General features: G+C 38.0%; 1 protein-coding gene and 1 non-coding gene across 2 annotated transcripts; both read left to right on the forward strand.

Moving 5' to 3' along the window:
• Positions 1-20,295: 20,295 nt before the first annotated feature.
• Positions 20,296-100,213, forward strand: LOC122033893. The gene is made up of 5 exons (XM_042593044.1): positions 20,296-20,378; positions 96,917-97,268; positions 98,299-98,540; positions 99,148-99,458; positions 99,579-100,213. The coding sequence occupies exons 1-5, from the start codon at positions 20,296-20,298 to the stop codon at positions 100,211-100,213; spliced, it is 1,623 nt and encodes a 540-aa protein (XP_042448978.1).
• LOC122035567 lies at positions 72,578-72,683 on the forward strand. The gene has a single exon (XR_006127108.1). It is a non-coding gene; the product is annotated as a small nucleolar RNA R71 (small nucleolar RNA).
• Positions 100,214-144,179: the final 43,966 nt, after the last annotated feature.

A 144,179-nucleotide genomic window follows, 5' to 3' on the forward strand; every position in this document is an offset into this window, starting at 1 on the left:
GAGATTCGGAAAGAAGGGAAAACTAAGTCCTCGATATGTAGGACCATATCAAATTCTGAAGAGAGTTGGCAAGGTGGCTTATGAACTAGAGTTACCATCAGAGATGTCGGCTATTCACAATGTGTTCCATGTCTCAATGCTCAAGAAGTACATGGGTGGCACAGATCAAGTGATCGAACCACAGATAGTTCAAGTTCAGGAGGACCTGATCTACGAGAGCCGACCGATGCAGATATTAGATCGAGATATTAAAAGGCTAAGGAACAAGGAAATACCTTTAGTAAAGGTTCTGTGGCAAAATCAACGGTTGGAAGAAGCAACTTGGGAACGCGAAGACGATATGAGACAGAAGTACCCCGATCTATTTTAAGTTCGAGGACGAACTTTTATGAGGTATGGGAGACTGTAACACCCATAGGTCCTTAGCAAAATTCTAGAATATTCTATCATGAATAAAGAATAAAGAAAAATATATATGCTTTAGTTGAATTTTTGCTCCTAGCCAAACACTTAAATAAATAAAATAGGAATAAAAATACATAAGGTCTAGGACTTGAACTCTAGATCTCTCATTGGATACCTGAATAAGATAACCACTAGACCAAGAGAAATTATTGTAAGGAAAGAGAGGGAAACCATAATTAAATGTAAGAAGAAAAGGCTCTTCTCTTAGAAGGAGAAGTGAGAGTTGTCTTCTCCCTCTCTAATGAAGAGATGCTCTAGAATATTCCTTTCTTACTCACCAAGAAGGGATGTATCTAGACTTTTCTTAATGATGAAGAGAGTAAAAGAAAGGAGGAAGAAAAATATATTTTTCCTTCCTCCTCTCATGATGAATAAAAGGAAGAAATTAAAATGAGTTGGCATTTTTCTCATTCACTCTCTTACTCCTTCCTCCTTCACCGTGCCCCCTTCTTCACCCATTCTTCTTCTTGCCGAGACCAAGGAGCAAGGAAGCTTCCCCTCTCTAGGAAGGATCCACAACAAAAGGTTAAATCTCTAAGGAAAACAAGCGCAAGGATGTGAGTATCCCCTCACTGCAGTACAAGTAGGTTCGGTTTTTAGAATATTTTTCTCTTTCGAAACTCTAAAACTTTTCTTGAAAGAAGATGGTCAAGATAAAGAATAGGTAGTTACTTAGGGTTAACAAGTGATAAGAGATGCTTCATGTTATAAAAAAAAAAAAAAAAAAATTTAGAACTTGTTGCATGATTCGGCCAAGGATGGAAGAAAGGATCTAGAATAAGTTTTTCTTTGATCACATACCTAAATTTCTACTCTATGATATATGAATTTCATATGTTGTTAGTTTAGTCTTCATTCTTCATGTCGTGAAGAAAAAAAAAAAAAAAAGAGAAACCTAGCTATATGGTTCGGCCAAATTGATTATAAGGCCTTAGGTCAAGAATTTTAGTTAGAAACCATACTAGTTGTACCTCTTTGTGATGTATGAATTTTTACATGTTTATAACTAAGGTCTTTATGCTTCATATGGAATGAAATGGTGGTAAACCCTACTGATATGGTTGGCAAAATTGAATAAATGGGTTAGGGTTTAAGTTTTTGAACTCAAATATGCTTAGAACATAAAGTACAATACCTTGTAGGCACTTAGATTAAATGGGCTTGTTATATGTTTAAGTTTTATACTTCTTATGGAATAAAATGATATGGAACTCTACTGATATGATTCATCCAAATGAAAATAAAAGGGTTAGGGTTAGAGTTTTGAACTCAAATAGGCTTATTCATGAAGTATGGTTCCTTGTAAGTACTTGTACAATATTCTATAGGTACTTAGATTAAATGTGCATGCTACATGTTTAAGTTTTATACTTCCTAAGGGATAAAAAGACATGAAACCCTACTGATATGTTTCGGCCAAATGAAAATAAAAGGGTTAGGGTTAGAGTTTTGAACTCAAATAGGCTTATTCATGAAGTATGGTTCCTTGTAGGTACTTGTACTATGCTCTATAGGAACTTAGATTAAATGTGCATGTTACATGTTAAGACTTATGCTTCTTATGGAGTAGAATGATATGAAATCCTACTGATATGTTTCGGCCAAATTGAAATAAATGGGTTAGAGTTAGAGTTTTGAACTCAAACATGCTTATTCATGAAGTATATTGCCTTGTATGTGCTTAGATCAAGTTTACATGCTATGTGGATAAGTTTTATGCTTCATATGGAACCAAATGATATAAGAACCCTACTGATATGTTTTTTCCAAATTGAGATAAATGGGTTAAGGTTAGAGTTTTGAACTCAAACATGCTAATTCATGAAGTATATTACCTTGTATGTGCTTGGATCAACTTTACATGCTATGTGGATAAGTTTTATGCTTCATATGGAACCAAATGATATAAGAACCCTACTGATATGTTTTGTCCAAATTGAGATAAATGGGTTAAGGTTAGAGTTTTGAACTCAAACATGCTTATTCATGAAGTATATTGCCTTGTATGTGCTTAGATCAAGTTTACATGCTATGTGGATAAGTTTTATGCTTCATATGGAACCAAATGATATAAGAACCCTACTGATATGTTTTGTCCAAATTGAGATAAATGGGTTAAGGTTAGAGTTTTGAACTCAAACATGCTAATTCATGAAGTATATTACCTTGTATGTGCTTGGATCAAGTTTACATGCTATGTGGATAAGTTTTATGCTTCATATGGAACCAAATGATATAAGAACCCTACTGATATGTTTTGTCCAAATTGAGATAAATGGGTTAAGGTTAGAGTTTTGAACTCAAACATGCTTATTCATGAAGTATATTACCTTGTATGTGCTTAGATTAAGTTTTACATGTTATGTGGATAAGTTCTATGCTTAATATGGAATGAAATGAGGATGAAACCTACTTATATGGTTCGGCCAAGATGGATAAATTGGGTTAGGAAAAAGTTTAAACCTAACCAAACATGCTTAGGCATTTTCATGATATGTAGTCTTTGATATATATAAGTGGAGTAAGCTTTCATGCTTTATTATATGTTGCATTTCTATGTCTTATAATAAGATGTGCCATGTTTATGATATGACATGATAGACTTATGACATGATATGCCATGTTAATTATATGATATGCTAGACTCATGATATGATATGCCATGTTCATGATATGTATGTTAAGTTCATGAGATGATATGCCATGTTTAATGATATGAAAATGACATGTTATGCTTTATGTTATGATAAGAACATGTTATGTTTCATAATGCATGTATGAATGGCTTATGTAAGAAGAAAAGCCTAAAGAGTTGCTTCCCTTATGCTGGGACCAAGAGCACTCTTCTGTTGGTTGCTACTCGGAAAACCTAGACGTTCCACTGTGCAAAAATTTTGTATAAAGGTCTGAACCTTTTCCTAGCTACCATGTGTTCTTTTAAATTAAATTTTGGATCGCCTGCGAAACTTAACACGTTTGATCCAAAACTTAATCTATTTGTTCTTTTAGGTTTTGACTTGGATCTCCTGCGGAACTTAACACGTTCGACCCAAGTCACCTTAAGTTATTAATTCCATTAAATATTAATTTCCATAATTGGTTCCCAGTACTGACGTGGCGAGGCACATGGCCTTCTTGGATATGGGAGCAACCACTACCGACTAGACAGAACCTTTTATGGAAAGCTAATATTTAATTTCCTAAAATAACTTTAGGTTAACCGAAAAGAACAATCAAATCACAAGGAAAAGAAAAACAAAAAAACACTATATCGAAAACAAATTCGAAACTCTAGAATCGTATGCCTCTTGTATTTAGTATTATTTCCAAAAATAACTAGTATGATGCGGAAACAAAAATTACTAGTTATAACTTTTAGAAAGACCTCTTGATCTTCTACCGTATTCCTCTTCTAACCTCGGACGTTGTGTGGGCAACGATCTTCCGAGATGAGAACCACCAATCACCTTCTTCTTCCTTACAAGTTTCGGCCATCAAAACTTCTCCTAGGATGAAGAGGTTCGGCCACCACCACCATGCTCCAAGGGATGCTAGAAAAGAGGCTTCTTTTCTCTCCTTCTTCTCCTTCTTAGATCCGGCCACCAAAGATATCTCCACCATGAGAAGGTTTCGGCCACACAAAGGAGAGGAGAGGAAAGAAAGGGCCGACCACACCCAAGGAGAAAAGAGAGGAAAAATAGAATAGAGTCGTTCACCATGAAGCCTCCTCTACCCCCTCTTTTATAATCCTTGGTCTTGGCAAATAAGGAAAATTTACTAAAAACTTCCTTAATTCTTTTGCCATTGAAAAGGAAAATTTATTTAATTAAAATAATTTTCTCTTTTCAAATTATAATGGTCGGCCACTCTTCTCCCCAAAACAAGGAGAGTTTTAATTAAAACAAAAATTAAAACTTCCTAATTTGTTTCTAGAAATTTATAAAAATTTCTCCAATAATTTTAATCCCTTCATGATTGGTTAAAAAGAAATTTTATAAATTAAAATCTTTCTTTAAACATGTGGATAATTTCCAAAAGGAAAGTTATCTCTAAAAATTAAAATCTCCTTTCAATCTACAAATAAGGAAAGATATTAAATCTTTTCTTAATCTTTTGTAGAAACTAATAAAAGAGAATTTTTAATTTTTAAACTTTCTTTTAAATCATGAATATAATTAAAAGGAAAGTTTTTACCAAAATTAAAATCAACCTTTTAATCTACAAATAAGGAAAGAGATTTTAACTCTTCACTTAATCTTTTGTAGAATCTTATACAAGGAAGGATTTAAATTTTTAAACTCTCTTTTAAATTATATTATCCACATAAGAAAAATTTTAAAATTAAAATTCCTTTTTATTTTAATAGGGACGGCCACATGAATTCACCCATGAACATACCCATGGCCGGCCCTAGCTTGGTCTCCAAGCTAGCTTGGTCGACCCCTATAGGATGGGTAAGAAGGTGGGTATAGGTGGGTATAGTACTCTATAATTAAGAGGCTACGATAGGGACCGAGAGGAGGAATTGGTTTTGGTCTCCCGATAAAATTAAGCATCCTGTGTTCGCCCCGAACACACAACTTAATTTTATCAATAATAATTCATTCCACTAGAGAACTATTATTGAACTACCGCACCAATCCCAAATTACATTTTGGGCTCCTTCTTATCATGAGTGTGTTAGTCTCCCTGTGTTTAAGATAACAAATGTCCACTAATTAAGTAAGTTACTGACAACTCACTTAATTAATATCTTAGTCCAAGAGTAGTACCACTCAACTTCATCGTCATGTCGGACTAAGTCCACCTGCAGGGTTTAACATGACAATCCTTATGAGCTCCTCTTGGGGACATTCTCAACCTAGATCACTAGGACACAGTTTCCTTCTATAATCAACAACACACACTATAAGTGATATCATTTCCCAACTTATCGGGCTTATTGATTTATCGAACTAAATCTCACCCATTGATAAATTAAAGAAATAAATATCAAATATATGTGCTTGTTATTATATTAGGATTAAGAGCACACACTTCCATAATAACTGAGGTCTTTGTCCCTTTATAAAGTCAGTATAAAAGAGACGACCTCTAATGGTCCTACTCAATACACTCTAAGTGTACTAGTGTAATTATATAGTTAAGATAAACTAATACCTAATTACACTACGACCTTCCAATGGTTTGTTCCTTTCCATTATGGTCGTGAGCTACTGTTTATAATTTATAAGGTACTGATAACATGATCCTCTGTGTGTGACACCACACACCATGTTATCTACAATATAAATTAATTGAACAACTACATTTATCATAAATGTAGACATTTGACCAATGTGATTCTTATTTCTAGATAAATGTTTATACCAAAAGCTAGGCTTTTAGTATACACTCTAACAATCTTCCACTTATACTAAAAGACTAAGCTGATGCCATACATCTGATTCCCATGCCTTTCAAAAAGCTCTTGCCTTAAGGACCTTAGGTTATCATCTGATGTAATCTAGGCGGCAACAACTTCTCCTCGTTTATACGATTTCTCGTATTGGGTGGTACTTGCGCTCTATTGTGTTTTCTTACTTTATAGACTTATGGTTTCTTCAAGTTTGCTACTGCACCAATGTTATTACAATAAATTGTAATAATCTTTAGACAAACCAGAAATCATATCTAAGTCTATCTTGAGGTTATTGAGTCATTCAGCTTTTATGGCTATCTCGGAGGCTTGCCATATACTCGGCTTCTATGGTGGAGTCCAGAAAAACACCTATGCTTATCACTCTTCCATAGTTATGACTTTACCTCCTAAAGTAAACACAAAACCCCGAGGTTGACTTATTATTGTCCCTATCCGATTGGAAGTCAAAATCCATGCAACCCACAGGGACTAAATTAACTGCCTTGTAAGCTAGCATATAATCTCTAGTTCCTCTAAGGTACTTTAATATATGCTTTACTGCAATGTCCTTGTCTAGGGTTACTTTGATATCGCCTAACTATGCCCTTGACAAAAAAGATTCGATCTCCTGCATAGCATACATTAGGTTGTCTAACTGCCGAAAGAACTGCCTACATGTCCTCAATCTCCTTTGATGTCATCGGAGACATCTCTTTAGATAAAGACACTCCATGCTAAAAGGTAAGAAACCTTTCTAGGAGTTTTGCATACTTAAACGAGCAAGGATTTTTCGATGTATCAAGCTTAGGATAAGTATATTTTTCTTATCCTTTGATCTCAAAATATATACATTCTCCCAAGTCCTTTATATCGAATTATTTGGACTACCATACCTTACTACAACATTTTGATATTGTTTCCATCTACCAAAAATGTTATCTACAAGAAATACCACCACGCTTCCATCACACCTTTTGTATACACAAGACTTATCCGTTTACTCAATAAATCCATAGGTCCGGATTACTTTGATAAACCGGATGTTCCAAGACCTTGAAGCTTTGCATCAGTCCATAGACTGATTGAGCTTGCACACAAGATACTCTTAGCCCTTTGCAATCCTTCGGTTGCTTTATATGGATGCTTTCTTCAAGACTTCCATTAAGGAATGTTGTCTTGACATTCACTTACCAAATAGATAAAAGTATCCGGATAGACTTAAGCATGGCTACGGTGAAAAAGTTTCCTTTTCATCTAGCCTTGCTTTGAAAGTTTCTACTTCCCGTCTATCCTTCTTTTCCTATTATAGACCTTTTATACCCAAAGGCTTTTACACCATTTGGTGGTTCTGCAAGTCCAGATTTTATTAGAATACATATATTCTAATTATGTATTCATTACTCTTTGCCAAGATATTGCATCTTTATCTTGGAGTGCTTCATCATATGTCCGGAGATCAGGTTCATGTCATCGAGTCCAAAAACTCTCCCAAAACATGAATCTTTTTTGGTTGCCTAACAACCCTCCCACTACGACAAGGCACTTTCTGCAATTGTGTATCATTTGTGATACGTGTTGCAGATTCCTTGTGGTATCTCATCTTGTACAATTGGTACTAGATTAGACATGTCTTTTATTATTTCCTTAAGAACAAATTTTCTTATGGGCACGTGGTTTATTACATAGTCCTTTTCTAAAAATCATTCATTGATGCTAACAATGACCTTCTGATTTTTAAGACTATAAACCTACTTTCATTTCTCTAGGATAACCCACAAACAAGTGAATTCCTGTCCAACTTATCATTGTCTCTCTTCAGCATATGTGCTGGACTACCCGAATCCGAATATGCTTCGAAATAGGCTTACGCCTATTCAGCAATTCTATATGAGTAGAGAGTTCTGACTTTGGAAGGTACTATATTCACTTCCGTTTCCAGAGTATATCCTTAAAATGATTTTGGTAATATTCTAAATAACTCATCAATCTACTTATTTCCATAAGAGTCCTATACCTTCCTTTTTCTACACCATTCTGTTGGGGTGTACCAGGTGCAGTTAGTTGGAATTGAATCCCTACTTCTGATAAGTGACTCCTAAATTCTCCTAAGAGGTACTTGCCACTATGTTCTAACCATAGTGACTTTTACTTTAACATTTCTCCGCATCAGCCTTGTACTATTTGAACTAATCAAAGTACTTAGTCTTGCGGTACATTAAGTAAATTTATTTGTATCTTGAATAGTTGTCTATAAAATAGACGAAATATTCAATACTACCTCTTGTCTGGATAGTCATAGGATCACACAAATCGAATGAACCAATTTCAATATATCTTTGACTCCATACCCTTAAACTTAAAAGCTTCTTGGTTATTTTTTTTCAAGTAAGACTCAGTTGGAAAGATTTCCACTACCAATGAACCCAAAAGTTCATCAGCTACTAATGAATCCTACTCAAGTTAATATAACCTAACCTTAGATGCCAAAGATATTAATGGTTCATTTCTGCTTTCTCTTAAAATTAGAAGATGTGTTACTAATTTCCATTTGTTGCATCGTAGGAGTTATTGGATTTATAAATTGCCAATCAACGTACGAACAGATAACTTCCTCTTTTCTTAATAACAACTTTGTTATTAAAAGAGGTAGAATATCAAGTTCTTTGAATAGTTTAGAAACTGAAAACTAGTTCTTTCTAAACTTGGTGCGTAAAGACAATTACTCAAAAATCCATGTTTTATTCTTATCAAAAGATAAACATCTCCCACTGCAACAGCTACCATTTTTACAGTAGTGCCCATGTGGACGGTGTTTTAATTTTCATTTAGTTGCCGGATTTCCTGGAACCCTACAATGAATTGCGGACATGATTGATGGCATCTGTATCTACACTCCAGGTTCTGGTAGATAACACCACTAAACATGTTTCAACTAATGAATTAAATACACCTATATTGTTCTTAGTTCTAAGAAGACAGTCTACCTTAATGTCCAAGTCCTATTTCCAATCATTACAATTGGACTACTAAGTCTTTTCTATAGTATAACAACTCAGGCATTAAGATAAATCCTAAGAATCACAAATTTATATTCTTCAGATCAATTAAAATAATGTCCAAGTGTCGTTTCAAATCAAAGAATTTTATCCATTAATTTTATTATCTTTTAAAATAATACAATAATTAATAGTTGATCTTTGATCAAATATTTGGTCAAAACTTTTGAATTTAAAATAAAATATTGATTCCTCAAACAATATTATTTAAATTCACCAACACCTCAAACACCGTGAATTTTGCATGCCACGTTAGTGTTGACGTATACAAATTCAACATTTGTAAAAGGAGGTTTTACCCACTAAACTATCTTGTCAACAAAATCAATCATTTGTAAGAGGGTTTTAACCTTTAATTTTATTATCTTGTCAACCTAGTTTTATGACAAATTAATAGTTGGTTTCATTTGGTCACACAAATAATCCGATGGGGAGGATACTATTAGATGTGTCTAAGTGTATACCATTACTTGACACTAAGTCCATTAATAAGATTATGCCTCTTCCGTTGGGAAGATCACACGCTCTTAATTAACTTCCTATAGTCATCCAAAATGGAAGTCTTACAGTGATCCACAAACAAGCTCATCCGTTATGGAGGAAGGCACTCAGAGCCAACGCGCAAGCATCACTTACAAACCAGTAATGGAGACCATGGGATTTATTTAAAATCCCTCTCCCAGTTATAAACGAGGAATTTTAACTATGCTAGCCTACTAGTCATGTATACTAACACAATATAAAAGCAATAAATAGAAAATCTAATTTTCAACTATTATAGCTTTTATCTCTAGTTGTCCTGTGTTGTCATCCCAAGCCGCCGCCACCCTTACCGGTTGCTTCGATCCATCTTCCTAGTCATTGCGCTAGTCCTTAGAAGGTTCCACGATTGCAAGATTCGATCCGACATAAATAGATTTTACATTTGATCCTATATTCCATAAAAGGAAAGTACATGTATCTAGATCAAAAATAAATCCTAATAAAACTAAATACAACTCTGCTGTATTTTAAATCATGCATACACAGATAAATGCCCTTGACATGTCCAAGGGTCCACACACATAATAACTAAAAGCCATAATAGTTGGATCCTGCAACCTACTATTATCCTACCTAAATTATGTATGACATGTGCATAATTAAACTAATACCAAATACACAGAGGCAAAACCCTAGCTCCGATACCAATTGTTGGTTGCTACTCGGAAAACCTAGACGCTCCACTATGCAAAATTTTGTATAAAGGTCTGAACCTTTTCCTAGCTACCATGTGTTCTTTTAAATTAAATTTTGGATCCCTGCGGAACTTAACACGCTTGATCCAAAACTTAATCTATTTGTTCTTTTAGGTTTTGACTTGGATCTCTGGAACTTAACACGTTCGACCCAAGTCACCTTAAGTTATTAATTTCATTAAATATTAATTTCCATAATTGGTTCCAGTCTCGACGTGGCGAGGCACATGGCCTTATGGGAGCAACCACCACCGCCTAGACAAAACCTTTTATGGAAAGCTAATATTAATTTCCTAAAATAACTTTAGGTTAACGAAAGAACAATCAAATCACAGAAAATCAACAACAAAAAAACAAATTGAAACTCTAGAATCGTATGCCTCTTGTATTTAGTATTATTTCCAAAAATAACTACTATGATGCGGAAACAAAAATTACTAGTTATACCTTTTAGAAAGACCTCTTGATCTTCTACCGTATTCCTCTTCTAATCTCGGACGTTGTGTGGGCAACGATCTTCCGAGATGAGAACCACCAAGCACCTTCTTCTTCCTTACAAGTTTCGGCCATCAAAACTTCTCCTAGGATGAAGAGGTTCGGCCACCACCACCATGCTCCAAGGGATGCTAGAAAAGAGGCTTCTTTTCTCTCCTTCTTCTCCTTCTTAGATCCGCCACCAAAGATATCTCCACCATGAGAAGGTTTCGGCCACACAAAGGAGAGGAGAGGAAAGAATGGGCCGCCACACCCAAGGAGAAAAGAGAGGAAAAATAGAATAGAGTCGTTCACCATGAAGCCTCCTCTACGCAAATAAGGAAAATTTAATAAAACTTCCTTAATTCTTTTGCCATTGAAAAGGAAAATTTATTTAATTAAAATAATTTTCTCTTTTCAAATTATAATGGCCGCCATTTCTCCCAAAACAAGGAGAGTTTTAATTAAAAAAAATTAAAACTTCCTAATTTGTTTCTAGAAATTTATAAAATTTCTCCAATAATTTTAATCCCTTCATGATTGGTTAATAAAAGAAATTTTATAAATTAAAATCTTTCTTTTAAACATGTGGATAATTTCCAAAAGGAAAGTTATCTCTAAAATTAAAATCTCCTTTCAATCTACAAATAAGGAAAGATATTAAATCTTTTCTTAATCTTTTGTAGAAACTAATAAAGAGAATTTTTAATTTTCAAACTTTCTTTAAATCATGAATATAATTAAAAGGAAAGTTTTACCAAAATTAAAATCAACCTTTAATCTACAAATAAAAGAGATTTTAACTCTTCACTTAATCTTTGTAGAATCTTATAAAAGGAAGGATTTAAATTTTTAAACTCTTTTAAATTATATTATCCACATAAGAAAATTTTTAAAATTAAAATTCCTTTTATTTAATAGGGACGGCCACGTGAATTCACCCTTGAACATACCCTTGGCTGGCCCTAGCTTGGTCTCCAAGCTAGCTTGGTCGGCCCCTATAGGATGGGTAAGAAGGTGGGTATAGTACTCTATAATTAAGAGGCTACGATAGGAACCCGATAAAATTAAGCATCCCGCTCGCCCCAACACACAACTTAATTTTATCAATAATAATTCATTCCACTAGAGAACTATTATTGAACTACCGCACCAATCCCAAATTACATTTTGGGCTCCTTCTTATCATGAGTGTGTTAGTCTCCCTGTGTTTAAGATAACAATGTCCACTAATTAAGTAAGTTACCGACAACTCACTTAATTAATATCTAGCTCCAAGAGTAGTACCACTCAACTTCATCATGTCGACTAAGTCCACCGTGGTTTAACATGACAATCCCTTATGAGCTCCTCTTGGGGACATTCTCAACCTAGATCACTAGGACACAGCTTCCTTCTATAATCACAACACACACTATAAGTGATATCATTTCCCAACTTATCGGGCTTATTGATTATCGAACTAAATCTCACCCATTGATAAATTAAATAAATAAATATCAAATATATGTGCTTGTTATTATATTAGGATTAAGAGCACACACTTCCAATAATCGAGGTCTTTGTTTCTTTATAAAGTCAATATAAAAGAAACGACTCTAATGGTCCTACTCAATACACTCTAAGTGTACTAGTGTAATTATATAGTTAAGATAAACTAATACCTAATTACACACTTTATAGTTTGTTCCTTTCCATTATGGTCGTGGTGAGCTACTGTTTATAATTTATAAGGTACCGATAACATGATCCTCTGTGTGTGACACCACACACCATGTTATCTACAATATAAATTAATTGAACAACTACATTTATCATAAATGTAAACATTTGACCAATGTGATTCTTATTTCTAGATAAATGTTTATACCAAAAGCTAGGCTTTTAGTATACACTCTAATATCTTCATGTTATGGAAAAGAGTTGCTTCCCTTAAGTTGGGATCAAGAGCACTCTTCATGCTATGGTAAAGAGATGCTTCCCTTAAGTTGGGATCAAGAGCTCTCTTAATGATATGACAAGAATTATGACATGTATGATATGATGAGATATGATATGCATGATATTTTACTTTGTATGGCTTGTACCAAGGGTGGGCTCCATAAGCGCCCCGGGGTCGACGGACTATGAACGGACCTCGTTAAGGGATGGGCTCCTCAGTACGAACGGGCCTAGATCCCTAGTAGGTTCGGGGCTAGCTACCCTGTCCTAGGGATTGCGCGCATTTATGTTTACATGTGGTACAAGCCAGGGCCCTTCTCATGATGATGATGATATGATATTCAAGTATGTATACTATATGTTTTGAAAGAAGCATGATGCATATGTGCATTCCATGATACATGTTTTAAAAATATACATACTGCATCTACATGCACATATTTATGAAATTATGTTTATGCACCCTTATGAACAGGTATGAGTTATGATACATGTTTACATGATATGATAGGCTTCATGATATGTGCTTAAAGAATGTGATATGAATCATGATATACCTTCACATGATAGACTTGGATATGTTATGCTCCTTATGTGATATGATATATTATGTTCTGCTTTCCCTCATGTGACGCTATGAGTTGTTATGGTTTTTACATGATAAGATATGTTCTATGTTATGATTCTCCATGTTATGTTATGCTATGCTATGTTTTCTATATGTTATGCTATGTTATGTGTTTCTTTCGGATTTATGGGTAGGCAAGGATCTCACTAAGCCTTTGGCTTATAGCTACACGTTTTCCTTGTACTGCAGATAAAGGCAAGGAATGGATTGGTTAAGGGGAGCAGAGCAGGAAAGGCAAGGAAGATGTGTGTGGAAGTGCTGGTGGATAGATCTATTTAAGTTTCTTTGAATTATCTAAGTTATGCATGTGAACAATGTTGGACCTATGCTTATGCTGATGATTTCAGCTAGTATTTCATACACTTATGATATTTTACTCATGTTAGAATAATGATGATATGATGATAATGTTCAGTATGCTTTGATTCACATGCCATGATAAGTAAACTAAATGCATATGAAAAAAAAAAGATTTAAATAAGTCTTCCGCTGCCATGAATCCATATGCATTAGTATAATTGATGTCTATGTTTCAGTGACGTCCGTCCCTCCGGGGTGGCCTTAGTTCTACCTGGAAGGGCGGGCGTTACACTTCTTTGGCTCTATACCCCTTGGCCTTGAACGGTCTCTTGGTCATTTTACCTTCTAAGCAAGATTCACAAGTTGGAAAATTTTCCAACTCTAATGAACTCAAAAGTCCATCGGCTATAAGCCTCTGAATCCTACTTAAGTTAATATGACCAAGCTTAGATGCCAAAGATATGCTTGGTTCATTTTCGAAGGTTCTTTTCTCTTATTAGAGTTAGAAGATGAGTTATAAATTTCCATGTTTTGCTTTGTGGAAGAAATTGGATTTAAAGTATACAAATTATCAACTAATGCACCAGAACAGATAATCACTTTATTTCTTCATCGTTACTGAAAGAAACTGAATATCCATCTAAGAACAGTTTAGAAACTGAAATTAAATTCTTTCTAAAACTGGGTACATAAAGACAATTTCTTAAAACCAAATTTCTATTTCTACTAATAGATAAGTAGACGTCTCGCACTGCAACAGCCGCCACCTTAGTAGCATTGCTCATGTAGACGGTAATCTCTCCTTCAGTTAGTCGTCGGGTTTCCTGGAACCCCTGCAGGGAATTGCAGACATGATCAGTGGCTCCTCGATTCACACACCAATGGTAGATAACAACGCTAAACATGTTTCAACAACTAGAGCATGAGATATACCTTTGTTGTTCTGATTCCTTCCAATGTCCAGCCTACTTGCAGATGAAGCACTTTCTCTTCGGCTTCTTCACTTTAAATCCCATACTCTGAGATTTATTCACTTTCTTTGCTGAGCAGCCATTGTTTCTTCTTCTTCTTCCTCTCGTTTAGAAGTAGAACCATTTTCAGAGTGAATTTGAGAATTGTGATGAAATAATCCTTCTGCTGCTTAAAGTTTCCGCTAATGAATAAATCCTCTTATTCATATTATAATTGAGGAATCGCTCATAACTTCTAGGTAGCTTTGGAGGATCATATCGATCTGGGTTTCCATCAATTTCTCCTCCAAGGATCAGATCTCTCGTTCGGATAAGCCATCATCTTTAGGATATGATCCCTTAGGAGTACCTCTAGCATGGTGTCAGCCATTATCTTTATCATGGCTTCTTGCCTAGAAGCCCTATTCGATGACCAAAGAGTTCCTTGAGATTATTCATAATATCATGGTCATTGCAATCTGATCTTTGATGTTGCAATACATTTGACAATGAAGCAAAATGAAACACCAGCGCCATCTCATCCTCGCTTACCCATTTCCTATGATATTCAATCTCCTCTGTAGATTCACCAGAGGGTGCTTCTTGTGGACCTCAACCAAGATAATTTTATAGCTTTGAAGAACAATGTCTAGGTTTCTTTTCCAATCTATGTAATTAGGTCCAAGAAGTCTATTTTGTTGAAGTATGATGGACAAGGGTTGAAAGTCATCCTAAGAATCACAAATAACTTTTGGTCGAACTCTAAATTTAGAATAATATTGATTCCTCAAACAATACTATTTTAAATTAACCAACACCTTAACACGAATTTTGTATGCCACGTTAGTGTGGAGCATATACAAATTCAACATTTGTAAAAGGAGGTTTAACCCATTAATTTTATTATCTTGTCAACCTAACTTTTAACAAATAAAATTAATAGTTGGTTTCATTTGGTCACACAAATAACAGTGACTCCGATGGGGAGGATACTATTAGATGTGTCTAAGTGTATACTATTTGACACTAAGTGCATTAATAAAATTATGCCCCTTCTGGGAAGATCACACGCCCTTAATTAACTTCCTATAGTCATCCAAAATGGAAGTATGTTCTAGTGATCCACAAACAAGCTCATCCGTTATGGAGGAAGGCACTCAGAGCCAACGCGCAAGCTTGTTTGCATCACTTACAAACCAGTAATGGAGACCATGGGATTTATTTAAAATCCCTCTCCCACTTAGTTATTTATAAACAAGAAATTTTAACTATGCTAGCCTACTAGTCATGTATACTAACATGCACACACAGACAATATAAAAAGCAATAAATAGAAAATCTAATTTTCAACTATTATGACTTTTATCTCTAGTTGTCCTCCATGTGTTGTCATCCCAAGCTTTGCCATATTTGGCCACCACCAGGATCTAGTCGTCGATCCATCTTGCTCCTAGTCTCACTGTCGGTCCTTAGAAGGTTCCACGCTTTGCAAGATTCGATCCATGACATAAATAGAATTTTACATTTTGATCCTATATTCCATAAAAGGAATGTACATGTATCTAGATCAAAATAAAATCCTAATAAAACTAAATACAGCTTTTAATACAATCATGCACATACGTATAAATGCCCTTGACATATCCAAGGGTCCAATCACACACATAATAACTAAAAGCCATAATAGTTGGATCCCTGATCCACAAAGTTAGCACATCCTACTATTAACCTGCCTAAATTATGTATGACATGTGCATAATTAAACTAATACAAATACACAGAGGCAAAACCTAGCTCGATACCAATTGTTGGTTGCTACTCGGAAAGCCTAGAGGTTCCACTGTACAAAATTTTGTACAAAGGTCTGAACCTTTCCTAACTACCATGTGTTCTTTTAAATTAAATTTTATATCGCTCTGAACTTAACACGTTTGATCCAAAACTTAATCTAATTGTTCTTTTAGGTTTTGACTTGGATCTCCTGCGGAACCTAACCTAAATCACCTTAAGTTATTAATTCCATAATTGGTTCCTAGTACTGACGTGGCGAGGCACATGGCCTTCTTGGATATGGAGCAACCACCACCGACTAGACAAAACCTTTATAGAAAGCTAATATTTAATTTCCTAAAATAACTTTAGGTTAACCGAAAAGAAAATCAAATCACAATGAAAAGAAAAACAAAAGAACACAACATCGAAAACATATTCGAATTTTAGAATCGTAAGCCTCTTGTATTTGGTATTATTTCCAAAATAACTAGTATGATGCGGAAAGAAAAATTACTAGTTATACCTTTTAGAAAGACCTCTTGATCTTCTACCGATTCCTCTTCTAACCTCGGACGTTGCAACGATCTAGATGAGAAACCACCAACCACCTTCTTCTCCTCCTAGCTAGGTTCGCCCAAAAAGCTTAACCAAGGACGAAGAACAAAACACCAACCAAGCTCCAAGAGATGCTAGCTTTCTATCCTTCTTCTTCTTCTTCTCTCCGCTATCCTAGCTCCAAGCCTTTGAGAGTTTCGACCACCACAAAGAGGGAGAGAGGAAGAGGATGGCCGGCCACCCAAGGAATAAAAGAGGAGAGAAATAATAGAGGTTGTGTCTCATGAAGGCACCCCTTCTTTTTATTCTTTGGAAAATTAGGAAATTTAATTACAATAAAATTTCCTTAATTCCTTGACATGATTTAATTGAGAAAAATAAAATAAAATTTCCTAATTAATTTCTAATGGTCGGCCACATTAAAAAGATCAAATTAGACAATTTTTATCAACAATTAAAATTCCTAATTTGTCTTCGAAAATTTTAAAAAATTAAAATTTCTCTTTAAAATCCTTTCATGGTTGATAAAAGAAATTTCTATAATTTTAATTTTATCAACTTGTGGATAATTTTAAAGAGAAAATAAAATCTTAATCTACAAATAAGGAAAGAGATCTAATCTCTTTCTTTAATCTTTATAGATCTTTTACAAGAGAGATATTTTAATTTTAATTCTCTTTAATAAATTATTTCTTCACATAATAATAAAATTAAAATTAAATTTTTTTTAATTTGATTGTCACTAGCTTGGGTTGAAAGCCATTTATACCTAGGTTGCTTAGTCTTCCCAAGCTAAGCCCCCACTAGTGGGTATAGAAGGTGGGTATAGGTGGATATAGTACTCTATAAAGAGGCTATAGTGATAGGGAGAGAGAAGGAATTGGTTTAGCCTCATAATTAGCATCCCTCGCGAACACACAACTTAATTTTATCAATAATAATTCATTCCACTAGAGAACTATTATTGAACTACCGCAATCCCAAATTATATTTTTGGGCTCCTTCTTATTATGAGTGTGTTAGTCCCCGTGTTTAAGATATCGAATGTCCACTAATTAAGTGAGTTACTGACAACTCATTTAATTAATATCTTAGTCCAAGAGTAGTACCACCAACTTCAGGTCCACCTACAGGATTTAACATGACAATCCTTATGAGTTCCTCTTGAGGACATTATCAACCTAGTATCTCTAGGATCTCTAGGATGACTTCCTTATTCCTACTTGATACTTTCGGGTTTATTGATTCAACTTAATCTCACCCATTGATAAATTAATATATCAAATATATGTGCTTGTTATTATATTAGGATTTAAGAGCACACACTTCCATAATAATCGAGCTTTGTTCCTTTATAAAGTCAGTAAAGAGAAAATGGTACTACTCAATACACGGATACTAGTGTAATTATATAGTCAAGATAAACTAATACCTAATTACACCAAATTTTTCATTTCGCTTATAATTTATAAGTATCGATATCTATCCGCATGTACATACTATGTTATCTACAATATAAATTAAATTAAACTACAATTTGACCAAATGTGATTCTTTCATAGCAGGCTCAATGATACATCTAACCTCAACATTCCCAAGTGGCTTCTTCAAACCGTTGATTCTGCCATAGTACCTTTACCAAAGGCACCTCTTTGTTCCTTAGTCTTTTGACATCCTGGTCAGCTCTGAAGTCTGGTCTCGTGTTCAGTCCTCTTGTACGCACTATCCGTGGCTCGATCACTGAGGTATAGGTATACATTTGAGCATTGAAACGTGGAATACATTATGGATTGCCCATTTCTTGAGGAAGCTCTATCTAAGCTACCTGTCGACTTTTCATAATCGATATGGTCCCACATCGCGGACTTAGCTTCTTCTTCTTCTTCTCTCATTTCTTCATAGGAGCTACCTTGAGAAATACTGAATCTCCGACGTTGAATACTAACGGCCTACGCCGTTTATCTGCATAATTCTTCTGCCGTCTCTCGAGCGGCTTCTATTCTTTCCGGATGTTACGTATAAGCACGGTGGTGTTGTCAATGAAATCTATTCGAAATCCTTCTTTTTCACCACCTTCGTCCTCATAGGGATCTGCATTTCCTCCCATACAAAGCCTCATAAGGTGCCATTCCAATAGTAGCTTAGTAGCTATTGTTGGCGATTCGCTCTAAGCATAGATATCGGCGCACCACTTTCCCTTGAATTCTAAAGCTCACATGTCTTCTAGTACTTGGTTTACCCTTTCTGTCTGTCCGTCACTCTGAGGATGGAAGGCAGTACAGAACAATAGCTTCGTGCTAAGAGCCTTCTGAACACATTCCAAGAAATGTGAAATGAAGTGACCATCTCTGTTAGAAATGATGGTCTTAGGAATCCCATGTAATCTGATAATTTCCTTGACATATAATTGGTCCAGTTGCTCAATTCAGTAAGTCATCTTGATTGCTAAGAATTTTTGAGCATCGTCGATCTCTACGATTACCAAAATAGCATCGTAGCCGCATCTTTGGGCATCCCGAGATGAAATCCATAGAAATGTCCCATTCTATTCTGAATTGGCTGAATGCAGTACTCCTCCGGGCCTTTGGTGTTTGCTTTAACCCTCGATAGGTGCGGACAATGAAATCTTGACCATATCTTCATACGGACCACGAATTTCTTTTTCGTGTCTTGGTACATCTTGTGGATCCGGATGCATCGGCAGGCGTTGTATGGGCTCCGATCTTCTTTTCGCAGCTCTAGATCTCGGAATACATAAGCGATCCTTGAGGTATAATATTCCACTGTCAGCGATATGGAATCCGTCATTCTTTCCTTCAAGACCTCTTGCTTGATCCTTTGGGTGCTTGGGTCAGGTTTGCTTTCCCCAATATATCGTCGTCGAGCAGTGTTGGCGCTATGGTCGGTGGTAGGAAGCTGTCCACATATTTTTGACCTCATAGCATATATTTGTGTCTATACGACATATTCCTGGTGCTTCTTCAGTGTGGTACCGAGGAAACATGAGTTGCTTTTGCTGGACCACCCTTGGAGTCATTCCATTGTTTCCTCTTGCCACATTGATTTCCTTTCCAGTTAGTTCTAGTGCTCGAGATGTCCCAGAGTTTGACTGCCATCGCTCATCGCCTTCTAATAGTGTTGGTGATCGGCACGCTCGATTAATTCCTTCAAGATTGGGGTCTATTAACCCACCGCCACATTCGAGCTATCTCAGTGCGAGCATCTTCAATGAGTCCCTTTCTCTCTTCTTCAAGACCAACCGGACATAAGCTAAACGGTTGAATTTCTTCGGCTTCATTAATCGACAGATCGCTTTTGAACTCGTCGCAATGCTTGTTTGTCACCCTCATTTGGAAGAATTCTTCCGCCTCAAAATCTATCCATCTCATTTGATTTATTTGTCTTTTGCTATGACTCGGTCCCACCACATTCTGGCATCGCTGCGTAACTTTCTCATGTTCAGGCCAATCCAATAACTCCACTATGCTCTCCAGGTCTTGAACCAGGGCGTCCCATGGTTCCACACACTGACGGCCTGAACAAACCACTGGAGCAGGGCCTACCGGTGGTGCAGGTGCTGGTGGCACTGATGCAACTGTAGGTATGACTGGCATCATATTCTGATTTCACGGTGGGGTAGAAGGGTTCCCTTGCTGATTCATCAGAGTGTTTATTATTTGTTGCTGTTCTGTGACCTGACGTTGAAGCTCAGTGACTACATGCATCAGATCCGGTGGAGGTACTGTCTCCTCTACTCTAGTATTGCGTCTTCTAGCCATACTTTTTCATGAGTAATAACAAGGCTAGCATAAGTTATTATTATTCCTAATCTACCATCATGCATACTTAAACTAAAACTGTAACTTATCAAATAATAATAAAAAATTAAGTAGATATGTAACACCCCGCCCCTCCTACTAAGGCGACGGGGGTTACTTTAACATACATACCTACTTACTACAGCGGAAGTCTAAAAAAAAAGCAACTAAAACTTTTCTTTTCTTTAAAATCAACATGACTAATCACCTGGGCATATAAAACCACATAGCATACTTAACATGATTTTTAAGTCATAATACCCAAACACAAAATTAAATGTCATAGAGTCATAACGCAGTAACATAAACTAGGCATAGTTCTTATTAAACAAAAGCAGGTCTTTCTCCTTTAGCCAAGCCACTACCACACACTCTAGCCTCCTGCCTCCCTAGTTCATCCATTCCTTGCCTTTATCTGTGGTACAAGAAAGTAAGCTGTGAGCACTCATGGCTTAGTAAGTTCCTTTCCTACTCACAAAAATCGTACAACATATCAAAATCACAAGACATAACACATGGATACAATTTCATCATATCATGCAGTATATCATGGCATATCATAACATAATCGTAAGGTATCATGGCATAACATAACATGATCATCAAATGCACCCTGACATATCATAACATCATCATAAATATCATGGCATAATCATAAGGTATATGCAAGGTGAATTTCTAAACATGTATCATGAAAACATATGCAACATGTCTTTTGAAAAATTATAATATACATACTTAAACATAATCTCAACATAAGGGGGGCGCCGGCTTGTACTACTTATATAAATGTGCGTGCCCTATGTAGGTCTAAGGTAGCAAGTCTTGAACCCTACAAGGCATACATACTAGGCCTGTTTCTTAGTCCATCGACCTAGGGGCACTTAGGAGCCCATCCCTAACGAGGCCCGTTTCTTAGTCCATCGACCCCGGGGTGCTTATGGAGCCCACCCTTGGTACAAGCCTTAAAAGTAAAGTAGCATGTCGTACATATCGTAATTCTTAACTTATCATTCATGTCATATTCATATCATGAAGAGTGCTCCTAGTCCAAACGGATAGGGAAGCAACTCTTAAGCATAACATAAAGCATGTATAATTGGGCACACAGCACATCATGAATTTGGGCACACAGCACATCATGATCACATGCATAATTGGGCACACAACACTTCATGAACTTGGGCACATAGCATATCATAAATTTGGGCACATAGAATATCATAAATTTGGGCACATAGCACATCATCATGCATAAGTCATAAGCATACATAAATGAGTATAGCAACATGACATATTCTTATCATATCATAAAGCATTACAAGTGAGGCACATGGGAAATCATAATTAGGTCTCTAACCCTAATATCATGTAGTGGCCGAAACATGTAGTTGTAGCCTAGGTTAGCAAGCAACATAAAAGCATGTGAACCCTAAACCATTATCAAATCATATATCATAAGGAACACTTTGAGCATGTTTAGTTTGGGTTCTAAGCTTCCTAGCTCTTTACTTATATCATGGCCGAAACTCATCAAGCATCAATTTAGGTTATAAGCAACATACAAACATGTAAACCCTAAACTAATGTCATATCATATATCATAAGGAACAACTTGAGCATGTTTAGTTTGGGTTCTAAGTTCTCTAAGCTTTTAACTCATCATGGCCGAACCCTAGCAAGCATGATTCTAGGTTACAAGTAGCATGAAAGTGTTGAACCTTAAACCAATATCATACACATATCATGAGGAACATCATAAGCACATTTAGTTTAAGTTCCAAACTTCCTAAGCCCTTTAATCTAAGGTGGCCGAAACTTGTTAAGCATGGAAACTAGGTTTCTAGTGGCATAAGAGCATGGAAACCATAAACAAATTTCATAGCATTTATTACAAGAAACATCATGAGCATATCAAAGTTGGGTTCTAAGTTTCCTAGGCCTTTAAACTAATGGTGGCCGAAACATGTAAGACTAGTTTTCATGTGACATAAAAGCATGGAAAACCTACACAAATTTCATGGTATTTATTACAAGGAACAACATGAGCAAACTTAGTTTAAGTTCTAATCATCCTAGGTCTTAAAACTTTGTGTGGCCGAAAGTTATAGAGCATGTAACCAAATTTATATGCAACAAACAAGCATAAGAACATCAAGTTAGTTTCATATCATTTCATCAAGAAGGTCATGAGCATCTTAGACTTGTTTTAAACTTTTCCTAGGTCTCAAATCTTAACATGGCCGAATCTTCATAAGCATGAAATATAGTTCAAATCAACATACAATCATGGGCATATCATATTAGCTTCATATCTTATCTTAGGGAAATCATGGCATGCTTAGTTTTAGGTTTAAAGCTCTCCTAGGCCCTTAGTTCTACCATGGCCGAATGTTCATGAGCATGAAAATGAAGTTCCAATCAACATACAAGTAGGAGAAAATGTTACCAACACCATTATCATAGGCACATATCATAAGACCAAAGGAAACATGTTTAGTTTGAGTCTTAAGCTTACCTAGTTCTTTTGTTCATGCTTGGCCGAGAGTCTAGGATCATGAATCTAAGTTCTAACTAATCATTCTAGTATAGAAACATTAGGTTAACCTCCTACCATAAGATACATGTCACAAGAAATATAATGAGCATATCTAGTTAGGTCTTAAAATTTCCTTAGATCCTTCTTTTTATCTTGGCCGAAATCTCCATGAAGCAACCCTAGGTTTTTAAGCGATCTATCTTCATGAAAACCACATGAGCTATTGTACCAGAGGTGAGGGGAAGCTTACCTAGTTTTCGCTTGTCGATCCTTAAGGAATTGGCACCCTTGTGAGAAGGGAGGAGAAGTCTCTCTTCCTAGTTTCCCTTTTTGTTTTTCTTCTTCTTGTATGAGGTAGACCTTGAGACTCCTCGCTAGTATTTGTTTTCACTTAGAGAGAAAACCTAAACTTGGCTTTTGGAGATGAGGGAGGAGGGCTCTAGTTCTCGGTGGAGAAGGGAAGGAGGATGAGGAAGAAGAAAAATTTAGAATTTTGTCTTTCTCTTTTCTCCTCTAATCCTTTTTATTCAACATGGGAAGGATTCTTGTCCCCGTTCATCCCCCCTTTAACTTCACTTTAATTCCACGAAAATGAGAAGGGAGAGAGAAGAGGAAGGCAATTTACCTTTTGCTTGCTTATTCTCTTAACCAAGAGGAAGAGGATGTAAGTCACTTGATTTTCTCTTGCTCTTTTCTTAGTTTTCTTTTATTTTCTCCTCACCTTTAAATAAATTTTTCATTCCTTCCTATCCATGTATTATTCATTATCCTAGTGGTTATCATGCATCAATTTATCTTCATTATTTGTGGGAGGTTCAATGTTCAAACCACAACCTCTCCTTCTTTTTATTTCTATTATTTCTTTTTGATTCCTCTTACTTTCATGCTCTAAAGAAATTACTATCCATATACTTATCCTATAATTTCGTGGGTGTTACAGTACCCCATACCTCATAGAAAGTTCTTCCTCGAACTTAAAATAGCTCCGGATACTTTTGTTTCATATCATCTTCTCGTTCCCACGTGGCTTCCTCATACTGTTAATTTTGCCACAGGACCCTTACTAATAGTACTTCTTTGTTCCTTAGTCTTTTAACGTCTCGATCCAATATCTGAATTGGCCGGCTCTCGTATGTTAGGTCCTCTTGCACTTGTACTGTCCGTGGTTCGACCACTTGGTCCGTGCTCGGAATACATTTCTTTAGCATCGAAACGTGGAACACGTTGTGAATGGCTAACATCTCTTGAGGTAACTCTATTTCATAAGCTACTTTGCCGATTCTTTTCAGAACCTGGTATGGTCCCACATAGCGCGGGCTTAGCTTTCCCTTCTTACCGAATCTCAGTACTCCTTTCATAGGAGCTACCTTGAGGAATACTGATTCTCCGACACTGAACTCCAATGGCCTTCTTCGCTTATCCGCATAATTCTTCTGTCGACTCTGAGCAGTTTCTATTCTTTGGCGGATATTCTGTATAACACGGGTGGTGTTATCGATAAGCTCCGTTTGGATTCCCATCTCTTTCTTTTCACCACCTTCATACCAACATATAGGGGATCTACATTTTCTACCATACAGAGCCTCATAGGGCGCCATCCCAATAGTAGCCTGGTAGCTATTGTTGTAAGCGAATTCTGCTAAGCATAAATATCGGCACCAGCTTCCTTTGAAGTCTAAGGCGCAAGCCCATAGCATGTCTTCTAGCACTTGGTTCACCCTCTCTGTCTGTCCGTCGGTTTGAGGGTGGAAGGCAGTACTGAATAATAGCTTTGTGCCAAGAGCCTTCTGAACACATTCCCAAAACTGCGAAACAAAGTGACCATCTCTGTCGGAGATGATGGTCATAGGGGTCCCATGTAGTCTAATAATTTCCTTGACATATAATTGAGCCAGTTGCTCAATTGAATGAGTCATCTTAATTGCCAGAAAATGGGCGGATTTGGTTAATCTATCCACGATTACCCATATAGCGTCATAGCCGTTTGTTGTCTTGGGTAATCCTGAAATAAAGTCCATAGAGATATCTTCCCATTTCCATTCTGGAATTTGGACAGGCTACAGTAATCCTCCCGGCCTCTGGTGTTCTACTTTAACCCTCTGACAGGTCAGGCAGGCACTAACGTACTGAGCCACATCTCTTTTCATACTGGACCACCAGAATTTCTTTTTCAAATCCTGGTACATTTGGGAGGATCCTGGATGCATTGCATAGGGCGTTGAATGAGCTTCTTCTAATATCTTCCCTCGCAACTCAGGATCCTCGGGGATACATAATCGATCCTTGAGGTATAATATTCCACTATCCGCGATACGGAATCCGTCTTTCTTTCCTTCTAAGATCTCTTGTTTAATCCTTTGGAGACTTTGGTCCCTGGTTTGCTTCTCTAATATATTGTCGAATAGGGTGGGTGCTATGGTCAGGGTGGAGAATTGCCCGGACATAATCTCGACCACATGACACGAAATATTTCTCGGTTTCCCGATAGATTCGACCATTGGTTTGCCTTCAGTATTAAATAAAACTTTAGCATATTGGCTAGAAATAGGCGGCTGACCTGTGACGACGGTAGAAGCATTCGCCACATCTTCTCTGGTAAGCGCGAAAACCCTGGCGTTCGTCGTCGCTGGAGGGGCTTCCAATCTCTCTTGGCTGATCGAAGTCCATTCTATAGCAGTTTGCATCTGGTGTAGCTGTGAAGGGGCACTCCTGTTCTTGTTATTCTGCTGGGGTGGTGCCTGAAACTGAGTAGAGCAGTCTCTGGACAAATGTCCTTCCCGACCGCAATTATAGCATTTTCTTGTACCTTTGTGACATAATCCGGAATGCAGCTTCCCACAAATAGTACACTGAGGGTACTTCAGTTGCTTATTCACTGAACCACCTTTAACATTGTCCCATTGCTTCCTTTTCCCGGTAGGGGTTCCTTTCCAGCCTGTTTTGGTACTTTGAGGTCTCTGTCCTTCTGTTCGTGCCTGATTCTTATTCTCGTTCATTGCTTTCTGATAGTGTTCTGTAATTAGGGCACTGCTGACCAGTTCCTCTGTAGTCTATGACCTATTAACTCCGCCGGCCACGTTCAGTACTATCTCAGGTCGAAGCATCTTCAGCATCAGTTTGACCCTTTCTCTTTCTGTGCGAACCAACTCTGGACAAAGGCGTGCTAGATGGTTCAAGCGCTTTACTGCTTCGTTCACTGATAAGTCACCTTGCCGGAACTCGGTGAACTCATCGTAATGTCGGTTCATCACTTGCATATGGAAGAACTCTTCGAAGAACTCTGTCTCGAAGTCCGTCCAATTCATCAGATTAATTTATCTCTTAGCTTTAACTCTTTCCCACCACATTCTCGCGTCTCCGAAAAAGCAGAAAGATACTTATTTGATCTTCTCCGATTCGGGCCAATTCAGTAGTTCCACTATGCTTTCTACTGTCTTGAACCAGGCCTGGGCATCCCATGGCTCACAAGTACCCAAGAAGTTCTCCGGCTTCAGCCTCAGCCACTGTATCAAGTAAGTCTCCTGTCTGACCACTGGGGCAGGGGCTACCGGTGGTACTAGTGCAACTATTGGCATGACGGGCACTGCATTCTGATTTACTGGCGGGGTGGCAGGAGTTCCTTGTTGACCCATTAACGTAGTGATCAGCTGTTGTTGTTCCGTGATCTGACGTTGGAGGTCGGTAACTACCTGAGTCAGATCTGGTGGAGTTACTGTCTCGTCTGCTCGGGTAGTACGTCTCCTAGCCATGCTTATCTTCATTAAATAACAATAAATTATCATTATTCCTATTCGGCTGTCATAAAGTTATTACTATTCCTATCCTACCATCATGCATACCTAAACTAACTCAAAAGAATAACTAAATATGCATAATATTAAAGCATCATAAAAAAAAAAAATTAAATTGAGCATATAGATTCTTACTTAGACCGGCAGGATGGAGGCTTGACATGTGTGTAGTGAAATGACTAACTTGGCTCTGATACCAACCTGTAATGCCCCGCCCCTCCTGCTAAGGCGACGGGGTTTACTTTAACATACATACCTACTTACTACAGCGGAAGTCTAAAAAAAAAAGCAACTAAAACTTTTCTTTTCTTTAAAATCAACATGACTAATCACCTGGGCATATAAAACCACATAGCATACTTAACATGATTTTTAAGTCATAATACCCAAACACAAAATTAAATGTCATAGAGTCATAACGCAGTAACATAAACTAGGCATAGTTCTTATTAAACAAAAGCATGTCTTTCTCCTTTAGCCAAGTCACTACCACACACATCCTTCTAGCCCCTCCTGCTGCTCCCCTAGTTCATCCATTCCTTGCCTTTATATGTGGTACAAGAAAGTAAGCTGTGAGCACTCATGGCTTAGTAAGTTCCTTTCCTACTCACAAAAACTGTATAGCATATCAAAATCACAAGACATAACACATGGAGACAATTTCATCATATCTTGCAGCATATCATGGCATATCGTAACATAATCGTAAGGTATCATGGCATATCATAACATGATCATCAAATGCACCCTGACATATCATAACATCATCATAAATATCATGGCATAATCATAAGGTATATGCAAGGTGAATTTCTAAACATGTATCATGAAAACATATGCAACATGTCTTTTGAAAACTTATAATATACATACTTAAACATAATCTCAACATAAGGGGGGCCCCGGCTTGTACCACATACATAAATGCGCGCGTCCTATGTAGGTCCAAGGTAGCAAGTCTTGAACCCTACAAGGCATACATATTAGCCCGTTTCTTAGTCCATCGACCTAGGGGCACTTAGGAGCCCATCCCTAACGAGGCCCGTTTCTTAGTCCATCGACCCCAGGGCGCTTATGGAGCCCACCCTTGGTACAAGCCTTAAAAGTAAAGTAGCATGTCGTACATATCGTAATTCTTAACTTATCATTCATGTCATATTCATATCATGAAGAGTGCTCCTAGTCCCAACGGATAGGGAAGCAACTATTAAGCATAACATAAAGCATGTATAATTGGGCACACAGCACATCATGAATTTGGGCACACAGCACATCATGATCACATGCATAATTGGGCACACAACACTTCATGAACTTTGGCACATAGCATATCATAAATTTGGGCACATAGCATATCATAAATTTGGGCACATAGCACATCATCATGCATAGGTCATAAGCATACATAAATGAGTATAGCTGTAACACCCATAGGATCCTTAGCAAAATTCTAGAATATTCTATCATGAATAAAGAATAAAGAAAAATATATATGCTTTAGTTGAATTTTTGCTCCTAGCCAAACACTTAAATAAATAAAATAGGAATAAAAATACATAAGGTCTAGGACTTGAACTCTAGATCTCTCATTAGATACCTGAATAAGATAACCACTAGACCAAGAGAAATTATTGTAAGGAAAGAGAGGGAAACCATAATTAAATGTAAGAAGAAAAGGCTCTTCTCTTAAGAAGGAGAAGTGAGAGTTGTCTTCTCCCTCTCTAATGAAGAGATGCTCTAGAATATTCCTTTCTTACTCACCAAGAAGGGATGTATCTAGACTTTTCTCTTAATTATGAAGAGAGTAAAATAAATTAAAAGGAGGAAATTAAATAATGAATAAAAGGAGGAAATTAAAGATGAGTTGTCATTTGCTCTCATCCTCCTCCTACTCTCCCTCACCGTGACCTCTCTCTCCCTTTCTTCTTCTTGCCAAGACCAAGGAGCAAGGAAGCTCTCCTCTAGGAAGGATTCACAAGCAAGGTTCCCTCCTTAGAGAATTTAGCGAAGGATGTGAGTATCCCCTCACTGCAGTACAAGTAGCTTCGGTTTTTAGAATGTTTTTCTCTTTCGAAACTCTAAAACTTTTCTTGAAAGAAGATGGTCAAGATAAAGAATAGGTAGTTACTTAGGGTTAAAAAGTGATAAGAGATGCTTCATGTTATGAAGAAAAAAAAAAAAATTTAGAACTTGTTGCATGATTCGGCCAAGGATGGAAGAAAGGATCTAGAATAAGTTTTTTCTTTGATCACATACTTAAATTTCTACTCTATGATATATGAATTTCATATGTTGTTAATTTAGTCTTCATTCTTCATGTCGTGAAGAAAAAAAAAAGAGAAACCTAGCTATATGGTTCGGCCAAATTGATTATAAGGCCTTAGGTCAAGAATTTTAGTTAGAAACCATACTAGTTGTACCTCTTTGTGATGTAGGAATTTTTACATGTTTATAACTAAGGTCTTTATGCTTCATATGGAATGAAATGGTGGTAAACCCTACTGATATGGTTGGCAAATTGAATAAATGGGTTAGGGTTTCAGTTTTTGAACTCAAATATGCTTAGAACATGAAGTACAATACCTTGTAGGCACTTAGATTAAATGGGCTTGTCATAAGTTTAAGTTTTATACTTCTTATGGAATAAAATGATATGGAACTCTACTGATATGATTCGGCCAAATGAAAATAAAAGGGTTAGGGTTAGAGTTTTGAACTCAAATAGGCTTATTCATGAAGTATGGTTCCTTGTAAGTACTTGTACAATATTCTATAGGTACTTAGATTAAATGTGCATGCTACATGTTTAAGTTTTATGCTTCCTAAGGGATAAAAAGACATGAAACCCTACTGATATGTTTCGGCCAAATGAAAATAAAAGGGTTAGGGTTAGAGTTTTGAACTCAAATAGGCTTATTCATGAAGTATGGTTCCTTGTAGGTACTTGTACTATGCTCTATAGGAACTTTGATTAAATGTGCATGTTACATGTTAAGACTTATGCTTCTTATGGAGTAGAATGATATGAAATCCTACTGATATGTTTCGGCCAAATTGAAATAAATGGGTTAGAGTTAGAGTTTTGAACTCAAACATGCTTATTCATGAAGTATATTGCCTTGTATGTGCTTAGATCAAGTTTACATGCTATGTGGATAAGTTTTATACTTCATATGGAACCAAATGATATAAGAACCCTACTGATATGTTTTGTCCAAATTGAGATAAATGGGTTAAGGTTAGAGTTTTGAACTCAAACATGCTTATTCTTGAAGTATATTACTTTGTATGTGCTTAGATCAAGTTTGCATGCTATGTGGATAAGTTTCATGCTTCATATGGAACCAAATGATATAAGAACCCTACTGATATGTTTTGTCCAAATTGAGATAAATGGGTTAAGGTTAGAGTTTTGAACTCAAACATGCTTATTCATGAAATATATTACCTTGTATGTGCTAGATTAAGTTTTACATGTTATGTGGGTAAGTTCTATGCTTAATATGGAATGAAATGAGGATGAAACCTACTGATATGGTTCGGCCAAGTTGGATAAATTGGGTTAGGAAAGAGTTAAACCTAACCAAACATGCTTAGGCATTTTCATGATATGTAGTCTTTGATATGTAAGTGAAGTAAGCTTTCATGCTTTATGATATGTTGCATTTCTATGTCTTATGATGAGATGTGCCATGCTTATGATATGACATGATAGACTTATGACATGATATGCCATGTTAATGATATGATATGCTAGACTCATGATATGATATGCCATGTTCATGATATGTATGTTAAGTTCATGAGATGATATGACATGTTTGATGATATGAAAATGACATGTTATGCTTTATGTTATGATAGAACATGTTATGTTTCATAATGCATGTATGAATGGCTTATGTAAGAAGAAAAGCCTAAAGAGTTGCTTCCCTTAAGCTGGGACCAAGAGCACTCTTCATGTTATGGAAAAGAGTTGCTTCCCTTAAGTTGGGATCAAGAGCACTCTTCATGCTATGGTAAAGAGATGCTTCCCTTAAGTTGGGATTAAGAGCTCTCTTAATGATATGACAAGAATTATGACATGTATGATATGATGAGATATGATATGCATGATATTTTACTTTGTATGGCTTGTACCAAGGGTGGGCTCCATAAGCGCCCCGGGGTCGACGGACTATGAACGGACCTCGTTAAGGGACTCAATACGCCCCTAGGTCGACGGACTATGAACGGACCTAGATCCCTAGTAGGTTCGGGGCTAGCTACCCTGTCCTAGGGATTGCGCGCATTTATGTTTACATGTGGTACAAGCCAGGGCCCTTCTCATGATGATGATGATATGATATTCAAGTATGTATACTATATGTTTTGAAAGAAGCATGATGCATATGTGCATTCCATGATACATGTTTTAAAAATATACATACTGCATCCACATGCACATATTTATGAAATTATGTTAATGCACCCTTATGAACAGGTATGAGTTATGATACATGTTTACATGATATGATAGGCTTCATGATATGTGCTTAAAGAATGTGATATGAATCATGATATACCTTCACATGATAGACTTGGATATGTTATGCTCCTTATGTGATATGATATATTATGTTCTGCTTTCCCTCATGTGACGCTATGAGTTGTTATGGTTTTTACATGATAAGATATGTTCTATGTTATGATTCTCCATGTTTTGTTATGCTATGCTATGTTTTCTATATGTTATGCTATGTTATGTGTTTCTTTCGGATTTATGGGTAGGCAAGGATCTCACTAAGCCTTTTGCTTATAGCTACACGTTTTCCTTGTACTGCAGATAAAGGCAAGGAATGGATTGGTTAAGGGGAGCAGAGCAGGAAAGGCAAGGAAGATGTGTGTGGAAGTGCTGGTGGATAGATCTATTTAAGTTTCTTTGAATTATCTAAGTTATGCATGTGAACAATGTTGGACCTATGCTTATGCTGATGATTTCAGCTAGTATTTCATACACTTATGATATTTTACTCATGTTAGAATAATGATGATATGATGATAATGTTCAGTATGCTTTGATTCACATGCCATGATAAGTAAACTAAATGCATATGAAAAAAAAAAGATTTAAATAAGTCTTCCGCTGCCATGAATCCATATGCATTAGTATAATTGATGTCTATGTTTCAGTGACGTCCGTCCCTCCGGGGTGGCCTTAGTTCTACCTGGAAGGGCGGGCGTTACAATAGCAACATGGCATATTCTTATCATATCATATAGCATTACATGTGAGTCACATGGGAAATCATAATTAGGTCTCTAACCCTAATATCATGTAGTGGCCGAAACATGTAGTTGTAGCCTAGGTTAGCAAGCAATATAAAAGCATGTGAACCCTAAACCATTATCAAATCATATATCATAAGGAACACCTTGAGCATGTTTAGTTTGGGTTCTAAGCTTCCTAGCTCTTTACTTATATCATGGCCGAAACTCATCAATCATCAATTTAGGTTATAAGCAACATACAAACATGTAAACCCTAAACTAATGTCATATCATATATCATAAGGAACAACTTGAGCATGTTTAGTTTGGGTTCTAAGTTCTCTAAACTTTTAACCTCATCATGGCCGAACCCTAGCAAGCATGATTCTAGGTTACAAGTAGCATGAAAGTGTTGAACCTTAAACCAATATCATACACATATCATGAGGAACATCATAAGCACATTTAGTTTAAGTTCCAAACTTCCTAAGCCCTTTAATCTAAGGTGGCCGAAACTTGTTAAGCATGGAAACTAGGTTTCTAGTGGCATAAGAGCATGGAAACCATAAACAAATTTCATAGCATTTTTTACAAGAAACATCATGAGCATATCTAAGTTGGGTTCTAAGTTTCCTAGGCCTTTAAACTAATGGTGGCCGAAACATGTAAGACTAGTTTTCATGTGACATAAAAGCATGGAAACCCTACACAAATTTCATGGTATTTATTACAAGGAACAACATGAGCAAACTTAGTTTAAGTTTTAATCATCCTAGGTCTTAAAACTTTGTGTGGCCGAAAGTTATAGAGCATGTAACCAAATTTATATGCAACAAACAAGCATAAGAACATCAAGTTAGTTTCATATAATTTCATCAAGAAGGTCATGATCATCTTAGACTTGTTTTAAACTTTTCTTAGGCCTCAAATCTTAACATGGCCGAATCTTCATAAGCATGAAATAGAGTTCTAATCAACATACAATCATGGGCATATCATATTAGCTTCATATCTTATCTTAGGGAAATCATGGCATGCTTAGTTTTAGGTTTAAAGCTCTCCTAGGCCCTTAGTTCTACCATGGCCGAATGTTCATGAGCATGAAAATGAAGTTCCAATCAACATACAAGTAGGAGAAAATGTTACCAACACCATTATCATAGGCACATATCATAAGAACAAAGGAAACATGTTTAGTTTGAGTCTTAAGCTTACCTAGTTCTTTTGTCCATGCTTGGCCGAGAGTCTAGGATCATGAATCTAGGTTCTAACTAATCATTCTAGTATAGAAACATTAGGTTAACCTCCTACCATAAGATACATGTCACAAGAAATATAATGAGCATATCTAGTTAGGTCTTAAAATTTCCTTAGATCCTTCTTTTTATCTTGGCCGAAATCTCCATGAAGCAACCCTAGGTTTTTAAGCGATCTATCTTCATGAAAACCACATGAGCTATTGTACCAGAGGTGAGAGGAAGCTTACCTAGTTTTCTCTTGTCGATCCTTAAGGAAGTGGTACCCTTGTGAGGAGGGAGGAGAAGTTTCTCTTCCTAGTTTCCCTTTTTATTTTTCTTCTTCTTGTATGAGGTAGACCTTGAGACTCCTCGCTAGTATTTATTTTCCCTTAGAGAGAAAACCTAAACTTGGCTTTTGGAGATGAGGGAGTAAGGCTCTAGTTCTCGGTGGAGAAGGGAAGGAGGATGAGGAACAAGAAAAATTTAGAATTTTCTCTTTCTCTTTTCTCCTCTAATCCTTTTTTTTCAACATGGGAAGGATTCTTGTCCCCATTCATCCCCCCCTTTAACTTCACTTTAATTCCATGAAAATGAGAAGGGAGAGAGAAGAGGAAGGAAATTCACCTTTTGCTTGCTTCTTCTCTTAATCAAGAGGAAGAGGAGGTAAGTCACTTGATTTTCTCTTGCTCTTTTCTTAGTTTTCTTTTATTTTCTCCTCACCTTTAAATAAATTTTTCATTCCTTCCTATCCATGTATTATTCATTATCCTAGTGGTTACCATGAATCAATTTATCTTCATTATTTGTGGGAGGTTCAAGGTTCAAACCACAACCTCTCCTTCTTTTTATTTCTATTATTTCGTTTTGATTCCTCTTACTTTCATGGTCTAAAGAAATTACTATCCATATACTTATCCTATAATTTCGTGGGTGTTATAAGACATGCATACTATCAAAGCATTATGAAAGAATAGATCTAAGCATAAGCATCATAAAAATTTAAGCATAAAAATTCTTACTTGGAGCGGTAGGATGTAGGCTTAATGTGTGGGTAGTGGAAGGTAGACCTGCTCTGATACCAAACTGTAACGCCCGCCCCTTCCGGGGGCGCTAAGGCTACCCTAAGGGACGGGGTTACTTACACCTACCTAACATACATGTGCATATGATCTCATGGCAGCGGAAGATATTTATCATAATTTTCATTCTATTTAATCATATGCATCTTTTTTTTTAACATGGCATGTGAACCGTAAATCATACTAATACTCAAGCTTAACTTAATCTATATTTGCTACTTGAACATGAATCATGATCTTATAAATCTACTGACATGAAATAAGACATCATAATTGCATAACATACTAGTTCAAGTTATCAGCATAAACATAAGGTACAAACTTAGTTCACATGCACAATTCAACCTAATAAAGTTTTAAAATAAATTAGATCTATCCACCATGCCACTTCCACACACATTCTCTGCCTTTCCTGCTGCTCCCCTTAGTTCATCCATTCCTTGCCTTTCTCTGCAGTACAAGGAAACATAAAAACTATAAGCCCTAAGGCTTAGTAAGTTCCTTTCCTACTCATAAAACCATAAATCATACGTACACATAAAACATATCACATGTGAAAGACATAACATAACCATATCATAGCATGTGAGAACATAACATAAAATATATCATAGCATGTGAGAACATATCATGAAACATATCATAGCATGTGAGAATATATCATGAAACATATCATAGCATGTGAGGACATAACATGAAACATATCATAACATGTGAATACATAACATCAACTAATAACATGATCATCCAAACATCATAAACATGATTTCAAAAGTATCTTTAATAAGTGTGAAGGGAATCATATAACATGTACATGTAGATGCAAGATGTTCCTTTGAAAACATGCAAAATGAAATGAACATATGCAACATGTGTTTTTCTTTCTTTAGATCATATACATACTTGAACATAATATCAACATAAGGGCCCGGCTTGTACCACATACATACATAAATGCGCGCAATCCCTAGGACAGGGTAGCTAGCCCCGAACCTACTAGGGATCTAGGTCCGTTCATAGTCCATCGACCTAGGGGCGTACTAAGGAGCCCATCCCTTTTTACGAGGCCCGTTTCATAGACCATCGACCTCGGGGCGCTTATGGAGCCCACCCTTGGTACAAGCCATACAAAAAGTAAAATAGCATGTCATACATATCATGTATCATATTTCTTATCATGTCATCATACATATCATATTCTTTACTTATCATACGTGTCATATCATGAAGAGAGCTCTTAATCTCAACTCAAGGGAAGCATCTCTTAGGCTTTTCTTCTTACATAAGCCTTTCATATCATATCTCATAAACCATAACATGTTATTATCATAACATAGAGCATAGCATGTTACATGAAACATAGCATATATCACATCATGAAGCATAGCATATCATCTCATGAGACTTAGCATATATCATATCGTGAAGCATAGCATATCATATCATGAAGCATAGCACATATAATATCATAAAGTGTAGCCTATATCATTCCATGAAACATAGCATATCATATCATGAAATCATAGCATGTAACATATCATAAAGCATGGAAACTTAAACTAACCATATATCAAGAATCATACATTATAAGGAAACCTAAGCATGCATAGTTAGATTCAAGAACTTTTCCCTAAACCTATTCTTGCAATCTTGGCTGAAACCTTACTAGCATGAATTCTAACCTTTGGCCACCATAAAGAACATGAAACTTCAACCAACTATAGATAAATAATCATACATTATAAAGAAGCATAAACAAGCATAGTTACATTTCAAGACCTTGCTCTAACTCATATACTTGCTTGGCCGAACCCTAAGGTGAGGTTCTAAGATTCATTTGTACAACATGTAGCATGGAGACTTATCCAATCTCATACACAAGATCATACAACATGTAGAAACATAACTAAGCATAATTAGGTTAGAAAAACTTAACTCTAAGCTTACACTCTACCTTGGCCGAAACCTACAAGTAGGGTTTCAAGTCTTCTAGTGCATAAAGTCTTAACCTAACTTCTTACAAGGTATCATGCTTCATGAATGAACATAAACAAGCATGTTTAGGTTTTAAATTTTAACCCTAAACCTCATATTTTATCTTGGCCGAAACTTTACTAGGGTTTCCATTTTTTTTTTTATACAACATGAAACATAAACCTAAACTATCATCACATAAGAGTTCATTCATCAAAGCATGTTATCATAAAAGAAACTTTGTTCTAACTTCATTTCTATTCTTGGCCGAGACTTACAAGTGGGGTTCCATTTCTTCTAGTGAAACATGTAATATCAAGACTTCACCTAACCACATACAAGATATCATATCTCATGAATAAGCATAAACAAGCATGACTAGGTTTAAAATCTTGTCCCTAAGCTTCATATCTTGTCTTGGCCGACACTACTACTAGGGTTTTCATATAATTTTTTTTTTATACAACATGATACATAAACCTAAACTATCATCACATAAGAGTTCATTCATCAAAGCATGTTATCATAAAAGAACCTTATTCTAAACTTCATTTCTATTCTTGGCCGAGACTTGAAGATAGATTTCTCCAAATTTCATCCAACATGGAGCATGAAAAAAAACTAAGCTATAAACCTATAAAAACATACATTATGAAGGAGCATAACAAATATGTTTTCTTTTCAAAACTTTGCCCTAAACTCTATGATTCATCTTGGCCGAAACATTAGGTTAGGGTTCCTTATCTTTTAATAACATATAAAGCCTTAAAACTTAAACTAACAACATATGAAGGATCCTACATCATATAAGAGCATAGGAAAGCATGTTACCAAAAGAAACTTTGCTCTAGACCTTCTCTTTTTTGTCTTGGCCGAAACTTCAAGGTGAGGTTCTAGATTCTTTTTTTTTTTTTTTTTTTGTACAACTTAAAGCATAACTTGTAAACTTGTTAATCCTAAGTGACCACCAATCTATCTTGGCCATAGCTTACAAGGAAATCTCTACAATTTAAAAAAAAACTTTTCATACGAAACAAACCGACAACTACTTGTACTGCTGTGAGGGGATACTCACATCCTTGCTTGATTTACTTAGGGAAGAAACCTTGCTTGTGGAGCCTTCCTAGAGAGGAGCTTCTCTTGATTGGGTTTCGACAATGGTGAGGGAGAGAAGAGTTCTTTGGTCACGGTGGAGAGGAGGAGGGAGGAGGAAGAGAAGAAAATGAAATTTTCTCTTTCTTTTCTCCTTTTATTCCTCATGAAAAGAAGAAGGGAAAATGAATTTTTCCTTCTCATTTCTTTTACTCAACCCTTAATGAAAAGAGAGAGTAAGAATCATCTTTTCCTTTGAGAGGAAGAAGGCAATTCCAACTTCTCTTCCTAAATGAATGAAACCTTCTCTTACTCTTAACTATATTGTCCCTTCTCTTCCTAACAATATATTCTCTTGATTCATTGGTTATCACATACATGTATCTAGTAAGAGGTCCAAGGTTCAAACCTTGGTCATCTCTTTTTGGTTCTATTTTATTATTTTTGTAAATTTCCACATAAGGCCTATTTTTAACCATGGTAAAAATATGCAAACTTGCTGGATATCCTATGGGTGTTACATGGCCAACGCCAAAAATGATAACTGGGGTACATAGCTTTCATGGATTGGTAAATTTCTACAGAAGGTTTGTTAAACATTTTAGTTCTATAGTTGCACCTTTGATGGAAGTTGTTAAAAAGAATGTTGGGGTTCATTGGGATAGTGAACAAGTTTCATCTTTCACTTAAGGAGAAGCTAAGTTCGACACCATTACTTGCATTACCTAACTTTGCTAAAACTTTTGAAATTGAGTGTTATGCATCAGGAATAGGTATTGGAGCTGTGTTAATACAAGAGGGTCGACCCCTTGATTATTTTAGTGAGAAACTCAGCATAACAGTTTTGAACTATCCAACTTATGACAAGGAGATGTATGCATTGGTGAGGGCTTTAGAGACTTGGCAGCATTAATTGTGGCCCAAAGAGTTTATTATTCACACTGATCATCAATTATTAAAGCATTTGAAGAGCCAAAGTAAGTTGAATAAACATCATGCAAAATGGGTAGAATTCATTGAATCATTCCCTTATGTGATCAAGTAAAAATATGGTATGGAAAACATTGTTGTCGATGCTTTGTCTCGAAGGTGTACCTTGATCTCTACTTTGAACACTAAATTGTTAGGATTTAAATACATTAAAAATCTATATTCTAATGATCCTGGTTTTCAAAATCTGTTTGAAGTTTGTGAACATACTGCATTTGGGAAGTTTTATAGGCATGAGGGGGTTCTTTTTAAAGTGAATAGGTTGTGTGTATCTAATTGTTCATTGAGGGAATTATTAATCCAAGAATCTCATGGTGGGGGGCTAATGGGGCATTTTGGAGTTAAAAAAACTCTAAAAGTGTTAGTAGAGCATTTCTTTGGGCCGCACATGAAACGAGATGTAGTCAAATTTTGTGAGAAGTGTATTAGATGTAGGTAAGCAAAATCTAGATCTTTACCTCATGGACTGTATATACCTTTACCAATTCCTAGTGAACCTTGGGTTGATATTTCCATGGACTTTGTTTTGGGACTACCAAGGTCCAAACGAGGTATGGATTCTATTTTTTGGTTGTGGATAGATTTTCTAAAATGGCTCATTTTAGGGAGATCGTGCGGCTTCATTGAGTACTAAGGAGAATAGTTTCAGATTGTGGTGCAAAGTTTCTAAGCTACTTTTGGAAGACATTATGGGGAAAGTTAGGAACAAAGCTTTTGTTTTACGCAACTTGTCATCGACAAACAGATGGACAAATTGAGGTAGTAAATCGAACTTCATCTACTTTATTGAAAGCTATCATTCAAAAGAATTTAAAAGGTTAGGAAGATTGTTTACCACATATTAAATTTACTTATAATAGATCTATGCATTTTACTACTAATTTTTCATCTTTTGAAGTAGTATATGGGTTCAAACCTTTAACTCCTTTAGATTTGTCACCTTTGCCTATCTCTGAGCGTGCTTTTTTATATGGTACTAGAAAAGCTGAGTTTGTGAGACAACTGCATGAGAAAGTTTGATTGCAAATTGAAAAGAGGACTGATCAATATGTTGTGCAAGCCAATAAGGGATGAAAGAAAGTGATCTTTGAACCCGGAGATTGTGTTTGGGTTCTTATGAGGAAAGAAAGATTCCCTACTAAATGTCGTACTAAGTTGCATCCACGAGGAGATGGTCCATTTCAAGTCATCGCTCGAATCGATGATAATGCATAGAAGCTTGACTTACCAGGTGAGTATAATGTGAGTACTACATTTAATATTTCTGATCTTTCTCCTTTTAATGTAGGTGATCAAGATTCAAGGATGAATCCTTTTGAGGACAGGGGGAATGATGGAGTAAAAGAAGAAGAACAACAAGTTGCACAACAAGCTTATGATATGGATCATGCTCAACCCACTCTAGATATTAATGATAATCCATTATGCATCAATGGAGGCCCAATTACAAGGGCTAAGGCTAAAAAGATGAAGGAATAACTTAATGTGCTAATTGAAAAAGTGAAGGCCAAAGCTACCATTGAAAAAGGTTTGACCAAGAGCAAGTCATCTGACTTAGTCAACCTAAATCAAGCTTTAGATGAGCTGAATTAGCATTTAAGTCTCATATCTTGTAGTATCGATATGTAGGCTCAATTTGGACTCAATTTCTACCTTTATTTGGGTTGTAATAATGCTATAAACTTAAAATGGTTAAGTTGTCTATATAGGCCTTTATAAATGAGCTTTCTTTTGGCCTTTTAGGATTTTTTGGTCACCCTATAGCTATAAATAAAGGGGGTGATGACCACACATGTATCTTTGACATTTTTTTTCAATCAAAAGAACGGTGAGGCTCTCTCTTGTTGGTTCTTCATTGAGTTAGAACTTATCAAGGCATCTCCTTGTGGGGTTCAAAGACTTGTCAACATCAATCCCAAGGTTGTGCCATCTCCTATCTTCTATACGTTCGTGCTTTCCTATGCATTGGTTCGAGGTTTCGTTTCATCCATCTTATCATCTTAGACCTTCCTTCTTTCTGTCTTCAATTTGTTGTGGGTTCTTGAGATATCTTTCTTGTTGGGTTCACACCATTATGTGAAGTCAAAGGATAACCTAGCGGATCCGTTAACCAAAGGATTAAATCGAGAGTTAGTTCCAAGTTCATCATAAAGAATGGATTTGATGTCCTTGTCAATGATCAGTGTACAGGGCACCTAACCTATGCTGGCTGGAAATCCCAAAAGTAAATTTAAAGGGACAACTAATTTATACTGATTAGACACACTGTTGGGTATAATCCAATAAAATAGTCACCGAACCAGGGTAAGTTAATGGGCTTTTAATGATCAAAAAGAGTTGATGACTACTCTCAAGAGATCACCTATATGAGAAAGATATGGGGCCGCTTCGAAGAGAATTATAGGTAAAATTCTATGAGCAGCAGAACTAGGCACGTTCATTGCCAATAATGAACACACTCATGAGAATTGAGTTCGATCAGGGAAAGTCTTGGGTGAGATTTGTCAATGCTTATACAGACAGCAAAACAGTTCAAGGACGTCATGTCTACTGTTATCCAATATGTAAACAAATCTTCACAAGGGAAGGTTCAAAGAGTAAAACCTACCTATCATATAGTAGATTCAACTGTTGAATACTATCACATACCCTGTTTTCCATTCATGTGGGTGATTGTAAGAAATGTGAATGGAATAAAGAGGTGGAGACAAAGAGACTCTATTATGCATGAAAATTTAGTCCCACATTAGAAGTCTTTTGGCTTTATGGTTGGTTTAAATTATGGCACATGCATGGGGAGAGACTCTCTCACGTGTAGGTGCGCAGGGGTGGGTGCAAATCCAGGGCCTAGATTGTACTGAATCGAGGTTGACTCATGTCCGAGCATGACCTGCGCACGTCAAATGCTATACCAAATGAGGCAAAATTTGCCCAAAAGAATGAACCAACATTTTGGCACCTAAATCTCCTTTTACTAGCTGCTCAAGAGTATAACAATAGCATTAGTATTAAATTAATGGTGATTTTGTAATGTCTCGATATTAATGGTGACCTTAAACTCATTGATGATTCCATACTGATCTTGTTTAAAATCTGCGAGGTGGTGTGTTTGCTCCGGTGAACGGTGGTTCCAAGGGGGACGCACTCCTGGGGATCTGGAAAAGCTCCTCAACAGTCTTGTGCATAGTGAGACGAGCCAATAAAGCATTAGTGACCTAAGACCTGGGTGGAGATCCCTGGCTAGGCCTTCTAACACTCTGTAGGTGCAGCGGAGGCCGACAAAAGGGGGGTGAATTGCTGAAAACAAAAATTAAACTATACCCTCCTCGTACTTTCAACTCAATTAGTGCAATAGTGATAAATTAATAAAGCAATAAAAACTAAATAAAGAAATACAGAGAAGATCAGGATTTTAATCTGGTTACAACCAAGAAGGTTGTTAATCCAGGGCAGTAGAAAAAGCGCAGTAGAAAAATTCTCCTTCTCTGAAGGCGGAGAAGCCTTTTACACTATGGAAGCTCAGAACTATTGCTAGGAAACACTACACAGTTGATTACTTAAGTTGTTATTGAATTCCTAGATCCAGGGGCCTTTATATAGGCCCTGGAAATCTTATCCCGAGAGTCCAAGGCGCCCCCAACAGGGTTCAAGGCGCCTCCAACTCGATCTGCAGATAAAACTTTACCCGCAGCGCAAACGGTCAAACTGGCCTGCTCAAGGCGCCTTAAACAATCCATTCAAGGCACCTTCAATGTGTTTAAGGCGCCTTCAATGTGTTTAAGGCGCCTTCAAGGTTCCTGCTACAGTAATTTCTACTATAGTAATTTCTGCTACAGTAACTTCCAGCCTCTTTTGACTCCTTTTCTTCTTCACTTTGTCTTCCGAAGCTCCGTTTGTTTGGGTGATTTCGGCCAACCGAAATAGAGCTCACCCGAACCAAATTTCCGACCTTCCTCGAGCAACCTTCCATCTCGGCTTAACGTCCCTCGAACGCCGCGCACGCTCTTCACGCCCACCGGAGTACTCTTCCGCAGCTCTCTCATCCTTTGGACGCACCGAGCCCGTCGGCTCCCTTCCCGTGCCGTCCTTCTCGCTAGCTGCGTCTTCCGCTAGACTTCCTGTGTTCCTAAGCTCCTGCACAATCAGACACAGGGATCAAACACAGCAGGACCTAACCAACTTGGTTGATCACATCAAAACTACCACGGGGTCCAACAATCTCCCCCTTTTTGATGTGCATCAACCCAAGTTCAAGTTAGGGTTAAAATAGACATAAAAAGTAATTTTAAAGAAAAATTACTAAACTAACAAGTTTAGTATAATTTTTGCAATTAGTAAAATTGCAACAAAAAATATAAAAAGAAATTTAAATTTTAAATTTTTTCTAACTTCCCCTAAACTTGTACTTTTCTCTCCCCCTTTGATCACAGCAAAAACGGGGTTAATAAAAAATAGAGAGAATTATCCAACAATATGTTAGGTAAAATAAATGGTTCAAAAATATTCCAAGTAAGAATGAAATTTTGAAAAATTTTCTAGGTAAAATTTTGCAAGTCAAAAAGTTTCCACAAAAAAATTTTCAAGTTAAAAAATTTTCCAAAAAATTTTAGTAAAAGGAATTTTTTAATTTTTCAGAAGAATATTTAAAAAAAATTCTAAGTTAAATTACATTTTAGAATTATAGAAAAGGCTTTTAACTTAGGCGAAAATAATAATTTTTTTTATTATTATTAAAACAAAATTCATTCTCAAGTTATTGCCATTTCTTTAACCTTATTATGATATCTAAATTTCCACTTTAGTTTATCATAATTTTTTGGATTAAAGGAAAACAATATTAAGTATGCGAAAAATTATTTTGACAAAATAATTGATAAAAGATCTTTTGATAATTCGTTCGACAAATTATTTTGTAACTCACAAGAATCTTTTGGCAATGTTTTTAGTTTCAGAAATTCTTTCAACAAAATAGTTGGTAAAAAATATTTCGACGGTGTTTTTAATTGGAAATATTCGTTCGACAAAATTTTTTCTAATCCAGAAAATTCTTTCGAAGATTTAATTTTTAATTCGTAAAAATTTTTAGGTACCTTCTCGATTAATGTAATTAATTGTTCAGAACGTCGAGACCATACCTGACTTACCTTGTTAGCTGTTGATTCTCCCCCTGTCGAGTTACTTTTTTCCGAAGTCTCTTCCCCTTCATCGATGCTCATCTGGGATGAACTTTCTATGGCTTCAGGATGGAATTCGGCTGTTGGGGCTGTTGCGGCATTTACCTTGGATTCGGACTCTTCATAGATCTTTAAGAACTTTTCCCAAAGTTCTTTTGCGCTATTGTACTCTCCGACTTTGTCGAGATCTTCATTTCGTATTGTGGTTAGAAGATGAAAATCAGCCCGCGCATTTGCCATCGACTGATCACGTTGCTTCTTGTTCCAGAGGTATTTCTCGAGCTCTTCTCCGTTTACTTTCTTTGGTGCTTCATAACCAGATTCATTATTAAATAAATACCAAAATCAGACTTAAGGTATACCTCCATTTTTTTACTTCCATGAAGCAAACTCCCCCTCGAAAGCAGGTGGGTAGTCACTGGCTCCGACCATCGTCTAGATCTTCGTGCTTCAGTCGGCGGTTAGTCCTTCTGAGGCGATCAGGCTCTGATACCACTTGTAGGTGCAGCGGAGGCCGGCAAAAGGGGGGTGAATTGCTGAAAACAAAAATTAAACTATACCCTCCACGTACTTTCAACTCAATTAGTGCAATAGTGATAAATTAATAAAACAATAAAAACTAAATAAAGAAATACAGAGAAGATCAGGATTTTAATCTGGTTACAACCAAGAAGGTTGTTAATCCAGGGCAGTAGAAAAAGTGCAGTAGAAAAATTCTCCTTCTCTGAAGGCGGAGAAGCCTTTTACACTTTGGAAGCTCAGAACTATTGCTAGGAAACACTACACAGTTGATTACTTGAGTTGTTATTGAATTCCTAGCTCCAGGGGCCTTTATATAGGCCCTGGAAATCTTATCCCGAGAGTCCAAGGCGCCCCCAACAGGGTTCAAGGCGCCTCCAACTCAATCTGCCGATAAAACTTTATCCGCAGCGCAAACGGTCAAACTGGCCTGCTCAAGGTGCCTTAAACAATCCATTCAAGGCGCCTTCAATGTGTTTAAGGCGCCTTCAATGTGTTTAAGGAGCCTTCAAGGTTCCTGCTACAGTAATTTCTGCTATAGTAATTTCTGCTACAGTAACTTCCAGCCTCTTTTGACTCCTTTTCTTCTTCACTTTGTCTTCCGAAGCTCCGTTTGTTTGGGTGATTTCGGCCAACCGAAATAGGGCTCACCCGAACCCAATTTCCAACCTTCCTCGAACAGCCTTCCGTCTCGGCTTAATGTCCTTCGAACGCCGCGCACGCTCTTCACGCCCACCGGAGTACTCTTCCGCAGCTCTCTCGTCCTTTGGACGCACCGAGCCCGTCGGCTCCCTTCCCGTGCCGTCCTTCTCACTAGCTGCGTCTTCCGCTCGACTTCCTATGTTCCTAAGCTCCTACACACTCAGACATAGGGATCAAACACAACAGGACCTAACCAACTTGGTTGATCACATCAAAACTACCACGGGGTCCAACACACTCAAGTCAGTTCTCCTCTCAAAGGTGGAGGCAGATGAAGAAGTATAGTAATGAAAGTACTTAGAAGCAGAGTTTTGGATACTAGAGTTTGCACACCTTGCCAACGGAGAGTATCCCCCTTTTTATACTACCTTATATAACCTCTATACTCATGAGGTGGTCCCCAGTTTGTTAGAGTTTGTTAGAAGATGAAGTACCACTTTAGACTTCATCCAATATTCCCTCAAGGGATCTTTTTTCTACCCCAGATGTACCTCTCTTGTCGTTTATTACTCATATTCCTTATGAATTATGCAGAGGAACACTTTCGTATAATTGAAGAAACTTCTAGAGAATATTTCCAACTAAATTTACCAAGTTGTCATACTTGTATACTATCTTCTGTTAAACATGTTTCGACTGATCATTCAAGCTAGTCGTGTATATATTGAGAATACCTTATGTTGAGCATGTTTTGGCCAGTCATTCAAGCCAGTCGTGTATATATTGAGAATACCTTCTGTTGAGCATGTTATGGCCGGTCATTCAAGTTGATCGTGTATATTTGAGAATAACTTCTGTTGAGCATGTTTCGGCCGAGAATGTACTATATGCTTTATAAGGTTGAGCACCTTTAAACTCGGTCGAACTTTGCTCGGCCAAACACATATAAACACATTGGTACTCGCTCGGCCTTCACTCGGCTAGTAATATACTAAAAGCTATATAAGGCTAAGGGCCTTTATGCTCAGTCGGGCTTTGCCCGGCCGTGCGCATACAAGCACACTGGTGCTCGCTCGGCCTTCATTCGACCGGTAATATACTAAAGGCTGTATAAGGCTAAGTGCCTTAACGCTTAGTCAAGTTTTGCCTAGCCGAGCGCATATAAGCACACTGGTGCTCGCTCGGCCTTCACTCGACCGATAATATACTAAAAGCTATATAAGGCTAAGTCCCTTTACGCTTGGTCGGACTTAGCCCAGCCGAGCGCATATAAGCACACTAGTGCTTGCTCAGCCTTAACTCGACCGGTAATACACTAAAATCTATATAGGGCTAAGTGTCTTTATGCTCGGTCGGACTTTCCTTGGTTGAGCACATATAAGCACATTGGTGCTCGCTCAGCCTTCACTCGACCGGTAATATACTAAAAGTTATATAAGTCTAAGTGCCTTTACGGTCGGTCGGGCATTGTCCGATTGAGCGCGTATAGGCACACTGGTGCTCACTCGGCCTTCACTCGACTGGTAATATACTAAAAGTGTTAGTTAGAGCCCTAGAGCCAATCATTTGATGATTGTATTATGGACTTGTTGTATCATATTCTTATATTAATAAAGGCATTTGTTTGGTTATTATACTTACATGTATTGGTGCCAAATAAACTAAGTATAATAGCCTCCTTGAGTAGAAGGTTCTCACCTATATCAATCGGTTAGTTGAACCAATAGTTAGATAATATAGGGAACACTACTCTAAATCATCCCTAGTCAAGTATTAACATTCAGGGACAATGTTAATGCAATAAGACTAGCATGTAGGTCAACTCGATGACTTGATCTCACAAGTCATGGATATAGAGATATCAAGTAGACACATGGGTAAGCATTGGAGAATGTATACTGAATGACCCACCATGAGAAAGTATCATGGATCGTTATATGAGTATCATATACTTTCTCATGTGGCTATTAGTATGACTACTAGTCCTTAGACCTGAAGTCACCATGGATCCCTACATAAGGAGTTATGTACTTTGGTTTCGTCAAACGTCACCCGTAATTGGGTGGACTATAAAGGCGATTACTGGGTATGTAACGAATTATGCAGAGGGATTTGAGTGATGTAGATGGGATCTATCCGTCCTATATGACGGGAGCGACATCGATATTCTTGATGGAGTGAGACCACGAAGTGCATGGCCATGCCCAAATGAGTCAATATGAGATATTAAGCTCATTTGATTTAGTGAGTCTACTTGGAGATCAAGATTTAGATTGATCAGAGGATGACACGGTCTATGCTTCACATTGATCAATCTAGATGTCTATGATAGAAGGACACTTGTCATATTTTGTGAGGAGTCACAATTAGTAGTCACAAGGTGATGTTGGATCTCAACATTCTTGTAACTTGGGTAGTAATGATGTGTTGCTAGATACCGCTCATTACTTATGCTCCTAAATGGGTTTAGGGGCATTGCCAACGTTACAAGAACCTATAGGGTCACACACTAAGGACAATTAGATGGAGATTAGGTTCATATGATGAACCAAGAGGATTAGATTCATGTGATGAATCAAATTGGATTAAGAGTAATCCTAATTGGGCTAATTGAGTTGGACTCAAGTTGATTCATGTGTTCAATGAGTCTAATTTAGATTATGACTCATTGAATCAATTTAATTAAATGAAGTAGATTGATTATATTAAATTGGCTTGAATTAAATGGTTGGATTAGATCAACCATGAGAGAGATTAAGTCAAGTTTGACTTGACCTGAGAGGAAGAGGAAAAGCCAAGTTTGACTTGACTTTATGCCACCTCATTGGTGAGTTGGCATTAAGTGGACCAATGATGATGCTCCACATCATCATGGTTACTTAAGTGAAGTGCCACCTCAGTGGGAGTTACCAAGAGTTGTGACTCTTGGTATCTCATGGGGGTTACAAACCACATAAGTGTGGCCGGTCACTTTATTGGATGAGAGGAGTTTCATTTTTGTGTGAGTAACTCCATCATCTTCTTCCTCAAGCTCTCCTTACTCCCTCTTCTCCTTGGCCGAACCACCTTGGTGCTAGCACACCTATTGTTTGGTCTTCTCCACGTAATTAGTTTCTGTGGATATGCATAGAGAGTTGTCTACTTTGACAACTTGAGATCCGGCATTTCCTTGGACAAGCGGGACTCGCGAAGGGCACGCTACAAGGGTAAAACTCTTTAACATATAGTTCTAGTGTAGATCTATAGGTTGGTAAACTCGTACTCATAGTTTTACAAACTTTTATTCTTCGCACAGATCCGGTGGCGGGGTTTTGGGGTTTCCGCGACGTGAAAAAGCGGTTTTCGCGGCCCGAAAAACCCAACAGTTGTATCAGAGCCACGTGCGAAGCGAGTACGAGTTTAATTTGATTTTTTATGAAAAATATAGATTCTTTAACTTTCTGTAATTTTATGGTTTTTATGATTTTTATGGGTATATTTCTCGTAGAAGCGAAGCACAAGTGTTTCGACACTTGTAGGCTTCGACTACCGAGAAGATTTTTCCGAAACGGCAAGGTTTCGCCCCAAAAGTTTTTGGGACAAGCGGGCTAAGGTGCTGTAGGATCGCTTAGGGACACTCACGATGGTTAGATCGCGGGTAGGGGCGCTGCCCCTTGCCCCGCAAGGGGATTCGTTCCGCGATTGCGTCCGAAAATCGCTAAACGGAACCGCCGGGAATTTTTACTTGAAAAAATTGTAGTAAAAATTACAGAAAATTATAGAAAATACATAATTTAGAATTATGTATAATAGTTGATAGTCATGGCCCAAAAAGACCTAATTGGATTGGTATATTTGTGTTGTAATTCATATTACGGCCTGCGCGCCATCATTTGTATTGTGTGTGCTGTATATTTGACACGCGACCTGCGCGTCGTGACTTTTTCCATTTATTCTTGTTGTAAATTAGTTTAGACTCGAATGTAACTCAAGTTTCAAAATTTTAATGTACAAAATTGGAGCGATGGAAGGTCCACTCGAGACGGAGTTACGAGGAGGGTGCGAGCAACACAAGGTGGTCAAAGGGAGGAGCTTGAGAAGTTGTTGACCTTAGGTTGACCATCCGATCTTCTCATTGGCTTGAGAAGATCGTATTAGGTCATGACTAATCACAAATAGTATAATTAATTGCTTGTGTGTGTGTATTTGATGCATGCTAGTAAAGTAGTTAATTAGCGCCTTAACGATTCGATTCGATCAATCGCGTATATGATACATCTCGACGATTAGATTAGATTTAAGTCACGCACATGATGTACCTCCTCTACGATTAGATTAGATCTAAATCGAGTATATGATACACATCGTCGATTAGATTAGATCTAAATCGCGTCAACTCTAAAATGTCTACCATGCCGTGATACCTATCATTACCTCAATCACATGTGTTGTTGAATCTGCCAAAGCAGAGCAACACATATTATCTTCATAGGGTACGGAGGGACAATCTTTGTCCCGCCTATCAACACATGGGTGAGTACAACTCAATTAGATTGAGTAACTAGTTAACTCGGTTAGATTGAGTAAAACTATAGGCATATTTCCAACGGTTGGAATATAGGACATAATCACATTTATATTAATTCTTGGGAGTATTAGCCAAAGTTAACTCAAGTTTTAATATAAGTGTGGATAATGATCCTATAAACAAGAGTTGCATAGAGATGTAATTGGTAAATTGTTACCTACTGATCATACTAAGTCTTGGGCGATTTAGCCAAAGCTAACTCAAGGCGTAGTATGATGTGGATCTTGTCCCACACGAATTATAGCTAGTTGTTTAGAATCTAGTAAGTGTGGTTTGACCACATCACTCACTTGATTTTTAGAAAATTATATAATTCAGTGGAAGCATCATTTAGTTAAAGGCCTAATTAAATGATTTAAAAGAATATGATATTTATTTTTTGTATTTTCTGTTGTAGATTACCATGACGTTGAATACGAACTCTTTCTCCCTGCGTTCTGTCCTTGAGAAGGACAAGCTCAACGGAGCAAATTTCTTGGACTGGTACAGGAACCTGAGAATAGTTCTCACCCAAGAACATAAACTGTACGTTCTGGAGCAACCGATTTCGGAGGCTCCTCCGACCATTGCCACGCGAGGTGACCGAGATGCTTACAAGAAGCATCAAGATGACGCATTAGATGTTTCCTGTCTTATGCTTGCGACCATGAACTCTGAGCTTCAGAAGCAACATGAGTTAATGGGCGCTTATGATATGGTTGAACATCTTCGTCAACTATATCAGGGACAAGCAGGGCACTGGAAGAGGAACTGTATAGGATACTTGGAAGATCTTAAGAAGAAGAGAAATAAGATTTCTACTTCAGGTATAAATGTTATAGAAGTCAACCTCTCTATTTCTTCATCGTGGGTATTAGATACCGGATGTGCTTCTCACATTTGTACTAATGTACAAGCGCTGAGAAATAGCAGAGCATTAACGAAGGGCGAGATAGACCTACGAGTAGGCAATAGAGCACGGGTTGCTGCTGTTGCTGTAGGGACTTATTTTCTATCTCTGCCCTCTGGGCTTGTACTAGAGTTGGATGATTGTTGTTATGTGCCTGCTTTAACTAAGAACATAATTTTAGTTTCTTGTTTGGACAAGAAAGTTTTCTCTTTTATAATAAAGGACAAATGTTGTTCTATTTATTTAAAAGATATGTTCTATTGTAGTGCACCTCTGATGAACGGACTCTACATTCTAGACATTGAAAACCCTATCTATAACATAAATACCAAGAGGTTCAAGTCAAATGACATGAACCAAACCTATCTCTGGCACTGTCGCTTAGGTCATATAAATCACAAGCGCTTATCCCAGCTCCATAAGGATGGTTTGCTGGACTCATTTGATTTTGAATCTTATGAGACGTGCGAGTCATGCCTACTAGGCAAGATGACCAAGACTCCCTTTAGTGGGCACAGTGAAAGAGCGACTGATTTGTTAGGACTTATACATAGTGATGTATGTGGCCCTTTCAATGTCGCTACTAGAGGCGGTTATAGGTATTTACATTTACTGATGACTTCAGTAGATATGGTTATGTGTACTTGATGACACATAAGTCTGAATCCTTTGAAAAGTTCAAAAAATTCAAGAATGAAGTACATAACCAGCTTGTCAAGAGTATTAAGATACTTCGATCAGATTGAGGTGGTGAATACCTTAGCCATGAGTATCATGACTATCTAGCTGAGTTTGGGATCCTATCCCAACTCACTCCTCCTGGAACACCACAGTGGAATGGTGTATCTGAAAGGAGGAATCGTACCCTATTGGATATGGTACGATCTATGATGAGTCACACAGATCTTCCAACATTCCTTTGGGCCTATGCTTTAGACACGACAGCTTTTATACTCAACTGAGTTCCATCCAAGGCTGTGATAAAGACACCATATAGGATATGGACTGGGAGAGATACCCAAGTGTCTTTTATGAGGATTTGGGGTTATGAGGCTTACGTTAGACGTTAAGTCTCAGACAAATTAGGACCCAAATCCGACAAGTGCTACTTTATTGGATATCCCAAGGAAACTAAGGGATATTACTTCTACATTCCCAGTCAGCACAAGGTAGTTGTGGCAAAGACTGGGGTCTTTCTAGAAAGGGACTTTGTTTCTAGAAAGACTAGTGGTAGTACGTGCGATCTTGAAGAACTTCAAGATGTGGACCATAGCACTGAAGCCTCGATGGAAGTTGTACTGGAACCGCAAAGTGTTGTGGATGATGTTGTTCCACAAGGAGTTGAGGAACAACAACCAGTTCAAGTAGACATTCCTCTTCGCAGGTCTGATAGGGTACGTCGTCAGCCTGAGAGATACTCATTTCTCTTGTCTGACCATGATGACGTTGTGCTCATAGAGGATGAGCCTACCACTTATCAGGAAGCTGTGACGAGACCAGATTCTGAGAAAAGGCTAGAGGCCATGAGATCCGAAATGGAATCCATGTACACCAACCAAGTATGGACTTTGGTTGATCCACCTGAAGGGGTAAAACCCATTAGGTGTAAGTGGGTCTTTAAGAGAAAGACTAACATGGATGGACTTATCTATAAGGGTCACTTGGTAGCTAAAGGTTTTAAGCAGATTCATGGTATTGACTATGATGAAACCTTTTCTCCAATTGCGATGTTTAAGTCCATTCGGATCATGCTTGCTATTGCAGCTTACCACGACTATGAGATATGGCAGATGGATGTCAAAACCGTGTTTCTGAATGGAAACCTACTCAAGGATGTGTACATGACACAACCTAAGGGTTTTGTAGATCCATAGCATACTATCAGAGTATGCAAGCTGCATAGGTCCATTTATGGACTAAAGCAAGCTTCTCGGAGCTGGAATCTTTGATTCGATGATGCGATCAAACAGTTTGGTTTCATCAAGATTGAAGATGAACCTTGTGTCTACTAGAAGGTTGTAGGGGACATAGTTGTCTTTCTCATATTGTATGTGGATGACGTACTACTCATTGGGAAAGACATCCCTTTGCTACAGTCTGTCAAGACTTGGTTAGGGACATGTTTCTCAATGAAGGACTTAGGTGAGGCATTCCGCATTCTTGGGATACAGATCTATAGAGATATATCTAAGAGATTGCTTGGCCTAAGTCATAGTACATACATTAACAAGGTACTCCTTCGGTTTGCCATGCAGAACTCCAAGAAGGGATTTCTGCCGATGTCACATGGCGTGAGTCTTTCGAAGACTCAAGGTCCCTCTTCTAGAGAGGAGAGAGACCGCATGGATCAGATCACTTATACCTCAGCCATAGAATCTATCATGTACACCTTGCTATGTACTCGACCTGATGTCTCGTATGCTTTGAGCATGATGAGAAGATACCAGTCAGATCCAGGTGAAAGTCACTGGATAGCGGTCAAGAATATTCTTAAGTACTTAAGAAGGACTAAAGAATATTTCTTGATATATGGAGGCAATGATGGGCCAGGATGATTATCGATCGCAGTCGGGGTTCGTATTTTGCATAAATGGTGGTGCTGTGAGCTGGAAGAGTTCGAAGCAGGACACAGTCGCTGATTCTACGACAGAGGCCGAGTATATTGCTGCATCAGAGGCAGCAAAGGAGGCAGTTTGGATCCACAAGTTCATCACTGAACATTGGGTGGTGCCTAGTATCGCTGACCCTATTGAGCTCTATTGTGACAACAATGGAGCTATAGCACAAGCGAAGGAACCTCGCTCACACCAGCGGACTAAACACATACTACGGCGCTTCCATCTCATTCGAGAGATTGTCAAGAGAGGAGATGTGAAGATTTGCAGAGTACCCACAGAGGCTAACATCACAGATCCCTTGACCAAGGCTTTGGCACATAGGAAGCATGATGGTCACAATAGGTCATTGGGGCTTAGAGCATCCACTGATTGGCACTAATGCTAGTGGGAAATTGTTAGTTAGAGCCCTAGAGCCAATCATTTGATGATTGTATTATGGATTTGTTGTATCATATTCTTATATTAATAAAGACATTTGTTTGGTTATTATACTTACATGTATTGGTGCCAAATAAACTAAGTATAATAGCGTCCTTGAGTAGAAGGTTCTCACCTATATCAATCGGTTAGTTGAACCGATAGTGAGATGATATAGGGAACACTACTCTTAATCATTCCTAGTCAAGTATTAACATTCAGGGACAATGTTAATGCAATAAGATTAGCATGTAGGTCAACTCGATGACTTGATCTCACAAGTCATGGATATAGAGATATCAAGTTGACACATGGGTATGCATTGGAGAATGTATACTGAATGACCCGCCATGAGAAAGTATCATGGATCATTATATGAGTGTCATATACTCAATCATGTGCCTATTAGTATGAGTACTAGTCCTTAGACCTGAAGTCACCATGGATCCCTACATAAGTAGTTATGTACTTTGGTTTCGTCAAACGTCACCCGTAACTGAGTGGACTATAAAGGTGATTACTGGGTATGTAACGAATTATGCAGAGGGATGTGAGTGATGTAGATGGGATCTATCCCTCCTATATGATGGGAGCGACATCGATATTCTTGATAGAGTGAGACCACGAAGTGCATGGCCATGCCTAAATAAGTCAATATGAGATATTGAGCTCATTTGATTTAGTGAGTCTACTTGGAGATCAAGATTTTGATTGGTCAGAGGATGACACGGTCTATGCTTCACATTGATCAATCTAGATGTCTAGGATATAAGGACACTTGTCATATTTTGTGAGGAGTCACAATTAGTAGTCACAAGGTGATGTTGGATCTCAACATTCTTGTAACTTGGGTAGTAATGATGTGTTGCTATATACCGCTCATTACTTATGCTCCTAAATGGGTTTAGGGGCATTGCCAACGTTACAAGAACCTATAGGGTCACACACTAAGGACAATTAGATGGAGATTAGGTTCATATGATGAACCAAGAGGATTAGATTCATGTGATGAATCAAATTGATTTAAGAGTAATCCTAATTGGGCTAATTGAGTTGGACTCAAGTTGATTCATGTGTTCAATGAGTCTAATTTAGATTATGACTCATTAAATCAATTTAATTAAATGAAGTAGATTCATTATATTAAATTGGCTTGAATTAAATGGTTGGATTAGATCAACCATGAGAGAGATTAAGTCAAGTTTGACTTGACTTGAGAGGAAGAGGAAAAGCCAAGTTTGACTTCACTTTATGCCACCTCATTGGTGAGTTGGCATTAAGTGGACCAATGATGATGCTCCACATCATCATGGTTACTTAAGTGAAGTGCCACCTCATGGGAGTTACCAAGAGTTGTGACTCTTGGTATCCCATGGGGGTTACAAACTACATAAGTGTGGTCGGCCACTTTATTGGATGAGAGGAGTTTCATTTTTGTGTGAGTAACTCCATCATCTTCTTCCTCAAGCTCTCCTTCTGCTCTCCCTCTTCTCCTTGGACGAACCACCTAGGTGCTAGCACACCTATTGTTTGGTCTTCTCCACCTAATTATTTTGTGTGGATACGCATAGAGAGTTGTCTACTTTGACAACTTGAGATCCGGCATCTCCTTGGACAAGCAGGACTCGCCAAGGGCATGCTAGGAGGGTAAAACTCTTTAACATATAGTTCTAGTGTAGATCTATAGGTTGGTAGACTCGTACTTGTAGTTTTACAAACTTTTATTCTTCGCACGGATCCGGTGGCGGGGTTTCGGGGTTTCCGCGACGCGAAAAAGCAGTTTTCGCGGCCTGAAAAACCCAACAAAAAGCTATATAAACACACTGACTGAGCACATATAAGCATACTGGTGCTCACTTGGCCAATAATATGCTAAAAGTTGTATAAGGATAATTACCTTTATAGTCGGTCAGGTTTTTCCTAGCTGAGCACATATAAGCACATTGGTGCTCGCTCAGCTTTCCCTTGACCGGTAATATACTAAAAGTTGTATAAGGCTGAGTACCTTTACGCTCAGTCAAGCTTTGTCCGGCCAAGCGTATATAAGTACACTGGTGCTCGCACGACCTTCACTCGACCAATAATATACTAAAAGCTGTATAAGTCTAAGTACCTTTACGCTCGGTCGAGCTTTGTACGACCGAGCTCATATAAGCATACTAGTGCTCGCTCGGCCTTCACTTGGCCAATAATATACTAAAAGTTGTATAAGGCTAAGTACCTTTATGCTTAGTCGAGCTTTATTCGGCCAAGCGCATAAAAGCACAATGGTGCTCGCTCGACCTTCACTCGGCCGGTAATATACTAAAAGGCTAATTGCCTTTATACTCGGTCAGGCTTTTGTTACGTCACCGCAAGTGCACGGTTACGTCGTCAGTAATATAAAAGATATCATATCCACAAGGACTAGTTATAACCACTAAAGATATCTCAAAGCGAATTAGCTAAACCGTTAACTAAGAATTACATGTATTAAAAGCAACTAGAAAATGGAAATAGAAAAGTAATGCAGAAACTAGGTTTAATAAAAGTTCTAGGAGATTTGGTTTCTTTGTGAAACTTATCAATGTAATATGATTTTACCAATTATATCCTCAATTGTCATGTATTCGTAAGAAGTCAACTAAATAGTAAAGACCCTTATGAAGTTCGTTAGCGGGGCAACCCTGTCATTATGCCCCTCGGTCATACAACATATAAACACATTACTAATTAATTCACATTAAGTTATAGGGATCAGTTCATCTATCTTTCCCACTTCTTTGTAGATTCTTGCTTCACCCTTCAAGGTGATCCCCAAGATGTCCGTTAACGGGACAACTCTGTCATGACGCCCCTCGGTCATACAACCTAGAGAATTCCTCTACAAGATCCACAAGAATTACAAACATCCAATTAAGAATGGTAATTAGATCCAAATACAACAATCCACACAAGATTGAATTGATACAAAACATAACAACATCATTGAAACAAGAAGTTGGCAAATCCTTGAATTCATACATCAATTCACATCACAAATACTCCCTCCATCCTAGAACAAGGAGATCTACTCCATGTAACAAAAGAAAAGATCCAAAGACAAGAAGATCATAAACACTTCGATTCAAATCAAGAAGATAGAAAAGAAATGTTTATCTAGCGACGACAAGTATTCTTCGGAACCAATCCTTGCTACCGGAGTCGAATTGGAAATGGAGATGTCCTTAGATCATCGGATCGTCACCCAAAAGATGGAGAAGAACTTCAGATTGGATCTCCCCAAAAGGGAGAGCCCCCCCCCCCTTTCAAAGGTGAAGAAGCTCTTTAAATAGAGCAAGGGGTTTGTGCGCCACACAGCCCGTGTCACGGTCGTGTGGACCTCACACAGCCTGGCCTATTTTGCTCTCGGCTAGAGTCACACGGTCGTGTGAGATTCACACGGTCGTGTCATGCTCCACCTCTGGACGGCTCACACAGCCGTGCTAGTCTTGGTCTCTGGAAAAGTTGCACAGTTGTGTGGCATACACGACCTAGAGATGTTTGGCCTCTGGAAAGGTTGCTGATGTGCGTAGATCTTATGATCATTTATGCATGCTTGGATGCACATCTACTTATATTTCATAGCATATTATATGTTTATTGCACCCTATTTCTTTATAATATCATACTTTCATTATATTTGTTCAGAGATATGCTCTTTGCTTGTTTTCTTGTTGACAGGATGTTATTTGGAGCAAAAATAGAGCAAAAGTGCACACAGGAGCTTGGGTCGTGCAAGGCCACATGACTGTGTGGCCTTGAGCATGTTCCGACCGTGCTTGCAATCCAGAGATGAAGAGGGCCTTGGCCATGCCGAAAGGCACGACTGTGCCAATCAACCCGTGCCAACATTCCAGAGGGGAGGTGTAACGCCCGCCCTCCTGCTAGTAGGGCGGGGTTACTGTACGGGGAACATACATGCATATTAAAATTTCTTTTCTAAAGCAGCGGAAATACTTATTTATATATTCTTGTATATCTCTAAGTGAATGAGGTCATGAAATCAATTTCTATCATAAACATGAACGAGTGTCAAGTAATCATGCAAAACATTAACATAAGATAGACATAGTTCATATCATGCATAAATTAATATAAGCAGGTCTTTTCCTTAGCCGAGCCACTACCACACACATCTCTTGCCTCTCCTGCTGCTCCCTTAGTTCACCCATCCTTTGCCTTTATCTGCGGTACAAGGAAAGTAAACTATAAGCACATAGGCTTAGTAAGATCCTTTCCTACTCACAAAAACCATATATCATAGCATAATCACATAAGCATATAACATGGAGACATGATCATCCGAACATCATATCATGTAAAGGAGCATCATAACATATCATATCATAAAGTAAAAGAGCATCATGTCATATCATATCATAAAGAAATATCATGCTATATCATCTCATAAAATAAAAGAGCATCATATCATATCATGTCATAAAGAAGCATCATGCTATATCATTTCATAAAATAAAAGCGCATCATATCATATCATATCATAAAGAAGCATCATGCTATATTATCTCATAAAATAAAAGAGCATCATATCATATCATATCATAAAGAAGTAGCATGCTATATCATCTCATAACTTATCATATCATCACATATCATATCATAACCAAGTTGCTTACCTCCTCTTCCTCTTGGTTAAGAGAAGAAGCAAGCAAAAGATAAATTGCCTACGTCCCTCCCTCTCTCTATTTTCATGGGAATTAAAGGAATGAGGGAAAAGAGGAGTTGAGGGAATGAATGAAGACATGTTTCATTTACAAAGGAATAAATTGATTGGGAGAAGAAAAATAAGAGATTAAATTCTTTTTTCTTCCTCCTTCCTTCTCCTTCTTCATTCTTCACCGAAACCAAGAGCCCCCTCCCTCTCCTTATTCCAAAAGATAAGCTAAGTCCTCTCAAAGAAAACTAAATTTCGAGAAGAAACCCTCAAGATCTATCCCTTCCAAGCAAGAGAAGCAAAAGGAAGTGCAAGAAGAAGATGCTCTCTCCTTCCTTGGCACTTAGGATACCTTTTTCCTTAAGAAAAACCATAAGCGAAAGGATGTAAGTTTCCCTCACCTGTGCTACAATAGCTTGTGTATTTTCTATGAGATTTGGTTGCCTAAAAACCTAGGATACCTTCATGAAATTTTTGGCCAAGACAAGACTAAAAAGAAGGACCTAGGAAATGTAAAGACCTAAATTTTGACATGCTCAATATGCTTCTTGTAACATGTATCTTATGGTAGGGATTTATCTAATGTTCATATGCTAGAATGTTTGGTTAGAACTTAGAGTCATATCCCTAGAATCTCGGCCAAACATGAATAAAGGAAATAGGTAAGTTAAGACTCAAACCAAGCATACTCCTTTTTGTTTTATGATATGTACTTCATGATGAGAAAGTTGTTAACATGATATGCTCATGCCTATATGATGATTGAACTTTATTCCATGCTCATAAGTATTCGGCCATGATAGGATTAGGGGCCTAGAAAAATTGTTAAACCTAAACTAATCATGCCATGATCCTCCTTAAGACAAGATATGAAATTAATATGACATGCTCATGTTGTAGTGTGGTTAGAACTTGTTTTCATGCCCCATGAACTTTCGGCCACAACAAGTTTAAGGGCCTAGGGAACTTAGAACCTAACCTAATTATGCTCATGATGTTCCTTGTAATAATTGCTATGAAATTTGTATAGGGTTCTCATGCTTTTATGACACTTGAAACCAAGTTCCAAGCCTTAAAGGTTTCGGCCACAACAAGTTTAAGGGCCTAGGAAACTTAGAACCTAACCTAATTATGCTCATGTTATTCCTTGTAATAATTGCTATGAAATTGGTTTAGGGTTTTCCATGCTTTCATGACACTTGAAATCTAGTTCCAAGCCTTAAAGGTTTCGGCCACAACAAGTATAAGGGCCTAGGAAACTTGGAACCTAACCTAATTATGCTCATGATGTTCCTTGTAATAATTGCTATGAAATTGGTTTAGGGTTTTCCATGTTTTCATGACACTTGAAACATAGTTCCAAGCCTTAAAGGTTTCGGCCACAACAAGTATAACGGCCTAGGAAACTTGGAACCTAACCTAATTATGCTCATGATGTTCCTTGTAATAATTGCTATGAAATTGGTTTAGGGTTTCCATGCTTTTATGACACTTGAAACCTAGTTCCAAGCCTTAAAGGTTTCGGCCACAACAAGTTTAAGGGCCTAGGAAACTCGGAACCTAACCTAATTATACTCATGATGTTCCTTGTAATATTTGCTATGAAATTTGGTTTAGGGTTCACATGCTTGAATGTTGATTTTTAACCCAATGTAATGCTTGATAAGATTCGGCCATGATAAGTTTATAAGCTTAGGAAACCTAGAACCTAACCTAAACATGCTCATGATGTTTCCTTATGGTATATGATATGATATTGGTTTAGGGTTCACATGCTTGTATGTTGATTTTTAACCTAAGTCACAACTATAGGTTTCGGCTACTATATGACATTAGGGTTAGAAATCTAAATATGATTCCCATGTATCTCACATGCAATGTTTTATGATGTGGTAAGAGCTTGCTATGCTTCTATGTTTAATTATGTATAATTATGATCTATGTATGTTGGTAACCCTTATGCTGGTTGTGTGCCCAATTTATGCATGCTATTTATGATGAGCTGTGTGCCCAATTTATGCATGATATTATGATGAGTTGTGTACCGAACTTATGCATGCTATTTATGATGAGCTGTGTGCCCAAACTATGCATGCTTTTATGATGAGCTGTGTGGCCAAACTATGCATGTATTTATGATGTGTTGTGTGCCCAAATTATACATGCTATTATGATGAGCTGTGTGCCCAAATTTTGTATGGTATGATATGATAAGAAATATGATGTGCATGAAATAATAAGAACCATGATATGTATGACATGCTACTTTACTTTATATATCTTGTACCAAGGGTGGGCTCCATAAGCGCCCCAGGGTCGATGGACTAAGAAACGTGCCTCGTTAGGGATGGGCTCCTAAGTGCCCCTAGGTCGATGGACTAAGAAACGGGCCTAGTATGTATGCCTTGTAGGGTTCAAGACTTGCTACCTTGGACCTACATAGGACGCACGCATTTATGTATGTGGTACAAGCCGGGGCCCTAATCATGTTATGATTATGTTTAAGTATGTATGTAATAAGTTTTCAAAAGACATGTTGCATATATTTTTGCATGAATCATGTTTTTGAAAGTCATCTCGCATAACACTTTATGATTATGTTACGATATGCCATGATGCTTATGATTATGATATGTTATGCTAGGATGCACTTTATGATTATGTTATGATATGTCATGATACTTATGATTATGTTATGCTAGGATGCACTTTATGATTATATCATGATATGCCATAATGCTTATGTTTATGTTATGTTATGCTAGGATGCACATTAGGATTTTACCATGATATGCCATGATGCTTATGATTATGATATGTTATGATAGGATGCACTTTATGATTATGTTATGATATGCCATGATACCTTATGATTATGTTACGATATGATGCTTCTATACATGATATGATGAGTTGTCTTTATGTTATATGCCTTGGAGATTTAGTTATGCTATACGGTTTTTGTGAGTAGGAAAGGATCTTACTGAGCCTTGTGTGCTCATAGCTTACTTTCCTTGTACCACAGATAAAGGCAAAGAATGGATGTACTAAGGGAGCAGCAGGAGGGGGGGGGGGGCAAAAAGGACGTGTGTAGTAGTGACTTGGCTAAAGAGAAAGACCTGCTTCTAGTTAATAAGAATTATGCTTATGTCTCTCTTTTATGACTTCATGACATTTCATCATACTCTTTAGTATTATGGCTTAAGTTTATGTTAAGCATGTTATGTGACTCATATGATAGGTAGTTAGTGATGATGATTTGAAAAGTAAAGGAAAAGTTTAAAAATATATATATACTATAGATAAGACTTCCGCTGTTTTAAGAAGAAAATATAAGTAACCCCCGTCAGCTTGAGCAGGAAGGGGCGGGGCGTTACATGTTGTGGAAGCAACATCACAAGAATCATCTCCTTTATCCACACAACCTTATGAGATTATGAGAATTGCAAGGATTGAACATGTTGTGGACTAATGTGTTGGGACTTCTGCAATGGAAGCAAAGCCCCAAGAATCACCACTTTCAGAAGCACCACCACTTGAGTCAGAGTTAGAACCAGCACTTAATTCTGAAGAAGTCACATCCACATGTTTAGAACTTTCAGGTATATCTCAACAATGCAAGGTTAGTATTTCTAGCGATCTTTTGGAAAACTTTATAGAGGTACCCATAATTGATTTTTTGGATGTGATTCAATTATTGATACATACTTAATTCATATTAATAAGGTTCTAGTTCCATCTAATATATCATGATTGGGAGAGGTATGTTTTTCTTTTGGGTGTGTAGATTTTCATGGGGCCTATAATTGGAAGCTCGATCTGAACGGTCTTCGACCTCCTGAAAGAATTTCCAAGAAGACGAAGATGGAGAGAGTGGTTCTTCACTTTTTGATGAAAGTTCCCTCCATAATAAGAGCCCTTGGTTAGAGGGTTCTAAAATATCTTACCCCTCCAAGAGCGAGATTTCGATGAATCTAATGAGGTGGTCGAGCTAATGTCCTTAAACAAGCGCTTCTTGGGAGGCAACCCAAGTTCATTTTCCTTGCTTTCTTTTATATCTTTAGTTCTTTCTTTATAATAAACATGTATCCTCTGCTTAATTTTTATTGTCTATCTTCTTTTATAAGACTCAAAGATTAGGAGGAGTGCAACTACATGATGGAGAAGTTAATGACATGGATACTTGGCACGAATCATTTGGTAACTTCTCTTACTTTTAATCTCCTCCACTTTATTTTTAGTTTTCTTTGGGACAATAAAAAGTTTAAGTCTGGGGGGATGCATTAGATGCATTTGGTTTTTATTTTTGTTTTCTTCTTTTTGCATAATAAAATTTTTGCTAGTTGCATCTTACATCACATCATGATTGTTTGTTCCTTATTGCAAAATACTAGCACGTTTATTCTAGATTTTATGTGTTACTTATGGTGCTAGTATGTTTAGTGATATATCTTTTTCTATCTTTGATAGCATGAAGTGAGCAATGCTTTTACTATAAGAGTTTAAGTATTGGCCTTGTTAAGGGATCTCTATACACTATGCCTATTTTTGATGGTTGATAACTCTAAAATAGTCATGATTCATAGAATTAGACTAGTACTTGTGCTTCTATGGTGACCTCTCAACTACATTTTGTTACTAGATAAACTCAGATCATGTAAGTTCATTTGGAAAAAAATTAATCCCAAAAAAAAAATGAAAGTTTGTTCAAGTTTGGTACTTTGCAAACATTAAAAAAGAAAAAAAATTTGATTGAAAAAAAAATAAGGGATAAAAAATATGTTGTCATGAGTGGAAACTAGCAATTCACCCATTTGAGACCGAGTTAGGTTACTGGGGAAATGAATACTATGTTTCTCTTGATACTGAGTATTATTCCTTTGAGACCTTGTGAAGACGATGCATAGCATTTTTGAGGGGAATGAACCTTGCATGTGGCAGTTAAGTGACTATCGCCGGAAGCATAAGAAACATAATTTTATGACGACTTGACTAGACTTAGGGATTGAAACTTGATAAATTTAGGTCACTTTCGCACTGAGCACGAAGGACTACTACTTAGGTCATATTTAAACTACTTTTGTATCTTGCTCACCAATGAAATCATTTTATAGAATTAGATTGATTTGCTAGAGATTATGATGCACTATCAAACCACATGAATCTAGATTGCGGGTTTTGCTTAAGGACAAGCAAAGGTTTAAGTCTGGGGGTGTGATGTGCGTAGATCTTATGATCATTTATGCATGTTTGGATGCACATCTACTTGTATTTCATAGAATATTATATGTTTATTGCACCCTATTTCTTTATAATGTCATACTTTTATTATATTTATTCGGAGATATGCTCTTTGCTTGTTTTCTTATTGACAGCACGTTATTTGGAGTGAAAATAGAGCAAAAGTGCACACAGGAACTTGGGTCGTGCAAGGCCACACGGCCGTGTGGCTATGAGCATGTTCCGGTCGTGCCAAATGGCATGCCCGTGCTTGTAATCCAGAGAAGAAGAGGGCCTTGGCCGTGTCGAATGGCACGGCTGTGTCAATCAACACGTGGCCTAGCAGCAAACGGCCGTGCCAACATTCCAGAGTGGAGGAAGGTCACGGTCGTGTGACTCCACACGGCCGTGTGACCTTGGCAGAGAAGTAGAAGGCCACGACCGTGCAACCTTGCATGGCCGTGTGACTCAATCCGAGAGGAAGCCGTGTGAGGCCGTGTGGATTCCACATTGCCGTGCGACGAAGAACACGAGCTATGCCACGCCAAAACAGAGCTGTGCTCAATTCTGGGTAGCTTGCAGACTGATAGTAATTCGGCCATAACTTTATGCTCCTTGGAGTTTCGGGCTATTCTTTATACTGAAGCATAGCTGACTTCAAGATCTACAACTTTTCTTCTAACCAAATAGAGAGAAGGAATTGTTTACCCATGCTAAATGGTACAGCCATGCCTCCCAACTGCGGGTTCAACTAGACCTCCGCCCAGACTGCAGACCAAACTTCGAACCACCATAACTTTCTGCTCGGTTTGAGCCAAGGCTCGATCCAAGTATCAGATTGAAGATAATTTCAAGAGCTACAACTTTGATTTAGGGTGAATCACAAGAAAACTAATGGGTGAAAAACTTGGTTTACCGGACGCCTGTAATCCTGGTTTTCCTGGGCAGCGTGGAGGAGGTATAAAAGGTTCAAGAACCCTATTCTTTGATTATCTTTGGTTGAGGGACTTTGTCCCTCTCCTGGGGAAAGGGTTTTCTCCTTCGAGGGAAACCCTAGAGTTTCATCCACCACCGTCCCTTGACGATCCGTCCATCTTCGGAGCAAGGAAGCATCACCAAGACATCGGAATCATCAAGCATCTCTTCTTCCTTTTCTTCTAGGGTTGTAAGTATACTTTTCTTTATGTTATGGGGTTGTTCTTCCCCCATAATGGAGTAGATGTCCTCTTCTAGGATTAGGGAGTATTTGCAATGCAATGGAGATGTAGAACTATGTAGATTCACTTTGTTTCTATACGATGACTTGTTAATGTCTTGTTCATGCTTGTGTGAGATGTTTATATTTCTATTCTTTGATTGATTGATGTGGAGGATTGTTGATCCCGCAAAAGGGATACCTTAGAGCATATTGACCAAGGTACCCTAGTGACATGGGTAACCCTTTTCGGACGTCTAAGATGTTCCCTCAAAAGGAGAGACAATCCCTTAGGAACTGCTGCTCTCGTAAAGAGATTGCTTTAGATCATATACCTGAGAGGCCCTAGTGACAAGGGTAACCTGTTCACAGACGTCTAGGATATTCTTTTGAAAGGAGAGACAATTCCTCCATAAGGAAGTAGGTAACCGTACAGAACCTCTACCCTTATCCTTATTGTTCTTTACTAGATATGTATCCCAGTGATCTACCGAGGCACCCTCGTGACAGGGGGTTAACCGTTATAGGATTTCACAGGGATCATCTCTACGTGATACTTAGGGATACTGGCCAATCTAACTTCCTGCAAGAGCATTGACATAGAGAATTGAAATTAAGCAATCTATGTAGTATCTCCTAGTATTATAATGAAACCGAAATCCTAGAATCCATATCTCAAAGCTCATTCCCTCCAAGATCGATTCTCTCTCTCTTCTCACTTTCCTCTTCTCTCTCTATTACTCTCCTTTTTCACCAGTCTTAGGTTTGTCTAGATAACTTACTTTGCGATATCTCTAGTGCTTAATCAACAGTCCCTGTGGATTCGATATTTTTATTACTGACGATGAAACTATACACTTGCGATTGCGTAACAGTTGCACGGTCGTGTAGATCTACACGACCGTGTTCTAATTCTGGTTCAAAAGTGACATGGCCGTGTGAGACCACACGGCCATGTCAGCCCCCTCTCCTGCTGATGCTGCACACCCGGTCTGCTCCACATGGCCAAGATTATTTTCTTTCCTGTTCCTTTGACATGGCCATGTGGCACACATGGCTGGCACTGACTTCCTTTATTCGTTGATCAAATTCACCACAAACATCATTTCCTTTCCAAATTTGACTCTTCTAGACAGAAAATGCACAAAAGCAAATCTCCGAATGAAGAAGAGTAAATATCATAAAAGTAAAGCAAGGAGTATGAAAATGCATAGATAAAGCATGGATAAAATATAGAAATGTGCGTCAAAATATGCTAAAAAAGTGTATAAAATCTACGCACATCATACCCTCAGACATAAACTTTTGCTTGTCCTCAAGCAGAATGCCACAACCAAAACTCACATGCTCAATAATGCATTATAATCCCTAATGAACTTTCCTTACTCTATCTTCAAGTTTCATTGATGAGCATGATCATAGAAATAACTCAAGCATGGCCTAAGCATAAGTCTCTTTGTGTACAATACAAATAAGTGACCCAAACTCTTGAAGTTTCAATCTTCGTCCTAGTCAAGTCATCATTCAATTGATTTCCTAATGTTTCTGGTGATAGGCACTTACCTGTCACACACTTGGTTCATATTTCTCAATCAACCCAAGGTCTCAAAGGCGTGCTCGATATCAAGAGAAGTATAGCAGTCATTTCCCTAGTAACTTAACTCGGTCTTAAAGGGGTAACTTGCTAGTTTCCACTCACGATAACTATTTTTTATATCCCTTTTTTCATCATCATCATTTTTTTTCATTTCATTTTTTCTAAGTGATTGCAAGGTGCAAGACTTAAACAGAAATATACTGCACAAATGTTGGGATATTTTGATTTTTTCAAATGAACTTACATGATTCGAGCCTCGTCTAGTAACCAAAATGAAGTTTGAGAAATCACCATGGAAACCAAGTACTAAACAAATAGGATGAATCATGACTATTTCAATGATATCAACTATTCAAGCTCAAGTAAAGTGAAAGTAAGATCCTTAAGATTAAGCTAAAACTCAAACTTATTTCCATAGAATACTTAGCTCACATCAAGCAACTTAAGATAGAGAAAAGAGGTACACTAAACATACTAGCATTATTTACAACATCATGAATCAAGATATAAACGTGCTAACCATTTTACTTTTAGACAAGTAAGCATATAAGTGAGGATTGATGTTCTCAATATGAATGCCACAAAACACTTCAAAAGATAAAAGACCGAATGTAAAACAAACAAGCATATCAAAAACAAGACAAAAACAAACAAAATGCATAAAATTGAAAATGCAAAAAAATCAGGTTGCAAACCCCCCCCCCCCCCCCCCCCCCCTCGACTTAAGCTTTTCATCATCCCGATGAAATAAATATGGTGGTGGAGGAGGAGGTGGGGGTCTACGTGGACGACTGATAGGAAAACTAGGGAACCCCAAAGTTTCACTCAGGAACTTATGATATTCATAGAGGGCACTAACTTGTTGACTAGTAATACTCATACCCTGCATGAATTCTCTCATCCTAGCTTGATCAATATCATAGTCCTGAACAAACTCGGCCACTTGAACTTGAAAATTCCAAAAAACTGAAAATGATCTTGCACCTCTCTAAACTGATCTTCTGATAAAGAAAAATGACCCTCCAACATCACACGTTGGGCCTCTTGCTTCTCATGAAGTGAGTCTAGAGATGCGTAAAAATCAGAAAAATAAAATATGGAATGACCCGCACCATAGGCGAAAGAATGCCTAGCAAGTTCCGGATGTCTGAAGGGCTACGGGTGTCCAGATGACGAGGGCTCAAGGTAAGGCTCATTGTCTTTGAATAAAGAAGGGGCATTCTCAGGATCTACATCAGTGATCGCCCAATTAGCATGGTTGCGAATAGAAGTCCGCTCGGGATAAGGAAGGGGTAGTGGAAAACCATTCCTCCTAGGAAATGCAAAACCATTCTCATCTTGGTAAATCATTTTCATAGCAAGACATGTATCAATATCGATCATATTATTGCCATGAATGATCTCTAGCACATCTATATCGTAACCAAAATTTATAACTACTTGAGTAATCAAACTGACAAAAATAATTGATCCTGAGGATGCCTTCCTAGCTCTCACCAAGGTTTGCAAAAAATGGAAACCAGAATCAAAATCAACCTTATGTAACATAGCCCACAAAGCATAAAGTTCCACTTTTCTAACAACTCCATCGCTTTCCCCTCTACCAAAAATAGTTTTACTCATAACTCGATGTAAGTATCTAAAAATGGGGTTTTGCATATGGGAAACGTTAGCTCTAGAGGGCTCATAAGATTGATCCAAACCAGTAATTGAATTCCAAAAATTATTCCAATTGAATCTAGAGTCTAACCTATGAGAGCTACCAGTAGACAATCTAAAATAATTATTGAAATCACTAAATATCCACTGAAATTCTTGATTCATTAATCTAAAAGTTATTTTACCAACATAATCATCTTCGTTAGCAAAGTGAACATCTAATGAACTCAAAAACTCAAGTATAATGCGAGGATATGTAGGTAAATGTGTGCACAAGATATCATTCCAATCTAGGGAACCAATCATCCAATCAACATCATCTCTAATCCTTAAAATATTTACATCAGTTGGATCCATGTACCTTGTGCACACAATCTTTCTATTGACAAGAATATCAAATCTAGATTTATGATCTTTATTTCTAAAAATGATATTGAATTCGTTGTCATTACCTTCGTCGCGTGAAATCCTCTTTCCCTTTCCCTTTGTGGCCTTTTCCTTTCCCTTTTCCTTTTTTGGCTCCCTTCCTCTGCTTGATCCACCACTTCCTTTGCGAAGTTTCTTCAAAAGATTAGACATGATTTGAAGTTCAAAATAGGGAAAGGCTTTGTGATTTGAGAAGTGAGATCTTAAGAGAATAGATCTTGAGAAATGAGATCTTAGGAATGGAGGTAATTAGATCTTGAAGATAGGAGAAGAAAATTACTATTTAGACCTAGATCTGAGATAGTTTGTAGAGAAAAATAGGGTAGAGATCTAGATCTGAGAGTTTGAAGAAGATAGGTTGAAGATTAGAAAGGGTTGAGAGAGGGGGCCGTGTGTAGCCGACACGGCCTGGACACGATCGTGCCTTATAGACACGACCAGGATAAGAGTTCTCCGCACGACCGTGTAGATCTACACAACCCAAGCTTTCTCCTTCTCGAGTATGTCCACACGGTCGTGCCAAATGGCACGGGCAGTGCAGTCCCCTTCACGGCATGATTCACATGATCATGCATGGTACACGGCTGATTCCTTCTCCTTCTCAGGAATTTCTACACAGTCGTGTCAGTTGACAAGGGCAGTGCAATTTTCCTCTCTGGTATATTCACACAGCCGTGTGTGACACATGGCCAAGCTATTTTTCTTCTCTAGAATCTTCACACGGTCGTGTCTGGTACACGGCCGAGCACATCTCCTCTTTGGATAAGTTCACACGGTCGTGTGTGGCACACGATGATGCTCTATTTTGTCCAATATTGATGAGTTTCCTCCTTTTCAACTTCTCCTATGTTTCCATGCCCATGAAATACTCATGGACATCTCATGGAAACAATTTACAACCAGGAAAACAAAAATAAAAGCAATGTAAAAGTACTAACTAATGGAAAAGAAAGCAAAGTAAATTATAATCAAAAGAACCCTTGGGTTGCCTCCCAAGAAGCACTAGTTTAAGGTCATTAGTGTTAGAGTGTATACTAAAAGCCTAACTTTTTGTAAACAATTACTTTGAAATAAAGAATTACATTGATCAAATATCTACATTTATATGTTAAGTGTAGGTGTTCAATTAATATATATTGTAGACAACATGGTGTGTGGTGTCACACACAGAAGTTCATGTTATCAGTTTCTTATAAGTTATAAATAGTAGCTCATGACAAAGATGGATAGAAACAAACCATTGGAATAGTCGTAGTGTAATTTGATATTAGTTTATCTTGACTATAAAATTACACTAGTACACTCTGAGTGTATTGAGTAGGACCATTTAAGGTAGTTTCTTTTTATACTGACTACATAAAAGAATAAGACCTTTGTTATTATGGAAGTGTGTGCTCTTAATCCTGATATAATAACAAGTGCATATATTTAGTATTTATTTATTTAATTTATCAGTGGGTGAGATTTAGTTCGATAAATCAATAGGCCTGATAAGTTGGGAAATAATACTATTTATAGTGTGTGTTGTTGATTATAGAAGAAACTGTGTCCTACAATCTAGGTTGATGATGCCCCCAAGAGGAGCTAATAAGGATTGTCATGTTAACCCTGCAGGTGGACTTAATCCGACATGACAATAAGGTTGAGTGGTACTACTCTTGGAGTTAGATATTAATTAAGTAAGTTGTCAGTAACTCATTTAATTAGTGGACATTCGATATCTTAAACACAGGGAAAATAACACACTCATGATAAGAAGGAGCTCATATAATAATATGAGATTGGTGCGGTAATTCAATAACAACTCTTTATTGATATGAGTTATTATTGATGAACTCGAGTTGGGTGTTCAGGGTGAATACGAGATGCTCAAGTTCATCGGGAGACCAAAACCAATTCCTCCTCTCAGTCTCTGTCATCGCCTCTTATTTATAAAGTCTTATACTCACCTAAACCCAACTTTTTACCCACCTTATGGTGGCCGGACAAGCCTAGCTTGGAGCCCAAGCTAGGGCCGGCCAAACCAAGGAGAGATGGGCTCAAGTGGTGGTCGGCCCTAACTTGGAGCCCAAGTAGGTGGCCGACCACAATAAAAGGGATTTTAATTTTAAAATCTTTCCTTATGTGGAAGCCATGATTTAAAAGAGAGGTTTAAAATTAAATTTTTCCTTTTATAGTTTCTATAAAGGATTTAGAGATAGGTTTGATATCTTTCCTTATTTGTAGTTAAAAGGAAGATTTTAATTTTGGAGAAAACTTTCCTTTTTGTAATCATCCATATGTTTTAATAGAGAGATTTTAATTTATAAAAATTTCCTTTTATAACCAACCATGAAGGAAATTTTTAAAAGAGAAATTTTTATTTTAAAAAATTTCCGGAAACAAATTAGGAAGTCTTAATTTTGTGTTTAAAACTTTCCTTTTTTGGAGGACTTGTAGGGGTCTGGCAACAAGATGGATTAAGAGGAAATTTTAATTAAATTTTCCTTATTAGTCATTGGCAAGGAAAATAAGGAAATTTTAATTATGTCTAAAACTTTCCTTATTTGCCAAGACCAAGGAATATAAAAGAGAGGGTAGAGGTGCCTCACCTCACAACACATATCTATTATTTCTCTCCTCTCTTCCTTGGTGGTGGCCAGCCCTCATCCTTCCTCTCCTCCTTTTCTTCTTCTTTGGTGTCCGGTGACATCAACTCTTGGGGAGATATTGGTGGCCGGATTTAGCTTGGAGAAGAAGTAGAGAAAAGAGGCTTTGTTTCTTAGCATCCCTTGGAGCTTGGTTGGTGGCCGAAGTTCTTCATCTCAAGGATATTGGTGGCCGAAGTTCTTCATCTCAAGGCTTGGGTGGATTCTCATCTCGGTAGATCGTCGCCCACACGACGTCCGAGATAAGAAAAGGAATACGATATAAGATTATGAGGTCTATAAGCTACAAATGTATAAATAGTTATTAGTTTCTGCATCATAACTAGTTTATTCTTTTGTTTAGATCTTGAAATACCAAACATAAGAGGCTAACGATTCTAGGCTATCAAATTTATGTTTCGATCTTGTGATTTGATTGTTCTTAATGGTTAAACCTAGGGTTACTATAAGGAGAATAAATATTGAATTTCGTTGAAAGGCTTTGTTTAGGAAGTGGTGGATGATCCCATACCCAAGAACGCCTAGTGCCTCGCCATGTTTAACCTAGAAGTTGATCTCTGAAATAAATATTTAATCGAATTTGTAACATGGGTGAATTTGGATTAATAATGTTAAGCATTGTTTGTGATCCAAGTCTAAACCTCTAAGAACAGATAAGTTAAATTTGGAATCAATAATGTTAAGTTCTGTTTGCGATTCCAAATTTAATTTCTAAAGAACACCTTCTCCAAGAATTTACCAAACCCTTCATCCTTCTTGAGCATTACAAGTCTTTTAGGAAAAGGGACAACTTTACTTTGTTGGTTAAGTGGAAGAGTCTCTTCAACCTTAATGGTACTCTCCTCATCATCTTGAATCTGCTTGGGGTTGGAGGAGAGAGCTCTTCTTTAGTTTGCATCCCTTTTGGAGCAATCACTTAGGGATCTCCCAAGGTCCATCCGCTCCTAAGCTTAATTCTATTACAATGCTCCATAGGATTAACATCAGGTTTACAGGGTAGTTGTCCTGGTGCTCTAGAAGATAAGGAAGCTAATTGGGCAATCTGGTTATCCTGAATCTTTTGATGTCTTTCAGAATTATCCATTCTCTGAGTAAGCTTCAAAATGTCCTGCTTCATTTCATTCTGATTAATGATAATTTCTTCAAACATCTTTTCGATTTTAGACATAGGAAAGCCTTGGTTGCTGAAACTTTTACTGCCCAGACTGAAAATTAGGTCTTGTCCCCATGGATAGTCCTTGATCTTGATTATTTCTATAGGAAAAATTAGGATGACTTTTCCACCCATGGTTGTATGTATTTGAGAATGAGTTGTTCTTCTGCCTTTGATTAAGACTCATGATGGCGTCACATTGCTCTAATTGATTGATTTGTGTAGAAATAGCTCCCAAAGGACACGATTCATTCGAATGTTCAGAACTTCCACATACTTCACAAGACAAAACAATGGCATTGACCGTACTTGAAGGAGCTCCCATGTTTTCAAATCTCTTTGTAAGAGCATCCAATTTTACAGTCAATAAAGTAATTGCATCAACATCAAATTTCCCTGATGCTTTTGTTGTTTGGTTCACAAAAGAAGAGCCACCACTTCTTTCATTAGCCCATTGATGGTGATTTTGTGCTACACTTACAATTATTTATTCGGCTTCATCCAATCTCTTGTTTATAAGTGCCCCTCCAACAGCTGAATCAAGGGACACCTTTGTATGATAATTGATGTCATTATAAAATGTATGTAACACTAACCACCTCTCCAAACCATGGTGTGGGCATTGTTTGAGCATACTATTATATCTATCCCAAGCTTCAAATAGAGATTCTAAATCAGCTTGTTTGAAACTTGCAATAAGATTCCTCATATGAGCTGTTTTACTTAAAGGATAGAATTTATCAAGAAATTGCTGCTCACATTTTTCCCATGTGGTGATGCTATTTGGAGCTAAAGAATTTAACCATTGCTTAGCTCTATCTCTCAAAGAGAACCCAAATAATAACAAGCACACTGCCTCAAAAGGAACACCATTCATTTTCATTGTCTCGCATATCTCATAGAAGACCTCCAAGTGTTGATTTGAGTCCTCATGCGGTTCTCCACCAAATTGATTTTGCTGCACCATAGAAATAATTGCAGGTTTAATCTCAAAATTGTTTGCTTCAACTGAAGGTCTTGAAATACTAGATCGAAAACCCCTAGTGTAAGGTGATGCATAATCCTTTAGTTGTCTATTAGCCATGATAGAATATTCTTGTTCTTATAAATGTCTTTGCAGAATTTTTCTTCTATAAAATGTCCTGTCTATCTTAGGGTCTAGAGGAAGAAGTTATCCTGCAAAGTTTGATCTTTGCATACACAAGAACAAGATTGCAAAATGATAGTTATTCAAAAGAAAAGGAAAGAAGAACAAAAATGAATCAAGGACAAGAAAAATAGAGAAAAATTAGATTAGAATGTTAGAAAATTAAAAGTGCAGAATTAGAATTGCAACAAGCAAGAAGTAGAAAAGAATACAAGAAAAAGTTATGAAAATATAATTCTAAAAGTTAGATTCAACTATGCAAATGAAAAGAAAAGAAAAGTTATATTTAGTCTAACTCAATTGATAATCCCTAATGTTATAGCGCAGTCCCCGGCAACGACGCCAAAAACTTGATGACTCTCCGCAAGTGTACGGAAATGTCGTAAGTAATAATAAAAGATATCGTATCCATAGAGACTGGAATAACCACTAAAGATGTCTCAACGTGAATTAGCTAAAAACTAATCAATTGATTCACAAAGGCAAAGTGTAACTATGAAAAGTAAAATATAGAATTGAAAGAATAAGAATCAAGAATAAGGGCTTTGATAAATGGGATGTTCTAGGATTTTTGGTTTCTTTGTAAGGTTCTTCAATGTAAATGATCTACCAAATCTTAATCCTCAATTGACCATTATTTGTAGAAGGTTGTTGGTTCTCTCTTGCAATAGACAACTGGCCTAGGATTGAAATCTATACCTACACGTGATCAATTAGGAATGAATCATGTTGTCCTTACACGGGCTTGCCTATCACGTGTGTCCCTAAGATAATCAACATAGAATTCATCACTCCTCAACCGCATCAAGATATAATATATAAACACATACAATCTATCCTACCCCCTTGAATAACCCTATTTCACCCTCAAGATTACCCCTCAAACGTCCTTACACAGGCATGTTCCTGTCACGAGCGTCCCTTGGAAAATTGAATGAGAAGCAATCCATACAAGATCCACAAGATATTCAAACAATCAATCAAGCATGACAATTAAGCCCTAATCACAGCAATCCACATAAGAAAGAATAGATACAAATAGGGTAAAATCATAGAAATAGAAAATTGATAAATCCACAAGAGTATTACATCAAATCATCCTTACAATTACTCCCTCCATCCAAGAACATAGAAATCTACTCCATGAAACAAAGAAAGAAATCCGAAGAGAAGAATATTACAAGCATTTTTAATCCCAAATCCAAGAAAAGGAAGAAAGAAAGCTTATCTATGATGAAGAACCATCTCCGGATCCAATCCACGATCTTGGAGTCGAAGCATTGAAGAGCCGCCCTTAAATCGCCAGAAAATCCCTCCAAGATGGTTGAGGAATGCCCAAATCTTGATTTCCCCCAAAAGGGAGAAAGATCCCCTTTGAATTCTTGAAGGGGGCCTTATATAGAGGAGGGGTTTGGGCGCCACACGACTCCAAGGCACGGCCGTGTGAGGTTCACACGGCCAAGGCCACTCCCATCTCTACCTACCTTACACGGACGTGTGTGATACTCGGTCGTGGCACACACTGCTTCTGCTTCCCTTGCACGGCCGTGTAGATCTACATGGCCTGCACTGCCTCTGTCTTTGGAAACCTCGCACGACCGTGTGGTTCACACAACTAGGATCTTCTTGGTCTCTGGAAACCTTGCACGGCCATGTAGATCTATATGGTCAGGGCCTTCTTGATCTCTAGAAACCTTGCATGGTCATGTGGTGTACACGACCTGACTCCTTTTGGCTTCAAATCTTGGCACGGCCGTGTGAGGTTCACACGGCCGAGCCCACTTCCTTTTCTGCTGCAGCCACATGGCCAAGGATCTCCACACGGCCTGGACAACCCCCCATGGCAGGGTCGTGTTGTTAGAGTGTATACTGAAAGCCTAAGGTTTTGTAAACATTTATTTTGAATGAAGAATCACATTTGGTCAAATCATCTACATTTGTTGTAGTTATTCAATTAATTTATATTGTAGATAACATAGTATGTGGTGTCACATACAGAAGATGATGTTATCAGTACCTTATAAATTATAAACAGTAGCTCACGACCAAAATGGAAAGGAACAAGCCATTGGAAGGTCGTAGTGTAATTAGGTATTAGTTTATCTTAACTATATAATTACACTAGTACACTTAGAGTGTATTGAGTAGGACCATTAGAGGTCGTTTCTTTTATACTGACTTTATAAAGGAACAAAGACCTCAGTTATTATGGAAGTGTACTCTTAATCCTAATATAATAACAAGCACATATATTTGATATTTATTTCTTTAATTTATCAATGGGTGAGATTTAGTTCGATAAATCTATAAGCTCGATAAGTTGGAAAATGATATTACTTATAGTGTGTGTTGTTGATTATAGAAGGAAACTGTGTCCTAGTAATCTAGGTTGATAATGTCCCCAAGATGAGCTCATAAAGATTGTCATGTTAAACCCTGCAGGTGGACTTAGTCCGACATGACGATAAGGTTGAGTGGTACTATTCTTGGATTAAGATATTAATTAAATGAGTTGTCAGTAACTCACTTAATTAGTGGACATTCGACATCTTAAACACAGGGAGACTAACACACTCATAATAAGAAGGAGCCAAAAAATATAATTTGGGATTGGTGCGGTAGTTCAATAATAGTTCTCTAGTGGAATGAATTATTATTGATAAAATTAAGTTGTGTGTTCGGGGCGAACACGGGATGCTTAATTTTATCGGGAGACCAAAACAAATTCCTCCTCTCGGTCCCTATCGAAGCCTCTTATTTATAGAATACTATACCCACCTATACCCACCTTCTATACCCACCTAAAGGGGGCTGGCCAAGCTAGCTTGGGAACCAAGCTAGGGTCGGCCTAAGCATGGTTTAGGGTGGTCGGCCCTAGCTTGAACCCAAGTTAGAGGGGGCCGACCACATTAAATTAAAAAGAATTTTAATTTTAATTTTTATTATGTGGAAGATATAATTTATTACAGAGAATTAAAATTAAAATATCTCTCTTTAAAAGATCTACAAAAGATTAAAATAAGGAGATTAGATCTCTTTCCTTATTTGTAGATTGGAAAGATATTTTATTTTTTCTCTTTGAAAAATTATTCACATGTTGAAAATTAAAATTATAGAAATTTATTTTTTTCAACCATGAAGGGATTTTAAAAGGGAATTTTATTTTTTAAAATTTCCAAAGACAAATAAGGAAGTTTTATTTGTTGATTGAAACTTGTCTAATTTGCTTCTCTTTGATGTGGCTGACCAAGACATGTTGTTTTAAGAAATTTTGTTTAATTTTTCTTAATTAATTCATGTCAAGGAAATTAAGGAAATTTTATTGTAATTAAATTTCCTAAATTACCAAGGCCAAGGAATATAAAAGAAGGGGAGGGGGTGCCTTCATGAGATACAACCTCTATTATTTCTCTTCCTCTTTTCCTTGGTGTTGTGGCCTGTCATCATCCTCTCCCTCTCTTCCTCTTGTGGTGGCCGAATCCTTCATCTCCCTTGGAGCTCTTGCGGTGACCGGATACTACTTGGAGAAGAAGAAGAATGAGAGAAAGCTTGTATCCCTTGGAGCTTGGTTGGTGATTTTCTTCTTCCTTGGTGAAGCTTTCTTGTTTTGGCCGAACCTAGCTAGGAGGAGAAGAAGGTGTTTGGTGGTTTCTCATCTCAGAAGATCGTTGCCCACACAACGTCTGAGGTTAGAAGAGGAATACGGTAGAAGATCAAGAGGTCTTTCTAAAAGGTATAACTAGTAATTTTTCTTTCCGCATCATACTAGTTATTTATGGAAATAATACCAAATACAAGAGGCTTACGATTCTAGAATTTCGAATATGTTTTTTGATGTTGTGTTCTTTTGTTTTTCCTTTTCCTTGTGATTTGATTGTTCCTTTCGGTTAACCTAAAGTTATTTTAGGAAATTAAATATTAGCTTTCCATAAAAGGTTTTGTCTAGTCGGTGGTGGTTGCTCCCATATCCAAGAAGGCCATGAGCCTCGCCACGTCAGTACTGGGAACCAATTATGAAAATTAATATTTAATGGAATTAATAACTTAAGGTGACTTGGGTCGAACGTGTTAAGTTCCGCAGGAGATCCAAGTCAAAACCTAAAAGAACAAATAGATTATGTTTTGGATCAAACGTGTTAAGTTCCGCAGGCGATCCAAAATTTAATTTAAAAGAACACATGGTAGCTAGGAAAAGGTTTAGACCTTTGTACAAAATTTTTATACAGTGGAACCTCTAGGTTTTCCAAGTAGCAACCAACACGTGTGAGGTTCAGATACAGCGCCTTCCTCTCTAGCTTCGCTTGTAGATTTGTCCTCGAACATGAATCATTTACCAATTTCGACCCCTATATATAGAAAATGCACAAAAGCATATCTCCGAATAAAGAGAGCAAATATGCTAAAAGGAAAGTTGGAAGTACGAAAATGCATAGATAAAGCATGTGCAAAGTATGTGAATGTCCGTCAATACATGCTAAACAAAGGTATATAATCTACGTACATCACTTTACTTTGTCGGTGAAGTGGAAGAGTCTCTTCAACCTTTTTGGTATTCTCCTCTTCTTATTGAATCTGAATTGGTTCAGGAGTTAGAGGAGAGAGCTCTTCTTTAATTTTCATCCCTTTTGGAGCAGTCATTTGGGGATCTCCCAAAGTCTGTCCGCTCCTAAGCTCAATTCTATTGCAATACTCTAATGGATTAACATCAAGCTTTCTAGGAAATTGGCCAAGTGTTCTTGAAGGTGATAAAGCAATCTGAGCAATTTGGCTATCTTGGATCTTTTGATGTTTATCAGAATTATCCATTCTCTGAGTCAGCAACTTAATTTTCTGCTTCATTTCATTTTGATTCGAAATAACTTCCTCAAGCATTTTCTCCAATTTAGAAAGTTAATAATTCTGAGAAGACTGTTGTTGTTGAAAATTTTGTTGCCCAGGCTGGAAACTTGGTCTAGCCCCCATGGATGGTCCTTGCTCTTGATTGTTACGATAAGAAAAGTTGGGATGATTTTTCCACCCAAGGTTGTATGTGTTTGAAAATGTATTGTTCTATCTTTGATTATAACTCATGATAGCATCACATTGTTCCAATTGGTTAATTTGTGTAGAAATAGCTCCCAAAGGACATGAGTCTTGAGCATGATCAGAACTTCCATAAGTTTCACAACAACATACTATTGTTGGTTGCTATGCGGAATGTCATACCGGTTTCCCTGTACAAAAATTTTGTACAAGTCCTGAACCTTTACCAATAATCTATTGTGTTCTTTAGAAATTAAATTAGGAATCGCAAACGGAACTTAACATATTGATTCCAAATTGAACTTATCTGTTCTTAATGGTTTAGACTTGGATCGCAAACGATGTTTAACATTATTAATCCAAATCCACCCATGTTATAAATTCAATTAAATATTAATTTCTAAAATTGGCTTCTAGGTTAAACATGGCGAGGCACTAGGCCTTCTTGGGTATGGGAGTATCCACCACTTCCTAGACAAAGTCTTTCAAATCAATTTAATATTTAATTTCCTTATATAACCCTAGGTTTAACCAAAAGGAAAAATCGAATCACAAATTTGAAAAACAAAAAAAAACAAAAACTCCAATCACAAATTCGAAACCTAGAATCATATGCCTCTTGTGTTTGGTATTTAATACAAAGAAAACTAGTATGATGCGGACAACAATTACTAGTTATACCTTTCTTTGTAAGCAACAACCTCTTGATCTTATATCGTATTCCTCTTCTTATCTCGGACGTTGTGTGGGCAACGATCTATCAAGATGAGAATCCACCAAGCCTCCTTCTTCCTTCTTCCAAGTTTCACCCAAGCAACTTTCTCCAAGAGATAGAAAGTCTCGGACACCAACCAAGCTTCAAGGAAAACTAGGAAACAAAGCCTTCTTCCTCTCCTTCTTCACCAAGCAAATCCGGCCACCAAAATAAGATCCAAGAGGATGATAGGCTCGACCACTAGAAGAAGTGAGAAAGAGATGATATGGCCGGCCACCAACAAGGAAGAAAAAGAGAGGAAAATGGAAGAGAGTTGTGTTATGAGGTGAGGCACCTCTACCCTCTTTTTTATATTCCTTGGTCTTGGAAAATAAGGAAAGTTTTAATAAACCTTCCTTATTCGCTTTGCCAATGAAAGGAAAATTTAATTGAAATTTCCTTTAATCCTTTATCATGGTCAGCCACATCAATTGCTCCAAATAAGGTATGTTTTAAACACAAAATTAAAACCTCCTTATTTGTTTCTGGACATTTTAAAAATAAAATTTTTCTATTAATTTTTCCCTTCATGGTTGGTTATAAAAGGAAACCTTTATAAATTAAAATCTCTCTATCAAAACATGTGGATGATTTCCAAAAAGGAAAGTTATCTTTAAAAATAAAATCTTCCTCTCAATCTACAAAGAGGAAAGATATGAAACCTTTCTCTTAATCCTTTGTAGAAACAATAAAAGGAAATATTTAATTTTTAAACTCTCTTTTAAATCATGGCTTCCACATATAGAAAGATTTTAAAAAATAAAATCCTTTTAATTTTTACATGGCTGGCCACACCAAGCTTGAACTCCAAGCTAGGGCCGACCACCTCTACTTGGCTCAACCTTTTGCTTGGCCGGCCCAAGCTTGGACTCCAATCTTGCTTGGCCGGCCACCTAAGGTTGGGTAATAAAGTGGGTATAGGAGGGTATAACTCTTTATAAATAAGAGGCTACGATAGGGACCGAGAGGAGGAATTGATTTTGGTCTCCCGATAAAATTAAGCTTCCCGTGTTCGTCCCTTACACCCAACTTAATTTCATCAATAATAATTCATACCACTAAAGAATTATTATTGAACTATCACACCAATACCAAAATACATTTTGGGCTCCTTCTCATTATTAGTGTATTTGTCTCCCTGTGTTTAATATATAAAATGTCCACTAATTAAATGACTTACTAACAACTCACTTAATTAATATCTAGCTCCAAGAGTAGTACCACTCAACTTCATTATCATGTCAGACTAAGTCCACCTGCAGGGTTTACATGATAATCCTTATGAGCTCCTCTTGGGGACATCATCAACCTAGATTACTAGGACACAGTTTCCTTCTATAATCAACAACACACACTATAAATAATATCATTTCCAACTTATCGGACCTCTTGATTTATTGAACTAAATCTCACCCATTGATAAGTAAAAGAAATAAATACTAGATATATGTGTTTGTTATTATATTAGGATTAAGAGCATACACTTCCATAATAACAAAGGTCTTGTTCTTTTATTCAGTCAGTATAAAAAAAACTTACCTTAAATGGTCCTGCTCAATACACTCAGAGTGTACTAGTGTAATTTTATTGTTAAGATAAACTAATACCAAATTACACTACGACTATTCCAATGGTTTGTTCCTTTCCATTTTAGTCGTGAGCTATTGTTTATAATTTATAAGGAATTGATAACACGATCTTCTGTGTGTCACACCACACACCATGTTATCTACAATATAAATTAATTGAACAACTACACTTAGCATATAAATGTAGATATTTGACCAATGTGATTCTTTATTTCACAATAAAATATTTACAAAGGGCTAGGCTTTTAGTATACACTCTAACAATCTCCCACTTATACTAAAAGACTATGTTGTCATAAAAGCTTCCATACATCAGATTCTCATTCCTTCAACATGCCGATCGAAAGCTTTCGCCGGAAGGGCCTTAGTGAAAGGATCTGCCAGGTTATCTGCTGATGCAATCTTGGCGACAACAACTTCTCCTCGCTTGACGATGTCTCGTATCAGGTGGTACTTGCGCTCTATGTGTTTACTTGCCTTATGGGCTCATGGTTCCTTCGAGTTTGCTACTGCACCGCTATTATCACAATAAATTGAGATGATTATGGGCAAACTAGGAATCACATCTAAGTCCATTAGGAAGTTCCTGAGCCACACAGCTTCTTTGGATGCCTCAGAGGCTGCCACATACTCAGCTTCCATGGTTGAGTCAGAAACACATTTCTGCTTAACACTCCTCCATGCAATGGATCCACCTCCTAAAGTAAACACATAGCCTGATGTAGACTTACTATTGTCCCTATCTGATTGGAAGTCGGAATCTATGTATCCCACAGGGAGCCAATCATCTGCTTGGTAAACTAGCATATAATCTCTAGTCCTTCTCAGGTACTTTAATATATGCTTTACAGCAGTCCAATGTCCTTGTCTAGGGTTACTTTGATATCTGTTAACCATGCCCACGGCAAAACAGATATCCGGTCTCATACACAACATAGCATACATTAGGCTTCCTACAGCCGAAGCATAAGGAACTGCCTTCATGTCCTCTATCTCCTTTGATGTCTTCGGAGACTTCTCTTTAGATAAAGCTACTCCTTGTCTAAAAGGTAGAAAACCTTTCTTGGAGTCTTGCATGCTAAAACGAGCAAGGATTGTATCAATATATGAAGCCTAGGACAAGCACAACATCCTTTTCTTGCGATCCCTTATTACTTTGATCCCAAGAATATGTGTGCATTCTCTTAAGTCCTTCATATCGAATTATTTGGGCAACCATACACTTACTTCCGACAACACTTTGATATTGTTTCCAACTAACAAAATGTCATCTACGTATAGTACAAGAAATACCACCACGTTTCCATCACACTTCTTGTATATACAAGACTCATCCGGACACTGAATAAATCCATATGACTGAATTACTTCATTAAACAGGATGTTCCAAGACCTTGAAGCTTGCTTCAGTCCATAAATAGACCGATTTAACTTGCACACTAGATGCTCTTTGCCATTTTCAATGAACCCCTCTGGTTGCTTCATATGGATGTTCTCTTCAAGACTTCCGTTAAGGAAAGCTGTCTTGACATCCATTTGCCAAATCTCATAATCCATATGAGTGGCAATAGATAAGAGTATCCGGATAGACTTGAGCATGACTACTGGCGAAAAAGTTTTCTCATAATCGATTCCCTCTTTCTAAGTGTACCCTTTCGCAACAAGCCTTGCTTTGAAGGTTTCCACCTTCCCATCTGCCCCTCTTTTTCTTTTATAGATCCACTTGCATACAACGACTTTTATATCATTTGGTGGTTCCACAAGCTCCCAGACTTTATTAGAATACATAGATTTTATTTCAGAGTTCATCGGTTTTTGCCAAGATACTGCATCTTTATCTTGGGGTACTTCGTCATATGTCCAGGGATCAGGTTCATGTTTACCTGGGACCAAGTCCAATGACTCTCCCAAATACATGAATCTCTCAGGTTGCCTTACAACCCTCACACTACGACGAGGCACTGTTTGTTGTTGTGTATCATTTGTGATACGTGTTACTGTTTCTTAAGATATTTCATCTTGTACTATTGGTACTAAAGTAGGTGTGTCCTCTAGCATTTCTTCTAAAACAATATTACTCATGGGCTTATGGTCCATTATATAATCTTCCTCTAAAAATCGAGTATTGGTGTTAACAATGATCTTCTGATTTTTAGGATTATAAAACAAACAACGTTTCGTTCCTTTGGGATATCCTACAAATAGACAAACTTCTGTTCGTGATTCCAACTTGTCAGTGTCTCCCTTCAGCACATGTGCTAGACTACCCCAAATCCGAATGTGTCTTAAACTAGGCTTACACCCATTGCACAATTCTATAGGAGTAGAAGGTACTAATTTAGAAGGTACCAAGTTTAGAATGTGCGCTGCAGTTTCTAAGGCATATCCACAAAACGAATTTGGTAATTCTGAATAACTCATCATCAATCTAACCATTTCCATAAGAGTTCTATTCCTTCATTCTGCCACACCGTTCTGTTGGGGTGTATCTGGTGAAGAAAATTGGGATTGAATCCTAGCCTCTGATAAGTAATTCCTAAACTCTCCAAAGAGGTATTCGCCACCACGATTAGATCATAGTGTCTTGATACTTTACCATGACGTTTCTCTGCATCAGTCTTGTACTCTTTGAACTTATCAAAGATTTCACACTTACGGTGCATTAAGTAAATGTATTCGTATCTCGAATAATCGTCTATAAAAGAGATAAAATATTCATAACCACCTCTTGCCTGGATAGACATAGGACCACACAAATCAGAATGAATCAGTTCTAACGCATCTTTGACTCTATACCTCTTGGCCTTAAAAGGTTTCTTGGTCATTTTACCTTCCAAGCAACATTCGCAAGTTGGAAAGTTTTCCAACACTAATGAACCCAAGAGTCCATCGGCTATGAGTCTTTGAATCCTATTCAAGTTAATATGACCAAGCCTTAGATGCCAAAGATATGTTTGGTTCATTTCCGAAGGTTCCTTTCTCTTATTAGAATTAGAAGATGTATTATTAATTTCCATTTGTTGCTTTGTAGGAGAAATTGGATTTAAAGTATACAAATTGCCTACTAATGTACTAAAACAGATAATAACCCTATTCTTCTTGATAATTACTTTATTATCAAAAGAAACAGAATATCCATCCATAAAAAATTTAGAAACTGAAATTAAATTCTTTCTAAAAGTTGGTACATAAAGACAATTTCTCAAAACCAAACTTCTATTCCTATCAAATGATAAGTAGACATCTCCCACTGCAACAGCCGCCACCTTTGTACCATTGCCCATGTAGATAGTTATCTCTCCTTCATATAGTCGACGGGTTTCCTGGAACCCTTGCAATGTATTACAGACATGATCAGTGGCTCCTATATCTACACACTAGGTGCTGGTAGATAATATCGCTAAACATGTTTCAACTACTAGAGAATAAGATATACCTTTATTATTCTGATTCATACGAGGACAATCTACCTTCTAATGTCTAGTCTGCTTGCAGATGAAGCACTTATCCTTTGGCTTTTTCACTCCAGCTTTAGGTCCAGTACCTAAAGATCTTTTCTTTACTGAGCCAGCCTATTTCTTGTTCTTCTTGCCATTCGACTTAGAAGTAGAAACATTTTCAGCAAAGTGAATATGAGAACTATGATGAAATATACCTTCTGCTGCCTATAGTTCAGTCAGAAGTTTCACCAACGTATAAGCCCTTTTGTTCATGTTATAGTTTAGGCGGAACTGCTCAACTTCTAGGTAGCGTTTAGAGAATAATATCGACCTGGGCTTCCCCATCGATTTTAGCTCCAAGGATCTATATTTCATTCAGATAAGCCATCAGCTTGAGGATATGATCCCTTACGGGTGTCCCCTCTGACATAGTGGCTGACATTAACTTTCTCATTACCTCTTGCCTAGCAGCCCGATTCTGGTGTCCGAAGAGTTCTTTGAGATTGTTCATCATGTCATAAGAAGTTGGTAAATCCGGATGTTGATGTTGCAGCACATTTGATATTGAAGCTAAAATGTAACACCGCGCGATCTCATCTGCCTTTACCCATTTCTTATCAGCCTCAATCTCCTCTTCACTAGAATCACTATTAGGCACATTAGGGCAGACCTCCAACAGTACAAACTTATAGCCTTCAGCAGTTAGGACAATGTCCAGGTTAGTTTCTTTTCCGATCTATGTAATTGGGACTAGTAAGTTTGTTCTCTTTTAGTATAATGGCCAGTGGGTTAAAAGTCATCCTAAGAATCACAAAATAAACTTTGGCCATGACTCTAAATTTATAATAATATTGATTCCTCAAACAATATTATTTAAATTTACCAACACCTCAAACATCGTGAATTTTGCATGCCACGATAGTGTGGACGTATACAAAATCAAACATTTGTAAGAGGAGGTTTTACCCATTAATTTTATTATTGTCAACCTAACTTTATGACAAATAAAATTAATAGTTGGTTTTTCCTTTGGTCGCATAAATAATAGCAGTGACTCCGATAGGGAGGATACTATTAAATGTGCCTAAGTGTATACTATTACATGATACTTAGTCCATTAAATAGGATTGTCCCCCTTCAGATGGAGAAGATCACACGCTCTTAAATAATTTCCTATAAACATCCATAAAGGAAGTTTGATCTAGTGATATGCAAACAAACTCATCCGATGGGGAGGGAGGCACTCAGAGCCAACACGTAAGTTTGTCGCATCACTTACAAACAAATAATTGAGACCATGGAATTTATTAACTAATCCCTCTCTCACTTAGTTATTTAAGGTGAGGAATTTTAACTATGCAAGCATACATCACACACATCACAGTAAATAAAAGTAATAAATATGGAAATTAATTTTCCAACTATTATGGCCTTTTCCATCACTATCCTCCGTGTGCTACCAACCCTAGCTGCTGTCTTCTTTAGCCACCGCAATCGGGTCTAGTCGCCAAATCTATCTTGCTTCCTTTTCCGCTGTGCCTCTGGTCCACAAATAGTACCACAACTCGCAAGGATACAATCCGCGACAAAAATAGAATTTTACGTATATCGATCCTATATTCCACAAAGGAATGTACATGTAATCTAAATTGAAACAAAAATATAAAATCCTAATAACTAATATACCTCCTGCTGTATTTAATATTACAATCATGCACACACAATAAAATGCCCTTGACATGTCCAAGGGTCCAATCACACACAATATCTATAAGCCATAATAATTGGAGCCTGCAACCACAAAGTTAGCGCATTCTACTATTATCCTACCTTAATTATGTATGACATGTGCATAATTAAACTGAAAACCAAACACACAGAGGCAAACTCTTGCTTTGATACCAATTGTTGGTTGCTATACGGAATGTCATACCAGTTCCCCAGTACAAAAATTTTGTACAAGTCCTGAACCTTTACTAACAACCTATTATGTTCTTTAGAAATTAAATTAGGAATCCCAAACGGAACCTAATATTATTTATTCCAAATTTAACTTATCTATTATTAATGGTTTAGACTTAGATCGCAAATGATGCCTAACATTATTGATCCAAATCCAACCATGTTATAAATTCAACAAATTATTAATTTCTAAAATCGGCTTCCAGGTTAAACATGGCGAGGCACTAAGCCTTCTTGGGTATGGGAGCATCCACCACTTGTTAGCTAGAGCCCTAGAGCCAATCATTTGATGATTGTATTTTGGACTTGTTGTATCATATTCTATATAAATAAAGGCATTTGGTTTTTGGTTATTATACTTACTTGTATTGGTGCCAAATAAACTAAGTATAGTAACGTCCTTGAGTAGAAGGTTCTTACCTATATCAATCGGTTAGTTGAACCGATAGTGAGATGATATAGGGAACACTACTCTAAATCATTCCTAGTCGAATATTAACATTCAGGGACAATGTTAATGAGACTAGCATGTAGGTCAACTCGATGACTTGATCTCACAAGTCATGGATATAGAGATATAAAGTTGACACATGGGTATGCATTAGAGAATGTATACTGAATGACCCGCCATGAGAAAGTATCATGGATCGTTATATGAGTGTCATATACTTTCTCATGTGGCTATTAGTATGACTACTAGTTCTTAGACCTGAAGTCACCATGGTTCCCTACATAAGGAGTTATGTACTTTATTTTCGTCAAACGTCACCCGTAATTGGGTGGACTATAAAGGCGATTACTGGGCATGTAACAAATTATGCAGAGGGATGTGAGTGATGTAGATGGGATCTATCCCTCCTATATGACGGGAGTGACATCGGTATTCTTGATAGAGTGAGACCACGAAGTGCATGGCCATGCCCAAATGAGTCAATATAGGATATTGAGCTCATTTGATTTAGTGAGTCTACTTGGAATTCAAGATTCAGATTGGTCAGAGGATGACACGGTCTATGCCTCACATTGGCCAATCTAGATGTCTAGGATAGAAGGACACTTGTCATATATTGTGAGGAGTCACAACTAGTAGTCACAAGGTGATGTTGGATCTCAATATTCTTGTAACTTGGGTAGTAATGATGTGTTGCTAGATACCGCTCATTACTTATGCTCCTAAATGGGTTTAGGGGTATTGGCAACGTTACAAGAACCTATAGGGTCACACACTAAGGACAATTAGATGGAGATTAGGTTCATATGATGAACCAAGAGGACTTGATTCATTTGATGGATCCAATTGGATTAAGAGTAATCCAAATTGGGCTAATTGAGTTAGACTCAAGTTGATTCATGTATACAATGAGTCTAATTTAGATTATGACTCATTAGATCAATTTAATTTAATGAATTAGATTCATTATATTAAGTTGGCTTGAATCAAATGGTTAGATTAGATCAACCATGGAAGAGATTTGGTCAAGTTTGACTTGACTTGAGAGGAAGATGAAAAGTCAAGTTAGACTTGACTTTATGCCATCTCATTGGTGAGTTGGCATTGATGTGGACTAATGATGTTACTCCACATCATCATTGGGTGCCACCTCATGGAAGTTACAAAGCCATTCTCTTTAATGGCTTCACATTAATGACACTTAATGAATTAATGTGGAGAGTTACACACATGATGGTGGCCGGCCACTTGAATGAGAAGAATAATTTTTCATTTTGAAAATTATTCTCTCTTTCATTCCTTCTTCTTCCTCCTTGAATTCTTCTTTCTCTCTCCCTCTCCTCTTCTTGCCGTGGCCTATCAAGGTGCTAGCACACCTTTGTTTAGGTCTTCTCCACCTAAGTTTTCCGTGTGGATACTTCTAGAGGACCGTACGCTTGACGGTCTAGAGATCCGGCATTTTGGACGAGCGGGATTCGCGTAGGGCGCGCATCAAGAGTATATAAATCTTAACCTTTGTAGATTTAGTGTAAATCGAAGTTTTCTAACTCGTACTCGAAATTTTTCAAATTTTTCCTTTGCACGGATCCGGTGGCATGGGTGATTCGGGGTTTCCGCGACGCGAAAAATGATTTTCGCGGCCCGAAAAACCCAGCAGTGGTATCAGAGCCACGTGCGAAGGCGTGTACGAGTTTGTTTTTGATTTTTTATGAAAAAATATCTTCTGTGATTTTCTGTAAATTTAGGTTTTTTATAGTTTTTTATGGGTAATTTTCTCGTAGAAGCGAAGCACAAGTGTTTCGGCACTTGTAGGCTTCCGCTACCGGGAAGATTTTTCCAAAACGGCTTGGTTTTGCCCCAAATCTTTTTGGGACAGCGGGCTAAGATGCTGTTAGATCGCAAAGGAACCCTCACGATGGTTAGATCGCGGGTAGGGGCGCTGCCCCTGGCCCCGCAAGGGGATTCGTTCCGCGATTGCGCCCGAAAACCGCTAAACGGAACCGCCGGGAAATTGTACTCGTAAAAATTATAAAAATTATAGAAAAATTACAGAAAATTATAGAAATATATAATTTTGAATTATATATTATTTTTGTGATAGTCATGGCCCAAAGACCCAAATTGGATTTGGAAATGTGTTGTAATTCATAATACGACCTGCGTGCCGTTATGTGATGTGTGTGCTGTATTTATTTTATTTTATTTTCACGACCTGCGCGTCGTGCTTTTCCCTTATATTCTGGTTGTAAATTAGATTTAGACTCGAATGTAACTCGAGTTTCAAAATTGTAATGTAAATTTTGAAGTGGTGGAAGGTCCACACGAGACGGAGTTATGAGGAGGGCGCGAGCAACACAAGGTGGTCAAACGAAGAAGCTTGAGAAGCTGTTGACCTTAGATTGACCATCCGATCTTCTCATTAGCTTGAGAAGATCGTAGTAGGGCCATGACATAATCACAAAATTATTTGATTAATTATTTAATTAATTGTTTTGTGTGTATGTGATGCATGCTAGTTAATTAAGTAATTAATTAGTGCCTTGCGATTAGATTAGATCTAAATCGTGCACATGATGCACCCCACGATTAGATTAGATCTAAATCAAGTATTTGATACGCATCATCGTTTAGATTAGATCTAAAACGCGTCAACTCGTAATGCCTACCATGCCGTGATACCTACCACTACCTCGATCGCATGTTGTTGTTGAATCTGCCAAAGCAGAGCAACACATACTATCTTGGTAGGGTACGGAGGGACAATCTTGGTCCCGCCTATCAACGCATGGGTGAGTACAACTCAATTAGATTGAGTATTCCTAGTTAACTCGGTTGGATCGAGCATAACTATAGACATTCTTCCAACGGTTGGAAAGATAAGTCAAAATCACATATATATTAACTCTCGGGCGTATTAGCCAAAGCTAACTCGAGTTTTAATATAAATGCGGATTTTGATCCTATAAACAAGAGTTGCATAGAGATATAATTGGTAATCGTTACCTACCGATCATACTAAGTCTTGGGCGTATTAACCAAAGCTAACTCAAGAGTTAGTATGATGTGGATCTTGTCCCACATGAATTATAGAATTCAGTGGGAGCATCATTTAATTGAAGGTCTAATTAAATGATTTAAAGAATATGATATTTATTTCTGTATTTATTTCTGTTTTACAATTTCCATGACGTCAAACACGAACAACTTCTCTCTTCGTTCTGTCCTTAAGAAGGACAAGCTCAACGGAGCAAATTTCCTGGACTGGTACAGGAACCTGAGAATAGTTCTCACCCAAGAACGTAAACTGTACGTTCTGGAGCAGCCCATTACGGAGGCTCCTCTTGCCACTGCCACGCGAGCAGACCGAGATGCTTACAAGAAGCATCAAGATGATGCATTAGATGTGTCCTGTCTTATGCTCGCGACCATGAACTCTGAGCTTCAGAAGCAACATTAGTTGATGGGAACTTACGATATGGTCAAACATCTTTGTCACCTATATCAAGAACAAGCGAGGCACTGGAAGAGGAACTCCAAAGAATACCTGGAAGATCTTACGAAGAAGAGAAATAAGATTTCTACTTTAGGTATACATGTTATAGAAGTCAACCTCTCTATTTCTTCATCGTGGGTATTAGATACCGGATGTGCTTCGCACATTTGTACTAATGTACAAGCGCTGAGAAATAGCAAGGCATTGACGAAGGGTGAGGTAGACCTACGAGTAGGCAATGGAGCACGGCTTGCTGCTATTGCTGTAGAAACTTACTATCTATCTCTACCTTCTGGGCTTGTACTAGAATTAGATGACTATTGTTATGTGCCTGCCTTGACTAAGAACATAATTTCAGTTTCTTGTTTGGACAAGAAAGGATTTTCGTTTATAATAAAGAACAAATGTTGTTCCATCTTTTTAAACGATATGTTCTATTGTAGTGCACCTCTGATAAACGGACTCTATATTCTAGACTTTGAGAGCCCTATCTATAATATAAATACCAAGAGGTTCAAGTCAAATTACATGAACCAAACCTACCTCTGGCACTGTCGCTTAGGTCATATAAATGACAAGCGCTTATCCCAGCTCCATAAGGATGGTTTGTTGGACTCATTTGATTTTGAATCATATGAGATATGCGAGTCATGCCTACGAGGCAAGATGACCAAGACTCCCTTTAGTGGGCACAGTGAGAGAGCAACTGGTTTGTTAGGACTCATACATAGTGATGTATGTGGCCCTTTTAATGTTGCTGCTAGAGGCGGTTATAGATACTTCATCACATTTACTGATGACTTCAGTAAATATGGTTATGTGTACTTGATGACACATAAGTCTGAATCCTTTGAAAAGTTCAAAGAATTCAAGAATGAAGTACAGAACCAGCTTGGTAAGAGTATTAAGATAATTCGATCAGATCGAGGTGGAGAATACCTTAGCCATGAGTTCTGTGACTATCTAGCTGAATGTGGGATTCTATCCCAACTCACTCCTCCTGGAACACCACAGTGGAATGGTGTATCCGAAAGGAGGAATCGTACCTTATTAGATATGGTACTTTCTATGATGAGTCACACAGATCTTCCGACATACCTTTGGGGCTATGCTTTAGACACGGCAGCTTTTATACTCAACCGAGTTCCATCCAAGGCCGTGATAAAGACACCATATAGGATATGGATTGGGAGAGATGCCCAGGTGTCTTTTATGAGGATTTGGGGTGGTGAGGCTTACGTTCGACGTCAAGTCTTAGACAAATTAGGACCCAAATCCGACAAGTGCTATTTCATTGGATATCCCAAGGAAACTAAGGGATATTACTTCTACATTCCCAGTCAGCACAAGGTAGTTGTGGCAAAGACTGGGGTCTTTCTAGAAAGGGACTTTGTTTCTAGAAAGACTAGTGGGAGCACGTTCGATCTTGAAGAAGTTCAAGATGCGAACAATAGCACTGAAGCCTCGATGGAAGTTGAACTGGAACCACAAAGTGTTATGGATGACGTTGTTCCACAAGGAGTTGAGCAACAACAACCAGTTCAAGTAGACATACCTCTTCGCAGATCTGATAGGGTACGTTGTCAGCCTGAGAGATACTCATTTCTCTTGTCTGACCATGATGACATTGTGCTCATAGAGGATGAGCCTACCACCTATCAGGAAGCTGTGATGAGACCAGATTCCGAGAAATGGCTAAAGGCCATGAGATCTGAAATGGAATCCATGTACACCAACCAAGTATGGACTTTGGTTGATCCACCTGAAGGGGTAAAACTCATTGGGTGTAAGTGGGTCTTTAAGAGAAAGACTGACATGGATGGACTTATCTATAAGGGTTGTTTGGTAGCTAAAGGTTTCAAGCAGATTCATGGTATTGACTATGATGAAACCTTTTCTCCAGTAGCGATGTTTAAGTCCATTCGGATCATGCTTGCTATTGCAGCCTACCATGACTATGAGATATGGCAGATGGATGTTAAAACTATGTTTCTGAATGGAAACCTACTCGAGGATGTGTACATGACACAACCTGAGGGTTTTGTAGATCCACAGCATACTAGCAGAGTATGCAAGCTGCATAGGTCCATTTATGGACTAAAGCAAGCTTCTCGGAGCTGGAATCTTCGATTCGATGATGCAATCAAACAATTTGATTTCATCAAGAACGAAGATGAACCTTGTGTCTACAAGAAGGTTGTAGGGGACATAGTTGTCTTCCTCATATTGTATGTGGATGACATACTGCTCATTGGGAAGGACATCCTTATGCTTCAGTCTGTCAAGACATGGCTAGGGAGTTGCTTCTCAATGAAGGACTTAGGTGAGGCATCCCACATTCTAGGAATACAGATCTATAGAGATAGATCTAAGAGATTGCTTGGCCTAAGTCAGATTACATACATTGACAAGGTACTCCTTCGGTTTGCCATGCAGAATTCCAAGAAGGGATTTCTGCCGATGTCACATGGCGTGAGTCTTTCGAAGACTCAAGGTCCCTCTTCTAGAGAGGAGAGAGACCGCATGGATCAGATCCCTTATGCCTCAGCCATAGGATCGATCATGTACGCCATGCTATGTACTCGACCTGATGTCTCATACGCTTTGAGCATGACGAGCAGATACCAATCAGATCCAGGTGAAAGTCACTGGATAGCGGTCAAGAATATTCTTAAGTACTTAAGAAGGACTAAAGAATATTTCTTGATATATGGAGGCAATGATGAGCTAGCTGTAAAGGGTTACAGTGATGCTAGCTTCCAGACCGATCAGGATGACTATAGATCGCAGTCGGGGTTCGTATTTTGCATTAATGGTGGTGCTGTGAGCTGGAAGAGTTTGAAGCAGGACACAGTAGTTGATTCTATGACAGAGGCCGAGTATATTGCTGCATCAGAGGCAGCAAAGGAGGCAGTTTGGATTCGCAAGTTCATCACTGAAATTGGGGTGGTTCCTAGCATTGCTGACCTTATTGAGCTCTATTGTGACAACAATGGAGCTATATCACATGCGAAGGAACCTCGCTCACACCAGCGGACCAAACACATACTACGGCGTTTCCATCTCATTCGAAAGATCATCGAGAGAGGAGATGTGAAGATTTGCAGAGTACCTACAGAGGCTAACATCGCAGATCCCTTGACCAAGGCTTTGGCACAGAAGAAGCATGATGGTCACACTAGGTCATTTGGGCTTAGAGCCTACACTGATTGGCACTAGTGCTAGTGGGAGATTGTTAGCTAGAGCCCTAGAGCCAATCATTTGATGATTGTATTTTGGACTTGTTGTATCATATTCTATATAAATAAAGGCATTTAGTTTTTGGTTATTATACTTACTTGTATTGGTGCCAAATAAACTAAGTATAGTAACGTCCTTGAGTAGAAGGTTCTTACCTATATTAATCGGTTAGTTGAACTGATAGTGAGATGATATAGGGAACACTACTCTAAATCATTCCTAGTCGAGTATTAACATTCAGGGACAATGTTAATGAGACTAGCATGTAGGTTAACTCGATGACTTGGTCTCACAAGTCATGGATATAGAGATATCAAGTTAACACATGGGTATGCATTAGAGAATGTATACTGAATTACCCGCCATGAGAAAGTATCATGGATCGTTATATGAGTGTCATATACTTTCTCATGTGGCTATTAGTATGACTACTAGTCCTTAGACCTGAAGTCACCATGGTTCCCTACATAAGGAGTTATGTACTTTATTTTCGTCAAACGTCACCCGTAATTGGGTGGACTATAAAGGCGATTACTGGGTATGTAACAAATTTTGTAGAGGGATGTGAGTGATGTAGATGGGATCTATCCCTCCTATATGACGGGAGTGACATCACTATTCTTGATAGAGTGAGACCACGAAGTGCATGGTCATGCCCAAATGAGTCAATATAGGATATTGAGCTCATTTGATTTAGTGAGTCTACTTGGAATTCAAGATTTAGATTGGTCAGAGGATGACACGGTCTATGCCTCACATTGGCCAATCTAGATGTCTAGGATAGAAGGACACTTGTCATATATTGTGAGGAGTCACAACTAGTAGTCACAAGGTGATGTTGGATCTCAACATTCTTGTAACTTGGGTAGTAATGATGTGTTGCTAGATACCGCTCATTACTTATGCTCCTAAATGGGTTTAGGGGCATTGGCAACGTTATAAGAACCTATAGGGTCACACACTAAGGACAATTAGATGGAGATTAGGTTCATATGATGAACCAAGAGGACTTGATTCATTTGATGGATCAAATTGGATTAAGAGTAATCCAAATTGGGCTAATTGAGTTAGACTCAAGTTGATTCATGTATACAATGAGTCTAATTTAGATTATGACTCATTAGATCAATTTAATTTAATGAATTAGATTCATTATATTAAGTTGGCTTGAATCAAATGGTTAGTTTAGATCAACCATGGAAGAGATTTGGTCAAGTTTGACTTGACTTGAGAGGAAGATGAAAAGTCAAGTTAGACTTGACTTTATGCCACCTCATTGGTGAGTTGGCATTGATGTGGACTAATGATGTTACTCCACATCATCATTGGGTGCCACCTCATGGAAGTTACAAAGCCATTCTCTTTAATGGTTTCACATTAATGACACTTAATGCATTAATGTGGAGAGTTACACACATGATGGTGGCCGGCCACTTAAATGAGAAGAATACTTTTTCATGTTGAAAATTATTCTCTCATTCATTCCTTCTTCTTCCTCCTTGAATTCTTCTTGCTCTCTCCCTCTCCTATTCTTGCCGTGGCCTATCAAGGTGCTAGCACACCTTTGTTTGGGTCTTCTCCACCTAAGTTGTCCGTGTGGATACTTCTAGAGGACCGTACGCTTAACGGTCTAGAGATCCGGCATTTTGGACGAGCGGGATTCGCGTAGGGCGCGCATCAAGGGTATATAAATCTTAACTTTTGTAGATTTAGTGTAAATCTAAGTTTTCTAACTCGTACTCGAAACTTTTCGAATTTTTCCTTTGCACGGATCCGGTGGCATGGGTGATTCGGGGTTTCAGCGATGCGAAAAACGATTTTCGCGGCCCAAAAAATCCAACACCACTTCCTAGACAAAACCTTTCAAAGAAATTTAATATTTAATTTCCTTGTATAACCCTAGATTTAACCAAAAGGAACAATCGAATCACAAATTTGAAAAACAAAAAAAACACAAACTCCTATCACAAATTCGAAACCTAGAATCATATGCCTCTTGTATTTGATATTTCATACAAAGAAAACTAGTATGATGCAGAAAACAATTACTAGTAATATCATTCTTTGTAAGCAACAACCTCTTGATCTTCTATCGTATTCCTCTTCTTATCTCAGACATTGTGTGGGCAACGATCTATCGAGATGAGAATCCACCAAGCCTCCTTCTTCCTTCTTCCAAGTTTCGCCCAAGCAACTTTCTCCAAGAGATAGCAAGTCTCGGCCACCAACCAAGCTCCAAGGAAAACTAGGAAACAAAGCCTTCTTCCTCTCCTTCTTCCCCAAGCAAATCCGGCAACTAAAACAAGCTCCAAGAGGATGATAGGTTTGACCGCTAGAAGAAGAGAGAAAGAGATGATAGGGTCGGCCACCACCAAGGAAGAAAAAGAGAGTAAAATAGAAGAGAGCTGTGTTATGAAGTGAGGCACCTCTACCCTTTCTTTTATATTCCTTGGTCTTGGAAAATAAGGAAAGTTTTAATAAAACTTCCTTATTCTCTTTGCCAATGAAAGTAAAATTTAATTAAAATATCCTTTAATCCTCTATAATGGGCGGCCACTAGAAGAAGAGAGAAAGAGATGATAGGGTCGGCCACCACGAAGAAAGAAAAAGAGAGAAAAATAGAAGAGAGTTGTGTTATGAGGTGTGGGACCTCTACCCTCTCTTTTACATTCCTTGGTCTTGGAAAATAAGGAAAGTTTTAATAAAACTTCCTTATTCTCTTTGCCAATGAAAGGAAAATTTAATTAAAATTTCCTTTAATCCTTTATCATGGGCGGCCACATCAATTGCTCCAAATAAGGTAAGTTTTAAACATAAAATTAAAACATCCTTATTTGTTTCCGAAAATTTTAAAAATAAAATTTCTCTATTAATTTTTCCCTTCATGGTTGGTTATAAAAAGAAACCTTTATAAATTAAAATCTCTCTATTGAATATGTGGATGATTTCCAAAAAGGAAAGTTATCTTTAAAAATAAAATCTTCCTCTCAATCTACAAAAAAGGAAAGATATCAAACCTTTCTCTTAATCCTTTGTAGAAACTATAAAAGGAAATATTTAATTTTTAAAACTCTCTTTTAAATCATGGCTTCCACATAAGGAAAGATTTTAAAAAATAAACTCCTTTTAATTTTTACATGGCTGACCACACCAAGCTTGGACTCCAAGCTAGGGTCGGCCACCTCTACTTGGCTCAACCTTTTGCTTGGCCGGCCCAAGTTTGGACTCCAAGCTTGCTTGGCCGGCCACCTAAGGTTGGGTAACACTACAAGAAAAACCTTCATAGACATCGGTGGAACAACAACAGTTTTAAGCAAAAATCAATGTCTTTGAATATTTTACACCGATTTTTCCAAAAACCGGTGTCTATAAGCGCAGATTTACGCTCATAGACATTGGTTTTTTAAGCCGATGTCTATGAGCGCCTTTTTTTCGTTAATAGACACCAATTTTAACAGCGGTTTTTTAAACTCGATGTTTATGATAAAATAAAATAATTTAATTTTCCCACCAATACTTAGCCAAAATTTGCAACACTTCACTCTTACCTCCAAACCTAAACCTATATCGCACCCCACCTTATACCATCACAACGCCACCACCACTTTCCTCCTCGCCGCTAACCGTCTGACCATCTCTCTCAGCCTCATCTCCCTCTTCCCCTTCCTAAATCGACGCCCCTTCCTCTCCCGATCAGGATCAACACACAACGCCCATACTTCTCCATCCAACCACACAACATCTCCTCCAACGCCCTTCTTCGCATTCCCAAGACCACCGCTCGATTCCTTCTTCACATTCCTTTATCCATTCGTCGCAACTGACATCCTTCCTCATCTTCGATAGTTTCATCGTCACTACTGAATGCCCCTCCGCCAGTGTAGCTCTGAAGACCAGGAAGAGGGCGAGGGACGACGGTGATTTCAAGAGAGTCGCGGAGATCGTTATGGTTTTGTCGACCTTGGGACATATGCGAGGCGGCAAGGAACCGGCGGCGGCAGAGAAGGCGCTGGTGACCGAGGCCATGGAGAGGCTTTTGGTGATGTGCCAGGCCATCAAACCGAAGGATCTCATCTCCACGGAGGCTGTGAGGGTCGTGGCGAAGGATCTCGGGCTGAACAGGTCTAAGGATCCTGCTTTGGGATTCCAGCCACCCAGGATGTCCATCACAGAAAAGTTGATGTTGACCAAGAAAAAGGTCCGTCTTCCTGCCCCGTTTTGGTTGCTTCGCTTAGAGTCAAGGAATCCAATTGCCTTAACAATAGTTGCTCTTAATCTTAGTACGAGATATCCCTAAACAGAGTGCAGTGGTGGGAGAACATGCATCTAGTGAGATCCAAGTGGTTGCATATTACGCCTTATTGTTTTCATTTAGTATGCCTGCTTACATTGCTTTTCAGTAGGTATTTACCTTTCATGTGTCTGTTGAATCCTGCAGACTCGCATAATTACGTTGTTTCGAGTTGCTATTTACCTAGAAAATTAATATTCTATGAAATGGCTGCTATTTGCTCCAATTTTTTGTTTGCGTTGTTGACCCAAGTCCTTGTATCATTTCTCTGTCGTATTAAAAAGTTAGGTCTATGAAAGATCCAGGTCATAATCTCCATTCACTCACTCTTCTTGTTGACTTGCTCTCTAGATTAAATCCAGTGAAGAAAATGCTTTAGTAGTAAATTATGCCTTTTATTTCATAATACTGCAACGTTATTAAAATGTAAAGATTGTCACTCTCGAATTGGTTGAAATGCTCTCTAGCATCTAGCACAGGGCATATATTGGCTTAAGATTATGCTTTTTTTTTTAAAAAAAAAATAATCATGATACTGCAACTTTATTGAAACATAAAGATTGTCACTGTCAAATCAGCAAAATCATGTGGTTTCAACATGTTTATTGTTTTATTGTTCTTTAAGAAGGGAATGACAATGTCAAATCTCTGATTTCTTTCTATACCATAAGTAAATACAAAGAAATTTCTGAACATTGTAATGAGGTTTAGTTAAATTTTGCTTACATATGGATATTTATGCATTTTTAATATGTTACTTGATATCCATGTTATTTTTTAGCTTGTATTGTTAAGCACAGCATTTGAAAATACCTAGCTTTCCTATTTTCACGGCAGAATTTGTTTGAATGTAAGATATCTGATATGACATTTTCCTTAAGTGTTTCATCACTGCAGAACTTATCTGATAACCTATGCTTGTGGTCTAATTCTACAGATGGAAGTGTCCAAGGAAACAAACGTGCATTCATCCGTTCATTCCTCTCAACAGCTTCCTGTAAGTGTTGGTGCAAAATCTGAATCTCGGGGTACCATTGCATCTGGTGCTTCTAGGATTTCACAGGACAAGAGTCCTATGCCAACATGCTCTGGAGGATTTCATAATTCTTCAACTATATCTCATGTTCCTGTGCTAGCCTGGGCTGCCCCTAATTTGAAGCAGTCACTGATTAGTGATGCGTAAGCTAGTGTCAATACCATTAAACATTCATCTAGTTCCCGTGATAAGGCTTTGCCTTCAGCACATAATGGATCAATTGCTAGACCTAGTGGACCATCTTATCTGACACAAGATCAAGGTAAAATCTTTAGACCATATCTGTTTGTATTATCTATCAATGCTGTGAAATTCTTACTTCCTTTGCTTTGTTATGGCTTGAATACTTGATTAATGCATTATCATTTTTCTTACTTCCTTTTTTGCTTAATTTCTCAAATTTATCAAGTTCCTAAAAAGTATTAAAATATTTTGGCCTTCTTTACTGAAGTTTTATGTGAACTAGTATTAGTCATAGCTGCAGTTCAATAAAGAACAGATAATTGTATGAGTCAAAGATAGCATTGTGGTACTAATATCAGTAATTGTGTTTATTTCTTAATTATTTTTTATTTTGGTACCAAGCAGTGTGGCCTGGTATACTAGTAAGACATGTCTGCTAAAGGCTCAATCCTTTTTTTAGCATAAATATAAAGGCTAGTTTTTCCTTTGTGAATCCTTTTCTCTATTGTTTGGAATTTGGTTTTTCCCTACGTGTAATATTGGACATGTCCTAATATTTTCATTCAGGCTTAATTTATTTTCTATTGCAGCTGAAAATCCACCTCATAAAATCCCAACCATCTCTTCCATGCAATCACCATCTGTTGCTACTGTGTCAAGGTTTAGCCAACCAAACAAATTGTTGGATCATACTTCAATTAGGTTAGAGGGTATTGCCGGTGCAAATGATAGCCAATCTTCTCATCAGATGAAAAATCAGGAAATAAAGTCTTCTACAGTTCAAGCAGGACAAGGAGGCCTACATATTACACATCAACCTACTCAAGGCTTGGCATTCTTTCATGCACCTTCTCTTTATACCAATCACAATGAGATTGGTAAGAGTGTGCAGAGGATATTGCAATCGAAGGTTCTGGATCACCCAAATTGGATTCCTCCATCAAGTGACTATAGGAATGCTTCTTTAAATTGCTAGATATGCAAAAATGTGATTTCAGATACAGAAAGTTTGCTTGTCTGTGATGCTTGTGAGAAAGGAAACCATTTGAAATGTCTTCAATCTTATGGCAGCAAAGACATTCCTAAAGCAGAATGGCATTGCCCAAGCTGCTTGGCATCAAGTAATGGAAAGACCTTGCCACCCAAATATGGAAGGGTCACAAGAGCTCCTGTTCTAGCACCAAGAACTACTCCAAATACAAGCATCAATGTTGCTTCTAAGAAAACAGAAGATTTGAATCCTAACACTAGTCGACGGAAAGCACTACCCAACAACAATTCTTATGTGTCTCAACATTCCAATTCTTCGAATTTGGGTGGTAGCCATTATGATTCAATGGTAATTGGTGCTGAAATGGATTCGAGGACAAATGGAGTTAAGAGAGACAATGAAAAATGTGATGTAGTAGGTGATCATTTGGAGAAAACAAATGGATCTGTATGTGCTAATTCTGATGCATCTTATGGGTATCCCAACGATATTGAGAATGATAGTGGCTTCAATGTTCTCATATATCTTTCAAATGGAAATATCCATCTATACCAAACTAGTCCTCACAACTTGACCTCACGCACAAGAATGATAGTAACATTTGAAAAATATATGAGAACATTGAAGCCACTATCATATTAACTGCGATGACATAATTCCCTTCTGTGATTGAAGCCAATCACAGACACTTGCATAGTTGTGTATATGTGATAAGCTTTCAATCGAATTGGACTTTATTTATGTGTTTCATTAATTTAGATTTTATCATTTTTTGGGGATATTTTCCAATTGTAGGAATCTATATAGAAAGATGCAGGAAAAGATGTTGCTGCAGGATTTCAGATTGGTGGATCCAGTGCCTGTGGAGTATGTACCATCAAGAAATCAGAATAAAAATTTCATCCGAGAACTAGTCAATTGGTTGTTGTGCCATGCAATGTTGGGTGAGTAAGAATAACATTATATATCACTCTCACTTGCATATTTTGAGAACTTGCAAGATGCATATATACACTAATTATATTTCTTTGTGTAGTTTTCACTAGATTTTGACTATCATCAATGTTGAGAAGGAGATTAATTTTTTGTTGGATCCTCTTAGTCACCGCATTCGTGATCAAGATTGGAAATATGTTGTCAACATGTAAGTTTTTTGGCTTCTTTCCTTACGTTTAATGAAACATGGATGTATTTTGATGTGGCAATACAATTCCCATGGGTTATATGCATGAAAGTTCATGGAGCATGAAATAAGGTTCTAACTAACTTACAAGCAAGAGTATGTCATATTAATTTCATAGCTTGTCTTAGGGAGAATCATGGCATGCTTAGTTTAGGTTTAAAGATTTCCTAGGCCCTTAGTCCTACCATGGCCGAATGTTTAGAAGCATGAAATAAAGTTCATTTCAACATACAAGCATGAGCATATCATGTTAACTTCATATCTTATCTTAAGAAAGATCATGGCATGCTTAGATTAGGTTTAAAGCTCTCCTAAGCCCTTAATCTTATCATGGCCGAAAGTTGAAAGGGAGACATCTTATTTCCAAGCAACATACAAGTATGAGAAATGTTAACAACTCTCTTATCATAAGGTATATATATCGTAAAAACAAAGGAAGCATGTTTAGTTTAAGTCTTAAGCTTACCTAGCTCTTTTATTCATGCTTGGCCAAGAGTCTAGGGACATGAATCTAAATTCTAACCCAACATTCTAGCATAGAAACATTAGATTAATCCCTTACCATAAGATACATGTTACAAGAAATATATTGAGCATACTTAGTTGGGTCTTAACGTTTCCTAGGTCCTTCTTTTTCTTATTTTTCTTTTTCTTTGTCTTGGCCGAAAATCCCATGAAGAGATCCTAGGTTTTTAAGCAACCTAATCTCATGGAAAAACACATAAACTATTGCTCCACAGGTGAGGGGAAACTTACATCCTTTCGCTTGTGGTTTTTCTTAAGGAAAAAGGTACCCTAGGTGCAAAGGAAGGAGAGAGCTTCTTCTTCTAGCACTCCTTTTGAATTCTTTTGCTTGTAAGAGGTAGACCTTGAAGGCTCCTTCTTGTAATATAGTTTTCTTGGAGAGGAACCTTAGCTTAGCTTTTGGAATGAGGAGAGGGAGAGCTCTTGGTTTCGGTGGAGAATGAAGAAGGAGAAGGAAGGAGGAAGAAGAAGAAGAATTTAATCCCTTGCTTTTCTTCTCCCAATCCTATTTATTCCTATGTAAATGAAGCATGTCTTCATTCATTCCCTCTACTCCTCTTTTCCCTCATTCCTTTAATCCCACGAAAATAGAGAGAGAGGGAGGGAAGTAGGCAATTTATCTCTTGCTTGCTTCTTCTCTTAACCAAGAGGAAGAGAAGGTAAGCAACTTGATTTTCTCTTGCTCTTTTACTTAACCATCTTCTCTCCTTTAACTATCATTTCCATTCTCTTTTATTAACTTATCATTCATTACTCTAGTGGTTCCATCCACTAATTTAACTCTATTACTTGTGGGAGGTTCAAGGTTCAATCCTTGACCTCACCTCTTCTTATTCTATTTTGGTTTCTATTTTCCTTCTCTTTTATTCTTTTTATTTTAAATAAAATACTCCTAGACATAGCTTAGCATTTCGTGAGTGTTACAGTCTGAGCATGTTATTATATCTATCCCATGCTTCAAATAAAGATTCTGAATCTGATTGTCTGAAGCTTGCAATTAAATTTCTCATATGAGATGTCTTGCTTGAGGGATAGAATTTATCAAGGAATTGTTGCTCACATTGTTCCCAAGTGGTAATGCTATTTGTTGGTAGTGAATTTAGTCATTTCTTGGCTCTATCTCTTAAAGAAAGCCCAAACAATAATAGTCTCACGGCTTCAGATAGAACGCCATTCATCTTTATCGTTTTGTAGAACTTCCAAGTGTTGATTAGGATCTTCATGTGGTCCACCCCCAAATTGATTCTATTGGACCATACTGATTATCGCAGGCTTGCTCTCAAAATTATTAGCTTCAACAGAGGGTCTTGTGATGCTAGAACGAAATTCTCTGGCATAAGGTGCTGCCTAATCTTTAAGCGGCTTGTTTGCCATATTTGAATGTACTTATTCTTCTAAATGTCTTTGTGAGGTTCTCCTTTTATGAAAGGTTCTATCAATTTTGGGATCAAAAGGTAATCACTACAAGAAAAACTCTCATAGACATGGGTGGAACAACAACGATTTTAAGCAAAAACCGATGTCTTTGAGTATTTTACACCGGGTTTTTCAAAAACCGGTGTCTATGAGCGCAGATTTTCGCTCATAGACATCGGTTTTTTAGCCAATGTCTATGAGCGTCTTTTCTTTTGTTAATAGACACCGGTTTTTACAGCGATTTTTAAAACCCGGTGTTAATGAACCAAAAATAATAATTTAATTTTTCCACCAGCTACACTTCACAAAGTTCCCTCCAAACCTAAACAAATATCGCGCCCCTTCTCTCAGCCTAAACCTAAACATAAACCTCCGACCATCTCTCTCAGTCTCATCTCCCTCTTCCCCTCCAATCCACGCCCCTTCCTTCTTCCCCTTCGATCGATGCCCCTTCTTGGATCGATGCCCTTTCCTCTCCCAGGATCAAAATCATCTGCTTCGGTCCTAAGCTCGTCCGATCCTCTCTTCCTCCTCCTCCTTCCTCTCTTCGCTCTTCCTGGCTAAAGTACGGGCCGACGAGAACCGAACAGCGAGAGGACGCCCACGACCACCATGGCACGGTTGGTCGGCAACGTGAGGGAATCCGAAGGAAGAGAGAACAGCACCGAGATCCAGGAGCTCGTACACAAAAGGGGCATCGACTTACTTCCTCCTATCCCTCCCCTCCCATTATCTCCCCTTCTGCGCCAGATCTACCTCTCCGGCAATCACGACCTCGCCTTCGTGGGCGCCCTTCCGACGGCTCCCCCTTTGCCGCCACCTGGAGCGGGAGCGGTGGTTCGAGGGGGAGGGGTACGAGGCGATGCACGTTCAAGGCAGGCGGTGGAGCGGCGACATGGGCGGCCGATTTAACCCTAAGAAAGGCATGGCGTTTGAGGGTTCCATCTTCGACGCCGGGCCGATTTTTGAGTCCTATGGCGTAGCTCACGGATAGGCAAGTCGATTGCTCGATTTTTGAGTTGGCCATCATCATCATCTACCTGTTGCTGGAGAAGGGACTTCATCATGTCGGGGAGGTGAGTCAGAGCTTCACTTTGTCTGATATGTGTTTGGGTATTTTTCTTGACAGGAAAGTTGCTCAGGAATTTATTTTTTTTACTATAATTTTTAAAGGAAAATTATGAGGCGTTTGTCTCAATCTTGATCAATGTATGTATGTATTGGGAAAAAAGAATCTAAACTATCTTGATCAGGATGAACTTGGTTTGCGAATACAAAAAGTTGTTTTGCTTTGTTGTTTCATTGGGAGTTATCAGTAACATCAAGAAATTAAATGAAGCGAAAGCGATTTCTTTAAACATGGTAATGAAATTCTAGTATTCTGATTGGAAACTAGAAATCTAGCAGAAAATCCATATTTGACATTTTAAATCCCATGAATTTTGAGGCGCCTAGTTATATGCCACATCATTCAAATAATTTTGGCCATTCAATTATTGATCCTAACATCAAATGACGGTTGCTGCCATTCAAAGCTCATGTTGCTTAATCCGTGTGTGTTGTATGATAAAACCCTCGAGATTGCCTTTCTCCTATTTTTTACTTTTATAGATAATTTCTCTTCTGTTCTATTAAAGAAAAAAATTATTGACAAGTCAATTTCTCTTTCTTTCTTCTATTAAAGAAAAAAATATTGATAAGTCAATCAAGCTGACTTTCATGGCGAGAAAGGCAACTATGTCATAGTCTTTGCTAGATGTGTCGTAGATGCATTGCAGTAGAAGAAAGTGAAGGAAAAAATGGGAGAAAGAAAAATTGACTCATCTATAATTTTTTCTTTAATGATTTTCCCAAGTAAATAATACTTCTCCCGACTAACTAAAGGAAGTATATTGAGGCAAAATTATATATTATTTATTGTTATGCATACATTTCTTTAAAGGGCATGAAGTAAGTTTGTTAAGATAGTAGTTAAGAGTAAAGTCTGGAATCTCTCTGCTTTGCTATTCTTCACATAATGATTTGCCCAAAGGCTCTTATTGTAGTTTTTAGATGATATGTCTAGTAATGTTTTCATTCTATTAGTTAAGATGAGATATGAAAGATTAGTACATGGTATCAAAGCAGAATTAAGTTTTCAAAATACTTATCATTTTATTTTTAAACCAACCATGGAAATAATAGATGTGTTAGCATTATTATCCTGAAAATCGCTTTTATTAGTGAAAATAATATCAGATTAGTATTGATAGTTCATTTAATTATGATAACCGTATTGATAGGAGTGTTCCTATTTGGTTTTCACAACTGTTATCATAGTTCAGCCAATAGTAATTGCACCACTGTTATATTGCATCACAAGGTGTCATCTCTGTTATTTTCATAAGTGAGAATTCACAGCGAGTTGTAGTAATGAAGATTTATTCTAGTGAGTAACTTAGTAAACCAACATGGTGCAAAGTTGATGCTCAAGAGAGTAGTCTTCTTTGGCAATTTATGGTGCTATTTCATGATCAACTTTTGACCACTCAAGTCATGTATGAGATGAAAGCTTGAGCTCTCATTGTGTATCATTTATTATTCAAGTATACGTGATTATTGAAAGTTTCTTTGATTTTTTTGTCAGCTAACATAGATGAGTACTTATCATGATAACTGGCAAGCATTGCCAGATGATTCTACAGAGCTAAATAAAAGGCAAGCTAAATAAGTACTCATCTATGATAACATAGATGAGTACTTATGCAAGCTTGACGTGCATGGTATCCGGAATAGATGAATTACTGTAACTCTATGATCCATTGTGGTTTTCGCAGAGTTGATGATTCTCGGCTTCATCTCCTTGCTGTTGACGTTTAGTCAGGACCAGATCGCGAAAATCTACGTGGCAAAGGCAGTTGCAGATTCTATGCTGCCATGTCGCCCTGATGCAGAGTCAACTGGCGGAAATAAAAGGCGGCTGCTCGCGCTGGTGCTGACGGAGTCACACCTGAAGCGTAGGATTTTAGCTGCTGGTGGTTCAGTGGTTGAATGCCCCCCAGTGAGTAGTGCACAGCAACTTCCAATTCTCTGATTGTTTGGTTGAAAATAATCTATTGTAAACAAAATCTAAGAAGCTTTCACTAAAATGTTCAGTTGCGATCACTTGTAGGAAAAGGAGCAACTGATTACTGCCACAGGCTTGCACCAATTGCACATTCTGATCTTCTTTTTGGCCGTGTTTCATGTGGTAAATAGTGCTCTTATAATGGTTCTTGGAAGAGCAAAGGTGAATCTGCAGTGACAGAGTAGTGGATTACATTATGTATCATTCTGAATAATTCCATAGCATTGCCTGAGGATGATTTAGTTTAGCTGTTGCAGTATCCACTTTGCATTGATAATTTTCTCTTGGGCAGATACACAGATGGAAGGACTGGGAAAAGGATACGACATCGGCTTAGTATGCCTTCACGACTGGTATATATATGTTCACTATTCTTTGTTGTATTGTTGCAAGTCCATAAGTCATCATTCCATCAGACTTTGCCATCAACGCTAACAATTTCCATTTTACATGCATGAGTTTGCTGTTACGAGATCACAAAACTAGATAATTATTTTGGCAGATCGATTGCTTGAACAAGCATCCTACTACTATTTGCTTTCCATCCCACCAATGTTACTCAAGTATGGTTTTCATCTTGTTTTGTTTGGAAACTGTTACTACATTTCTGATCAGGTACTCGATTGCATGTCAAATTTATCTTCATATTGAAACTTGTGTCTCAGATATTTAAAGCATGTTCAAAATTTTATGTGCTAATTGTAAAACATTCATTCTGTAAAATGTAAAGACAACATTCATTTTGTTGTCTAGGTACTTCTATAGATTCTTCCTCATGATATTTTTGTTTAGTAGTTCGTAAATCTTAAAATCTTGCTATACCTTGATTCATCAGAGCATGGAAATGAAATTTAAGGTTTACAATCTTTGACTATCTGTTATCAATATGGCCTCACTCAAAGTATTTTATTAAGATTTTCGAACTTACGCATCACCTTCAGATTTAAGTTAGTTGCTTGATTTTCATTGTCTTTGAAGGACTACTGTTATTATATATTTTCCTGGTTTCTTGTCATGGTTATTCCTTATCCTCTCTCCTTTATGTACTTTCTTTTGCTTTAGATGCTAGAACAAAAAGCAAACTAATGCTTTGATTGAGGTTATGAAAATTCATAATTTTTTGTGCTCCAGAGACAAATTAATTCTTAGCGATGGATTTGAGTTCAATTCCATCAATAAGAAAAATGAAAAACAGTACTAGGCATGATTTTGTTTAAAAATTCATGCGGGCTATGAAGAATGCTCCTAAACAAGGAGACAACAACGTTAAACAAACATGTTAACAACATTTAACATCAAAATAGTGTTGTAAATACAGAAATTGGTTTTCCTCATTATTATTCTTCTTCTCTGAACTTGGGATAAAAGCTACTGAGGTTCCTACACAATTGGGAGACTTTGCAAAACCAAAGTAACTAATTTATTAGGTTGAAATGATAGATAGATGAGTGATCTCAGTCTTGGCATGACTAACATTTTTTTTTTTATGTTCGAAACCTTTCATTTTGTTTTGTATGGTTCTCTCTAAGAGCATGGACCTAGTTATCTTTTGACAGCTGAATATGATTCTTTTACTTCATTTGTAACTACAAATTCAACTTTCTGATACCTTGTGAACCACTGAAGGTCCTTATTGCAAGCATTGAAGTAAGCATTGATGTGGTTGAGATAAATGATGAATATGTCTCTTTTTAAGCATTCAAATTAGTCATCTTGTTACCTGGTGCTCTTACTACTTTTTCAACTATGATTTTTGGTCTTGGTTTACTAATATATTATTTATGTGTTTTTAAAGTTTACAAATCTCCAGTACTCCAGAGTTGAAATTGATAAAGTGCCGTTCGAGTGGGCTGAACGCATGCTAGATTACATTTGAAGTGCGGTTCTACTTTGATGTGTTGTTAAAAGAATATTCTACCTTGATTATGATATCTATTAGCTTTTGATGTAAAAATAATGTTTGTGTATTTTATGGATACTGTTGTAAGAAGAATATTTATGTAATTTGTGAATATTTATGTATTTTATGGATAATGTTGAATCAAGAATATTTGTGTAATTTGTGAATATTTGTGTATTTTTTTTGTTACTATTTGGAAATCAAATTTGTACTGTTAAAAAATACTGATATTACATCGGTTTTCCACCGCTGTAAAATCGGTGTTATTAACTAATATTACATCGGTTTTAAACCGTTAACGAAACAGTGTCGTTAAGTGATACTACACCGGTTAATAACCGATTCAAAAACCGGTGTCGTTAAGTGATACTACACCGGTTTTAACCCGATGTCTAAAATGACAGACTTTTAACATCGGCTTCATAGACATCGGTCGAAAATGAAATAGACACCGGTGGAAAATCGATGTCTATGAAGGTTTTTTTGTAGTGAATAGATCACCTACAAAGTTAGATCTTCGTATACAAGAAGAAGATTACAAAATTTAATTCACAAACAAAAAGAATAAAAGAATGCAAAGAAAATTTAAAGAACAGAATTACAAAACTAGTTATAAGTTAGATGTGAGAAAAACAAAGAAAGTTTAGTCTAACTCAAATGATAATCTCTAATGTTATAGACGCAGTCCCCAGCAACGGCGCCAAAAACTTGTTACGTCACCACAAGTGCACGGTTATGTCATCAGGAATATAAAAGATATCATATCCACAGGGACTGATTATAACCACTAAAGATATCTCAAAGAGAATTAGCTAAACAATCAACTAGGAATTACACGAACTAAGAAACAATTAGAAAATAGAAATAGAAGAGTAATGTAGAAACTAGGTTTTATGAAAGTTCTAGGAGATTTGGTTTCTTTGTGAAACTTATCAATGTAATATGATTTTACCAATTATATCCTCAATTGTCATGCATTCGTAAGAAGTCGTTGGTTATCTCATACAGAAAACACCGACAAGGGACTTATATCTACACCTTAAGCAACTAAATAGTAATGACCCCTATGAAGTCCGTTAGTGGGGCAGCCCTGTCACGATGCCTCTCGGTCATACAACATAGAAACACATTACTAATCAATTCACATCAAGATATAGGGATCAATTCATCTATCTATCCCACTTCTTTGTAGATTCTTGCTTCACCCTTCAAGGTGATCTCCAAGATGCCCGTTAACGGGGCAGCCCTGTCACGACGCCCCTCAGTCATACAACCTAGAGAATTCCTCTACAATATCTACAAGAATTACAAATATCCAATCAAAAATGGTAATTAGATCCAAACACAACAATCCACACAAGATTAAATTGATACAAAACATAACAACATCATTGAAATAAGAAGTTGGCAGATCCTTGAATTCATACATCGATTCACATCACAAATACTCCCTCTATCCTAGAACAAGGAGATCTACTCCATGGAACAAAAGAAAAGATTCGAAGACAAGAAGATCGTTAACATTTCGATCCAAATCAAGAAGATAGAAAAGAAATGCTTATCTAGAGATGACGAGTAATCTTCGGAACCAATCCTTGCTACCGAAGTTGAATTGGAAATGGAGACACCCTTAGATCGCCGGATCGACACCCAAAAGATTGAGAAGAACCTTTAGATTGGATCTCCCCAAAAGGGAGAGCCTCCCCCTTCCAAAGAGAAAGAAACCCTTTAAATAGAGCAGGGGGTTTGGGTGCCACACGACTCGTGTCATGGCCGTGTGGACCTCACATGACCTCTCCTATTTTTCTCTCGGCCAGAGTCACACGTGTTAGTATTATCCTTAGTACCAATTATGAGATGAATGTAAAGGGCTTATTTTTGTATCATATATTTTACTATTAATAAAAGGAAAAGTTTGTTATTATATTTATTTCAATTCAGTGTTGATTGAATAAGTATAATAATGTCCTTGGGTAGTAAGTTCTTATCTACAATATATCAATTGGTTAAATTGATAGTGAGATATTATAGATATATATAGAAAACTACTCTTAACTATTCCTAGTCAAACATTAATATACAAGGATAATATTAATGCGTTGAAACTAGCATGTAGGTGAGTGGATGACTTAATCTCACAAGTCATGGATATGAGATATCAGGTTGACACATGGGTATATATTAGAGAATAAATATTGAATGACCCACCATGAGAATGTTTAATGGATCATTATATGAGTGTCATAAATATTCTCATGTGACTACTGTTATGAATAGTCCTTAGACCTGAAGTCACTACGGTTCCGTACATAAGGAGTTGTATACTTTGGTATCGTCAAACGTCATCTGTAACAAGGTGGGCATTAAAGTCGATCACTGGGTATGCAATGAATTATGTGGAGGGATGTGAGTGATGTAGATGGGATCTATCCCTTCCATATGACGAAAGCGATATTTGTGGGCCCGTTGATTAGTAGGATACAAGAAAGCATGACAATGCGCAAATGAGTCAATATGAGATATTGAGCTTATCTGATTAAGTGTGTCTACTTAGAGATCAAGAAACACAAAGGTTGATAAGAGGATGACACGGTCTATGCCTCATTGATAAATCTAGATATCAAGGATAGAGGGACCAAGTCATACAAGATAATAGCCACGGACAGGTTAGGTCATATCTCGACTTTCTCGTCACTTGGGTAGCAATGACGCCTTGCTAGATGCCACTCATTGCTTATGTATCTAAATGTTGATTTGGGTACATTGCCAATGTTATGAGAAACTATTGGGTCACACACAAAGAACAAGTTGATATGGAGATGGGTTCATTGGATTAAGTCTAATCCGAATTAGACTTATTGGGTAAGACTCAATTGGATCTAATTGTTGGATTAAGTCCAATTCAAACTAGACTCATTGAGTCAATTCGAATAAATAAAATGGTGATTCATTGAATTTGAAATTGTATGAGAATCATTGAGTTAGACTCATTGGGTGAACTCGAGTTCACCAAGGATTTAAACGGTCAAAATTGAACCATTGGATTGAATGGTTAATTTTGAGTCATTGGATTGGAAGATGAAAGGGCAACCCCCTGGTATTCATGAGATGGGTATATATATTATTTTGGATGATATTTTTCATTAGATGAGAAGGTGAAAAGCCTTTGGTCTTCTTCTTCCTCATCCTTCCCTCTCTTGGTCGAAAATCACCATTGTGGTTGCTAGCACAACCACAATGTGATTTCCATCTCCATCTTGCAAGTTTGTGAGACAAATGAAGGCAAGACTTGTTCGTGTGGATACCGTAGAGGTGCGAACATGTGATTGTGATGAGATCCGAGCTGTCGGGAGATCGTGTGCACACATCAAGGGTATAATCCTATCATGTAACTTAGTATAAATTTTTTTTGCAATGTTTCTTCCCTTCGCATGGATCTGCTAGATAAAGGATCTAGTCAATATTCGCTGTGCTTTTCATGTGTTTAGCACGCTAGATCCCAACAACACGGTCGTGTGAGATTCACACAATCGTGCCATGCTCCACCTCTGGACGGCTCACACGGTCATGTGTGCCCTCCACCTCTGGACGGCTCACACGGTCGTGTGGCACACACGGTCGTGTGGCACACACGACCGTATCAGTCTTGGTCTCTAGAAAGGATGCACGACCATGTGGCACATACGACCTGGCGATGTTTGGCCTCTGGAAAGGTTGCACGACCGTGTAGATCTACACGGTCGTGTTCTAATTCTGCTTCAAAAGTGACATGGTCGTGTGATACCACACGGCCATGTCAGCCCCTCTCCTGCTGATGCTACACACCTAGTCTGCTCCACACGGCCAAGACCATTTGCTTCCTGTTCCTTTGACATGGTCGTGTGGCACACATGGCTGGCACTGACTTCCTTCGTTCGTTGATTAAATTCACCACGAGCATCATTTCCTTTCCAAATTTGATTCCTGTAGATAGAAAATACACAAGAGCATATCTCTGAACAAAGAAGAATAATTTGCTAAAAGTAAAGCAAGGAGTATGAAAATGCATAGATAAAGCATGCATAAAATATAGGAATGTGCGTCAAAATATTCTAAACAAGTGTATAAAATCTACGCACATCAGCTTTGTTTGGTCGAACGTATATAAGCACACTGGTGCTCGCTCGATCTTTAATACATTAAAAGCTTTCATCGGGCCAAGTACTTCTAATCTCGGTCAGGCGTCGCCTGATCGAGCGCCTATGGAAAACCTTTTATTCGGTCGGCTATTATCTTATTAATCATAAATTCACCCAGCTATGAGCCTCTCCTTTCTCTCTCGACCGTGACCCTCATGTCATCCAACAGGTCGACTTATCATAACCTATATCACTAGCCTCCCCCTCAAGTCTAGTCAAAGACGGTGTAGCCGACTAACTAGACACAAGTTTTGCTTTTGTATGTTTATTTTACTCATCTAACCCATTATTTTATACTTTATTTTCCTAATTATGCCTTGAGAGTCGAGCAACCTTTCAAAATTAGTTTTTTGGTAATTGATCCTTCAACGGAAAGAAACCATTGGAGGCGCTCGAAGATATGGTGTCTTAGCTTATGATTTGGTCTGTCCTGTCCATCATAAATGTATCTTTATGGGTGAGTGTCATGTAGCATTTTCTTTTATTTCTTGAAGCAACCATTAACATGCCTCTTTATCAATGTCCTATCACATTTTCTCCTCAGTAGATCAACAGTTCTCCTATCATGAGCCATTTCAATTCAACGAGGATCCTTATTAGTTATACCACCCTAAAATCCTAAGACTTTTTTTATTTCTTTACCTTTCGTCTTCCTCAACTCACTTCCTGGCGATTCTCTTTCTTGACTCTTTCGAACACCCAACGATTCTTCATCTTCTCTGACCTTCTTCTGCTACCTCCTTTCCTTAAGGGCCTAGTAAGTCGCTTATCCCTAAGTGTTTCTATTTTTCACCATGGCTGAGGAATCACTAGTTCCTTGGTACGCTCAGACTCATTCGTCCTTTGGTATCACCGATAGAACTTCCATTCATTCTCATTATGAAATCTCTAAGGAGTATCATATTAAGATCTCACAACTTGATGCTTGCCCTCATCTACCTCCTGATAACTATGTTACTTTCTTCAAGGACTAATTAGTGGCATGTTTACGCTTTTCTATTCCTCCATTCCTAGCGAAGATAAGTCAGTATTTTGGTATTCCTTTACAAAAAATTCGCCCCAATGCTTTTCGATATCTATGTGGATTGTACATGTTGTTCTGCCTCTTTAGTATTCCTCCTACTCCCCAAAATTTCTTCATGTTTTCCTATCCCAAGAAATTAGAGCCAGGAGTATTTCTTTTCCAATCTCGTCCGAAGATGATTTTCTTTAAAGAAATGTCTTCATCTATCAAGGGTTGGAAATCATGCTTCTTCTTCATAAGATTTCCTAGACCTGTCACATGGTCTACTTCATGGAAATCTTCTTTTCCCCCTCTCCCTGATATAAAAGAACTTCATCAATAGCCAATCTTCTCTGATTATTCCACTAGACTACTCGGTCATCATTTTTACATTCAAAAATGGATACGTAGTGACCTTCTATACCTTTTTGGCCTAAGTCCTGTTCAAAAGAAATTACGATGCTCCTTTGGTAAGTTATGACATCTTAATCATTACTTTTTTACTAACTAAAATACTCTTTATTTGTTGTAGTGGATGCTGTGTTTGAAGCCTTGGTCGACAAGGAAATCGGTCTAGAAGAGGGGGTGTTCTTGGCCAAGGAGCAAGAAATTAATGCCAAGCGAGATCAACCTTCTACTGCTTCTTTGCCTAAAACCTCCATCTAGTAGGCGGCTGCTACCACTAGCTCATAAATCATTCTGGGGGAAACATCTACAGATTCGCCCCTATTACTAGAAGCTACTCCTAAAGGAAAACATCCAGGGCGCTAACTGACCCTAGCGCCTCTCCCTAAGAGACGCATCGTTTCTGTTTATGAAGACATGGCCCAAGGAGATGTCTAAACTACTTCTCCTAAACCCACCTTATCCTCCTTATATCATATTCTTACTTCACCATCTATCCCTCCACGGGGGGACCACCCAACTCAGAGTACCAGCTCAGATTCTAGGTTTGTTATGACTTTCCCAAAACAAATTCTTTTACCCTTCCAAGAAACTTTGGATCCTCCATTTCTTCTCTTCTCTCCACCCTCAATTCACACTTCCTTATCATTCTCATCCACACCTTCTACCCTTCTAATACTATTGGGAGGTTCTTTAACAACAGCTTGGGTAGAGACTCATCAACAGATTGAGAAGCTCACTTCCACTAAGTTGGCAGATAAATTTTCTTTCGAGGAAACTAATGTAAGATGTTCTTCATTCAATTACTCTCTCATTAATGTACTTTACTAATAACTTTCCACCCTATAGCGTTGGGTCACCAACATGAGTGTGGCCCGCCAACTATATGACTTGGCTCTGGAGAATGATACTGAGGCAACAACCTCCTAAGGCATCTTCTACTGAAGCCTCTAGAGAGATAACTGAGTTATCTTCATATCTACAAGAGACTCACAAACTACTCGAGGTTGAATCTAAAAACCTGAGTCAATGGAAAACTTTTGCAGAAATCTTTGAATCTTAAGTTCAATCAAAGATCAACCTTCGCACTGAGATGACATCAAAATTAGATAAGATCACTACAGAAAATACTCTACTATCATCTCAACTGCAAACACTGAAAGATGCTCATGCTTTAGATTTGGCTACTAAAGTCTCCGATTTACACTCTAAGGACACCAAGATAGCCTTTCTACATTTATCCTTAACCAAAGCTTAAGCAGCCCTTTCCTCTAAGGAGACTGAACTAAAAGCTTCTCAAGATTCTTTCACAAACTATCAGGCGAGTGAAGACGACCGATTTGCTGAGAGAAAAAGAATACCTCTTGACTCTCCCGACTTCAATGCTCCTATTGCCACATCTATTGTCAAAGCTTTCAATCATGGGGTAGATGGGGCTATAGAACAATTAAAATAAAAAGGATATTTGGATTCCGACCCTCCAGCCAATTTCCTTGACCATAGGAGATTACTCAAGACCCGACCTCCTGATTTATTTCCTAAATTGATATAGTCTCCAAATTATCTTTGTATTGTAGAATCTTTGTAACAATTTTAAATGTTAACCTTTTCCTATGATGTTTCAAATATTCATACAATTTATCATTAACTTTGATTGTTAAGTACATAATAGTCTATATAATCAAATGAGGTTATGTTGATTTTTTCTAAAGTTGATTTGATTCTCTTATTGATTGATTAAATTGATGTTTATTTTTAATCAGAATTGGTTTTCATTTGGCTTTTAATATTTGATCAGATTTGTTCCATCTTCTTTAGGTTTATTGTTCATCAATCTTATAATGGAGGATCGCTCTTATTTTAATCCATACCTGTTACTTTCCTATCGTAACACATTCACTCTCCATCAGCCGATCAGGTTCATTTATCTCTGTATCTATTTTTGCTCAGATTTAATACTCGCATGACCTCTAATGGTCGACCAAGTTCATATATATATATATATATAGCCTTAAGACTCGGTCGGCTTAGAATGGTTGATCGGGTTTATAATGCGAAAAGAATATAACCTATGTTCTGTATTTTAAATCTTTGGCTTGCTTTGAGAACTTTTAAGTTTAATCTTAATAATGGCATTAATGCTTTGGGAATACAATCCTCTGTATCAATTTCTTGATATCATTTTTCAATTGGTGACATGTGTGTTCATGACGTCCTACATGTACTCATACTATATCCACCTCCTTATCGATCCATCCAACAGTTCACCCTTGACCCCACCTTTTTTGTCATCTCAATCTAACGCTTCCCCTTAAGACACCCTTTTCGATACTTGACTAAAACTTTTAAAGAGAAAAAAGAGAAAAATCCCAATGCATCGTCTTCTTCATTAAGTTCACCTATTTCTCATTTTTCGCCTTTTACTAGCTTTTCTTCTTGTCATTACTAATCCCCTCTTCTAACAATGTCAACATTCAATGAGTGATACACTCGATGATCTTCTTTGTTTACTGTTCAAGAAACATATGAACTTCAATTGAACTATGACTTTCCTCCATACCTAGTCGTCCCTAATCCAGAGGATCATCCTCACCTTCCTCCTTCAGAGAGCGTTGCAATCTTCTAGGAACAAGTCTTATCAGGTTTCCCATTCATCCCTTCTTCTTCGATGGCAGTAGATATTTTAACCCTCCCTTGCATCAACTCATTCCCCGATCATTCTCTATCATGGTTGGCTTTGTTGTTGTCTCTCGCTTACTTGACTTCCCTCTGTCTCCTCTCCTATTCCACTATTTATTTATCCCCAGTCAAGTGGAGGATAGCTTATTTAAGTTTCAATCACGTCCCAAAGTCATTCTATTCACTAGAATTCCACCCCAATGAGAATGGAGGAACAAATTCTTTTTCATGCACCTTCTCTCTCCTTCACCATATCTGATAGCCTGGCAACGAAGCCTTCCCCCCTACTCCTCACTTAGGTGATATTTTTGAAGATCCTATTCTTCACTACTCCATGGGAAAACTGAAAGGTGCAAAGTTTAACCTACCTGCATTAATCACCGAAGGTTTATTGTTTGCTTTTGGTCTTTGCCCAACTGACATAGAATTAGACGTTCCCTTCGGTAAGTTTGTTCTTTTTGTGCATATATTGTCACTTTCATATTATTCCTAACATGAGCTTACTTTTCTAGTCGATGCTATCCTCCTCACTTTCATGTACAGAAATACTCGCCCAACAAGAGCAGTTTTGACTAGAATGGGAGAAGACTTGTTAAGAGATCACCGTCTTAATCGTCCCTCCTCTTCTCTTGGTTTACTCCCTTCGGCTAACCGACTAAAGAAACCTCCAGCTCACCAGAATAAGAAAATCCCTTTGTTGTCAAATGTAAAAGACCTTGCACTGAAGCCCAGGGTTTACTTATATCCACCATACCTACTTTTGAGCAGATTCCTATTACTCCCTCCGAAATTTCTTATACTAGAGGTATGGAACCTGCGCCCCCTACACATGTTCATTCCTTCTCTGCACTCAATATGATGAGGCCAAGCCTCCTTATACCTATGTCTCGTGTTGTTCATCTAGTTATTCCTACTTTTGAAGAGGCTCCAGGCGTCTATGTGCCTTTGCCGCCCTTTCTTCAGGCTTTAACTTCCTCTCCCATAAGGTCATGGGCTAAGAGAACACCTTGCAGGAGATCAGTTATTCCTAGGCACACTGAAACACCTACTCAACAAGATCCTACTGAATAAGATACTGTATCGATCATCCATACACCTCCTGATTCCTCTCCTCAGGTTCCCCTACCAACTCCTGAATTTCCCCCTACTCTTCTTCACAACCTACAACTTCCACCAACTCCTCCATCCTTTTTAAACAATCTCATTGATTACCATCCCAGCTTGGTCAGACATATATTCCTCCTTATGTGGGATACTCCAACTAAATGGTGCATTAGCTGAGTCATGATGCATTCACAAGCATATATGAGAGAGCACACCATCTCTGAACGTGCTGATGATCATAATCGCCAAGCTACTACGGTAAATTTGTGATTAAATTTCCTTAGTCTATGGCTACAAAGTGTGACTATATTGTTCTCTTGTTTTAGTTTTATGCCTCGAGCTTACACTTGGGTCAGCTAGCTACGGATCTAGAAAGGGCTAACCGAGTTTTGAAAGACAAAGTGGAAGAGTTGCAGACCTCCAACCTTACTAATGATGAACTTACTCAGCTACGAGACAAAGTAAATTCGCAAGCTGAACTCAACGCTAGCTTAGAGAAGGCCCTATAAGATTGTTGTCAATTACTACAATCTCAAGAAGAAGAAAAGAAAAACTTGGAACTCTAATTCCAACGGAGTGCATCTCAACTCCAGGTAGAGAAATCTCTAAATGACAAAGCTCTTTCAGATTTATCCCATAAAACTACTCGTTTGGAATAGCTACAATTATCACATGGTTCTAGATCTCCTGAGCTAGCTCAAGAATTAACTTCTAAAGATTTCACATTGTTTTAACAACAAGAAAGATTACGAACCCAAGATTTACAAATAGGCTCACTTTTGAAAGAGCTAGAGAGTTCTAAGGCGGAGAAAGCTACCTTGCAAGGTGAGAAGGATAACCTATAATCTGAACTTCAGACATATAAGGCAGGTGAAGAGGAGCGCTGGCAAAGCAGGCGCAGATCCTATTTAGACTCCCCTGAGTTTAGCAAGCAGTATATCCGGCGCATTGTAGTAACTCTCACCCATTCTATTGAAGGAGTTGTCCAACAAATAAGAGAGGGGGGTTACTTATCCAGAGAACCTCCCCCTTTCTTTGTAAACCATCGACGACTTAACAAGGAGCTCCCAAAAGACTTTTTAAGTATATTTGAATAAGATTGAGATCTTGTATTTATATTTTCATATTATTTATTCATTACTTGGTACTACTTATTGTGTATCAAGTATTAATGATAATTGATAATTACCTATTTTTTCCTTGTCTTTTATAACTTCTCACATATTCAGAACAACCCAAGCTTCCATTTAAATTCAATTCTTCGATATATCCGCCACATGTATTTTGTGGAGAAATCCCATAGAGAAATTATGATCAAAATAAGTAGACATCATATCTTCTGAGTGACACATAATGCTGAATGAATTTTTCTTGATGATCTTCAAGCTTTCATGATAGACTGAACGCCCTTCTTATATAAAGGACCCTTGACCTATCTAATAAACCGATCAAGCATATACTCCTAGATGAAATAGGTAAACCAGATGCAATATAATCATTTTTTAAGAAATCTTCAGTCTATTATGATAGATTATGTAACCATATCCTTCCAAGCAAAGTAAAGAGGTTAAATATGACATAGAAGCCTACCCCAATGAATTTCTAGGTTACATAATGAATCAATCAACCATATGCTACCGAACGAAATGAGATAAATATAATACTCGCAATCCATATGCTTTGATCAACTTGTTGAAGGTTTAAAGTCACCGGTTCACCTTAAGGAAGCCTTTCCGATCACCCCTTAAGGTCGCCGATCGACTAAGTGAATGCTGAAAGTCCCCAATCGTCCCTTAAGAGAGCCTGTCCGGTCACCCCTTAAGGTCGCTGATCGACTGAATGAAGGTTTAAAGTCTCCGGTTCCCCTTAAGGGAGCCCGCCTAGTCACACCTTAAGGTCCCCGATCGACTGAATGAAGGTCTAAAGTCTCTGGTTCCCCATAAGGGAGCTCGCCCGGTCATCCCTTAAGGTCCCAAATCAATTGAATAAAGGTTTAATGTCTCTGATTCCCCTTAAGGGAGCTTGCCCGTCACCTCTTAAGGTCCCCAATCGACTGAACATAGGTTTAAAATCTCCAGTTCCCCCTAAGGGAGCCCACCTGGTCATCCATTAAGGCCCCCGATCGACTGAACAAAGGTTTAAAGTCTCCAATTCCCCTTAAGAGAGCCCGTCGGCCACTCCTTAAGGTCCCCGATCAACTGAATAAAGGTTTAAAGTCTCTGATTCCACTTAAGGGATCCCGCCCGGTCACCCCTTAAGGTCCCCAATCGACTGAATAAAAGGAAACCAAACTATCTGTTTAGAAAAATGTGTACATTTCCAAATAATATTACCCATGCTTTCCATTAATTACACCAGAGAGCTGAACATAACGTATAAATGGGGCACAAGAGTACTTGTTATGTTTGATAAGGTTGTAAATGGTTAGCACTCCAAGGCCACTCGATATTTTTTTCTCCCTGCATCTTGAAGATAATAAGATACCGAAGTGAGTTTTTATATCACCTTGTAAGGTCCTCTCCATTGCGATTCCAGCTTGTTAATATTCCCAACTGGTTTGATGCGCTTCCAAACTAAATCACCTACTTGAAAGAATCTAGGAATGACCCTTTTGTTATAATTTTTCCTTATTCTCTGGCAGTATGATACAAGTTGAGTCGTCATCTTGTCCCGCACGTCTTCTATCAGATCAAGCTCCATAAGGCGTCGCTCTGAATTATCTTCATCATACATACACCTTCGATCAGATTCGACTCCAACTTCGATTGGGACCACTGCCTCACCACCATATACTAAATGAAAGGGAGTTATCCCTATTGATTCTTGGGGGATCGTACAATACGGCCATAATACATTAGGTAATTCATCTACTCATCTACCACCAACATGATCTAATTTAGTTTTGAAACCTCTGATAATCCCTCTATTAGTTACTTCAGCTTGACCATTGCTCTGTGGATATGCTACAGAGGTGAAAGCCTGTGTAATACCATACCCCAAGCACCACTCCTTAATTCTCCTACCTTGAAATTGTCTTCCATTATCAGAGACTAATTTATACGGAACTCCAAATCTACAGATAATATGCTACCATAGGAACTTGATGACTGCCTAATCAATAATTCTAGCCAATGGCTCCGCTTCCACCCATTTTGAAAATAATCCACAGTCACCGATAAAAATCTTCTCTGAGTAGGTGCAATAGGAAATGATCCCACTGTATCCATCCCCTATTGATCAAAGGGACAAGATATAATGGAAGTTTTCAATAATTTAGTGGGGTGATGAGGAATATTCTGATGTGTTTGACAGGATAAGCATGTTCTTACAAGCTGAGCAGCATCCGCTTGCAAAGTAGGCCAAAAATATCCAGCTAATAATATTTTTCTGGCAAGAGATCGTTCCCCCACATGACTACCAACAAAACATTGATGCACTTCATGTAGAATATACTACATATCATCTGGTTTGACACATTTAAGTAGGGGACTAGAAAAAGCCCTTTTATATAACTGAACCCCCACCATGGTATATCGAATAGCTCTCTTCTTAAATACACGTGCTTGTTCTCCATTAGCTGGCAAGATACCTTGCTGTAAGAACATCATGATGGATGCCCTCCAATCACCTTGTATCTCAACATCAACCTACCGTTGAATAAAAGACACCAACACTGTTTGCTCAATAGGTCTGTCTAAGTTCCAGAGTATTTTTGAGGAAGTCAATTTAGCTAATTCATCTGCTACTTGATTATCTGATCGGGTGATCTTCTACATACTTACTTCTTGGAATCCAATCCTTAACTTATCAAATGCTTCTGCATATAATTTGAGTTGCTCATTATTGATCTTAAAATTGTTGTTAATTGTTGTGCTACTAACTGAGAATCAGAGTAGATCACTATCTGAGAGGCCCCTACGCGCCTTGTAGCCTACAGTTCTGCCATCAACGCCTCATATTCTACCTCATTATTAGTAGCTCTGTAATTTAGCCGAATAGATAGTTGCATTCGATCCTTCCTTGGTGATATAAGAAGAATTCCTATCTCACTGCCTTGCCTAGTAGAATACCCATCTGTAGGGGATCTTGTGGTTGGCTAGAAGAGGGGTTGAATAGGCAGCATGCCCAAATAATCACTTCCTACATATTTGTTAGTTGTGCAGTGGAAATCTAATATTAAATACAAATACGAAAGCTAAAGGCTAAAGGAAAAAATAAACAAACCGCTAACACGTCAATGTAACGTGGTTCAGTGATAGCTTGCTCCTACTCCACGGCTGTCCGTAAGGTGGATGATCCCTCAATCCATTGGTGGATTAGTCCTTGGAAACTCTGGCTAGCTCAAACCTCCTTGTAGGTGGAGAAACCTTGTCATAAACTCACCAAGACCTCTTGAGCATAAGGGAAACCTTGAGCATTGGTAGACTTCTAATTAGACTTTAATCAAGTCCAATTTCGTCATCTATAACCAAGCTCCCAATCCTTGGTTATATAGGATACAGGTTGGAAAACCCCACCTACCAGTCGACTGGTGAAAGTGCCAGTCTACTGCCCTCTATGGAGATTCGACCGTTACAGCCAAATAGCTAGATATCAGTCGACCGGTAAAAGTACCAATCGATAGCTCCACACTGGCTGAGCAAACAGAAGCATTCTGTTCGCTCCCAGTCAACTGATGAAACCACCAGTCGACTAGTATCCGAGTACAATCTCTCAGCACTCGGACCCTCACCCTTACGACTGTAACACCCATGAATTATTTAAGCTATACATATGGGTATTCTAGTTTAGAATAAAAGTGAAATGGAAATAGAACCAAAAAGAAATAAAAAGAGAGAAGAGTTAAGGTTTGAACCTTGAACCTCTCACAATAGATAAGGCTAAATTGATGTATCATAACCAATAGAATTATGAATGATATATGAATAACAAGGAATGGAAATTGTAGTTAAAGGTAAGAGTATGATTAAGTAAGGGAGCAAGAGAAAATCAAGAAGCTTTCCTCCTCTTCCTCCTGGTTAAGAGAAGAAGCAAGCAAAAGGTCAAATTGCCTTTTTCTTCCTCTTACCATTTTCGTGGGAATGGAGAGAGTGAGGGAATAGAGGAGTCAAGGGGATGAATTGAGACATTCTCCTTTCTTTTTACTTCCTCATTAAGGATAAATAGGAATAAGAGAAGAGAAGGGAAAGAAATGTTGGCTACTTCTTCCTCCTTCTTCTTCCTCCTCCTTTTTTCTCCTTGTTCCTCCACCGAGACCTAAAGCTCCTCCCTCTTCCATTTTCGAATCCAAGATAAGTTTTTCCCTAAGAAAACTAATTCACTAGAAGGAGACCTCAAGGTCTACTCCTTACAAGCAAGAGAAGAAGAAAGGGAGAACTAGGAAGAGAAGCTTCTTCTTCCTCTTCACAAGAGTACTTTCTCTTAACTAAGCGACAAGTTGTGAGTATCCCCTCACCTGTGGTACAAGTTGTTCATATGTCTTCCATGAGTTTAGATTGTGTAAAATAAAAACCTAAAGTTCTTCTTGAAACTGTCGGCCATGGTAAGATTAAAGGCTTAGGAAAGCTTAAAACTAAATCTAATATGCTTATGGTTTTCTTTATGATATGATATGAAGTTCTTATGCTTATATGTTGTTAAAAACCTAAACACATCCACTTAGGGTTTCGGCCATGGTGAGATTAAAGGCTTGGGAAAGCTTAAAACTAAATCTAATATGCTCATGATTTTCTTTATGATAAGATATGAAGTTCTTATGCTTATATGTTGTTAAAACCTAGATAATATTCTCATGGTTTTCTTTATGATATGATATGAAGTTCTTATGCTTATATGTTGTTAAAACCTAGATAATATTCTCATGGTTTTCTTTATGATATGATATGTAATACCCCGGTTCTGAGATTCTGGTTAAGTACGACTTAAAAGGTTAGATGGTACTATCCATATCACCAAGGTGCACCTTCCTTTTCGGAAGCCCAAACTCAAAGAACTTCAAAGTTAAGCGTGTTTGGCTTGGAGAAATTTGAGGACGGGTGACCTCCTGGGAAGTTTTCCAGGGTGCGTGCGAGTGAGGACAAAGCACGCTGAAAGGACCTCCGGTGGTCTGTGGAGCTAGTCGTCAACCCGATGGGCAATTCAGGTGGTGTTCCTGGTTCGGTCCGGGTGGGGCCCGCCCGAGCCGGGACGTTACAGATGGTATCAGAGCGACCTTGCGACCGTGAGTGCGCCTGTGACAGGAGCACCAAGTGCACCACCTAGCGAGGGAGATTCTGGGATTTGTCTATGGTGTGATTCGTGGTTACACAACGAGGACATTGTGTCTTTATGTAGGGTGATTGTAATACCCCGGTTCTGAGATTCTGGTTAAGTACGACTTAAAAGGTTAGATGGTACTATCCATATCACCAAGGTGTACCTTCCTTTTCGGAAGCCCAAACTCAAAAAACTCCAAAGTTAAGCGTGCTTGGCTTGGAGAAATCTGAGGATGGGTGACCTCCTTGGAAGTTTTCCAAGGTGCGTGCGAGTGAGGACAAAGCACGCTGAAAGGACCTCCGGTGGTGTGTGGAGCTAGTCGTCAACCCGATGGACAATTTAGGTGGCGTTCCTGGTTCGGTCCGGGTGGGGCCCGCCCGAGCCGGGACGTTACATGATATGAAGTTCTTATGCTTATATATTGTTAAAACCTAGATAATATTCTCATGGTTTTCTTTATGATATGATATGATGTTCTTATGCTCATATGTTGTTAAAACCTAGATAATATGCTCATAGCTTTTCTTTATAATAAGATATGAAGTCCTTATACTTACATGTTGCCTAAAAAAAACCTAGATGCCTTCACTTAGGGTTTCGGCCATGATGAAATTTATGGGCCTAAGAAAGCTTGAAACCAAATCTAACATGCTTATGTTTTTCCTTATGATATGATAAGAAGTTTGCTTGGTGTCCTTATGCTTGTAGGTTGCTTAGACTTAGTTTCATGCTCCTTAAAGTTTCGGCCACAATCAATTAAAGGACCTAGGAAGTTAGAACCTAAACTAAATATGCTCATGATGTTCCTTATGGTAGATGATATGAAATTGGTTTAGGGTTTGCATGCTTTTATGGTGCTTGTAACCTAGAAACATGCCTAACAAGTTTCGGCCACAACAAGTTAAAAGACCTAGGAAGCTTGGAACCTAAACTAAATATGCTCATGATGTTCCTTATGGTATATGATATGAAATTGGTTTAGGGTTTGCATACTTTTATGTTGCTTGTAACATAGAAACATGCCTAACAAGTTTCGACCACAACAAGTTAAAAGACCTAGGAAGCTTAGAACCTAAACTAAATATGCTCATGATGTTCCTTATGGTATTGTTAGTTAGAACCCTAGAGCCAATCATTTGATGATTGTATTATGGACTTGTTGTATCATATTCTTATATAAATAAAGGCTTTTTTTTTTTGTTTTTATACTTACATGTATTGGTGCCAAATAAACTAAGTATAATAGCGTCCTTGAGTAGAAGGTTCTCACCTATATCAATCGGTTAGTTGAACCGATAGTGAGATGATATAGAGAACACTACTCTTAATCATTCCTAGTCGAGTATTAACATTCAGGGACAATGTTAATGCAATAAGACTAGCATGTAGGTCAACTCGATGACTTGATCTCACAAGTCATGGATATAGAGATATCAAGTTGACACATGGGTATGCATTGGAGAATGTAAACTGAATGACCCGCCATGAGAAAGTATCATGGATCGTTATATGAGTGTCATATACTTTCTCATGTGGCTATTAGTATGACTACTAGTCCTTGGACCTGAAGTCACCATGGATCCCTACATAAGTAGTTATGTACTTTGGTTTCGTCAAACGTCACCCTTAACTGGGTGGACTATAAAGGCGATTACTGGATATATAACGAATTATGCAGAGGGATGTGAGTGATGTAGATGGGATCTATCCCTCCTATATGACGGGAGCGACATCGATATTTTTGATAGAGTGAGACCACGAAGTGCATGGCCATGCCCAAATGAGTCAATATGAGATATTGAGCTCATTTGATTTAGTGAGTTTACTTGGAGTTCAAGATTTAGATTGGTCAGAGGATGACACAGTCTATGCCTCACATTGATCAATATAGATGTCTAGGATAGAAGGACACTTGTCATATATTGTGAGGAGTCACAATTAGTAGTCACAAGGTGATGTTGGATCTCAACATTCTTGTAACTTGTGTAGTAATGATGTGTTGCTAGATACCGCTCATTACTTATGCTCCTAAATGGGTTTAGGAGCATTGCCAACGTTACAAGAACCTATAGGGTCACACACAAAGGACAATTAGATGGAGATTAGGTTAATATGATGAACCAAGAGGATTAGATTCATGTGATGAATCAAATTGGATTAAGAGTAATCCTAATTAGGCTAATTGAGTTAGACTCAAGTTGATTCATGTGTTCAATGAGTCTAATTTAGATTATGACTCATTAAATCCATTTAATTAAATGAATAGATTCATTGTATTAAATTGGCTTGAATTAAATGGTTGGATTAGATCAACCATGAGAGAGATTAAGTCAAGTTTGACTTGACTTGAGAGGAAGAGGAAGAGTCAAGTTTGACTTGACTTTATGCCACATCATTTGTGACTTGGCATTAAGTGGCCAATGATGATGTGCCACATCATCATAGTTAACACATGATTGTGCCACCTAATGGAAGTTACATCTTCTCCTTTGCTTTAATGTGGTCGGCCACATTAATGAGAGGAGTTACACTTGGTGTGGTCGGCCACTCAAAATGAATGGAATTCATTTTTTTTCATTCAAGGCTCATTCTATCATCTTCTTCCTCAAGCTCTACCTCTCCTCTCTTGGCCGAACACCCTAATTGCTAGCACACTTTTGTTTGGTCCCCTCCACCTAATTTTGTTCGTGTGGATAATTCTAGAGGGTTGTCTACTTTGACAATCTTGAGATCCGGCAAACCGTTGGACTAGCGGGATAGCGAAGGGCATCGCATCGAGGGTAACACTCCTATCTAGTGTAGATCTAGACTTTAGAAACTCGTACTCGTATTTTGTTTTTTATTTTTCTTCGCACGGATCCGGTGGCGGGGGTTTCAGGGTTTCCGCGACGCGAAAAAGCGGTTTTCGCAGCCCGAAAAACCCAACAGGTATATGATATGAAATTGGTTTAGGGTTTACATGCTTATATGTTGCTTATAACCTAGATCCATGCTTGGCATGTTTTGGCCATGATAGGATTAAAAGACCAAGGAAGCTTAGAACCTAAACTAAACATGCTTATGATGTTCTTATGATAAGTGTTATGAAGTTGGTTTAGGGTTATATGCTTTTATGTTGCTTGTAACCTAGGGAAATCCCTTGCATGTTTTTGGCCACTATATGGAATTAGGGTTAGGGACCCAATTATGATTCACTATATGTCCACATGCTATGATATGAATTAAGAGATGGTAGTTAATGTTTTCCATGCATGATTATGTTTCCCTATGATATGTTTCATGCTTACTTATTTATGCTTATGAATCATGTATGATGATGACTTTTATGATGGGCTATATGCTCAAGTATGCATGCTTTATGATATGACAAGTAAAGGCCTAAGAGATGCTTCCCTTTTTGTTGGGACTAAGAGCACTCTTTATGATATGACAAGTAAAGGCCTAAGAGATGCTTCCCTTTTTGGGACTAAGAGCACTCTTCATGATATGATAAGTAAAGACCTAAGAGTTGCTTCCCAATTAAATGGGACTAAGAGCACTCTTCATGAAATGATAAGTACTATGACATGTTATTTTACTTTGTATGGCTTGTACCAAGGGTGGGCTCCATAAGCGCCCCTAGGCCGACGGTCTATGAACGGTCTAGTAAAAGGGATGGGCTCCTACGTGCCCCTAGGTAGATGGTCTATGAAATGGGCCTAGTTCCTAGTAATTTCAAGATTTGCTACCTTGGATCTATTTAGGATGCGCGCATTTATGTATGTATGTGGTACACGCCGGACCCTCATGTTGAAATTATGTTTAAGTATTATATGATATGTTTTCTTTAAAAGACATCTTGCACATGACATGATGCATCTTTTTGAAAGACACCTTGCATACACTTATATGATATGATAAATTATGATATGATATGTGATGATATGATATGTTATGAGATGATATAGTATGATGTTTCTTTATGACATGATATGATATGATACTCTTTTATTTTATGAAATGATATAGCATGATGTTTCTTTATGATATGATATGATATGACTCTCCTTTATTTTATGAGATGATATAGCATGATGCTTCTTTATGACATGATATGATATGATGCTATTTTACTTTATGATATGATATGTTAGGATGCTCTTTTACATGATATGATGTTTAGATGATTATGTTTCCATGCTATATGCTTATGTGATTATGCTATGATACATGGTTTTTGTGAGTAGGAAAGGATCTCACTAAGTATATGTGCTTATAGTTACTTTCCTTGTACCGCAGATAAAGGCAAAGGATGGGTGAACTAAGGGAGCAGCAGGAGAGGCAAGAGATGTGTGTGGTAGTGGCTCGGCTAAGGAAAAGACCTGCTTTTATTAATTTATGCATGATATGAACCATGTCTATCTTATGTTAATGATTTTCATGATTACTTGACACTCGTTCATGTTTATGATAGAAAATTTATTTCCATGATCTCATTCACTTAGAGGTATACAAGAATATATAAATAAGTACTTCCGCTATTTTAGCAAAGAAATTTTTATATGCACGTATGTTCCCATATAGTAACCCCGCCCTACTAGCAGGAAGGGCGGGCGTTACAAGTTGGTATCAGAGCCAGGTTAGCCTTCCCACTACACACACATCAAGCCTTCATCCTGCGCTCCAAGTAAGAATCTCTACTTACTCTATTTTCTTTATGCATGATAAGAAATAAGTTTAGTATGCATGAACGTAGGTATAACTGATATGAATTGCCTTTATGTATGATAAACGATGTTTTAATAAGTACGGATATAAGTGGGGATGACCATGCACTTATGCAAGTCCTATTGTCATTTATGAAGATAAACATGGCTAGAAAACTCGGTAACAGGGCCGATGAGACAGTGACTCCACCAGATCTGACACAGGTAGTCACAGATCTCCAGCGTCAAATCACGAAACAACAACAAGTAATTACTGCTCTGATGAATCAGCAAGGAAACCCTGTCACCCCACCAGCAAATCAGAATACATTGCCCGTCATACCTACAGCTGCACCAGTACCACTGGTAGCCCCTACCCCAGTGGTCCGATAGGAGATGTACTTAATACAGTGGCTAAGGCTAAAGTCGGAGAACTTCACGGGTACTTGTGAGACATGGGACGCCCAAGCCTGGTTCAAGACGGTGGAAAGTATAGTGGAATTGCTGGACTATCCTGTATCTGAAAAGATCAAGTGCGTGTCATTCTGCTTTTCAGAAGACGCAAGAATGTGGTGGGAAAGGGTCAAGGTCAAGAGACAAGTTAATCAGATGAATTGGGTGGACTTCGAAGCAGAGTTCTTTGAGGAGATTTTCCACATGCGGGTAACAAACCGGCATTACGACGAGTTCACCGAGTTCCGGCAAGGTGACTTATCAGTTAACGAAGCAGTGAAGCACTTCAACCGTCTCGCACGCCTCTGCCCAGAGTTGGTCAGCACGAAAAGAGAAAGGGTCAGACTGATGCTGAAGATACTCCAACCCGAGATAGCGTTGAATGTGGCCGGCGGAATTAATAGACCACAGACTACAGAAGAACTGGTCAGTAGTGTCGTGATCACCGAACATTATTAGAAGGCGATGAACGAGAGTAAGAATCAGGCACAGACAGAAGGACAAAAACCTCAAGGTACCAAAACAAGCTGGAAAGGAAACCCAAATGGAAAAAGAAAGCAATGGAACAACACTAAAGGAGGCCCAACGAATAAGCAACCTATGTACCCTCAGTGTACCACTTGTGGGAAGCAGCATTCCGGAGTATGCCACAAGGGTACGAGAAAGTGTTACAATTGCAGACGGAAAGCACATATGGCCAGAGACTACCCTATCCAGTCCCAGACACCATCCCAGTAGTATAACCAGAACAGGAGTGCCCCCTCACAGCTATACCTGATGCAAGCTGCCATTGAAGGGAGTCTGATCAGCCAAGGAGATTGGAAGCCCCAACAACTATGACGAATGCCAAGATTTTCTCTCTCACCAAAGAAGATGTGGCGAGTGCTTCTACAGTTGTCACAGGTTAGCTACCTATTTTCAGTCAGTATGCTAATGTGTTATTTGATACTAGGGCGACGCACTCGTTTGTCTCAACACCCTTCATGGAGAAATTAGAGATGCCACCACAAGCCTTAAATGACAAATTCTTAACAACCCTGCCTTCGGAAGAAGTAATGTCATCTACTCATATGTTCCGAGTCACGCCCATCAGAATCACAGGCAGAGAACTATACTGTGATCTGATAGTGCTTGACATGCAGGATTATGATAGTATATTGGGCATGGATTTCCTGAGCAAGTACGGTGCTTCAATCGATTACCGCAAAAGAAAAGTAGTTTTCCGACCTGAAGCTGAACCGATATTCAAGTTCATTGGGGAACCCAGGGGAAATTGGTGCTATGGAGCCAAAGATGTGATCGGACAACTCTCTACCCTGACTATAGCACCAACGCTGTTCGATGATGTATTGGGGAAGCAAACTCGTGACCTAAGTGTCCAGAGAATAAAGCAAGAAGTCTTAGAGGGAAGGAATGATGGATTCCGTATCGCTGATAGTGGAATATTATACCTCAAGGATCGTTTATGTATTCCCGACGACCCAGAGTTGCGAAAGAAGATACTAGAAGAAGCCCACGCAACACCTTATGCAATGCATCCTGGATCCACCAAAATGTACCAAGACCTGAAAAAGAAATTCTGGTGGTCCGGCATGAAAAGAGACGTGGCTCAGTACGTCGGTACCTGCCTGACCTGCCAGAGGGTTAAAGCAGAACACCAGAGGCCTGGAGGATTACTGCAGCCAATCCAAATTCCAGAATGGAAATGGGAAGATATCTCTATGGACTTTATTTCAGGATTACCTAAGACAACGAACGGCTATGACGCTATATGGGTAATCGTGGACAGATTAACCAAATTCGCCCATTTCCTAGCAATCAAGATGACTTATTCAATTGAGCAACTAGCTCAATTATATGTCAATTAAATCATTAGATTACATGGGATTCCTAAGACCATCATTTCTGACAAAGATGGTCGCTTCATTTCACATTTTGGAGAATGTGTTCAGAAGGCTCTTAGCACAAAGCTATTGTTCAGTACTGTCTTCCACCCTCAAACCGATGGACAAACAGAAAGGGTGAACCAAGTACTAGAAGACATGTTATGAGCTTGCGCCTTAAACTTCAAAGGGAGCTGGTGCCGATATTTATGCTTAGCGGAATTCGCCTACTACAATAGTTACCAAGCTACTATTGGAATGGAGCCCTACGAGGCTTTGTACGGGAGGAAATGTAGATCCCCTATATGTTGGTACGAAGGCGGTGAAAAGAAGGAGATGGGATTTCAAACAGAGTTCATTGACAAAACCACCCGTGCTATACAAAACATCCGCCAAAGAATAGAAACTGCTCAGAGTCGACAGAAGAATTACGCAGATAAGAGACGAAGGCCATTGGAATTCAGTGTCGGAGACTCAGTATTCCTCAAGGTAGCTCCTATGAAAGGAGTAATGAGGTTCGGAAAGAAGGGAAAACTAAGCCCGTGCTATGTGAGACCATATCAAGTTCTGAAAAGAGTTGGCAAGGTACCTACGAAATAGAGCTGCCTCAGGGGATGTCAGCTATCCACAACGTGTTCCACGTTTCGATGCTAAAGAAATGTATTCCGAGCATGGACCAAGTGATCGAACCACAGACAGTACAAGTGCAAGAGGACCTAAGTTATGAGAGCCAACCGGTTCAGATATTAGATCAGGATGTCAAAAGACTAAGGAACAAAGAGGTACCCTTAGTAAAAGTCCTGTGGCAAAATCAACGGTTCGAAGAAGCCACTTGGGAACGAGAAAACGATATGAAACGGAAGTATCCGGAGCTATTTTAAGTTCGAGGATGAACTTTCTATGAGGTATGGGGTACTGTAACACCCATGAATTATTTAAGCTATACATATGGGTATTCTAGTTTAGAATAAAAGGGAAATGGAAATAGAACCAAAAAGAAATAAAAAGAGAGAGGAGTTAAGGTTTGAACCTTGAACCTTGAACCTCTCACAATAGATAAGGCTAAATTGGTGTATGATAACCAATAGAATTATGAATGATATATGAATAACAAGGAATGGAAATTGTAGTTAAAGGTAAGAGTATGATTAAGTAAGGGAGCAAGAGAAAATCAAGAAGCTTTCCTCCTCTTCCTCCTGGTTAAGAGAAGAAGCAAGCAAAAGGTCAAATTGCCTTTTTCTTCCTCTTACCATTTTCGTGGGAATGGAGAGAGTGAGGGAATAGAGGAGTCAAGGGGATGAATTGAGACATTCTTCTTTCTTTTTACTTCCTCATTAAGGATAAATAGGAATAAGAGAAGAGAAGGGAAAGAAATGTTGGCTACTTCTTCCTCCTTCTTCTTCCTCCTCCTTTTTTCTCCTTGTTCCTCCACCGAGACCTAAAGCTCCTCCCTCTTCCATTTTCGAATCCAAGATAAGTTTTTCCCTAAGAAAACTAATTCACTAGAAGGAGACCTCAAGGTCTACTCCTTACAAGCAAGAGAAGAAGAAAGGGAGAACTAGGAAGAGAAGCTTCTTCTTCCTCTTCACAAGAGTACTTTCTCTTAACTAAGCGACAAGTTGTAAGTATCCCCTCACCTGTGGTACAAGTTGTTCATATGTCTTCCATGAGTTTAGATTGTGTAAAATAAAAACCTAAAGTTCTTCTTGAAACTTTCGGCCATGGTAAGATTAAAGGTTTAGGAAAGCTTAAAACTAAATCTAATATGCTCATGGTTTTCTTTATGATATGATATGAAGTTCTTATGCTTATATGTTGTTAAAAACCTAAACACCTCCACTTAGGGTTTCGGCTATGGTGAGATTAAAGGCTTGGGAAAGCTTAAAACTAAATCTAATATGCTCATGGTTTTCTTTATGATATGATATGAAGTTCTTATGCTTATATGTTGTTAAAACCAAGATAATATTCTCATGGTTTTATTTATGATATGATATGAAGTTCTTATGCTTATATGTTGTTAAAACCTAGATAATATTCTCATGGTTTTCTTTATGATATGATATGAAGTTTTTATGCTCATATGTTATTAAAACCAAGATAATATGCTCATGGCTTTTCTTTATAATATGATATGAAGTCCTTATACTTACATGTTGCCTAAAAAAAACCTAGATGCCTTCACTTAGGGTTTCGGCCATAATGGAATTTAAGGTCCTAAGAAAGCTTGAAACCAAATCTAACATGCTTATGCTTTTCCTTATGATATGATAAAAAGTTTGCTTGGTGTCTTTATGCTTGTAGGTTGCTTAGACTTAGTTTCATGCTCCTTAAAGTTTCGGCCATAATCAATTTAAGGACCTAGGAAGTTAGAACCTAAACTAAATAGGCTCATGATGTTCCTTATGGTAGATGATATGAAATTGGTTTAGGGTTTGCATGCTTTTATGTTGCTTGTAACCTAGAAACATGCCTAACAAGTTTCGGCCACAACAAGTTAAAAGACCTACGAAGCTTGGAACCTAAACTAAATATGCTCATGATGTTCCTTATGGTATATGATATGAAATTGGTTTAGGGTTTGCATGCTTTTATGTTGCTTGTAACCTAGAAACATGCCTAACAAGTTTCGGCCACAACAAGTTAAAAGACCTAGGAAGCTTAGAACCTAAACTAAATATGCTCATGATGTTCCTTTTGGTATATGATTTGAAATTGGTTTAGGGTTTACATGCTTATATGTTGCTTATAACCTTGATCCATGCTTGGCAAGTTTCGGCCATGATAGGATTAAAAGACCAAGGAAGCTTAGAACCTAAACTAAATATGCTTATGATGTTCTTATGATAAGTGTTATGAAGTTGGTTTAGGGTTATATGCTTTTATGTTGCTTGTAACCTAGGGAAATCCCTTGCATGTTTTCGGCCACTATATGGAATTAGGGTTAGGGACCCAATTATGATTCACTATATGTCCACATGCTATGATATGAATTAAGAGATGCTAGTTAATGTTTTCCATGCATGATTATGTTTCCCTATGATATGTTTCATGCTTACATATTTATGCTTATGAATCATGTATGATGATGACTTTTATGATGGGCTATATGCTCAAGTATGCATGCTTTATGATATGACAAGTAAAGGCCTAAGAGATGCTTCCCTTTTTGTTGGGACTAAGAGCACTCTTTATGATATAACAAGTAAAGGCCTAAGAGATGCTTCCCTTTTTGGGACTAAGAGCACTCTTCATGATATGATAAGTAAAGACCTAAGAGTTGCTTCCCTATTAAATGAGACTAAGAGCACTCATCATGAAATGATAAGTACTATGACATGCTATTTTACTTTGTATGGCTTGTACCAAGGGTGGGCTTCATAAGCGCCCCTAGGCCGACGGTCTATGATGGGTCTAGTAAAAGGGATGGGCTCCTACGTGCCCCTAGGTCGATGGTCTATGAAACGGGCCTAGTTCCTAGTAGGTTCAAGTTTTGCTACCTTGGATCTATTTAGGATGTGTGTATTTATGTATGTATGTGGTACAAGTCGGACCCTCATGTTGAGATTATGTTTAAGTATTATATGATATGTTTTCTTTAAAAGACATCTTGCACATGACATGATGCATGTTTTTGAAAGACATCTTGCATACACTTATATGATATGATAAATTATGATATGATATGTGATGATATGATATGTTATGAGATGATATAGCATGATATTTCTTTATGACATGATATGATATGATACTCTTTTATTTTATGAAATGATATAGCATGATGTTTCTTTATGATATGATATGATATGATGCTCCTTTATTTTATGAGATGATATAACATGATGCTTCTTTATGACATGATATGATATGATGCTATTTTACTTTATGATATGATATGTTAGGATGCTCTTTTACATGATATGATGTTTAGATGATTATGTTTCCATGCTATATGCTTATGTGATTATGCTATACACGGTTTTTGTGGGTAAGAAAGGATCTCACTAAGCCTTTGTGCTTATAGTTACTTTCCTTGTAGCGCAGATAAAGGCAAAGGATGGGTGAACTAAGGGAGCAGCAGGAGAGGCAAGAGATGTGTGTGGTAGTGGCTCGGCAAAGGAAAAGACCTGCTTTTATTAATTTATGCATGATATGAACCATGTCTATCTTATGTTAATGATTTGCATGATTACTTGACACTCGTTCATATTTATGATAGAAAATTTATTTCCATGATCTCATTCACTTAGAGGTATACAAGAATATATAAATAAGTACTTCCGCTGTTTTAGCAAAGAAATTTTTATATGCACGTATGTTCCCGTACAGTAACCCCGCTCTACTAGCAGGAAGGGCGGGCGTTACAACGACTCACTTGACTGTTCGTTGCAGCTTTGACCTCTTTCTTTCAAGTCTACTTCCTTTGGCTCTTGCCCCTCGTATGCACCCAAGCCTGCGGCTTATCCCAATGTCATCCTTCGCGTATTCCTTGAAGTCACTTCCCTCGGCCCTTGTCCTTACTGCCTTGTCCAAGGTCCCTAGGATGCTCCATCCTTCACCGGACTCGAAGCCATCAACCTGAGCAATATGTGTATCCTGCAAACCTACACACTCATATACACATATCAAATACAAGGTAAACCTAACTTAAACCTTTTGCCCAAACACCAAAATACATGGTTCCACAGACCATCGAGATTGCTCCAACAATCTCTCCCTTTTTGATGTTTGGTAATACATTTAAGTTAGGGAAAATAAATAGCAAATAAACATGCTAAAAATAATGAACTTACGTTTCCAAGGCTACACAGTTGGACTTACACCATCAATTGGACTTACGTTTCCAAGGCTACAAACATGGACTTACACCGCCGAATAGACTTATGTTGCCAAGGATACACACTTAGACTTACACCGTCAAATGGACTTACGTTGCCAAGGATACACACTTGGACTTACACCGGCGAATGAAATTACGTTGCCAAGGCTACACACTTGGACTTACACCGCCGAATCAAAAATAATGCAACATGCATTAGAACCTATCCCAAGACTCCCCCTACACCTATGCTCCCCATTGAGTTAGGAATTTTACCACAGGGTTATTTAAGAGCCTATCACAAGGCTCCCCCTACGCAAAGGCCCTAAGGTTTTCTCAACTAAACCTTACTTCTCCCCCTTTGCCTAACATCCAAAATGCTTTCCAACAATATCCCAATTGTTGAAAACTTATCATCCAACTGACCCTAAACTCGTGTATTTATCCTCCTAGGATCTCATACACCTATACGAGCTGACCCGGTAAGAATCCAGTGCTGAAAACAGTTTCAGACTGATATCAGTCAACTACTAGAATCACCAGTCGACTACTCCTATCGAAGTCAACACACAGAATCATTCTGTGTGCAAAATACACTGTTACTAGTCGACTGGTAACTGTACCAGTCGATTGGCACCCTAATTATAGCCTAAATAGTATTTCTAACCCAACTTCAAAAATACACCAGAAATTTTACTGAAATCCAAAAATCACCAAATTTTGTGGAGAGGTCTATTTTACCCATGTGTACTTGGGAAAAATACATTCAAAAATGTATCTATCACCAATCCCAACATTTACATAAAACCTAAAACTAGTTAAATGGTTCAATTGAACCTTGACCTAAAGTCCTAGTTTTGAGTTTCTCTTGATGTATTTGCTTATACTAACCCACAATGCATCCCTAGCATTGGTTTATATAGCATCTATATATCCAAAAGTAATTATTATGCAATATGACCCCAATGTCATATTTCCTTGCATGAAACACAACCCATGTATGCTAAATCTCTAGGTTTGAGACTCAAGTCCATCTCTAAACCACTTGGAACATTCCATGTCCCATCTAGACTTCCAAGTAAAACTCACTTGAGATCCATTTGCCATGGGTCTGATGTGCGTAGATTATATACTCTTTTATGCATACTTTAACGCACATCTACTTGTATTTCATTGGCATAATCTATGTTTATTGCACCATATTTCATTAAAATGTCATACTTTCATTATATTCTATTCGGAGATCTACTTTTTGCTTATTTTGATTGACAAGACATGATTTGGAGTAAAAACAGAGTTTAAATGAAGTCTAGAGCTTCCAAAGTGACATGGGCATGCAAAACTATGTTTTCTTCATGTTCTGGCCGTGTAGAACTCACATGGGCATGTTAAGGCCATGTAGGGGTCATGTGAACCTCACACGGCCGTGTGAAGGCCGTGTGTGGCTTCTACACTATAGACTGAAACTAAAACAACCATAACTCTATGCTCGGTTGGAGATTTGGGCTGTTCCTTATAATGACTTGTAGATAACTTCAAGATCTACAACTTTGATGAAGACTTCAACTGGATAAAACCCCATCTTGGTGGCCTAAAAGACATTGCAATGAAACATAACTATTCAGAGCTAAGACAAAGGGTGTGCAAGGGCCATGCAAGGGGGTGTGCAAGGGCCATGCAAGGGGGTGTGAGCTGCACATAGCCGTGTATGACATCCAGTGCTGAAACCTTACATGGCCGTGTAAATCTACACGGCCATGCAAAGGAAACAGAAGCAGAACCACACATGGTCGTGTTCCGCACATGGCCGTGTGAGGGTGGCAGAGAAGGGAGTGAGCCAGGCCGTGTGGATCTCACACGGCTGTGCCATGGGGTCGTGTGGCGCCTGTGCCAATCCTATAAAAGGGGTTTTCTTCCCCTTTTCTCACATCTTTTGGTTGGTCTTTGCTTGGGGCTTCTTCCCCATTGCTTGGGGAAGGGTTCTCCCCCATGGGGGAACCCTAGATCTTCCATCCTTCGCTGATCCGTCCACCTCTGGAGCAAGGATTGCATCCAAGAAGACCGGTGCTACATGGATAAGCTTTCTCTTCTCTTCTCCTTATGTTTTGAGTTGTAGATTGCTTTATTTCTAGTCTCTTGATTGTAATTATCTTGCAATGGAGTAGATCTCTAGATCTAGGATGTAGGAAGTATTTGTGATGTGATGATGATGTATAACTCTTGTGGATTTGTCAATTTCCTATTTCTATGATATTGTCTTGTTTGTATCTATTTGATCTTGTGTGGAATGTTGTGATTTGGCTTAATGACCATGTTTGATTGAATGTTTGAATGTCTATAGATCTCGTAGAGATTATTTCTCACTCGATTTTCTGAGGGATCCACGTGACAGGTGCAAGCCCGTGTAAGGACGTTTGAGGGATAACCTTGAAAAGGGGAAATGGATTATTCAAGAGGGTAGGATAGATTGTTTATTTAATCTTTTTATCTTAATGGGTTGAGAAGTTATGAATTCCTATGTTGATATCTGAGGGAAGCATAGTAATAGGTGCAATCTTGTGTAAGGACAACGTAGATTCATATCCAATTGATCACATTTAGGTGCATATTTCAGTCATAAGTCGGTTGTCTATTGCAAGAGAGAACCGGCAACCTTCTACAAATATTAGACAATTGAGGAATAAGATTTGGTAGATCATTTACATTGAATAACATCACGAAGAAACCGAAATCCTAGTATCTATTCCCCTTTCATTCATTTACGCTCTTTTCTTTCTCTCATTTCTCTTGTCATTCTCTTTAGAGTTTGTTAACAACTTTAGATTGTCTAAATAATTCACCGTGCGAAGTTAACTAGTGCTTAATCAACAGTCCTTGTGGATACGATAATCTTTTATATTACTTGCGATATTTCCGTACACTTGTGGAACGTAACAAGTTTTTGGCGCCGTTGCCGGGGACTGTTTTCGATTAACATTGTTGATTAGCATATGAGTTACTCCAGACATTTTTCTTTTTCTTTTTGCATTTTCTTTCTTGTTTTCATGATGCATTTTTTCTGCAATTTAAATTCTGCATTTTTATTTTTTTGTTACTTCTACATGTCTATCTTGTTCTGACTATAATCATTTAGATGGACATGTTTAAACTGTGTACTAGATTCAAAGCTCTATTTCAAAAGTTTGACCAAATGTCTGTTGTGAAGTCTAATACTCTTTTTTGTGAATTTGTTGTGCAACTGGTCATATATTTGATAATTGTCCAACATTACTTGACCGTTCATATAAAATGCATGTTGAAAGAAGGGGTGTTTTCTCTAACTTTAATCATAGGTCAGAGCAAAATTTTTGTAAAGCTTGCAATGAAATAGGCCATTCAATTGAGAGTTGCTACAAGCTATACAATTTGGGATTATCAATAGATGAACTCGATAGAAAGATAGATGAAAAGGCTTCATCAAATTCACACACATATGGCTCTGACTCGAATGCCCCCCAATTTTCATCATTTATGGATAGAGTGTTGAAAGGTTTAGAGGAGGTTCTATCTATTCAAAATGAAACACGCAAGGACATCAAGAAAATGCAAGCTACACTTGATAGTATAGACTCAATAAACAATAGAAAATCAGCTAATCTCTTAGTTTTGCAAGAGTCTATGATGAGAAAATATTGTGATGAGCTTGAGGATGATGAATCTAAGACGTTAACAAAGGAGTGCACCACTTTAATTCCATTACCTCCTAATATCAAAGATCTAGATGAGAGTTCCCTTCCTACATCTGAACTAATTTATAGTTATGTTGTGGTAGGATGTGTAGGGATGACCCAAGAATCACTCCCCTTAGTCACACAACCATTAGTCACTTTGGATGATGTAGGACATGAACTAGTTAATGTTGAGAGTGTAGGGACTTGTGCAATAAAAGCTAAGTCTCAAGAATCACCTCTTTTAGAAAGACCACCACATGAGCCACAACCTTCCCTATCTAAATGTCAAACCATGCTCGATGATTTTCTTACTTTGGTAATTGGTAGAAGTCAAATTTCAATTCATTTTTTTACTGTTGCTAATCAATTCTTTTTTGAGCATGATGGTGGCAGGACATATGTTGCACAAGAGTCACAAGGACATGATAGGGTTGAACCCTTTGAAGGAGAGCTTATTTGTTGAAAAACTGAGAACCCTTGGTAAGATGGTTCTAAAATATCTTACCCTTTCAAAAGAAAGATTTAGATGAATCTAATGAGGTGGTCAAGCTAATGACTTTAAACAAGAGCTTCTTGGGAGGTAACCCAAGTTCAATCTTGTTTTCATTTTACTTTTAGTTTATTTTTATTTTGTTGATAATAAATCATACCCTCTACTTAATTCTTCTTGTCTATCTTATTTTTGTAGATTTTGAAGTTGTGGAGGATTGTGAACATTGGATAGAGGAGTATCTTAAAAAAAAGACATGAATGCCAACCATTTGGAGATCATCACTTGGTAACTTCTCTAAACTTCATAAATCTCCTCCATATATCATTTTTAGTTTTCATTGGGACAATGAAAAGTTTAAGTCTGGGGGGATGCATTAGATGCATTTGATTTAGTTTAGTTTTGCATAATAAATTTTTTGTTTTTGCTAGTTGCATCATCCATCACATCATGATTGTTTGTCCTTAATGCAAAATACTAGCACGTTTATTCTAGATTTTGTGTGGATTATGTGTTACTTATAGTGCTAGTATGTTTAGTTTTCTATCTATGATAGCATGAAGTGAGCAATCATGATGTGAGGCCTTTTTGGGAGAGACCAAGAGCAAAGCCATGAGGGCATAGGCCCAAAGTGACAATATCATGCCATTGTGGAGATATGTGGACATCCTTTGGCACAACAATTGGTATTAGAGCTCGGACTGCCAGAAGGTTTAACCGCCGACTGTGCACAAGAGCTATGGTCTGATTGAGCCATGTGGGTGTTGGATTTTTCGGACAGTAAAAACCGCTTTTTACGTTGAGAAAACCCCGAAACCCCAGCCACCAGATTCGTGCAAAGATTAAAATTTCGAAAACATTACGAGTACGAGTTTCTTACACTAGTTCTAAACTAGATCTAATAGGAGAAGGAATTTACCCTTGATGCGAAGCCCTTCGCAATCCCTCTCGTCCTCGATTCGCCGGATCTCAAAAGTGTCAAAGTAGACACTTCTCTATGTGTATCCACACAAGCAAGAGATGGAGAAGAACCTCTAAGGATGTGCTATCAACCTTAGAGATCAGTAATGGAGGAGAGGGAGAGCAAGAAGAAAACTAGAGAGGAAGAAGATGATGGAGCTACTCACACTAGCACACAAAATGCACTAACTCTTCATCAAAAGTGGCCGGCCACTTTAAGGGGAATTGTAACCTCCATGGGATGTCAAGAGTCACAACACTTGGTAACTCCCATGAGGTGGCATTCCACTTAAGTAACCATGATGATGTGGAGCATCATCATTGGACCACTTAATGCCAACTCACCAATGAGGTGGCCAATGGTCAAGTCAAAATTGACCCTTCATCTTCCTCTCAAGTCAAGTCAAACTTGACCACTTCTCTCCCTTGGTTGATCTAATCTAACCATTGGTTCAAGTCAATTTTAATTTAATGAATCTCAATTCATTGAATTAAATTGATTAAATGATTCTAAGTCCAAATTAGACTCACTTAACACATGAACCAAATTGAGTCCAACTCAATTAGCCTACTTTGGATTACTCTTAATCCAATTTGGTTCATCACATGGACCTAATCTTTTAGGTTCATTAAATGAACCTAATCTCCATCTAATTGCCCTTTGTGTGTGACCCTATAGGTTATTGTAACGTTGGCAATGCTCCTAAACCCATTTAGAAGCATAAGTAATGAGCGGTATCTAGCAACACATCATTACTACCCAAGTTACAAGAATGTTGAGATCCAACATCACCTTGTGACTACTAATTGTGACTCCTCAGAATATATGACATTGTCCTTCTATCCTAGACATCTAGGATCAATATGAGGCATAGATCATGTCATCCTCTAATCAATCTAAATCTTGAACTCCAAGTAGACTCACTCGATCAAATGAGCTCAATATCTTATATTGACTCATTTGGGCATGGCCATGCAGTTAGTGGTCTCACTCTATCAAGAATATCGATGTCTCTCCCGTCATATAGGAGGGATAGATCCTATCTACATCACTCACATCCCTCCGCATAATTTGTTACATACCCAGTAATCGCCTTTATAGTCCACCCAGTTACGGGTGACGTTTGACAAAACCAAAGTACGTAACTCCTTATGTAGGGAACCATGGTGACTTCAGGTCCAAGGACTAGTAGTCATACTAATAGCTACATGAGAAAGTAAATGACACTCATATAACGATCCATGATACTTTCTCATGGCGGGTCATTCAGTATACATTCTCTAATGCATACCCATGTGTCAACTTGATATCTCTATATCCATGACTTGTGAGATCAAGTCATCGAGTTGACCTACATGCTAGTCTCGTCGTATTAACATTATCCCTGAATGTTAATACTCGACTCGGAATGATTAAGAGTAGTGTTCCCTATATCATCTCACTATCGGTTCAATTAATCGATTGATATAGGTAAGAACCCTCTACTAAAGGACGCTATTATACTTAGTTATTTGGCACCAATACAAGTAAGTATAATAACCAAAACCAAATGTCATTATTTATATACAAGAATATAATACAATGAGTCAATATAACAATCATCAAATGATTGACTCTAGGACTCTAACTAACAGTGGGTACAATATTAACCTCGAACAAAGAAAGTGGGGGCTCCGATGTTCGGATCAAGAGGACCAGACACCAGGCAGGAAGTCCTAGTTACGACTAGGCAAGGAAGTCCTAGTAGGTCGGGTGGACCGAGGGGCAAGAAGACCTGGTGGGTTGAGAATCGGACGTGGGAAGCCTATGGTCCTTTGTTTGAGGGGGGGATTGTTGGGGTTGCAAGGTTGTAAACATAGTCCCATATTGGAAACACATGGGAAAGATCATGGGTTTATAAGAGAAAAGATATCTCCATTGGCATTAGGCCTTTTGGGGAAAGCCCAAGAGCAAAACCATGAGGGCTTAGGCCCAAAGTGGACAATATCATGCAATTGTGGAGATAACTAAATTCTTTTCAATCCTACAAGGACTTCTCACCAAGTGTCCGGTCAATCACTTTGACCCACTTGGACTTTTTTCCTTATGCCAAGTATCCAGTCAAACTTTTGACCTACTTGGACTTCTCAATACCAGGTGTCCGGTCAACCTTGACCCACCTGGATTTCCACGTGCCTGGCTTCACTCACCAGGTCTTCCCTTCTGCCTGGCTTCACTCACCAGGACCTTCACCTAACTTCACTCACTAGGGTTTTCTATCTGCCTGGCTTCACTCACTAGGACTTTCACCTAGCTTCACTCACTAGCATTTTCATACTGCTTAGCTTCACTCGGTATTTCACCTAGCTTCACTCACCAGGATTTCCCAACTACCTGGCTTCACTCATCAGGACTTCTCCTCTACCTAGATTCACTCACTAGGTCTTTCACCTGTTTCACTCATCAGGATTTTGTAACTGCGTGGCTTCACTCACCAGGACTTCTCCTATGCCTAGCTTCACTCACTAGGTCTTTCACCTGACTTCACTCACTAGGATTTTCCAACTATCTGGTTTCACTAACCAGGACTTCTCAGTCAAGTATCCAGTCAGTCTTAACCTACTTGACTCTTCTTCATATCTAACTGGCCAACCTTGCCCAGAGGACAATCTCCCCAAATGAACGATTGCACCTGCAATCTCCATGTATTGTCAAACATCGAAACCCAAACATCAAGACTCAAGCTTGAGCCATCTCAAGCTTAGTCAACTAGGTCAACCTTGACCTAGGGAATATTGCACCAACAATCTCCCCCTTTTTGATGTTTGATAATACCTTTAAGTTAGGCTAATCCCATAGCCTCAACTTCGTTCATGCCAAGGCATGAATGAGGGTTTCCTTCATTCTCCCCCTTTCCTAGAGGACAAACTCCCTCTTTAGGTAATGAAGGCCTAACTTAAACCCTACATTCTCTCCCTATTGGCACACATCAAAAAGATCTCTCCCCCTGAAGAGTTACTCACCGTTATTCACAACTTCACTCATTGTTCACAACACCATAATGAAAGTCCCATACCCATTATCTTCAACGCTCACCCTTGAGCGTTAACTGATTCAACAATGAAGGTCTCATACCGTTCACTATATTAAATGCTTACCCTGGAGCATTATTCCACATTATGATGCTCATCCTAGAGCATCCATAACCCCACAATGAAGATATTCACTCTTCATTGCTTTTTAATGCTCAACCTTGAGCATTGCTTTTCTAAACGAAGGTTTAACCACCTTCAATAGTGCCTGAAAATAAATTCCATGTCCTTAAAGAATAACTCCCCCTAAAGACATGCTTTAAACTTCTCTCATTGCACCAATAATTACTTGGAATCCCTAAATCTTTAGGAAACCCAAAATTTAGAAGTTTTGAGGTTAAAAAATTTAATAATGAAACCAAACTTCAACATAAACTTCTACTTAGTCTTCCATAGCCAATCCAATATTGTTTTCATCATGAAAACTCTCCCTAAATATAAACAAATTAGTTTTGAGGGGTTAGGAATGGTTACCTTGACTAAATATGGTCTAAAATGTTGAAAACAGACTTTCCCAACCAAATTCAGCACTTCAATAGATCAATGGATCGATTGAAGCAGTGTGGATCGATCGGTGGATTAATCCACTGAGTTTTTGTTCGTGAGAAACCCCTTCTCAATCGATCGCCCGATCAATTGAGGCACTTCAATCAATGGGTGATCGATTGAAGGCCTGAAAAATTGAAATGCAATTTTAGTGATTTTCAGAAACTCCCCAAAAATTCTATAAAATTCTAAAAATCATAAAAATTTGTGTAGAGATTACTTAGGGTATACAC

This window comes from Zingiber officinale, chromosome 11B (assembly GCF_018446385.1).
Source record: "Zingiber officinale cultivar Zhangliang chromosome 11B, Zo_v1.1, whole genome shotgun sequence".
Classification (NCBI taxonomy): domain Eukaryota; kingdom Viridiplantae; phylum Streptophyta; class Magnoliopsida; order Zingiberales; family Zingiberaceae; genus Zingiber; species Zingiber officinale.

Coding starts and splice junctions, on each gene's coding strand:
- LOC122033893 (XM_042593044.1), top strand. CDS start 20,296: ATGGTTCCACACACTGACGGCCTGAACAAACCACTGGAGCAGGGCCTA. Junction 97,269..98,298: donor TGATGTTGACCAAGAAAAAG/GTCCGTCTTCCT, acceptor CTAATTCTACAG/ATGGAAGTGTCCAAGGAAAC. Junction 99,459..99,578: donor TACCAATCACAATGAGATTG/GTAAGAGTGTGC, acceptor ATGTGATTTCAG/ATACAGAAAGTTTGCTTGTC.